Source organism: Salmo salar, chromosome ssa01 (assembly GCF_905237065.1).
Source record: "Salmo salar chromosome ssa01, Ssal_v3.1, whole genome shotgun sequence".
NCBI lineage: Eukaryota > Metazoa > Chordata > Actinopteri > Salmoniformes > Salmonidae > Salmo > Salmo salar.
The window spans coordinates 34264251-34408429 of NC_059442.1; the positions used below are offsets into that span (position 1 = coordinate 34264251).

At 42.1% G+C, this 144179-nt stretch overlaps 1 protein-coding gene and 1 long non-coding RNA gene across 2 annotated transcripts; both read right to left on the reverse strand.

Annotated features, from left to right (window-relative positions):
• Positions 1 to 9050: 9050 nt before the first annotated feature.
• LOC106601673 (uncharacterized protein C14orf132-like) lies at positions 9051 to 82254 on the reverse strand. Its single transcript, XM_045694616.1, has 2 exons — positions 81964 to 82254; positions 9051 to 10108 (listed from the first exon to the last, which is right to left on the reverse strand). Exons 1-2 carry the CDS (start codon positions 81988 to 81990, stop codon positions 9875 to 9877), a joined length of 261 nt encoding a protein of 86 aa, XP_045550572.1. The 5' UTR covers positions 81991 to 82254; the 3' UTR covers positions 9051 to 9874.
• Positions 82255 to 109226: 26972 nt separating this feature from the next.
• Positions 109227 to 119079, reverse strand: LOC106601387 (uncharacterized). The gene is made up of 2 exons (XR_001328003.2): positions 118219 to 119079; positions 109227 to 111587 (listed from the first exon to the last, which is right to left on the reverse strand). It is a non-coding gene; the product is annotated as an uncharacterized lncRNA (long non-coding RNA).
• Positions 119080 to 144179: the final 25100 nt, after the last annotated feature.

A 144179-nucleotide genomic window follows, 5' to 3' on the forward strand; every position in this document is an offset into this window, starting at 1 on the left:
CTATACTCCTTATATCTGCTAAAGAAGTAGCACATACTGTACCTGTACAGTATACTGTACCCTTTGTGCTGTTGTCTGTGCCCAATAATGTTTGTACCATGTTTTGTGCTGCTACCATGTTGTGCTCCTGCCATGTTGTGTTGTTGTCTTAGGTCTCTCTTTATGTAGTGTTGTGTTGTCTCTCTGCCGTGATGTGTGTTTTGTCCTATATTTATTATATATATTTTTTTTTATCCCAGTCCCCGACCCCGCCGGAGGCATTTTTCCTTTTGGTAGGCCATCATTGTAAATATGAATTTGTTCTTAACTGACTTTCCTAGTTAAATAAATATAAAGTTAGCAAGTTTGGTAGGCTACTAATGACCATAAGCAGCAGCAGAGCTTGGAGAAGCCTAATTACAGTGACTAAACCGTCGCCTTCATGACTCGTGACCGCCGGTGTGGAGGTAATACGGTCACCATAACAGCCCCATTCATACCCCTTGACTTATTCCAATTTTTTTCTGTTACAGCCTGAATTGTCTACACATAATACCCCATAATGACAAAAACATATTTTTAGAAATGTTTGCACATTTATTGAGAATGGAATACAGAAAAACATTTACAGAAGTATTCACACCCCTGAGTCAATACTTTGTAGAAGCACCTTTGGCAGCAATTACAGCTGTGAGTCTGTAAGAGTTTTCCACACCTGGATTGTGCAACATTTGCCCATTATTCTTTTCAAAGTTGTCATAGGTTTTCAAATAGATTTAAGTCAAAACTGTAACTCAGCCGCTCAGGAACATTCACTGTCTTCTTGGTAGTAACTCCAGTGTAGATGTGGCCTTGTGTTTAAGGTTATTGTCCTGTTGAAAGGTGAATTAATCTCCCAGTGTCTGGTGGAAAGCAGACTGAACCAGATTTTCCTCTGAGATTTTGCCTGTGTTTATCTCCATTACATACATTTTTTTATCAAACAAAACTCCCCAGTCCTTAACGATTACAAGCATACCCATGACATGATGCAGCCTCCACTATGCTTGGAAATATGGAGAGTGTCACTCAGTAATGTGTTATATTGGATTTGCCCCAAACATAACATTTTGTATTCAGGACAAAAAGTTAATTGCTTTGCCACATTTTATGGGATAATTATTTTAGTCTCATGTTTCAAACAGGATGCATGTTTTAGAATATGTTTATTCTATACAGACTTTCTTATTTTCCCTAAGTCAATTAGGTTAGTATTGTGGAGTAACAATGTTGTTGATCCATGCTCCGTTTTCTCCTGTCACAGCCATTAAACTCTGTATCTGTTTAAAAGTCACCATTGGCCTCATGGTGAAATACCTGAGCAGTTTCCTTCCTCTCCGGCAATTGAGTTAGGAAGGACGCCTGTAGTATAGCCCATAGAAACGCATTGAATAACAAATTAATGAATGGAGATACAGACAATCAAAACATAAATCGTAAGGAAAAAGTTTTTGAAGTGTCTTTCCTATAAAAAGGAGATACTGTATAAGAAAGCTGAGGAAATATAAACGTTTTTTGGACACATATTTAAGCCTTGTTTTTGGGCACAAAACTCTCTTAATTTTAATAAACCAGTACCGGTTACCTTCAGACGAGTCCCGTGACACTTGTGGGGATCATAGGGCAAAACTGAGAATCTCCCCTTTCCATAGAGTGGTATTTGTTTGTAGTCCAAACCGTTTGGACATTACAGATGTTTTCGTGAGATTAGCGATTTTAAGGATACTCTCACAAACACTGGTGTAGCTCGGCCACCTTCCACTGCAAATGCAGAAAACCGACATAGGCGGATGTGCTGGATTGAGATGCAGCCCATGCAAAAACTGATATCTCTAGCTCAGTGGTCGCCAACCGGTCGATCGCGATCTTCAAGGCATTCCTAGTCGATCACTAAATATTTATGTAGAAAAGCCAACGAACGATAAAGGCTTGCACTCCTTTTTTAAAATCGTGTTGAGCTGTTGCCAGTAGGTGCACTTGATTAAAAAGTCCTGTGCACCGCGTAAGCAAAGTGTTCCCATGAGACAAACTCCGCCTACCCGGTGGACCGGCAAATCTGTGATTAAATCGAGTGCACCTACTGCGCTGCCCAATCGGATAGCTCAAACCACCGTGACTACAGAGCTTCCATGACCCTGGCCACAGCCAAATTTAATAGGCTACTAGCCTATGTAAGATTTAATAACTTTTAAAACCATGTCCATAGAGAGACTGTCAACGAATACAACAAAGAACTGCTGTTTTTATGAGTGAGTTCATGTTTACGTTTATATTCAGCACTGTCACTGTTTTTATTCCACACTATTACAAAGCGTGTTTCTCCATACTTCCACTCGGGCTGCAGCTGCAATGAATGAATAGCCAAGTCTTGATAGCCCTACATTTTATTATTATTAGCATCTCATCGTGTTGATTTTAATATTAAGGAATATTTAACTTTCTCTGGTCATAGGAACAACATGAATATGTGCATGAGGCAGATGCGGTGCGACTCGAGTTTCGCCATCAGGTGGAAGACGGTGTCCCCTCTCTCTGGTCAGTCTCACCGGAGAAAAGGAAGGAGAGAGCAGGGACCGTGAGAGGAGGTTGGGAAAAATTGTTTTGAACAGTCATCCACTCAGAATTCCAAGTCGGAAACTCTGGCATCTTTCTAGAGATCCGACTTTTCGACCTGAAGGTCACTGACGTCGTGATTTGACCTTGTTGACCATCAGATGCAGGTACCGTCAGTCCAGTAAAATAAAAAAGCAAATTATTGAAATTCATGCTCCACAGTGCCTCACAAGTGCTAAACCAACTGATCTATTTTGTTATCAAAGCTCGAGTTTTGAAATATAATATGGTCTGATTAACAATATTTGGCAGGCCAATCATATAGCCAATATGCTGTGATAATGTATTAGGCCTGCTGCCCAAACGTCATTCCTACAAAACTGTTTGTGTGAGGTTAATGTCAACAACAGAAAATCTGAGCAGTAGATCTCAGCTTGCTTTTTGACTGTGAATGTGATCGTGACTCAGAAAAGGTTGGTGACCACTGCTCTAGCTTAATCTGACGGATTTTGATGGGGATTTTTTATTATGTTACTTAGATCGACGCATGGGTGCGTCAATAGACTCCTAAGGATTTTAAACACTATTATTGCTTACAGAGTGAGTCCATGCAACTTATTATGTGACTTGTTGCACATTTTTTCTCCTGAACTTATTTAGGCTTGCCATAACAAAGGGGTTGAATACTTATTGACTCAAGACATTTTAGCTTTTCATTTTTTATTCATTAGTAAAAATTTTGAAAAACATAATTCCAATTTGACATTATGGGGTATTGTGTGTAGGCCCATGACAAATAAACGAAATGTAATACATTTTAAATTCAGCCTGTAACACAACAAAATGTGGAAAAAGTCAAGGGTTGTTAATAATTTCTGAAGGCACTGTAGCTGCTACATTTACCTTGTACCCCTGGACTTCGACTCGGTACTGGCACACCCTGTATATTACCATGTTCTTTTTAATAATTATTGCTTTTTGTTATTCCCTGTGTATTTATTCCTTTATTTATTCCTTTTTCCTTTATTCCTCACAATTTGCGTTTTTTTTAAAGTATCTTTGTCTTTAACTGCATTGATGGAAAAAGACCTGTAAGTAAACATTTAACTGTTAGTCTACCTACACCTGTTGTTTACAATGCATGTGACAAATAAAACGTTATCTGAATCAATGACCCTCCAACTCAACTCCGTCCTTTCTTCAGTCGGGAGTTGCACGTGTGTCAGGGCAACAGCAACACTGGTCGTAGACTCTACAGGAGTAGGATGTTAATTTGATACAGTTTGCTGCAACAGGAAAATAACCCTGCAGCAATCGATCATGTCAAATATTATGTGGATTATAATTAATGGACATTTTTTGTAGGGGTTAATACATTTTCCGGAAGGGAAAGTCAAGTCTGACATTTCAAAGTGGAAATTTCAAACTTCAGAAGCCTTTTTAAATCTCAAAAGTAAAATGAGGAAACTTCTCCTGGTTTCAGTGAAGGAATGATATCGGCTCACATCCAGACAGAGATATGTACAACCTGTGCCTGTGTCAGAGTGAGTGATGGTACAATGCTTGTCTTGTATCAATCTCACCTGGGAGCACAGCATCCACTAGTAATCAATGCCAGTCCATAAACAGTACCAGTCAAACGTTTGGACACACCTACTCATTCAAGGGTTTTTCTTTATTTTTACTATTTTCTACATTGTAGAATAATAGTGAAGACATCAAAACTATGAAATAACACACATGGAATCATGTAACCAAAAAAGTCTTAAACAAATCAAAATTTGATTTTTCAAAGTAGCCACCCTTTGCCTTGATGACAACTTTGCACACTATTGGCATTCCCTGAACCAGCTTCACCTAGAATGGTTTTGCAACAGTCTTGAAGGAGTTCCCACATATGCTGAGCACTTGTTGGTTGCTTTTCCTTCATTCTGCCATCCAACTCATCCCAAACCTCAATTGGGTTGAGGTCGGGTGATTGTGGAGGCCAGGTCATCTGATGCAGCACTCCATCATTATCCTTCTTGGTCAAATAGCCCTTACACAGCCTGGAGGTGTGTTGGGTCATTGTCCTGTTGAAAAACAAATGATAGTCCCACTAAGAGCAAACCAGATGGGATGGCGTATCACTGCAGGTTAAGTGTGCCTTAAATTCTAAATGAATCACTGACAGTGTCACCAGCAAAGCACCATCACACCTCCTCCTTCATGCTTCACGGTGAGAACCACACATACGGAGATCATCCGTTCACCTACTCTGCGTCTCACAAAGACAAGGCGGTTGGAACCAAAAATCTCAAATTTGGACTCATCAGACCAAAGGACAGATTTCCACCAGTCTAATGTCCATTGCTTGTGTTTCTTGGCCCAAACAAGTCTCTTCTTATCATTGGTGTCCTCTAGTAGTGGTTTCTTTGTAGAAAATCGACCATGAAGGCCTGATTCACGCAGTCTCATCTGAACAGTTGATGTTGATTCGTGACTGTTACTTGAACTCTGTGAAGCATTTTTTTGGGCTGCAATCTGAGGTGCAGTTAAGTCTAATTAAGTGATCCTCTGCAGCAGAGGTAACTCTGGGTCTTCCTTTCCTGTGATGGTCTTCATGAGAGCCAGTTTCATCATAGAGCTTGATGGTTTTTGCGACTGCACTTGAAGAAACTTTCAAAGTTCTTGAAATATTCCGCATTGACTGACCTTCATGTCTTAAAGTAATGATGGACTGTCGTTTCTCTTTGCTTATTTGAGAAGTTCTTGCCATAATATGGATTTGGTCTTTTACCAAATAGGGCTATCCCTACCTTGTCACAACACAACTGATTGGCTCAAGATGGAAATACATTCCACAGATTAACTTTTAACGAGGCACACCTGTTAATTGAAATGCATTCCAGGTGACTACCTCATGAAGCTGGTTGAGAGAATGCCAATAGTGTGTAAAGCTGTCATTAAAGGGTGGCTACTTTGAAGAATTTCAAATCTCAAATATATTTTGATTTGTTTAACACTTTTTTGGTTGCTACATGATTCCTTATGTGTTAATTCATAGTTTTGATGCCTTCACTGTTATTCTACAATGTAGAAAACAGTAAAAATAAAGAAAAACCCTTGAATGACTAGGTGTGTCCAAACTTTTGACTGGTACTGTACCTTCAGTAGGAAGCAGTGCGAGGAGCTTGTCTCACAAACTGAATAGGTCAATTTCTACTCATGTGATATATTGTGTTGTGCGTAGGTTAAGTCTTGTGGTGAGATTTCAGACTTTTCCCCAAGTGCACATTTAGCTCAGAAAGTGTTACGTTTAACACTTTCACAATGTACACGTGTCCCACTGTACAGTTTTAAAGTAAAACTTCTGTTGATGCATTTCCCTGTTGGAATGAATGGGACATTTTTCACGCAATAAGTATTTATGGAGACATATACAGCAATCCTGAAACTTTCATGTAATACATTTTCTTACAAAAAAGAATATTGTGAATTTTAATTACAACATTGCTAAACACTTACACATTTTACTTCTTATTGGGGATTTAAATAATACAATTTGCTGGAAATTCTATCGTAATTGGTTAATGTAACTAAGTACTTACTGTATGTTATATAAATACCAATATGTACAGTGTATACATATACCAAGACATGAGAAACCCTCTACAACCTTCTAGATAGTCTTACTACAAAGTCTTCTTTTATCAAGGTCACATAAGAACGTCATTGAATACAAACAAGCCCCTACTCTCTTTCTAGCTTATCGCTATATGATGCCCTGTAACTTAAAATCATATATCACAAAAATATGTCAAAAAGGTTGATGGAATCAATGTTGACCCTCTGCATCAACTCAAGAGCGGGGGATGTATACACAAGAAAATTGCTATTGACTTCAGCAATGCATGTGCAAAGCTATTCATAAATCATTATATAATGTGTCTGATATAACAACTCACTGGCAGCAGGTAGCCTTGCTGTTAGGAGTGTTGGGCCAGTAACTGAAAGGTCACTGGTTCAATTACCGAGCTGACTTGGTTAAAAATCTGTTGATGTGCCCTTGAGCAAGGCACTTAACCCTAATTGCTCCAGGGTTGCTGTCAATAATGTCTGATTTCTGACTCTGCCCCACTCTGAGGGGGAGTGGGATAATGCAAAAAACACATTTCCACTTTGCACTTGTACGTGTGGTGTAGGACAAATATAAGCACCCACCTAATTATTATAATGGGGAACTTGGACCAAATTAATTTATCACTCTCTCAGATACAATTGCAGCTGTTAGGGCAAGCCAGCCAACATTCAAGAACAACGGTCTCCTGGAGAGAAGACAAAATCAAATCAAAAAGGGAGTGGCTCTTTTCAGCTGAACAGAATGCTTTGGGGCTGAGTTTAAACATGTTTTTATCAATCCATCACATTTACCAACCTTGTCGGTTCTTTTCAGTTCCTTTCTAGACAGAAAGCAGTCAATAATTAAGCTCTGTCACTGTGACAACCTTAAGAAATGATCACCCCTGACATCCATGTACATACATTTACATTTTACATTTACATTTAAGTCATTTAGTACATGTACAATAGAACCTGTGTGTTGGTACAATGTTTGGAGAGAGTTGGGTACTTGAGAACACCCACTGTGGTGACACCAGGGGCCTCGCTAGTGTCTTGAAAAGAGCCTGTTAATATTCTCAACTGGCCCTGGACCCCATGGCAGCAAAAAGCTAATTCACTGAACAGTTCTACATTTGAAGAGACCAGCTTGATAGAAACAGATAGAACACAGCTTATTTAGCTTATACAGCACATGAAGACTCCAAAGAGGGTAGCTAAATAACAATTAGGCTATGACAACCTAAAGCTGTACATTATTTCTGCTCAAGTAGAATGTGCTTATATCTTTCAGGTCTACCTTGGTCATACAGTGAGGGAAAAAAGTATTTGATCACCTGCTGATTTTGTACATTTGCCCACTGACAAAGAAATGATCAGTCTATCATTTTAATGGTAGGTTTATTTGAACAGTGAGAGACAGAATAACAACAAAAAAGTCCAGAAAAACACATGTCAAAAATGTTATAAATTGATTTGCATTTTAATGACGGAAATAAGTATTTGACCCCTCTGCAAAACATGACTTAGTACTTGGTGGCAAAACCCTTGTTGGCAATCACAGAGGTCAGACGTTTCTTGTAGTTGGCCACCAGGTTTGCACACATCTCAGGAGGGATTTTGTCCCATTCCTCTTTGCAGATCTTCTCCAAGTCATTAAGGTTTCAAGGCTGACGTTTGGCAACTCGAACCTTCAGCTCCCTCCACAGATTTTCTATGGGATTAAGGTCTGGAGACTGGCTAGGCCACTCCAGGACCTTAATGTGTTTCTTCTTGAGCCACTGCTTTGTTGCCTTGGCCGTGTGTTTTGGGTCATTGTCATGCTGGAATACCCATCCACGACCCATTTTCAATGCCCAGGCTGAGGGAAGGAGGTTCTCACCCAAGATTTGGTTGTACATGGCCCCATCCATCGTCGGTTTGATGCGGTGAAGTTGTCCAGTCCCCTTGGCAGAAAAACACCCCCAAAGCATAATGTTTCCACCTCCATGTTTGACGGTGGGGATGGTGTTCTTGGGGTCATAGGCAGCATTCCTCCTCCTCCAAACACGGTGAGTTGAGTTGATGCCAAAGAGCTCCATTTTGGTCTCAACTGACCACAACACTTTCACCCAGTTGTCCTCTGAATCATTCTGATGTTCATTGGCAAACTTCAGACGGGCATGTATATGTGCTTTCTTGAGCAGGGGGACCATGCGGGCGCTGCAGGATTTCAGTCCTTCACGGTGTAGTGTGTTACCAATTGTTTTCTTGGTGACTATGGTCCCAGCTGCCTTGAGATCATTGACAAGGTCCTCCCGTGTAGTTCTGGGCTGATTCCTCACCATTCTCATGATCATTGCAACTCCACGAGGTGAGATCTTGCATGGAGCCCCAGGCCGAGGGAGATTGACAGTTCTTTTGTGTTTCTTCCATTTGCGAATAATCGCATCAACTGATGTCACCTTCTCACCAAGCTGCTTGGCGATGGTCTTGTAGCCCATTCCTGCCTTGTGTAGGTCTACAATCCTGTCCCTGACATCCTTGGAAAGCTCTTTGGTCTTGGCCATGGTGGAGAGTTTGGAATCTGATTGATTGATTGCTACTGTGGACAGGTGTCTTTTATACAGGTAACAAGCAGAGATTAGGAGCACTCCCTTTAAGAGTGTGCTCCTAATCTCAGCTCATTACCTGTATAAAAGACACCTGGGAGCCAGAAATCTTTCTGATTGAGAGGGGGTCAAATACTTATTTCCCTCATTAAAATGCAAATCAATTTATAACATTTTTGACATGCGGTTTTCTGGATTTTTTTGTTTTTATTCTGTCTCTCACTGTTCAAATAAACCTACCATTAAAATTATAGACTGATAATTTCTTTGTCAGTGGGCAAACGTACAAAATCAGCAGGGGATCAAATACTTTTTTCCCTCACTGTATACTTCAATGTCTTTGTGAGAGGTTTGTTATAAAAAAGTGAAATGTCATTGATAGATGTACTGTGGTGTAATAAATAATGTTTCAGATGCAGATTTAGCAGAGTAAATTATATGGTGGAGTGATTTTCTTATTGGACCATAAACTGGTGTGGCATTGCTACAGAAACTGAGAAGCAAAAACAGTTGTAGGGTGTTTCAGGAATGTTTCATTAAAGCCAGTGTCCGTTGGTCCATTTTCTGTCGATTTACAAAGGAAAGATAATAATTTGAGCGTTCTTTTGACAGAACAGATAATGAACTGTAAGAAGCTGAGCCCATGGCTAATGCAGAAGTATTCCCAGCGTCACTTAAATGTTTTAAGATTCACGTCTCTGTTCATCCAAATAATTAAGCAGCACTCCTCTTAATTGCCTCTCATCTATCTGGGGGACATTTAAGATGGTCCGGTTCACCCTGTCCGTATCTTATCCCCTTCAGCACCACAATGCAACACAACAACATTCAGGAGCGTGATGTCTACTGAAAGTTAGGCGACTAAAGTTGAAAATACCATTCAGACTTCAGTTGAACTTGTATACTGTTCCTATCCCGAAACGTTGAGTTTTTTTAATTGAAAGTGAATGTTGCTGAAGCTTCAACTAAAGAAACCCCACACCACAGTCAGCGTTTGCATCCCGGAGCCCTTTGGTCATACATTATGTGATATTTATCCTTTGTCTTTTATCACGTTCCCCTATGGGGAGGCTCACAAATTTTTGTCTTGGTGGACAGGAAGGCAAGATGGATCAGAAGGTGAATGCGTAGACCACTCCCACCACCACAATGTTGCCGATAGTAGCAATGATGGCAATCCAGAGCCAGATAGCGTCACTGGACGAGGACTGGTCGTCCTGCTGGGCCTGGGCTGAGGTGGCCGCAGAGGCGGCGTGGACACTGGCCGAGGAATTGAAGAGCGAGTGGTCGGCACTGTAGTTGTCATTGGGTGAGGAGTCCATGAAGGCCCCCGTCATGACTGGGATCTGCAGGACAGGGAAGGATGGAGGATGGGAGGGAGGGAGAGGGAGAGAAAGAGAGAGAGAGAGAAGATTAGATAAGAAATTAATTGACAAAACCAAAAGGTGTTATTTTATTTGATATGCAGTGTAGAGCTCTTTGCCAGTAGGTACAGAAGATTTGATCTAACATTACAGTTTCTTTCCTGTGAGTGGGAGATGTTCTTGGGTCCTGCATTAGCAAGTTAAAAGTTGAAATGAAATAGTGAATGTATCACGGCATCTTGTGGGAACAAGGTTTCTCACTTCTGGTGTGGATCCCCCCACGCACACACAGGTGCGTTTCCACCCTGGGAACTAGGGCTTAATTAACACAAAATAAATATTTAACGAGTGGGAAGTGAGAGTGATTTATTGCTTGGGACAATTAGAAGCCTGCTGAGAAGGCTGCTGGACAGCAGAGCAGAAGAAGAGAGAGAGAGTGCATCCTCTCATATGTACTGTATGTACCGTAGGAAGATAAGGAGTGCCTGAAAACGAGAGAACACTTGCTTGCTGCGAACGCTAGCTCTCAAATTAGAAAACAGATTCCTCTCCTCCAAGGGCTGTCAAAAGAACTATGCTAAAAATACTTGAGGGATGTAGAGCACTCACACTATATACACCAAAACACTCTTACTCTTTCTGCTCGCTCTCTTTCACACACACACTAATACAGTGAGAGAAAAAACACACACAGAGCACACAGTCTCATTTGAGGTCATTCCTCTCACTGAGAGAAATTAATTTTTTTATAGCATTCCGCTGCTCTACAGCCATTGGCCCCTGGTGGTGAGTAATGACATGACATATCCAATTGGGCATGATGGGAGCAGATATCTATGTATGGGGACAGTAACCTGAGGTTCTCCCCACCTAGTGATCACTCAGCCAGAAGTAAAGACTAGGGTTGACTGATGGAGAAGAACTGCCATGAGCCTTCCATCCATGGAGTCTGTCAGTTTCTTGATCTGTTCACGATAAATTTTCGCTGAAGCAGCAACCACAGCCTCCCAAATGCTGTTCAAAGAGGTGTATTGTCTTCCCTCACTGTAAATCTCACGTTTGAGAAGGGCCCACAAGTTCTCAACAGGATTTAAGTCAGGTGAGGAAGGGGGCCAGGTCGTTATTCAGGCATCTTTGAGGCCCTTGCTGGCTAGCCAAGCAGTGGAGTACTTGGATGCATGTGATGGAGCATTGTCCTGCATAAAGATCATGGCCTTCTAGAGTGCTGAGGACTTCTTCCTGTACCACTGTTTGACGAAAGAATCTTCCAGAAACTGGCAGTAGGTTTGGGAGTTGAGTTTCAGTCCATCTTCAACCCGAAAAGGTCCAACTACCTCATCCTCAATGATAGCAGCCCATACCAGTACCCCTCCTTCACCTTGCTGGCACATGACTCAAAGTGGTGCCCTGTGTCCATTACTGATCCAGCCACGGGCCCATCCATTTGGTCCATCAAGAGTCACTTTAATTTCCTCTGTCCATAAAACCTTTGAAAAATCTGTCTTCAGGTATTTCTTTGCCCAATCTTGATGCTTCAACTTGTGAATCTTATTCAGTTGTGGTCTTGTTTCAGTCTTCTTGACCTTGGCCATGTCTCTGAGCACTTAACACCTTGTACTTTTGAACACTCCAGGTAGGTTATAGTTCTGGAATACGGTGGCACTGGAGGATAATGGGTTCCTGGTAGTTTGACGTTTAATTATTCTCATGTCTTTTGCAGTTAATTTGCGCCTTTGCGCCCCAGTTGACTATTCGCAACAAAACGTTTGATTGTCCGATGGTCACGCCTCAATAGTTGAGCTATTTAAAGAGTGTCGCATCCGTCTGAAAGGCATTTTACATTTTTGGCTTTTCAGTGTCAGTTAAATCTCTTTTTTGGCCCATTTTACCTGAGGTAATGAGGCTACCTAATAATTATGCACACCTTGATTTACATTTACATTACATTTAAGTCATTTAGCAGACGCTGTTATCCAGAGCGACTTACAAAATGGTGCATTCACCTTATGATATCCAGTGGAACAACCACTTTACAATAGTGCATCTAAATCTTTTAAGGGGGGGGTTAGAAGGATTACTTTATCCTATCCTAGGTATTCCTTAAAGAGGTGGGGTTTCAGGTGTCTCCGGAAGGTGGTGATTGACTCCGCTGTCCTGGCGTCGTGAGGGAGCTTGTTCCACCATTGGGGTGCCAGAGCAGCGAACAGTTTTGACTGGGCTGAGCGGGAACTGTGCTTCCTCAGAGGTAGGGTGGCCAGCAGGCCAGTGGTGGATGAACGCAGTGCCCTTGTTTGGGTGTAGGGCCTGATCAGAGCCTGAAGGTATGGAGGTGCCGTTCCCTTCACAGCTCCGTAGGCAATCACCATGGTCTTGTAGCGGATGCGAGCTTCAACTGGAAGCCAGTGGAGAGAGCGGAGGAGCGGGGTGACGTGAGAGAACTTGGGAAGGTTGAACACCAGACGGGCTGCGGCGTTCTGGATGAGTTGTAGGGGTTTAATGGCACAGGCAGGGAGCCCAGCCAACAGCGAGTTGCAGTAATCCAGACGGGAGATGACAAGTGCCTGGATTAGGACCTGCGCCGCTTCCTGTGTGAGGCAGGGTCGTACTCTGCGAATGTTGTAGAGCATGAACCTACAGGATCGGGTCACCGCCTTGATGTTAGTGGAGAACGACAGGGTGTTGTCCAGGATCACGCCAAGGTTCTTAGCACTCTGGGAGGAGGACACAAGGGAGTTGTCAACCGTGATGGCGAGATCATGGAACGGGCAGTCCTTCCCCGGGAGGAAGAGCAGCTCCGTCTTGCCGAGGTTCAGCTTGAGCTGGTGATCCGTCATCCACACTGATATGTCTGACAGACATGCAGAGATGCGATTCGCCGCCTGGTTATCAGAAGGGGGAAAGGAGAAGATTAATTGTGTGTCGTCTGCATAGCAATGATAGGAGAGACCATGTGAGGATATGACAGAGCCAAGTGACTTGGTGTATAGCGAGAATAGGAGAGGGCCTAGAACAGAGCCCTGGGGGACACCAGTGGTGAGAGCGCATGGTGCGGAGACAGATTCTCGCCACGCCACCTGGTAGGAGCGACCTGTCAGGTAGGGACGCAATCCAAGCGTGGGCCGCGCCGGAGATGCCCAACTCGGAGAGGGTGGAGAGGAGGATCTGATGGTTCACAGTATCAAAGGCAGCAGATAGGTCTAGAAGGATGAGAGCAGAGGAGAGAGAGTTAGCTTTAGCAGTGCGGAGAGCCTCCGTGACACAGAGAAGAGCAGTCTCAGTTGAATGCCCAGTCTTGAAACCTGACTGATTAGGATCAAGAAGGTCATTCTGAGAGAGATAGCAGGAGAGCTGGCCAAGGACGGCACGTTCAAGAGTTTTGGAGAGAAAAGAAAGAAGGGATACTGGTCTGTAGTTGTTGACATCGGAGGGATCGAGTGTAGGTTTTTTCAGAAGGGGTGCAACTCTCGCTCTCTTGAAGACGGAAGGGACGTAGCCAGCGGTCAAGGATGAGTTGATGAGCGAGGTGAGGAAGGGGAGAAGGTCTCCGGAAATGGTCTGGAGAAGAGAGGAGGGGATAGGGTCAAGTGGGCAGGTTGTTGGGCGGCCGGCCGTCACAAGACGCGAGATTTCATCTGGAGAGAGAGGGGAGAAAGAGGTCAAAGCACAGGGTAGGGCAGTGTGAGCAGGACCAGCGGTGTCGTTTGACTTAGCAAACGAGGATCGGATATCGTCAACCTTCTTTTCAAAATGGTTGACGAAGTCATCCGCAGAGAGGGAGGAGGGGGGGAGGGGGAGGAGGATTCAGGAGGGAGGAGAAGGTAGCAAAGGCTTCCTAGGGTTAGAGGCAGATGCTTGGAATTTAGAGTGGTAGAAAGTGGCTTTAGCAGCAGAGACAGAAGAGGAGAATGTAGAGAGGAGTGAGTGAAAGGATGCCAGGTCCGCAGGGGAGGCGAGTTTTCCTCCATTTTCGCTCGGCTGCCCGGAGCCTTGTTCTGTGAGCTCGTAGTGAGTCGTCGAGCCACGGAGCAGGAGGGGAGGACCGAGCCGGCCTGGAGGATAGGGGACAGAGAAAATCAAAGGATGCAGAAAGGGAGGAGAGGAGGGTTGAGGAGGCAGAATCAGGAGATAGGTTGGAGAAGGTTTGAGCAGAGGGAAGAGATGATAGGATGGAAGAGGAGAGAGTAGCGGGAGAGAGAGAGCGAAGGTTGGGACGGCGCAATACCATCCGAGTAGGGGCAGAGTGAGAAGTGTTGGATGAGAGCAAGAGGGAAAAGGATACAAGGTAGTGGTCGGAGATTTGGAGGGGAGTTGCAATGAGATTAGTGGAAGAACAGCTTCTAGTAAAGATGAGGTCAAGCGTATTGCCTGCCTTGTGAGTAGGGGGGGAAGGTGAGAGGGTGAGGTCAAAAGAGGAGAGGAGTGGAAAGAAGGAGATATAATTGATATAAGGTGTTATTCACTTTCGCCACACCCTCCCTCATTACACAAATATATATCACCTGAAAATGATTAAATCCAATAAGCATTCAAGTTTATATGGTTTGGAGTTCCAAAATGTGAATAGAAATAATGATAAGATCAGAATACTCACTTGCCTAATAATTGTGCATGCAGTGTACTGTAGCTAAATGTTTTTTAGTGATAGTAGGTTTAGCTGAATAGAGCCTAATGACAAAAATCTACATTTAGACACATCTAACATAAACACCACTATATGGCTCATTTCACCATAAAAACATCCACATCATAGCTTTGCATAACATGCAAGAATTGTTAAGGTAGTAACTTTGGAAAAACATTAGTAATCTGGTAGCACTTGTTCGCCCGGGCCTTGTCTGAACCCATTATTTCCCAGTGCACCGGCACGAGGTCAGCACAGCTAGCTGTAAGCATTAAAATTCCACCTCATGGGTGGAATGTTATTAATATTTAATAATTAATAAACATTATTTCGAAAAACCCACAGAATATCTGGTGTTTCTATGTCAAAAGGTTTTGTTATATTTCAGTCTTCTGTGATGTTTATAAAGTCTAATATTGGGATGCAAACTCCAAATTGAATAGATTTCAACTTTATATCTGACATGGAACAGGTGTCTTGTTTTTTTAAGCCCATAACAATGTGTGTGAGGTCTATACTTTGGTTTCAAAGTAGATTTGTTTAAGACTACCAAGAAACATCCTGTGTGACCCTGATTTAGCCCACTGCAGAAAAAGGTTAATGGAATGGAAAGAGAGAAACCCTGGTATGGGGCATCCCCAGGCCGCTGTGCACTTAAGCGGGCAATGAGGGCCATCTCCCATGCATCAATGTCAGGAAACCGATGCCAGTAAACTTGCATGGGTGAGTGGCTGCGTAATAGAGCTAGTCATCTGGTCACTGACCAGGGTAGGCTTAGATCTTGCGGATCTGCTGGCTAAACGGCTATAGGCGGATCTATTTTAACATTGCGAGCAGTTTATTGGTGCTATATTGGATTAGATGGAACATGCAAAGTTTGCACACTCTAAAAAATGCTGGGTTGTTTGGATGACCCAACTGCTGGGTTGCAAGCATTGGGTTACTTTGTTGGGTTGTTTTCTTTAAAAAGAGCAAGGTTGGGTTGTTGATGCTGGGTTATTGATGCTGGGTTATTGAGATATGAGCCAGCGGGTTAGATCAGAAGACTGGAGGCGTGGCTCAGTAGGGGCGTGGCTTTCAGATAGTAATTTTTGGCCACCTGTAACAGATTGGCAGTCGTGGTGAAGGAATGTGGCACAGGAAGCAGCGAGCACAGGGTAGTGGCGTATTTAATGTACACTCACTCATTAAACAAAATACTCCCACACACAGGGGAGAAAATGCACACGGCGTAAAATAGCGCCGACACGAACATGAACCGTCACAATAGAAATAATCCCGCACAACACGGAAGCGGACCAGCTAACATAAATAGCCCCGCTAATTAACCAAACTAAACACAGGTGCACAAAACCAAAAGGAAGGGAAAAACAAAAAATGGAATCAGTGGCAGCTAATAGGCCGGTGACGACGACCGCCGAGCGCCACCCGAGCAGGAGGGGGCGCCACCGTCGGTGGGAATCGTGACACCACCCATGAAAGTGGGTGGCCGGTTCATCTGTTCTGTTTTATTGTTATCACATGTTAAGGTTTATCAACACTGACACTGTAGGTCCCGTGTTGCTCAGTTGCTAGAGCATGGCGCTTGCAATGTTAGGGTTGTGTGTTTGATTCCCATGGGGGACCAGTAGGAAAAAAAAGTAGGATAATGTTGGCACTCACTACTGTAAGTCTCTCTGGATAAGAGCATCTGCTAAATTATTAAAATGTGAAATGCTTACACAAGTGTATGATTTCCTCAAGAACCTATGCGTAAACCAATGTTGGGATAGTTACAATATGTAAATAACACTGGGTGAAAAGGGTCTATATCAGGGGATGTCTTCACATGACACATTTTTGATATTCTAGAGAATACAGACCATTTCCAATCCATTTTTTTGAGATTTGTGGATATGCACCATATCCTGATAAATTCTGAATCTAGATGTGTCCTTTAGACATATATGATATTGGGATTACTCCAAATATCACACGAAGACATATCCTATGGCCGAATATGGACTCATTCAATATCCTGAGATATGTGACAACGTATTTTCACTCTTCATGTTGACAAATACTGACTGTATACATCACATATAATGCTTCTCAATATGCTGAAAATTAGGATTTCTTATGCATTTCTGAGTTCTCAGCACATGCTCAATAATTTTACAAATATGAAATCCATATTTTTCTTTCATGCACAAATCATTTTTGGATTCCCTCTGGATATCATACATGGTATGGCCAGATATTGACTCATTAGATATCCTGAGATCTATTTTTTCTCTATATGATGACAAATACTGACAGTAGGCCTATATAGTATATTTTCTCAGCACATACAATGCATATGGTCTTGACTGAGGTCCATATAAGGATCTAGAAATGCATTTGATATGCTGATGCATATTTGAGTTTTGAGGACATGCTCAATAATTTGACACAATATTTATATACAGTGCCTTCAGAAAGTATTCAGACCCTTTGATTTTTTCCACATATTGTTAGGTTACAGCCTTATTCTAAAATTGATTAAATAGTATGTTTTCCTTGTCAATCTACACACAATACCCAATAATGACAAAGCAAAACCAGATTTTTTAAATGTTTGCAAATGTATTAAAAATAAAAAACTGAAAAATACATTTACATACTGTAAGTATTCAGACCCTTTACTCAGTACTTTGTTGAAGCACCTTTGGCAACAATTACAGCCTTGAGTCTTCCTTGGTATGACGCTAGACCCTTGGCATAACTGTATTTGGGAAGGTTCTCCCATTCTTCTCTGCAGATCCTCTCAAGCTCTGTCAGGTTGGATGGGGAGTGTTGCTGCACAGCTATTTCCAGGTCTCTCCATAGATGTTCGATCGGGTACAAGTCTGGACTCTGGTTGGGCCACTCAAGGACATTCAGATACTTGTCTTGAAGCCACTCCTGTGTTGTCTTGGCTGTGTGCTTAGGGTCATTGTCCTGTTGGAAGATGAACCTTTGCCCCAGTCTGAGGTCCTGAGTGCTCTGGAGCAGGTTTTCATCAAGGATCTCTCTGTACTTTGCTCAATTCATCTTTCCCTTGATCCTGACTAGTCTCCCAGTCCCTGCCTCTGAAAATCATCCACACAGCATGATGCTGCCACCACCTTGCTTCACTGTAGGGATGGTGCCAGGTTTCCTCCTGACGTGATGCTTTGCATTCAGGCCAAAGAGTTCATTCTTGGTTTCATCAGACCAGACAATCTTGTTTCTCATGGTCTGAGAGTCTTTATATGCCTTTTAGCAAACTCCAAGCTGGCTGTCATGTGCCTTTTACTGAGGAGTGGCTTCGTCTGGCCACTCTACCATAAAGGCCAGATTGGTGGAGTGCTGCACAGGTGGTTGTCCTTCTGGAAGGTTCTCCCATCTCCACAGACAAAATCTAGAGCTCCGTCAGAGTGATCAACGGGTTCTTGGTCACCTCCCTGACCAAGGGCCTTCCCCCCGATTGCTCAGTTTGGCAGGGCGGCCGGCTGCAGGAAGATTCTTGGTGGTTCCAAACTTCTTCCATTTAAGAATAATGGAGGCCACTGTGTTCTTGGGGATCTTCAATGCTGCTGAAATGTTTTAGTACGCATCCCCAGATCTCTGCCTCGACACAATCCAGTCTTGGAGCTCTACGGACAATTCCTTCGACCTCATGGCTTGGTTTCTGCTCTGACATGCACTGTCAACAGTGGGACCTTATAGAGACAGGCGTGTGCCTTTCCAGATCATGTCCAATCAATTGAATTTAACACAGGTGGACTCCAATCAAGTTGTAGAAACATTTCAAGGATGATCAACGGAAACAGTATGCACCTGAGCTCAATTTCGAGTCTCATAGCAAAGGGTGTGAATACTTATGTAAATACGTACTATCGAACAATTCACAACAATACACACACATTTAAAAGTAAAAGAATGGAATTAATAAATAAATAATGTAGGGGGATTGATTAAATACAGTTGAATACAGTTTATATACATATGAAATCAGTAAAACAGTATGTAAAAAAAAGCTGACTAGTGACGGCTATTTAACAGTCTGATGGCCTTGAGACAGAAGCTGTTTTTCAGTCTCTCGGATGGACCTATATTGACATCGACTTCTGGATGTTAGCAGGGTGAACAGGCCGTGACTCGTGTGGTTGATGTCCTTGATGACCTTTTTGGCCTTCCTGTGACATCGGGTGCTGTAGGTGTCCTGGAGGGAAGGTAGTGTGCCCCTGGTGATGTGTTAGGAAGACCACATCACCCACTGGAGTGCCCTGCGGTTGCGGGCGGTACAGCTGCTGTACCAGGCGTTGATACAACCCGACAGGATGCTCTCAATTGTGCATCTATAAAAGTTTGCGCCTTCTTCACCACACTGTCTGTGTGGGTGGACCATTTCAGAAAAGTACCAGTGTTCTGGCTTTGACCCCAAGTGAGAATAGGTCCGCTGGTGAGACACTTGTGCTGGCCTGCGTAGATGGAAACAGAAAAGTCTGAGTCTTTTGGGTAAAACACTGGGGTAAATCTTGTATGGAAATGGGCCAAAGGTGTTTTTGTCTGTTCTTTGTATTTCAAATAAGCTCAAAGCACAGCTGCCCCCTCAAAAACAAAGTCTTACTTGAGTGGAGATTCAATTACCCCCCCCCCCCGCTAGCACAATATAAAAATGACGCAAGCACAATATAAAATATAAAGCACAATATACAATATAAAATAATGACACAAGCACAAAATATATATAAATACTAGCTTGGCTGGTTTTGCGCATCGTTTTCCCCCCACACATCTTTTTGGTGTTCAAATTCAATTTTTCTGCCTGAACTGCCTTTTCCCCACGATTATTCAAAGCCTTGTAAGTAGACCTTAGGTCCTGTTAAAATAGCATGTCCTAACAGAGATAGATGGGGTATGTGACTGACAGTTAAATAGACGTGTGGAAGGGACATGGCAATATGCTCTAATGCCCTGCATGGCCCAATCAGAGAGAAGCAAACGCTCCGCATCAGAGATAAAGCTGCACCTCTGTCAGCTGCCTGTGGTTGTCAGGAAAACACATTATTTGTTGCGAAGCGCATCCCGCCGGCAGAAGATGGATACAGAGCTCCCTGGCATTCAGTTTGCTGATATGGACACATAGTTTGCATGCATTCTGGAGTGGAAGTGCAGGATCTGAGCAGGTCTTTGCTACACACTAACGGCCTGGTATATTATACATTTTCACTGGTGTGAAGTTCATTTTGCAGCAGTGGTTTTCAAACAGGAGTACAACCAAGGGTCAAGAGAAGGAACAAGATTCTGGTCATTTTAACATGTGCAAACGCTTAGTAAATAAATGCCCTCAGTATGCACCTAAGTGTGTTTATTATGTACACAAGTAGAGTATGTTGGATCTGGAAATGACCAAATACTCTCTCTCACCAAATGGCTAGGTGTATAGGAAATTCTCAGTAGTGTTCACATAATTTTTCCCACAGTTTATCAGGGCCAGTGAGAACTGATTCCATTGAGTGTATCTTAATTGAAAATACTCATATGAAAAATGCATGACTAACATCCACATATAGAAGCATGGGAATACTGTGCTACATTGCAAGAAATGCCAAGTATGTGTGGGAGAAAAGCACATGTGGTTTGGGGTGTAAACAATACTTTAAAAAACATGCTACACATTTAATCTGGCTCATACATAATCAAAATATATGCTTATATAAATCATTAATTGATTGCAGTCTAAAGCTATCTTATGATTAAGAACAAAACATGTCATCAGTTCTCAAACTGTGCATAGCTGCAATTTTAATTACTGTAACGAGACTGAGGAAGCGCATTGAAAGACTGAGAAAAAACACATCTTAATATTTTTTCTTCAGCACTCAGAATTTGTGAAACAAAAGACTTTGACACTGTGAAGAGTTATAGGTTTCTTGTCGAAAGCCTAAAAAGTACATCAACATCGTAAAAACACCAGCATTACGTAATGTGACGCTATACTTGCACTTGGCAGTATGACTTAGGCATGTACTGTATGTGGCCATTGTTATGGATTACTTATTCTACGGTATCCAGTGGCTTTATGAGAATATTATCGTGAACTCAACAACAATGTGTTACAGCACAGGAAAATAGTCAATCACAGCACTCAAACCAAAGGAACAAAGTGAGAAGAGAAGAAAGTTGTCTCTGATATCAACCAGCTCTACTGTTCTGTATCAAAATACAGCGCTATCACTGTCCATAACTTGCCAGCACATTTTTATACCCTGTCCAAACACCAACACAGCTCCAGTGAGAGGCTGAGTCAGGGCTATTCCCATTGGAACAGTTTGGAGACAGAGGGACATTTTTTTTAAATGTATGAAGCTCACTTAAAGAGGGTAAAATACCACAAGAGATTTTATGAAGGACCTCCAGTCACAGATATTTCAGAATGCCCTGCTTATTTCCCAATATAACCCAAAGTCAAACAGTCAGCTAGGCAGACCTCTTCCTACAAAGATGCATTACTAATCATAATAATGTTCAAGTATACTTCTGATGAAAATAGATCTTTGTTAAGGTTTTTTATACATTCATAACAATTAAGATTACTTCAGACGACTGAGAAAAGAAACCATTTAAAAAAGCAAATATACACTTTCTCATCCACTGCCGTTCTCTCGAAATCCTCATTTTGAAGAGATGGAAGCATTTTGGGGGGATTAACGATGAAATTCTGACTCACAAACACCGTTTTAGCTGTAAAACCTTGAATTCTCCTCGGGTGTCAGAAGTTTAGGTTTTCATTTGGTTTGCCTGTTGACTGAGTGTGTCGTGCAGCAGAGGGAGTCATGGACCAGAGCACTTCAGACACAGAGTAACATGCGTCAGGAGTTAGACACTAGAATAAGAAGAGCTGGTCAGGTGGCCAGATGTCTCACACACACACACACACACACACACACACACACACACACACACACACACACACACACACACACACACACACACACACACACACACACACACACACACACACACAGAACACACATACCACGCACACACACACTGCACTCACAGTGAACTCTTAATCAAAGATGATCTTCTTAATGTGCTAAGTCAGGCATTGGCATTCCTCTCAGCTGACTAGAATGGAAAATCATGTGTACATTATGCACATTACAGAGCCTAGCCAAAGCTTATGGAACAAGAGAAAGATACAGTATAATACAGTATTAACATAGTAAAGTTTTAGAAAACCAGGTGCATGAAGCTGCATAAACATTATATATTAAGATACAAGATTGACTGTGAATATGATGCAGGTGGCTGGGCTGAAACACTGCTACACACGTTCTATTGAGGTAAAAGATCTACTATGAAACGCTGCTGCGCCGCTGAGAGAAAGAAAATCGATAAGACTGGAGTTGTAAATCTGGACAGCAGAACAGAACCGTGGTGGACTGAGGTGAAATTCCATCTGGTCTGAGTCTAGTTTAACTAGTTCAAGTTTTATTGTCACAAGTACAGTGAAATGCTTAAATTGCATGCTCTACCCAGCAGTGCAGTAATAAAAATTAAAATAGTATAACTGATAATAAATGTTTTTATATATATATATATATATATATATATGTATACATACACATATATATACAGTGCATTCGGAAAGTATTCAGATCGTTTGACTTTTTCTACATTTTCTTACATTACAGCCTTACTCTAAAATGGATTCAATTGTTTTTTTTCTCTCATCGATCTACATATAATACTCCATAATGACAAAACAAAAACATGTTTTTAGACATTTTTGCAAATGTATTTAAAATAAAAAACTGAAATATCACATTTACATAAGTATTCAGACCCTTTACTCAGTACTTTGTTGAAGCACCTTTGGCAGCGATTACAGCCTTGAGTCTTGTTCTGTATGACACTACAAGCTTGGCACACCTGTATTTGGAGAGTTCCAGATCCTCTGAAGCTCTGTCAGCTCTGAAGCTCTGTTTGGATAGGGAGCAAAGCTGAGCAGCTATTTTCAGGTCTCTCCAGAAATGATAGATCGGGTTCAAGTCCAGCTCTGGCTGGGCCACTCAAGGACATTCAGAAACTTGTCCTGAAGCCACTCCTGTGTTGTCTTGGCTATGTGCTTAGAGTCGTTGTCCTATTGGAAGGTGAACCTTTGCCCCAGTCTAAGGTCCTGAGCTCTCTGGAGCAGGTTTTCATCAATGATATCTCTGTACTTTGCTCCTTTCATCTTTCCCTTGATCCTGACTAGTCTCCCAGACCCTGCCGCTGAAAAATATCCCCACAGCATGATGCTGCCACCACCATTCTTCACCGTAGGGATGGTGCCAGGTTTCCTCCAGACGTGACGCTTGGCATTCAGGCCAAAGAGTTTAATCTTGGTTTCATCAGACCAGAGAATCTTGTTTCTCATGGTCTGAAAGTCCTTTCGGTGCTTTTTGGCAAACTCCAAGCTGGCCGACGAGTGGCTTCCGTCTGGCCACTACCATAAAACCCTGATTGGTGGAGTGCTGCAGAAATGGTTGTCCTTCTGGAAGGTTCTCCCATTTCCACAGAGGAACTCTGGAGCTCTGTCAGAGTGACCATCGGGTTCTTGGTCACCTCCCTGACTAAGGCCCTTCTCCCATGATTACTCAGTTTGGCTGGGCGGCCACGTCTAGAAAGAGTCTTGGTGGTTCCAAACGTCTTCCATTTAAGAACGATGGAGGCCATTGCATTCTTGGGGACCTTCAATGCTGCAGAAAGTTTTTGGTACCCTTCCCCAGATTTGTGCCCAGACACAATCCTGTCTCGGAGCTCTACGGACAATTCCTTCAACCTCATGACTTGGTTTCTGCTCTGACATGCACTGTCAACCGTGAGACTTTATATAGACAAGTGTGTGTCTTGCCAAATCATGTCCAATCAATTGAATTTACCACAGGTGGACTCCAATCAAGTTGTAGAAACATCTCAAGGATGATCAATGGAAAAAGGATGCACCTGAGCTCAATTTCGAGTCTCATAGCAAAGAGTCTGAATAATTATGTAAATAAGGTATTGCTGTTTCGCTTTGCCATTATGGGGTATTGTGTGCAGATTGATGAGGGGAAAAAATTATTTAATACATTTTAGAATAAGGCTGTAACGTAACAAAATGTGGAAAAATTTAAAGGGGTCTGAATACTATCCGAATGAACTGTATCAACTCATTTCCTGTAGTATTCACGCTTCAAAAACTCTCGACCATTGTTACTCTCCCTTCCAGGATTTCTACAAGGCCCTCCCTCGCCCTCCCTTTGGCAAATCAGATCACGACTGCATTTCTGCTCCTCCCTCCCTATAGGTCGATTCAATGCTGGTCTGACCAATCCGAATCCATGCTTCAAGATTGTTTTGATCACGTGGACTCGGATATATTCTGGGCTGCGTCTCCAGTACCTCATCGACTGGGAGGGGTACGGCCCATTCTGGACGCTTCGCTGACCAGGGATTTTCACCATCGGCACCCAAACCGAACCGCGCCCCTGTGGTCGTCCCTGAGGCCGGTGTCGTCCTGCTGCTAGTGCAGCGCGTCGGGGGGGTACTGTCACGGATCCCCTCGGTAATGATGCTCATTCTGTTTACCAGTTCTGGAGGTCTACATCACCGGCTTTCTAGGTTTCACTGAACGGGATTCATTATCATCAAAACCGGAAAGTCTTGTCTGATTACAAACACCTGGTTCCCATTTCCCCTGATTAGTATGTTATACAGTTGAAGTCAGAAGTTTACATACACTTAGCTTGGAGTCATTAAAACCTGTTTTTCAACTACTCCACAAATGTCTTGTTAACGAACTATAGTTTTGGCAAGTCGGTTAGGACATCTACTTTGTGCATGACACAAGTAATTTTTCCAACAATTGCTTACAGACAGATTATTTCATTTATAATTCACTGTATCACAATTCCAGTGGGTCAGAAGTTTACATACACTAAGTTGACTGTGCCTTTAACCAGCTTGGAAAATTCCAGAAATGATGTCATGGCTTTAGAAGCTTCTGATAGGCTAATTGACATAATTTGAGTCAATTGGAGGTGTACCTATGGATGTATTTCAAGGCCTACCTTCAAACTCAGTGCCTCTTTGCTTGACATCATGGGAAAATCAAAAGAAATCTGACAAAAAATTGTAGATCTCTACAAGTCTGGTTCATCCTTGGGATCAATTTCCAAACGCCTGAAGATACCCCGTTCATCTGTACAAACAATAGAACGCAAATATAAACACCATGGGACCACGCAGCCGTCATACTGCTCAGGAAGGAGACGCGTTCTGTATCCTAGAGATGAACGTACTTTGGTGCGAAAAGTGCAGATCAATCCCAGAACAACAGCAAAGGACCGTGTGAAGATGCTGGAGGAAACAGGTACAAAAGTATCTACTGTATATCCACAGTAAAACGAGTCCTATATCGACATAACCTGAAAGGCCGCTCAGCAAGGAAGAAGCCACTTCTCCAAAACCGCCATAAAAAAAGCCAGACTACGGTTTGCAACTGCACATGGGGACAAAGAACGTACTCTTTGGAGAAATGTCCTCTGGTCTGCTGAAACAAAAATAGAACTGTTTGGCCATAATGACCATTGTTATGTTTGAAAGAAAAAGGGGGAGGCTTGCAAGCCAAAGACCACCATCCCAACCGTGAAACACGGGGGTGACAGCATCATGTTGTGTGGGTGCTTTGCTGCAGGGGGTACTGGTGCACTTCACAAAATAGATGTCATCATGAGGAAGGACAATTATGTGGATATATTGAAGCAACATCTCAAGACATCAGTCAAGAAGTTAAAGCTTGGTCGCAAATGGGTCTTCCAAATTAACAATGACCCCAAGCATACATTCAAAGTCTGGCAGCTTCATTAAATATTGCCTGCAAAACACCAGTCTGAATGTGAACAGTGAAGAGGCGAATCCGGGATGCTGGCCTTCTAGGCAGAGTTCCTCCTAGTGTCTTTGTTCTTTTGCCCATCTTAATCTTTTCTTTTTATTGGCCAGTCTGAAATATGGCTTTTTCTTTCCAACTCTGCCTAGAAGGCCAGCATCCCGGAGTCGACCTCTTCACTGTTGACGTTGAGACTTGTGTTTTTCATGCACTATTTAACGAATCTGCCAGTTGAGGACTTGTGAGGCGTCTGTTTCTCAAACTAGACACTCTAACATATTTGTCCTCTTGCTCAGTTGTGCACCGAGGCCTCCCACTCCTCTTTCTATTTTAGTTAGAGCCAGTTTGCGCTGTTCTGTGAAGGGAGTAGTATTTTATTTATAATGAGGGATACCTGGAAAAAATTTGACCTCTCTGAAATGAAAATGGATGGCCCTCCCTTCAGTAAAATATAGTTTTACCAGAACCTCCCTGAACACTTGAAAAAAAAGTGCCTACCGTTTACCTGCAATCCTAGGACAAACCAATGCCTGGTTTCCCAAAAGCATTTTAAGGCCATAGAGATGCAGTTTTAGAAACTGTTCTTTGTTTTGTAAGCATTACCTGGCAAAGTAACCATTAGGTTGTGGATTCGCAGATCACAAGGGTACGGGTGAAAAGATCTTGATTATCATAAAAGCACTGCATGAATCTATAATCTAAATTGTGGTCCGAGAAAAAAATGGCCTTTAATAAATGCATTTCATGCAATCCCTCAAAGTTTTACATGACTGGAGACAAGCGTAATCTTTTTTAATACCACAACAGAGCATGACAACTAATGAGTGCATGCTGCAGCACCGGAGAGGTTTTGATTTCTATACAGGCTATTGTTAAAAAAGAGGATAGTCTGTTTGGAACAGTGATAAAGTTATCTATCAACTGTCAAAATTGAGAGCAACAGAACCAGTTACAACTGAATTATCTGATCATCAATGAATTCGAGAAAAAGCCATACGTTTTTTACACAGCAGCGACATATCATCAGATAGGCCTACAGTATATATGCACTTGTATCTTTTTTCATTTGGGAAACCTTAATTTTTTTATTTATTCTATTTTATTCCATGATATTGTTGTTACAAAAGAGATTTGTGTTGACTGTGATTAGGGCATGTGAATATAAGAGCATCTGTGAGGCTAAATGAACAAACTAGGCATGCATATCTCACTGCATGATCCTCAAACTAAAGACTGGTCAAAATGTGTGTTTCTAAAAGTGACTTCAAAGGCACTGTGTGATCTGCATAGCCTGGTCTTTCTGCACCTTTGTCGCTGGGGGAGCCTGTGTCTGCGGCTGCAGTGCCTACTCCTACGATTTCGAAGTCAACGTAGGCAACCTTCCGTCCCTGCTCTGGATCGAGTGGGGCTTCTCCATCTATCGGAGGCCTGCACCAGGCATAGGGAGCAACAGGTTATCCTGCCTCTCGCACGTCCATAAAGGGTCTCCGAATCCTGTGAAGTGGGAATGGGCGGATTTCCTCGACCTTCTAGCCAGCCGTGATTTTCGGCAGCTCCATGGTAAGATATATGACCATTCCTGCTGCAAAAACAATGTCCTATCCCAGAGCTCTAGTAAATTACATTACTAAGCTGCTCCCGAATGTACTACGCAGGACATTGAAATCGATGCTATCGTAGTCCAGCTGGGTTTTAATGAAATTATGAAGGGCAGCTCTTAAAACCTCTTACATCTAGGCATTCCGCAGAACCCCTAGCCAACAGCCAATGGGATCGCATGGCGCGAAATACAAAAACCTCAAAAATCCAATAATTTAATTTTTCAAACATACGACTATTTTACACCATTTGAAAGATAAACCTCTCCTGAATCCAACCACGTTGTCCGATTTCAAAAAGGCTTTACAGCGAAAGCAAAACATTAGATTATGTTAGGAGAGTACATAGACCAAAATAACCACACAGCCATTTTCCAAGCAAGCATATATGTCAATAAAACCCAAAACAAAGCTAAATGAAGCACTAACCTTTTATGATCTTCATCAGATGACACTCCTAGGACATTATGTTATACAATACATGTATGTTTTGTTCAATCAAGTTCATATTTATCCTGTTTGGGATAGGGGGCAGTATTTTCACGGCCGGATAAAAAAAACGTACCCGAATTAAACTGGTTACTACTCTTGCCCAGAAACGAGAATATGCATATTATTAGTTGATTTGGATAGAAAACACTCTGAAGTTTATAAAACTGTTTGAATGGTGTCTGTGAGTATAACAGAACTCATATGGCAGGCAAAAACCTGAGAAGATTCCAAGCAGGAAGTGGCCTGTCTGTGAAATTGTAGTCCTTCTTTTGCTTCTCTATCGAAACTACAGTATCTGAGCTGTTACGTGGCACTTTCTAAGGCTTCCATTGGCTCTCTAAAGCCTTCAGAATGCGGATTGAGGTGTATCCTATCTCTGGGCAGAGTATATTAGCACAGTTTGTCAGTGGTCTGCCCGGTGACTAACAGATTGGAGATGCGCGGTCCCGCGAGAATGCTGTTTTTTCTTTTCCTATTTGAATGAATACACTATTGTCCGGTTGGAATATTATCGCTATTTTACGAGAAAAATACAATAACAATTGATTTTAAACAGCGTTTGACATGCTTCTAAGTACGGTAAAGGAACATTTTGTCTCGATATGCGCTCACGCGTTACCCTTTGGATAGTGACCTGAACGCACGAACAAAACGCAGGTATTTGGACATAACTATGGATTATTTGGAACAAAAACAACATTTCTTCTGGAAGTAGCAGTCCTGGGAGTGCATTCTGACGAATATCAGCAAAGGTAATACAATTTTCTAATAGTAATTCTGAGTTTAGTTTGCCCCAAACTTGGCGAGCTATGTACTCAGAATATAGAAAAATGTGCTTTCGCCGAAAAGCTATTTTAAAATCTGACACAGCGATTGCATAAAGGAGTTCTGTATCTATAATTCTTAAAATAATTGTTATGTATTTTGTCAACGTTAATGATGAGTATTTTTGTAAATTCACCGGAAGTTTTTGGTGGGAATACATTTTCTGAACATCACGCGCCAATGTAAAAAGCTGTTTTTGGATTTAAGAGTTGGAACTTGATTTTAAAGAGATGATTGACTATCTGCTAGGCACTAACAAAAAATCCATCATATCTGGCCCTGTGGCCTCTCTGAATCGTAGCATTGAATGCTTTAGCAGGATTCTTTCTGATAACAACTGGCTACGTGATTATTGCAGCTCAATGGGTGTAACTTTTGTTGACAATTTAGATACCCTTAGGAAACAAAACACATTTTATAAGGAGGATGGGATCCACCCAAATCATTTGGGTTCCTGGATCCTTTCACAGCATTATAAGGCAGCGTTGAGACAAAGACTTATCAATGACCCAAGCCCAGCTCAGCTAATCCATACCATTGTGACAAAGAGTTGTCATAATGCTTTAGCAAATGTAAATTATACAAGGGGCTTTGGTAGACACAATGTAAGTAACTTAATGTACAGTATGTCCCTCTAACTTCCCTGAATGCCTCTGCTGATCCTACGGCTATTGTATGCAGTAATCATGTGTCTATGAACCAGATGTATACTGTTAGCACTGAGTTGGTGTGCCCTAGGAGAAGGTCCACTGTGTGCAGCTCACCCTCCACTCACATAAATAATGTGAGCATATCTGCTTCTGCTAAGCTTCTGAAGAAATGAAAACAAATAAGCATCCCAGAAGAAAAGTGCTTAAAATAGCCCATGTTAACATACAAGTCAAAAGTTTGGACACACTACTATTTTTTACATTGCAGAGTAATAGTGAAGATATCAAAACTATGAAATAACACACATGGAATCATGTAGTAACCAACATCAACACATCTCAACATCAATCAGAGGAGACTGCGTGAATCAGGCCTTCATGGTCGATTTGCTGCAAAGAAACCACTACTAAAGGACACCAATAAGAAGAAGAGACTTGCTTGGGCCAAGACACATGAGCAATGGACATTAGACCGGTGGAAATCTGTCCTTTGGTCGCATGTGTCCAAATTTGCGATTTTTGGTTCCAACCGATGTGTCTTTGTGAGACGCAGAGTAGGTGAACAGATGATCTCCGCACGTGTGATTCCCACCGTGAAGCATGGAGGAGGTGTGATGGTGCTTTGCTGGTGACACTTTCAGTGATTTATTTCGAATTCAAGGCACACTTAACCAGCATGGTGTCATGACGTTGGCCTGTGGGTAAGGTTTATGACCCCCCCCATAAATACCTTTCCCCCTTCCCCTCTCTTACTGACCCTACTGAAGGACTGCTGTCCTGTTAAATATAGAGAGTCTGGGAACATCAAACAAATGTGGAAAGGTACCACATATTTTGTTAATAAAACCAGTTGGAAATATGCTTGGGAACGTAATGAGTATGTATGTCAGTTCGGTTGTCATCTGAGACATTATGACTGATGACAGGACGACATAAATTGTATCTGAGAAAGTATACACCCTCTAGTTATCAGAGTCACATGGAATTGTTATGCAATTGAAATGTTTGATATTGAAAATGTTTGTTAGGAGATGAAATGTAATTTTAGCTTCCGAATGAGAGATTTGGGTTTTCATAAGGAAAGTGCCCTGCTCGATCAGTGGCCAACCCTGTGAAGAGACAGGGGTTATAAACGATGAAACACCTCCCTCCCCCTCTCCACTATATAATCCTTTGACGAAAAGATAACCAGGTAGTTCCAGTACGAGAGGCCTGCAGCCTCTACGTTAGAAGGACACACATGTCAACTAAGCCAACCTCGGCGTGAGCTATGGTATGAACTGGTATGAACTTTGAGCTTATTCACTACAGAAGTGCTACTTCCTAGCCGTTGAGTTAGCAGCGGCCGCTGTAACGTGGGCTAGGAAAGGACGGACGACGGATCCAGTCTAACAGACGGACGAAGATACCACCACGTATCCAATTGACCACCAGAGACATTCTTCCGAGTAACAGGAAGATCTGTTGGCCAACCCGGCCAGCATCTACGACCAATCTACCGAAGCGCAGCTCAGAGTAAATATTTATTGCATTTTCCTTTTCCAAATGGGCGGTAATTTAGAATGCATAAGATAATGTATTTACGATAGCATAGCTGCTGTTTCTCTGTTCCTAAATCTTCCCGCTCTTTCATTCAAGCCCAACCCCCTTTCCTTTGTGTAACCAGCCGTCATATCTGTTCCGTCTACCGGGACGTTTTCTGTATGACGACATTGTATTCTGTGTATTTGTAATTCTGTGTGATTAGTTAGGTATTTAGTAAATAAATAATTAAACCCAATTTTGTATTGCTGATTCAACTTGTTAGCCAGGGTTCGTGAAGATAGCCAAGAACTTACAACTTTCATTATGAGACTGAAAATAAGACAAGGGTTAATATTGACTGCTATCGAGGTAAAATATTACTAAGTATTTTAAGAGTTTATTCGGAAGATAACAGCTCTATAAACGTTCTTCCGTGGTGCCCCGACTTTCTAGTTAATTACATTTACATGATTAGCTTAATCAGGTAATATTAATTACAGAGAAATCATTTTATAAGTTAGCATGTCATATCACTTAATCCGGCATAGCCAAAGACACGACAATGGCTACCACAACATTCTGCAGCGATACGCCATCCCATCTGGTTTGCGCTTAGTGGGACTATCATTTGTTTTTCAACAGGACAATGACCCAACACACCTCCAGACTGTGTAAGGGCTATTTGACCAAGAAGGACTGTGATGGAGTGCTGCATCAGATGACCTGGCTACCACAATCACCCGACCTCAACCCAATTGAGATGGTTTGGGATGAGTTGGACCGCATAGTGAAGGAAAAGCAGCCAACAAGTGCTCAGCATTCTAGGTGACAATTGGTTGAGAGAATGCCAAGAATGTGCAAAGATGTCATCAAGGTAAAGGGTGGCTACTTTGAAGAATCTAAAATATTAAATATATTTTGATTTGTTTTATACTTTTTTGGATACTATGTGTTATTTCCTAGTTTTGATGTCTTCACTATTATTCTACAATGTAGAAAATAGTAAAAATAAAGAAAGACCCTTGAATGAGTAGGTGTGTGTCACGTGTGCTCCCTCTCCGGCCTCTAGGTCACCAGGCTGCTCATTTATGGCGCACACCTGTCACCAGCGTTACACGAATTTGAGCACAATGACACTCACCTGGACTCCATCACCTCCTTGACTACCTGCCCTTTATCCTCTCTGGGCTAGGCGGGACGAATTCGTCCCACCTACTCAACAGCCAGTTGAATCCTGTGGCGCGTTATTCAAATACCTTAGAAATGCTATTACTTCACTTTCTCAAACATATGACTATTTTACAGCATTTTAAAGACAAGACTCTCGTTAATCTAACCACACTGTCCGATTTCAAAAAGGCTTTACAACGAAAGCAAAACATTAGATTATGTCAGCAGAGTACCCAGCCAGAAATAATCAGAAATAATTGTTCAATCAAGTTCATATTTATATCAAAAACCAGCTTTTTACATTAGCATGTGACGTTCAGAACTAGCATACCTCCGGTGAATTTACTAAATTACTCACAAAAAACATAACAATTATTTTAAGAATTATAGATACAGAACTCCTTTGTGCAATCGAGGTGTCCGATTTTAAAATAGCTTTTCGGTGAAAGCACATTTTGCAATATTCTCAGTAGATAGCCCAGCCATCACTGCTAGCTATTTAGACACCCACCAAGTTTAGCCCTGACCAAAGTCAGATTTACTATTACAAAAGTTTGATTACCTTTGATGTTCTTCGTCAGAATGCACTCCCAGGACTGCTACTTCAATAACAAATGTTGGTTTGGTCCAAAATAATCCATCGTTATATCCAAATAGCGGCGTTTTGTTCGTGCGTTCTAGACACTATCCGAAGTGTAAATAAGGGTCACGAGCATGGCGCAATTCGTGACAAAACATTTCTAAATATTCCATTACCGTACTTCGAAGCATGTCAACCGCTGTTTAAAATCCATTTTTATGCCATTTTTCTCGTAAAAAAGCGATAATATTCCGACCGGGAATCTGCGTTTAGGTAAACAGAGGAAAGAAAACAAAGCATTCGGTCGACGCGGGCACGCGCCTGAGTCTCACAGTACTGTAACCAGCCACTACCCAAACGCGCTACTTTTTTTTCAGCCAGAGCCTGCAAAGCCACGATTCAGCTTTTTGCCGCCTTCTGAGAGCCTATGGGAGCCGTAAGAAGTGTCACGTTATAGCAGAGATCCTCAGTCTTCAATAAACAGAGGCAAGAAGAACGACACCTTGTCAGACAGGCCACTTCCTGCATGAAATCTTCTCAGGTTTTTGCCTGCCATATGAGTTCTGTTATACTCACAGACACCATTCAAACAGTTTTAGAAACTTTAGGGTGTTTTCTATCCAAAGCCAATAATTATATGCATATTCTAGTTACTGGGCAGGAGTAGTAACCAGATTAAATCGGGTACGTTTTTTATCCAGCCGTGTCAATACTGCCCCCTAGCCCTAACAGGTTATTTGTCACTCCCTTTGGTTTCTTCCCCAGTCGTCATTGTTTCTGTTTCTTATTGGTGCGCTGTTTGTGTTTCTTGTTTTGTTCATGTATTAATTAAATGTATTCTCTCCCTGAACTTACTTCCCGACTCTCAGCGTACATCGTTACAGTGTGTCCAAGCTTTTGACTGATACTGTATGTAGCTTAAGAAACAAGGTTCATGAAATCAATAATTTGCTAGTAACAGATGACATTTATATTCTGACTATCTCTGGAACTCACTAAGATAATACCTTTGATGACACAGTGGTAGCAATACAAGGTTATAACATTTACAGAAAAGACAACAATGCCAATGGTGGTGGTGTTGCTGTTTATATTCAGAACCACATTCCTGTAACGCTTAGAGAGGATCTCATGTTAAATACTGTTGAAGTAATATGGCTACAGATTGATATTCCTCACCTAAAACCCATTATTGTGGGAAGCTGCTATAGACTAAGTGCTAACAGTCAAATTCTGCATAACGTGTGTGAAATGCTTGATAATATATGTGATATCAACAGTGTCGTGACTTGACTTTAACATTAAGCTGAAGACTTATCTAATTAACTATGCTTAATTGTTACTAGATTAAATGAATAATGTAACAATTAACTCATTAGGATCTGGGGCACCACGAGAGTGGTTCTTTAAAGAGTTACCATCTCCCGAATTAAACTCTAAAAGGTCTTTACCTAGCACATCTATAAACAGTCAACTTATTAATCATAACCTCGTATCATATCATCACCCTGAACAGTGGAACTAACCTGTATCTGCAAAAACATGAGCCTTACTTATGTTTCAGTAATACACAAATTGGTTTAATTATTTATTTACTAGCTAATTAAATGGGAACACAGGAAAAACATACACATTTTGCATCGGCTATTGACTGGGGACTTAATACGCTGAAAACAGGTCCCTAGCCGGAATGACAACAACATGGCTGCTTGTTAAAGAAGCGATGGAGAGGGAGAGAGAAGGACAGAGACACCTAACATTGGTACATTCAGAAACTACTCTCACTTACAGTAACCATATAAACTCAGAAAAAAAAGAAACGTCCCTTTTTCAGGACGCTGTCTTTCAAAGATAATTCGTAAAAATCCAAATAACTTCACAGATCTTCATTTTAAAGGGTTCAAACACTGTTTCCCATGCTTGTTCAATGAACCATAAACAATTAATTAACATGTACCTGTGGAACGGTCGTTAAGACACTACCAGCTTACAGACGGTAGGCAATTAAGGTCACAGTTATGAAAACTTAGGACACTAAAGAAGCATTTCTACTGACTCTGAAAAACACCAAAAGAAAGATGCCCAGGGTCCCTGCTCATCTGCGTGAATGTGCCTTAGGCATGCTGCAAGGAGGCATGAGGACTGCAGATGTGGCCAGGGCAATAAATTGCAATGTCCGTACTGTGAGACGCCTAAGACAGTGATACAGGGAGACAGGAAGGACAGCTGATCATCCTCGCAGTGGCAGACCACGTGTAACAACACCTTGCCAGGATCGGTACATCCGAATATTACACCTGTGGGACAGGTACAGGATGGCAACAACAACTGCCTGAGTTACACCAGGAATGCACAATCTCTCCATCAGTGCTCAGACTGTCCGCAATAGGCTGAGAGAGGCAGGACTGAGGGCTTGTAGGCCTGTTGTAAAGCAGGTCCTCACCAGACATCACCGGCAACAACATCGCCTATGGGCACCAACCCACCGTCACTGGACCAGACAGGACTGGCAAAAAGTTCTCTTCACTGACGAGTTGCGGTTTTGTCTCACCAGGGGTGATGGTCGGGTTCGCGTTTATCGTCGAAGGAATGAGCGTTACACTGAGGCCTGTACTCTGGAGTGGGATCAATTTGGAGATGGAGGGTATATCATGGTCTGGAACGGTGTGTCACAGCATCATCAGACTGAGCTTGTTGTCATTGCAGGCAATATCAACACCGTGCGTTACAGGGGAGACATCCTCCTCCCTCATGTGGTACTCTTCCTGCAGGCTCATCCTGACATGACCCTCCAGCATGACAATGCCACCAGCCATACTGCTCGTTCTGTGCGTGATTTGCTGCAAGACAGGAATGTCAGTCTTCTGCCATGGCCAGCGAAGAGCCCAGATCTCTATCCCATTGAGCACGTCTGGGACATGTTGGATCGGAGGGTGAGGGCTAGAGCCATTCCCCCCAGAAATGTCCGGGAACTTGCAGGTGCCTTGGTGGAAGAGTGGGGTAACATCTCACAGCAAGAACTGGTAAATCTGGTGCAGTCCATGAGGAGGAGATGCACTGCAATACTTAATGCAGCTGGTAGCCAAATCAGAAACTGACTGTTACTTTTGATTTTGACCCCCCCCTCCTCTTTGTTCAAGGACACATTATTCAATTTCTGTTAGTCACATGTCTGTGGAACTTGTTCAGTTTCTGTCTCAGTTGTTGAATCTTGTTATGTTCATACAAATATTTACACATGCTAAGTTTGCTGAAAATAACCTCTTGACGCACGTTAAGGCCAGGGGGCAATATTGCGAACTCAGAAGCTAGGATATGCATATAATTAGTAGATTTGGATAGAAAACACTCTAAAGTTTCTAAAACTGTTTGAATGGTGTCTGTGAGTATAACAGAACTCATATGGCAGTCAAAACCCTGACACAAATCCTAACAGGAAGTGGAAATCTGATTTGTGGAATCACTTTCAAACCTTTGGCTATGAAACACACCGTGAGTTAGGATTCATTTAGCACTTCCTATGGCTTCCACTAGATGTCAACAGTCTTTACAAAGTGGTTTGAGTCTTCTCCGGTAAAAACTGATCGAACGAGAGGCCTGGAAAGTTTGTCATAGAAGGAGGGCCATTACTACTATGATGCGCATGCCCGTGGGTACTCTCTCGTTCCGAAACGTTTAGTAAGACAATGCAATCGTCCGCCTTGAGTATTACTGAAGTTCTGATTGAAAAAGGCCCTAAAGATTTATGTTATACAACGTTTGACATGTTTGAACGAACGTAAATCCATTTTTTTTTTCACATTCGTGACGACAAGTCCCGCGCGCTTCGTACATTATGAGTAGCCTTCAGAACGCGCTAACAAGAATGAGCTATTGGGACATTTGTTCAAAAACTACATTTGTTGTGGACCTGGGATTCCTGGAAGTGCCTTCTGATGAAGATAATCAAAGGTAAGGGAATATTTACAATAGTATATTTGATTTTAGATGGTTCCAAGATGGCGCTAACCTGTATCGCCTAGCATATTTTTCTGAGCATAGCACCTCGTTTATTGCAAAGTGTGATTTCCCAGTAAAGTTATTTTTAAATCTGGCAATGTGGTTGCATTCACGAGATGTTAATCTATAATTCTTTGAATGACTATTATATTTTACCAATGTTTTCGAATAGTAATTTTGTAAATTGTAGTGCTGATTCACCGGAAGCATTTGAGGGAAAATATTTTCTGAACATCACGCACCGATGTAAAATGCTGTTTTTATATATAAATATGAACTTTATCGAACAAAGGAATGTATGTATTGTGTACCATGATGTCCTAGGAGTGTCATCTGATGAAGATTGTCAAAGGTTAGTGCTTCATTTAGCTGTGTTTTGGTTATTTGTGATGCATGTGGTTGGTCGGAAAATGGCGGTGTGGCTATTGTGTCGATGTACTCTCCTAACATAATGTAATGTTTTGCTTTCGCTGTAAAGCCTTTTTGAAATCGGACAACGTGGTTCGATTCAGGAGAAGTGTATCTATAAAACGGTGTAAAATAGTCCTATGTTTGAGAAATTAAATTATTGGATTTTTGAGGTTTTAATTGATTAGATTTGGTTATGAATATGGCGCTCTAATTTTTCGCTGGATGTTGATCCCGGTTACCGGATCAGCGCGTCAAGAGGATAAACAGAGTTGACAGTGAGAGGATGTTTCTTTTTTTGCTGAGTTTACTTTGCACATGAACCGCCCTCCGCTTTGAGTAAGAAATCCTGAATATATTTATTTGAAATGCCTGGGTTCGCCGGGGATCTCTCGGTGGACAGGGCAGCCTTGGAAAGGGGGTTGGGCCTTTTCGCAGCATGCTTGTAAGGCTCTGATTGTCCAAAACGGTTCGAACAAGTCTTCTACGGTTGTCCTCCTTTGTAGTTGTCCGTTATCCTGTGACTTGTTGTGTAGTCCTGAACAGAACTAGAGAGTTGATTTTCCTTAGGCTAGCCAGCTGTTTCGATGGTTCCCCAGTGGAGTGATGAGAGTAGCGTAATACGCTGGTATGAGCAGAGTAACAGAATGGTCCTACTTAAATTCGCTTTTGAAGATACTTTATTTAGGACAGCTAATCAGCTGTACCAGTGATTGTCCGGGAAGTGAGTTTATCATCTCTACCTAGTGTTGAGATTCAAAGTTCAAACCACTTTAAATGTGCAGCTGCAGCTTCATGTCTTTCTGGTCTGGTATATTAATTTCTTAACACATCATTTATACAGTTTGTTTGAAAGGGGCGGTTCCGTCAGGCTGACACTCTGACCTCTCTCAGGGGCGTGACTTGTCACTCTGCACGGTTATGTAAAACAACTATCTCATAGCTTCTCAAATAACATCCCTCTCTTAACAAAAACACTTTAACTTCTTTGGGGTAGGGGGCAGTATTTTCACGGCCGGATGAAAAGTGTGCCCGTAGTAAACTGCCTGCTACTCAGGCCCAGAAGGTAGGATATGCATATTATTAGTAGATTTGGATAGAAAACACTCTGAAGTTTCTAAAACTGTTTGAATGATGTCTGTGAGTATAACAGAACTCATATGGCAGGCAAGAATCTGAGAAAGAATCCAACCAGGAAGTGTGGAAATCTGAGGTTTGTAGTTTTTCAAGTAATTGCCTATCCAGTATACAGTGTCTGTGGGGTCATTTTGCACTTCCTAAGGCTTCCACTAGATGTCAACAGTCTTTAGAACGTTGTTTCATGCTTCTACTGTGAATGGGGAGAGAATAAGAGCCATTGGAATCAGATGACTGAGAAAATGACATGAGCTCAATCGCGCGCACTCACGTGAGAGTTAGCTGTGTTCCTTTTCATTTCTGAAGACAAAGGAATCGTCCGGTTGGAATATTATGGAAGATGTATGATTAAAAACATCCTAAAGATTGATTCTATACATCGTTTGACATGTTTCTACGAACTGTAATATAACTTTTTTGACTTTTCGTCTGAACTCACTGCGCGAGCACAGTGGATTTGGATTCCTCGACTGAACGCGCAAACAAAATGGAGGTATTTGGACATAAAGATGAACTTTATCGAACAAAACAAACATTTATTTTGGAACTGAGATTCCTGGGAATGCATTCCGATGAAGATCATCAAAGGTAAGTGAATATTTATAATGTTATTTGTGACTTCTTTTGACTCCAAAATGGCGGGTATCTGTTTTGATGTCTGAGCACTGTACTCAGATTATTGCAAAGTTTGCTTTCGCCGTAAAGCTTTTTTGAAATCTGACACAGCGGTTGCATTAAGGAGAAGTTTATCGATAATTCTGTGCATAACACTTGTATCTTTTATCAAAGTTTATGATGAGTATTTCTGTAAATTGATGTGCTCATTCACCGGAGGTTTTGGAGGCAAAACATTTCTGAACATTACACGCCAATGTAAGATGGCGTGTAATGTTTTGGATATAAATATGAACTTTATTGAGCAAAACATACATGTATTGTGTAACATGAAGTCCTATGAGTGCCATCTGATGAAGATCATCAAAGGTTAGTGATTCATTTTAGCTGTATTTCTGGTTTTTGTGACGTCTCTCCTTGCTTGGAAAATGGCTGTGTGGTTTTTCTTGTCTAGGTGCTGTACTAACATAATCTAATGCTATGCTTTCGCCGTAAAGCCTTTTTGAAATCGGACAGTGTGGTTGGATTAACGAGAAGATTATCTTTAAAATGGGATATAATAGTTGTATGTTTGAGAAATTTGAATCATGAGATTTTTGTTGTTTTGAATTTGGTGCCCTCTATTTTACTGGCTGTTGGCAAGTGTGTCCCGCAGGTGGGACGCTAGCGTCCCACATACCCCAGAGAGATTAATCATTTTTCATATTACATGCACAACGCATAGTATGGAAACTTCCTACATGTTGTGGGTATACTTTCCAAGTTACAGTATTTCCTTAATAACATTTTTCATGACATCACAAAATAACTAACAAAATGACATTAGTGTTATATAGATCGCCTCTGACCATTCCCCACGTTCTAGGTTAGCAATATTGTTCCAGTATTCGCTTTTGAACATGTTAGAATTTCGTCTGGAAAAGTCTATTGCAGCAAAGCACATTCCTTTGGTGAATCTTGGAGAGGGAGACCTGAATCTTCTCCCCTTGATGTACAACAGGACATTGTTAATCCCCACTAGTTCTCACCCTCTGTGTGTGAGAGGGATGTCTGATTTAAGTTATTCGTTGCAAACCTGATCTGACCTATTTGGATTCTCGTGGACAGTCATGACAACAGAGAGTTATATTTTCTGGGTGATTTAAATATACTGGCTTTCATCAAGCTGACCACTCAAGAAAAAGCTTCAAACTGTAATCAGTGCCTGGAACCTGGTTCAGGTTATCAGTCAACCTACCAGGGTAGCTACAAACAGCACAGGAATTAAATCATCAATATGTATTGATCACATCTTTACTAATGCTGCCGAAATTAGCTTGAAAGCAGTATCTAGATCCATGTGTAGTGATCACAATAATATAGTGTATAAGAGGAAAACGTTTTGAAGTGATTCCTATGTTGTTGATGTAATGAATATGTGTTGGTCCATGGTGTGTAATGAGGAGCAAACAGATGCTGCACTTCACACATTTATGAAATTGCATATTCCAGTTACTAATAAGCATGCACCCATTAAGAAAATCACTGTACAAATCCCTGTGGATTGATGAGTAATTGAACAATTGTATGGTTGAGAGGAATGAGGCAAAAGGAATGGCAAATAAGTCTGGCTGCAAAACCGATTGGCAAAGGTATTGCAAATAATTTTGCAAACATATTGCAAAAGTATTCAGTTTATTCATGTGACTAAACTTAATAAAAAGAAGAAGAAACTACACTATTAAACAAAGATAAATGACATAAAGAATGATAGTAAAAAGCTTTGGAGCACCTTAAATTACATTTTGGGAAAAAAGGCAAACTCAGCTCCATCATTCAATGAATCAGATGGCTCATTCATCACAAAACCAACTGATATTGCCTACTTCAATGATTTTTTAATTGGCAAGATTAGCAAACTTAAGCATGACATGCCAGCAACAAATGCTGACACTACACATCCAAGTATATCTGACCAAATTATGAAAGACAAGCATAGTAATTTTGAATTCTGTAAAGTGAGTGTGGATTGCAAGACACTAGTCTTTTCCATCCAAGTCTGACAACTTGGATGGAAAATTTCTGAGGATAATAGCGGACAATTTTTCCACTCATATTTGCCATATTTTAAATTTAAGCCTACTAGAAAGTGTATGCCCCCAGGCTTGGAGGGAAGCAAAAGTCATTCCGCTACCTAAGAATAGTAAAGCCCCTTTTACTGGCTCAAATTGCCTTTGTAAACTTTGTAAACTTTTGGAGAAAATGGTGTTTGACCAGATACAATGCTATTTTACAGTAAACAAATTGACAACAGACTTTCAGTCTGCTTATAGGGAAGGACATTCAACTAGCACAGCACTTACACAAATGACTGATGATTGGCTGAGAGAAATTGGTGATAAAAATATTTTGGGGACTGTTTTGTTAGACTTCAGTGCGGCCTTTGACATTATCAATCATAGTCTGCCACTGGAAAAATGTGTTATGGCTTTACACTCCCTGCTGTATTGTGGATAAAGAGTTACCTGTCTAACAGAACCCAGAGGGTGTTCTTTAATGGAAGCCTCTCCAACATAATACAGGTAGAATCAGGAATTCCCCAGGGCAGCTGTCGAGACCCCTTATTTTTGAGTACTTTGAGTAAAGCCAGTGTGTCTATGTATATGGATGACTCAACACTATACATGTCAGCTACTACGGAGACTGAAATGACTGCAACACTTAACAAAGAGCTGCAGTTAGTTTCAGAGTGGGTGGCAAGAAATAAGTTAGTCCTAAATATTTCTAAAACTAAAAGCATTGTATTTGGGAAAAACCATTCACTAAACACTAAATCTCAATAAAATCTTGTAATAAACAATGTGGAAATTGAGCAAGTTGAGGTGACTAAACTGCTTGGAGTAACCCTGGATTGTAAACTGTCATGGTCAAAACATATTGATACAACAATAGCTAAGAAGGGGAGAAGTCTGTCCATAATAAAGCGCAGCTCTACCTTCTTAACAGCACTATCAACAAGGGACTTGGGAAAATTGCAATTGTCTCAGAACAGGGCAGCACGGCTGGCCCTTGGATGTACACAGAGAGCTAATATTAATAGTATGCATGTCAATCTCTCCTGGCTCAAAGTGGAGGAGAGATTGACTTTCTCACTACTTGTATTTATGAGAGGTATTGACATGTCGAATGCACGAGCTATCTGTTGAACTACTGGCACACAGCTTGGACACCTATGCATACCCCACAAGCCATGCAACTAGAGGTCTCTTCACAGTCCCCAAGTCCAGAACAGACTATGGGAGGTGCACAGTACTACATAGAGCCATGACTACATGGAACTCTATTCAACATCAAGCAGTAAAATTAGATTAAAAAACAGATACAATAAATACACCTTATGGAACAGCGGGGACTGTGAAGCAACACAAACATAGGCACATGCATACACACACAATAAAAGATGCACTATACACACATGGATTTTGTACTTTAGATAGGTGGTAGTGGTGGAGTAGGGGCCTGAGGGCACACTGTGTGTTGTGAAATCTGTGAATGTATTGTAATGTTTTCAAAATTGTATAGACTGCCTTAATTTTGCTGGATCCCAGGAAGAGTAGTTTCTGCCAATGGGATCCATAATAAATACAAATACCCCCTCAATTCGAGCCCTGGTTTTCACTTAAGACACCAAGCCCATCTCTGATACTGAGATAAGGAGTGCATGGTGACTGAAGGAATTGGCTGACAAAATATATGGATAGTAGACTATAATTTAGCTTGTCAAACAGGTAGGCCTAGTCAAAGACTCCAGCCACCCTAGTCATAGACTGTTCTCTCTGCTACCGCAAGGCAAATGGTACCGGAGCGCCAAGTCTAGGTCCAAGAGGCTTCAAAACAGCATCTACCCCCAAGCCATAAGACTCCTGAACATCTAATCAAATGTCTACCCAAACTATTTTCATTGCCTTCCCCCCCTCTTTTACGCTGCTGCTACTCCCTGTTTATTATCTATGCACAGTCACTTCATCCCTACCTACATGTACATAATACCTCAATTACCTCGACTAACAAGGTGCTCCCGCACATTGACTCTGTACTGGTACCCCCTGTATATAGCCTTGGTATTGACATTTTACTGCTGCTCTTTAAATATTTGTTACTTTTATTTCTTCTTTTTTTAGGTATTTTTCTTAAAACAGCATTGTTGGTTAAGGGCTTGTAAGTAAGCATTTCACTGTAAGGTCTACACCTGTATTCGGCGCATGTGAGAAATAAAATGTGATTTGATTTGATCTCTAATTTCTTGAATAGTTAAAAATAGCCTCCAACACAATGCCCTCTTGTTGGTAGTAGCCTAAAGTCTTTCTCCGCGGCTGCCACTTCATAGTAATGTAAGTTACGCAGGTGGCAATACATTTACAACCGAAAGCTTACCTTGACTTGGAAGAGCTGCAATGTTGTACAGCCTTAGCCAATTAGCTAGCATAAGTAGCATTAATCTCAGTTTGTGTCAGGTTGTTGAGTAAAATAAATTAGCTAAGTAAGTGAAAGATAAACTAAGGAAAAAAAATACAACAAATGACAGCTGTGTGGTCCCATGGTGTTTATACTTGCGTACTATTGTTTGTACAGATGAACACGGTACCTTCAGACATTTGGAAATTGCTCCCAAGGATGAACCAGACTTGTGGAAGTCTACAATCTTTTTTCTGAGGTCTTGGCTGATTTTCTTTTGATTTTCCCATGATGTCAAGCAAAGAGGCACTGAGTTTGAAGGTAGGCCTTGAAATACATCCACAGGTACACCTCCAATTGACTCAAATGACAACCTAAGTGTATGTAAACTTCCGACTTCAACTGTATTTATATCATTCAATCTCACTGCTGATACTTTAAAGTTTGAAGAAATGAATTTGTTAAAAATTGTTAAACTATTGTCTTTTTCTCTCTGAGTCAACTACTAACCACATGTTATGCACTGCAGCGCTAGCTAGCTGTAACTTATGCTTTCAGTACTAAATTAATACTCTGATCCTTCGATTGGGTGGACAAGATATTAGTTCATACTGCAAGAGCTCTGATAAGTCTTCTGGAAGTCGTCAAAATTACTGTGTAAGTCTATGGAAAGGGTGAGAACCATGAGCCTCCTTGGTCAATGTACCCAGAGGAGGTCGAAATATATCTGTCCTCCGGGCTACACCATTGTGCTACCCAAGAAAGTGCTGTTGAGGCGACTGTAGACCTGGTGATGTGAAAATATTTGATATAGTTTTATCCAAACTTCTTTTCATGTTTCACTATTTAAATTTGTATTCAATTCACTGAGTAGGATGGTCCTCCCCTTCCTCCTCTGAGGCGCCTTCACTGTGCCAGAGAGAACTCCAGCCAAGGATGAAAACAACATTTTCACTAGACCTAGTCCCACAAACGCCTAAAGGCGCGATGAAAAACGTATAAGGTAATGCATTGTTGGCAGAGCTACTTCTATAAATAGCTGGAGGGCAGAACAGTGAAACAGATGGAAGCAATACAATATATGAGAAAGATATGAATTGTAATGAAATCCAACCTAGAGAGATAAGATGAGCAAGTTGTGCCAGCTGAGGCTCATAGGCCCAGACTGGCTCAGCTAGGGAGACAAGAAAGTAAAAGTTTTGGTACAATATTGGGTATTTAGTGGAGGAATATGTCTACAAAGATAAGCTTTGGCTAATAACTGTGTCCCTAATAAATCCATATAAGTATTTCTAAGTCTTTGGGTGGAAATAAAATAGCCTACTGTCATTTATTGTGATATTTCAGCTGAAGTGAAAAACATCAGCTCACACTGTATTCACAGTATGTGGCATTCAAAATGATTTCCATAATAAATTGTTCTAACTGACAGTATTTACATCGTTGCTGCATCATAGAATGAGTTGTGTTGAAGGCACAACATTTTTTGTGTCAGTTAGCATTAGAATAAAAATTACTAAACGAAGTAAACAAAGGTGGGTCTTATTTATTTGATCAACACAGCGGTGCTACGTGAGAAGTAGAGCTACAGACTACGCTTGCAGAAAAAAATGGTTCATAAAGGGTTCATTTAGGGCTGTCTCTTTGGTTTCTTCGGTTCTACCTAGGGATCTCCTTCAGGGAAATCCAAAGAAGCCTTTATAGTTCTAGGAGTGTAGGAAGGACAAAATGTTCGCTCAGTTTGCCTCAGCCACAGGAAGTGACTTATTTACTCAATGACAGATTTAATAAAATAAGGAGATAAGCCACACCACAAGTCTAGACTGTGGCCTAGCTATGGTCAAAATGAGTGGAAATAAAACAGGCTTTCAAATACCACATACTGAGTCCAAATCGCTTTTTAAAAACATGACTTAAAAACCAAAATCCTATGCAACACTAACCTATTAAAAACAGTTCTGTAGCAATGAGGTTTGTGCAGTAGGCTATGTGCCCAATACATTATCGCTGCATACTGGCTATGCTTGAATTGCCCTGAAATTAAGAAATTATACATATTTTTAAATTGTATATGATCACGCTGGTAATAGATAATTTGTTGTGTTACTAGTGAGGCACCGCTGAGTGAGCATAATAATTTGTTATTTTTTACTTTACTGGACTGATGGGGAGGGAGGAAGAAGCGATGAGGCTGCCTCTCTTCCAACTGATGGCGAAACTGAAGTCACACTGCATTATTTCTGCCTCATGCACCAATTCATTGTTGTTACTTCTATGACCAGAAAAAGTGAAATGTTCCTTAATATTACAAAAGACACAATCAGCAAGCTTATCGAAACACTTTTCTATACTTATTCATTGCAGCTGCAGTGCTGGTTGTAGTGTGTGTGGAAGTAGGGAGCACACATTTTATTGCTTACAAAAGTGTTAAACAAAGTGTTGACAGTGCTGAATAACAACTTAAACATGAACTTACTTTTAAAAACAGCACCTATTTGCTGTATTCATTGAGTCTCTCTCTAGTCACGGTTTTAAAAGTTTTGAAATCTCACAGTATCAACTTTATTGTGCTCTTGAGGCTTCATTTTACAGCCTATGGCTCGAAGAAACTGTGCAGACACAGTGATCTGAGCTATCTGATTGGCCAGCGTTCGGTCTATAGGTGCTCTTGATTTGCTTTCTGGGCCTGCTGGATATGCAGAGTTCCACCTTCAGACACATGAAATGGTTCAAAATGGGAACACTTTGCCTTCCCAGCACTAGAGCTGCTAAATGAAGTGCACCTACCGCCAACAGCGCTAGACCAAAAAACTATTTGGAACAGAAATGTTTGGTGATTGACTACGAATGCCTTGGAAATCGACCAGTCGATCGCGATCGCCGATTGGTGACCACTACTCTAGAAGAAACCCTCTGTTTCAATCATAGGCCTGCACCAAAGGGTTTGCTTTCAGAACTTCAGTAAAAACAACAATACCAGAACAAACCATTGGCTTCCCACTTCACACTGCAATCATCACTAGTACATTGGGCTGTGAGTAAACTCTGAAGAATGAGAGGCTATGCTGTGCAAACAGTAACCAAACTTCTGTTCCCACCTCATTTGTTCAGATAGAACAGCGTTAGTTAGGAATACCAAACTAACTTTTCTCTCTACAGCTTTAGGCTAAGTGTCTCTGAATAGTTCCAAGGTTGCGTTCAAGGATCTGCTTCACTCTGTAAATCTATGGTGGCGGGAGAAAAGGGCTTTGCTCACAAATTCTGAAATGCTGGTTTTATTGAATAGTCAAGGTTATTGTTGAAATTGAGGATATTTCACGATAAAGAATATAGTTAGCTCAGTTTCCAGGATAAGAGCATTATGTTTTTCTCATACAATACCCACTTCACTTTAGCTATTCAGTGTTTATTGATCAGTATCAAAGTACAGTATACCATATACAGTATTTATTGTGCACCGACGTTACAGGGAAAAGCAGGTACAGCTGGAGGTCAGTGAAGGCAGAGCTGAAGGAAGCAAAAACATCCTTGAAAGAAGTGGAGAAAACCTCACAACACTAAGTCTGCTGTGGATGACCTATGTTCCATTATACAGTAAAATGTTACTCTAAAACGTATCAATGAAGAGTTGAAGGTGCAGCAAAAAATAAATAAAAACAATAGGTGTGAAGTAGAATATTAATATGAATGCATTATTCATCCATGGGAATGAGCATCCAAATATATAGGAGGGTCGATTGACACCATGCAAGGACAATACAGATTTCGCAGTTTGTCAGGAAATGGGTTAAACCTCAGGCTGCTCGATACTCCCACGTTTTACGACCTGCAGTGGTTGCTCATGGCTACAGCCCATTGACTCGCAAAGACAGATACAATCACCCAGGATCCATTGCGACAGGGACTCAGTCAGCACCCAGCACCCACTTTGATGTGTTCTATGTTATGTTCTGTGTTCTCGCCTCTAAGGGCGGAAACATCAAGCACCAGTAAACACTGAGGAAGCAATGCTTTAAAGAGGCCGGCCTCTTCTCAACCCCTGCAGTGAACATCATCTATTTATGGAGACCTGTCAAATAGGGTTACCTCAATTCCACTCTGGAACTTTGATATGCCAGTAGAGTATTTGATTTGATTTATAAGGATCCCCATTAGTCAACGTCAAGGGCGACAGCAAGTCTTACTGTGTCCGACGTATAACAAAAACTACATTACAGACAAAAGACTTTACAATTGACATCCATTTAAAAACATTAACATGTAGTGTGTGTGTGCATCTATTAGTTACACATACATGTCAATACATACACACAACAAGTAGGTCACATGGTGAGAAGAGTTGTGACGTGAGGTGTTGCTTTATTATTATTTTTTAAACCAGGTTTGCTGTTTACCTGCGCTATATAAAAGATGGAAGGGAGTTCCATGCACTCATGGCTCTGTATAATACTGTATGTTTCCTTGAATTTGTTCTGGACCAGGGGACTGTGAAAAGACCCCTGGTGGCATGTCTGGTTGGGTAAGACCCCTATGTCAGTGCTGTGTGTAAGTTGACTATGCAAGGAGTCTTTCCTCAACTCTTAGCCAAAAGATACTGGCATGCATAGTATTAATATTAGCCCTCTGATTACAATGAAGAGCAAGATGTGCCGCTCTGTTCTGGACCAGCTGCAGCTTAACTAGGTCTTTCTTTGCTGCACTTGACCATATGACTGGAAAACAATAGATAAGATAAAACTAGAGCCTGGAGGACTTGCTTTATGGAGTGTGGTGTCAAAAAATCTGAGCATTTCTTCATTACTGACAGACTTCTCCCCAATTTTACAACCTCTGAATCTATATGTTTTGACAATGACAGTTTACAATCTAAGGAAACACCAAGTAATGTAGTCTCCTCAACGTGTTCAACAGCCACACCATTCATTACCAGATTCAGATGAGGTCTAGAACTTAGTGAATCATGTGTACCAAATACAATGCTCTTAGTTTTAGAGATGTTCAGGACCAGTTTATTGCTGGCCAACCATTCCAAAACAGACTGCAACTCTTTGTTAATGGTTTCAGTGACTTCATTAACTGTGATTGCTGATTTTCTATATGGTTGAATCATCAGCATACATGGACACACATGCTTTGTTTAATGCTAGTGGCAGGTCATTTGTAAAAATAGAAAAGAGTAGAGAGCATGGAGAGCTGCCCTGCGGTACACCACACTTTACATGTTTGACATTAGAGAAGCTTCCATTAAAGAAAACCCTATGAGTTCTATTAGATAGATACAGTGGGCTCCAAAATTACTGGCACCCCTGACTGGCAATGCACAAACAATGCTTAAACAAATATAAACAATATAATTATAGAGATAAACTCAAAATACAAACATGTAAGAAATACTGTACTTTATTAATGTTTCAATGGAACCAACCAAAATTATGTATTGATTTAATTAAAAATCCATTTCCTCCAAATCAAGGTTTCACAATTAATGGCACCCTTAAAGATTATTGCAAATAACATCTACTAAAATTAAACAACAAATTTAATTCCAGTTATTTAAGTTTATCAAGTCTTAAGGAACTATATTGAGCCATTACATCACTTCCTGTTTCACTAGGGTATAAAAATGAGGTAACATACATGCAATATCCCGCTGTCATCCAACACCATGAAGAAAACAAAAGAACTGGCAGTTCAAAAGAGACAGACAGTCGTAGACCTTCATAAATCTGATAGTGGCTACAAGAAAATCCACAAACGATTGAATATACCACTGAGCACTGTCAAGGCAATTATTCGAAAATTAAAAAGATATGGAACAGTTGAAAACCTCACGGGTAGAGGACGCAAATTAATTTTGCCCCCCAGGATAGGGAGGAGGATGGTGAGAGAAGCAACAAAATCCCCAAGAATCACTGTGAAAGAATTGCAGGCCTTTGTGGCGTCTTGGGGTCACCAGGTTTCAAAAAGCACCATCAGATGCCACCTCCCCAACCACAGACTCTTTGGAAGGGTTGCCAGAAAAAAGCCCTCTCTGACCCCAAGACACAGATGCAAGCGCTTGGAGTTTTCCAAATGTATTTTAAATTATGACTGGAAGAAGGTGCTCTGGTCAGATGAGACCAACATTGAACGTTTTGGTCAGATACAGCATCGGCATGTTTGGCGTCAAAACAGAGATGCATACAAGGAGAGGCACCTCATACCCACGGTGAAATATGGAGGGGGATCAGTGATGTTTTGGGGCTGTTTTAATTCCAGAGGTCCAGGGGCACTGGTTAAGATTGATGGCAAAATGAATTCCACCAAGTATCAGGTAATTTTGGCTGACAATCTGGTTGCCTCTGCCAGAAGGCTGGGACTTGGCCGTAGGTGGACTTTCCAACAAGACAATGACCCGAAACATACCTCAAGATCCACACAGAAATGGTTCTGTGACAACAAAATCAATGTTCTGCCATAGCCATCTCAGTCACCGGAACGCAATCCAATCGAAAACCTGTGGGCTGAGTGGAAGAGGGCAGTTGATAAGCGCAAACCCAAGAATGTGAAGGATCTTGAAAGGATCTGCATAGAGGAATGGTCCAAAATCCCTCCAAATGTGTTCCTTAATTAAAACTTCTTAGGGATAGGGGGCAGTATTTGGAAGTTTGGATGACTGAGGTGCCCAAAGTTAACTGCCTGTTACTCAGGCCCAGAAGCTAGGATATGCATATAATTGGTAGTATTGGATAGAGAACACTCTAAAGTTTCTAAAACTGTGAAAATAATGTCTGTGGGTATAACACAACTGATATGGCAGGCGAAAACCCGAGGAGAATCCATCCGGAATTTCTTTTTTTGACGTCACAATTCATTGAAATGGCTGTCTATGGGAAAATCAAAGAAATACCTCCCAGATTGCAGTTCCTAGGGCTTCCACTAGATGTCAACAGTCTTTAGAAAAAGTTTCAGGCTTGTTTTTGGAAAAATGAGCTAGAATTTGTAGTTTTTCTAGGTGGCTCCCATTTCGACTGTAGTATTGTGGCGCGCGTGGATGAGGGCTCGCACTTCGTTATTTATCTCCAGTAATGAACATACTATTCTCCGTCTTAAATTTTATCATTCATTTACATATTAGGGAACCTGAGGATTGATTAGAAATGTTGTTTGACTTTTTTGGACGAAGTTTATTGGTAACTTTTTGGATTCGTTTGTATGCATTTTGAACGAGGGAAACCGGTGGATTACTGAATTAAGCGTGCCAACTAAACAGACTTTTTTGGGATATAAAAAGGACTTTATCGAACAAAACAACCATTTGTTATGTAGCTGGGACCCTTGGGATTGCAAACAGATGAAAATCTTCTAAGGTAAGTGATTTATTTTATCGCTATTTCTGACTTTCGTGATGCCTCTGCTTGTTTGGAAAATGTTTGTAATGCTTTTGTACGCTGGGCGCTGTCCTCAGATAATCGCATGGTATGCTTTTGCCGTAAAGCCTTTTTGAAATCTGACAAAGCGGCTGGATTAACAAGAAGTTAAGCTTTTAAACGATGTAAGACACTTGTATTTTCATTCATGTTTAACCTGTTAGGGCTAGGGGGCAGTATTTACACGGCCGGATAAAAAACGTACCCGATTTAATCTGGTTATTACTACTGCCCAGAAACTAGAATATGCATATAATTATTGGCTTTGGATAGAAAACACCCTAAAGTTTCTAAAACTGTTTGAATGGTGTCTGTGAGTATAACAGAACTCATATGGCAGGCAAAAACCTGAGAAGATTCTGTACAGGAAGTGCCCTCTCTGACCATTCCTTGGGCTTCTTGACTCTTTTTATTGAAAACTTAGGATCTTTGCTGTAACGTGACACTTCCTACAGCTCCCATAGGCTCTCAGAACCCGGGAAAAAGCTGAATGATGTCGAGGCAGCCCCTGGCTGAAAAACATTAGCGCCTTTGGTAAGTGGTCTATCAGAGGACAATGAGACTGAGGCGCGTGCACGAGGCGACCCCATGTTTTTATTTTCTCTCTCTTTGTACTAAAACACAGATTCCCGGTCGGAATATTATCACTTTTTTACGAGAAAAATGGCATAAAAATTGATTTTAAACAGCGGTTGACATGCTTCGAATTACGGTAATGGAATATTTAGAAATGTTTTGTCACGAAACGCGTCGGGCGCGTCACCCTTCTTTACACTTCGGATAGTGTCTTGAACGCACGAACAAAACAGAGGATATTTGAACATAACTATGGATTATTTTGAACCAAACCAACATTTGTTATTGAAGTAGAAGTCCTGGGAGTGCATTCTGACGAAGAACAGCAAAGGTAATAACATTTTTCTTATAGTAAATCTGACTTTGGTGAGGGCTAAACTTGGTGGGTGTCTAAATAGCTAGCCCTGTGATGCCGGGCTATCTACTTAGAATATTGCAAAATGTGCTTTCACCGAAAAGCTATTTTAAAATCGGACATAGCGAGTGCATAGAGGAGTTCTGTATCTATAATTCTTAAAATAATTGTTATGTTTTTTTGCGAACGTTTATCGTGAGTAATTTAGTAAATTCACCGGAAGTTTGCGGGGGGTATGCTAGTTCTGAACGTCACATGCTAATGTAAAAAGCAGTTTTTTGATATAAATATGAACTTGATTGAACAAAACATGCATGTATTGTATAACATAATGTCCTAGGCGTGTCATCTGATGAAGATCATCAAAGGTTAGTGCTGCATTTAGCTGTGGTTTGGGTTTATGTGACATTATATGCTAGCTTGAAAAATGGGTGTCTGATTATTTCTGGCTGGGTACTCTGCTGACATAATCTAATGTTTTGCTTTCATTGTAAAGCCTTTTTGAAATCGGACAGTGTGGTTAGATTAACGAGAGTCTTGTCTTTAAAATGGTGTAAAATAGTCATATGTTTGAGAAATTGAAGTAATAGCATTTCTAAGGTATTTGAATAACGCGCCACAGGATTCCACTGGCTGTTACGTAGGTGGGACAATTTCGTCTCGCCGACCCTAGAGAGGTTAATATTACGAATGTTTTATTTTGTGCTCTGCAATTTCACCGGATGTTGGCGAGGTGGGACGCTAGCCCAAAGAGGTTTTAACCTTGTCAAAAATTACAGGAAAAGACTCCATGCTGTTATCTTTGCCAGAGGTGGTTGCACTAAGTACTAAATGAGAAGCGCCAATAATTATGAAACCTTGATTTTGGTTACATTTATTTTGTATTAAATAATTGTATGATTTTGGTTGGTTCCATTGAAACATTGATAAAGTACAGTATTTCTCACATGTTGGTATTTTGAGTTTCTCTCCATAATTATATTGTTTATATTTTTTTAAGTATTGTTTGTGCATTGCCGGTCAGGGGTGCCAGTAATTTTGGAGCCCACTGTAGCTCTGAATACACGATATGGCAGAGGTTGAAAAGCCATAACACAAAAGTTCTCAACAACAGGTTATGGTCGGTCAATAATATCAAAGGCTGCACTGAAATCTAACACTACAGCTCCCACAATCTTCTCATTATCAATTTCTTTCAACCAATCATCAGTCATTTGTGTCATTGCAGTACATGTGGAGTGCACTTCTCTATAAGCATGCTGAAATTCTGTTGGTCATTTGTTTACGGAGAAGTAGCATTATATTTGGTCAAACACAATTTTCCCAACAGTTTGCGAAGAACTGACAGCAAGCTGATAGGTCTGATGTTAAAACCTCTCTGGGCTAGGCGGGACGAATTCGTCCCACCTACGTAACAGCCACTTGCAGCCTGTGGCGCGATTTTCAAAACCTTAACCTGTTGGGTCTAGGGGGCAGCATTTGCACGTCTGGATAAAAAAAAATGTACCCGATTTAATCTGGTTACTAATCCTACCCAGTAACTAGAATATGCATATACTTATTATATATGGATAGAAAACACTCTAAAGTTTCCAAAACTGTTTGAATGGTGTCTGTGAGTATAACAGAACTCATTTGGCAGGCAAAACCCTGAGACATTTTCTGACAGGAAGTGGATACCTGATGTGTTGTATTACCTTTAAACCTATCCCATTGAAAAACACAGGGGCTGAGGAATATTTTGGCACTTCCTATTGCTTCCACTAGATGTCACCAGCCTTTACAAAGTGTTTTGAGTCTTCTGGAGGGAGATCTGACCGAACAAGAGCCATGGAACGATGATGTCCCATTAGACACCTGGCGCGCGAGTTCATGTTGGGTACCCTCGTTCCAATACGTTATAAAAGAGTATGCATTCGTCCACCTTGAATATTATTCATGTTCTGGTTAAAAAGGCCCTAATGATTTATGCTATACAACGTTTGACATGTTTGAACGAACGTAAATATATTTTTTCCCCTCGTTCATGACGAGAAGTCCGGCTGGCTTAGATCATGTGCTAACAAGACGGAGATTTTTGGACATAAATGATGAGCTTTTTTGAACAAAACTACATTCGTTATGGACCTGTGATACCTGGAAGTGACATCTGATGAAGAGAATCAAAGGTAATGGATTATTTACATAGTATTTTCGATTTTAGATCTCCCCAACATGACGTCTAGTCTGTATCGCAACGCGTATTTTTCTGGGCGCAGTGCTCAGATTATTGCAAAGTGTGATTTCCCAGTAAGGTTATTTTTAAATCTGGCAAGTTGATTGCGTTCAAGAGATGTAAATCTATAATTCTTTAAATGACAATATAATATTTTACCAATGTTTTCTAATTTTAATTATTTAATTTGTGACGCTGACTTGACTGCCGATTATTGGAGGGAAACGATTTCCTCAACATCAATGCCATAGTAAAACGCTGTTTTTGGATATAAATATGAACTTGATAGAACTAAAAATGCATGCATTGTCTAACATAATGTCCTAGGAGTGTCATCTGATGGAGATTGTAAAAGGTTAGTGCATCATTTTAGCTGGTTTTATGGTTTTGGTGACCCTGTCTTTGACTTGACAAAACATTACACACAACTCTTGTAAATGTACTGTCCTAACATACTCTAAATTTATGCTTTCGCCGTAAAACCTTTTTGAAATCGTAAAACGTGGTTAGATTAAGGAGATGTTTATCTTTCAAAGGGTGTAAAATAGTTGTATGTTTGAAAAATTTGAATTTTGACATTTATTTGGATTCAAATTTGCCGCTCTTGAAATGCACCTGCTGTTGATGGAGTGCACCACGGGTGGCACGCTAGCGTCCCACCTAGCCCATAGAGGTTTTAATCTAACCACACTGTCCGATTTCAAAAAGGCTTTACAACGAAAGCAAAACATTAGATTATGTCAGCAGAGTACCAAGCCAGAAATAATCAGACACCCATTTTTCAAGCCAGCATATAATGTCACCAAAACCCAGAAGACAGCTAAATGCAGCACTCACCTTTGATGATCTTCATCAGATGACAACCCTAGGACATTGTTATACAATACATGCATGTTTTGTTCAATCAAGTTCACATTTATATCAAAAACCAGCTTTTTACATTAGCATGTGACGTTCAGAACTAGCATACCCCCGCAAACTTCCGGGGAATTCGCTAACATTTTACTAAATTACTCACGATAAACGTTCACAAAAAGCATAACAATTATTTTAAGAATTATAGATACAGACCTCCTCTATGCACTCGATATGTCCGATTTTAAAATAGCTTTTGGTGAAAGCACATTTTGCAATATTCTAAGTACATAGCCCAGGCATCACGGGCTCGCTATTTAGACACCCGGCAAGTTTAGCGCTCACCATAATCATATTTACTATTATAAAAGTTTGATTACCTTTTGTTGTCTTCGTCAGAATGCACACCCAGGACTGCTACTTCAATAACAAATGTTGGTTTGGTCCAAAATAATCCATCGTTATATCCGAATAGCGGCGTTTTGTTCATGCGTTCCAGACACTATCCGAAATAGTAAAGAAGTGTCGCGCGCATGGCGCAATTCGTGACAATAAAATTCTAAATATTCCATTACCGTACTTCGAAGCATGTCAACCGCTGTTTAAAATCAATTTTTACGCCATTTTTCTCGTAGAAAAGCGATAATATTCCGACAGGGAATCTCCTTTTCGGCAAACAGAGGAAAAAAATCCCAAAGGCGGGGCGGTCGGGTCACGCGCATAAGCCCAGTGTCCCTTGATCGGCCACTTGAGAAAGGCGATAAGGTGTTTCAGCCTGGGGCTGGAATGACGACATTCTGTTTTTTCCCGGGCTCTGAGCGCCTATGGACGACGTGGGAAGTGTCACGTTAGAGCAGAGATCCTTAGTAAATGATAGAGATGGAAAAGAAGTTCAAGAAATGGTCAGACAGGCCACTTCCTGTAAAGGAATCTCTCAGGTTTTGACCTGCCATTTGAGTTCTGTTATACTCACAGACACCATTCAAACAGTTTTAGAAAATTTAGGGTGTTTTCTATCCATATGTAATAAGTATATGCATATTCTAGTTACTGGGTAGGAGTGGTAACCAGATTAAATCGGGTATGTTTTTTTATCCAGCCGTGTCAATACTGCCCCCTAGCCCTAACAGGCTAAAGGCCTCTTTACCACTCATGGGTAGAGGAATGACTTTGGTTTCCCTCCAGGACTGAGGACAAAGCCTTTCCTCCAGGGTCAGATTAAAGATATGACAGATAGGAGTGGCTATAGTCAGCTACCATCCTCAGTAGCTTTCCATCTAAGTTGTCAATGCCAGGAGGTTTGTCATTATTAATCGATAACAAAAATTGTTCCACCTCTCCCACACTAACTTCACAAAATTCAAACTTGCAAAGATTTTCTTTCATTAATTGTTTTGTATATATGAGTACGATGGCTCACTGTTCGTTGTTGGCATTTCTTGCCTAAATTTGCCCACTTTGACAATGAAGTAATCATTAAAATAACTGGCAACATCAAATGGTTTTGTGATGAATAAGCCATCAGATTCGATGAAAGATGGAGTTGAATCTGTCTTTCTGCCCATAATTCCATTTAAAGTACTCCAAAGTTTTTTTATATCATTGATGTTGGCTTCATAATACAGTTTCTTCTTCTTTTTATTGAGTTCAGTCACATCGTTTCTCAAGTTGCAGTAAATTAGCCAATCAGATGTACAGCCAGACCTATTAGCCACTCCTTTTGCCCCATCTCAATCCATGGAGCCTTAACAGTACAACAGTTTCAACAGATTCTTAACAGGTGCATGTTTATCAATAATTGGAAGAAGCAATTGAATACATTCATCAAGTGCAGCATCTGGATGCTCCTTATTAATCACATCCGACCAACAAATATTGTTTAGATGTACATGATCTCGTTCTTGTAGTGTTTGTAAACACCCTAGTAGGTTGATTAATAACCTGAACCAGTTTACAGGAACTGGTTACAGTGAGAAGCTTCCCCTTGAGTGGACAGTTTGATGAAGACCAGTCAATATTCAGGACCCCAAGAAAGTAGACCTTTCTGTTTACATCACATACTCTATCAAGCATTTCACACATATTATATAGATACTGACTGTTAGCACTTGGTGGCATATAGCAACACCCCAAAAGAAAAGGCTTTAGATGTGCCAGGTGAACCTGCAACCACAACACTTCTATAACACTTCAAATCAAATCAAATCAAATCAAATGTATTTATATAGCCCTTCGTACATCAGCTGATATCTCAAAGTGCTGTACAGAAACCCAGCCTAAAACCCCAAACAGCAAGCAATGCATGTGAAAGAAGCACGGTGGCTAGGAAAAACTCCCTAGAAAGGCCAAAAACCTAGGAAGAAACCTAGAGAGGAACCAGGCTATGAGGGGTGGCCAGTCCTCTTGACACAAGATCTTCTCTGAGCATTACAGGGATATGGCTAAGAATATATATAGCAACACCTCCCCCATAAGCATTCCTGTCTCTTCTATAGATGTTATATCCTTGTATTGCTACTGCTGTATCATCAAATGAACTATCTAAGTGAGTGTCAGAAATTGCTAATATATGACTGTTATCTAATGTTAGCAAGTTATTTATTTCATTACCCTTATTTCTAAGGCCACATATAATAATATGGGCTATTTTCAACCCTTTCCTGGGTAGCTTATCAGAGATAGACATAATATGGAAAACAGCAAACAAAGCAAAATAAAAATATATATAGGGTGCCTCCGGAAAGTATTCAGACCCCTTGACTTTTTCCACATTTTGTTACGTTACAGCCTTATTATAAAATGTATTCACTTGTTTTTTTCACTCAATCATCTACATTTTTGCTAATTTATTACAAATATAAAACTGAAATATCACATTTAAATAAGTACTCAAACCCTTTACTCAGTACTTTGTTGAAGCACTTTTCGCAGTGATTACAGCCTTGATGCTGCCACCACCATGCTTCACCTTAGGGATGGTGCCAGGTTTCCTCCGGACGTAACGCTTAGCCTTCAGGCCAAAGTTCAATCTTGGTTTCATCAGACCAGATAATCTTGTTTCTCATGGTCTGAGAGTCTTGATGTGCCTTTTGGCAAATTCCAAGCGGGCTGTAATGTGCCTTTTACTGAAGAGTGGCTTCCGTCTGGCCACTGTACCATAAAGGCATGTCATGTCTAGACTATCATTAATGTGAGTGACTGTTATTTGATAAAATAATTACATAACACGTTAATTTACTCAGCAGTCCATTAATCAGTTGGTTTGTGTAAGTGTGTGTGTGTGTTGCGGGGTTGAAACGAAACCCATAGGCTTGGCTCTCTCTCATCCCTTCCAGGCTTTTTGGAGGGAGGGTGGACAATGAGCCTGTCATAGTGGATTTAAGCAATGTCCCCACGCGCACGGGCAGCTTTCATGGCTGGGATAAGTTCTTTCCTCTTCTGGCGCACAGCTTCAGGATAGTCCTTGTTGAGGAAGATATACGTTCCTCTCAAGTTCTTGGCTCTTTCCAGAACAGCTACCTTGTCCTTGAACCCAGGGGCGCAATTTTGGTTTTAGAAGTGGGGTGGACATAATTATTATAATTTATTTTTTAATCCAGTCAGATAAACACTCCAAAACAGCCTACCCGACTGCTCGGAGGTGTCCGCATGGTCCTAAAGAACACCTTTGCCTCGTTTTGTATTACATTCCAATGATCAAACTGGGGGGGGGACAAAAATGCAATTTCAGATTGTGGGGGGGTACATGTCCCCCCGTCCCCAGTGAAAGTTACGCCCTTGCTTGAACCTCAGGAACTTGACCACTATCGGCTTGGGCCTGTCACCTGGGCCGGTGGTGGGTTTTCCAGTCCTGTAGGCGTGCTCCACCACAATATTCCTGTGGTCCATCTTCAGTTTCTCCAAGATCATTTTCCGTCCACAAAGATGTTGTTCCGCCTTGATTGTCCCTCGAGATAATCTGATTTCTCCATCATTGTTATCATGAATTCACATACAGAACTGATGTCCTCTCTCAAATGACTTACATATTGCTATTGTCTTGCCGTTCTCCTGTTTAAACTCATCGAGCTAACCCTGGGAGAACTGCAAACTGTTCTTCAGGTCCTGGACTTCTCTGGTCAGGTCGTCCATTCTTTTATTAGCTGACTCCACCAGTATTTGGACAAAATACTTGAAGCTATTTACTTGTTGTTGTAACAACTGCTTGTAGAACTCTTTTTGTTTGTTTAAAAGATCCTTCACGTGTGATAGAGAGACACCACTGTCCTCAACGGTACTCACGCCGGCTTTGGTATTTGTCATGGTAAGAACAGTAGGTTACGCTGTTACTCCTCACAGTTCCAGACAGGGCAGGTCACAGGCAAGATTGAAAACAACAACAACAAACAGTAGGGGTCTAGACAGCCACAAGCCCGGGACAATCCGCAGTCCCAGCCATAACGGCTAACTGCGTTGCAGGCTGCGTTAAAGCCCTCAAGAAAACCCTGCTAGCTTGATAGGCAGCTAGCTAGCAGCTAGGCTAGCTCCTACGCAAAACAGCTCCTCAGACCCAGCCTTGGTCAGCAGGATCACTGGACAGATAGTAGCGGTCCCAGCAAGTAATACCAAACGCATCACAGGATCCAAACTCACATGGTAGCTAGCTTGTAAGTGACGACAGGAAGTGACGAGTGAGGGGAATGATATTATAGTATATTGTTGAAAAATGTATTGACAAATTTGCCAAATTAAAACATTTATATTTCCAATATTCATGCTACTATTTTTCAATTTTCATATATTAATGTAAGACAATGTGTTACATCTGCTCCTGCCACGCCCTCTACTTCTCATCCTGAGTCTCCCTAACCTGCCGCCACTCTCCCAGTGCTCTCTCCCTCTTCCTCTCTGTGTGTGTGCGTGATTGTGTGGGCGGAGCCAGCTGTGCTGGAGGCAGAGCAGATCCCCACGAGCTGCAACCTGTTCCATAATCAAGACCTCTACAAATACTTAGCCCTGGCACTTCCACACTGCCAGATCGTAACCTCTGCTCAGTCATTCTGTGGTTTTTAGCCATTTGTTCCTGCTTAGATCCTGTTTTTGTGATATGCCTGTTTTCCCTTGCCTGACGCTGTTTTCCTCTCCGCTAGTTCTGCCTGACTTTGGCCCATGTCTCCAGTCCCACGTCTCGTCAGTCCTGCTACTCTGTCCTGGACCCCTACTCCTTTGCGTCCTAGGATTCCTCTCTGGACCTGCTTACCCAGTCCCAACTCCCCTCGCTCCAGCCTCAGCCTCCTTCCGGGCTTCCTGCAACCCGCCCGAGCTTCCCCTGGCCTGCTCCCCATCTTCCCCCTGTGTTTCAATAAATACCTTGGTTACCTCATCCCAGTCTCCTCGTCTGCTCTTGGGTTCACCTGTTCGCGTGACAAAATTGTTATTGGAAACAAAATACTACTCATACTGCTGAGCAAGCAGTAAAGCTTAATATTTCTGCTGTGATAGAGAAACTATCACACGTGAAGGATCTTTTAAACAAACAAAAATAGTTCTACAAGCGGTTGTTACAGATGAAACATTATAGTCTTAAAGGAGGCCTGGGTAAGGCCAAAATGTCATAAATATACCAACTTTGATTCATATTTCTCAATTATGCTTTTAGATACCAATGTCACATACTGTACATGTCCACAATCCTTTCCTCCAAACTTGGAACATTCTATGGATTACGTTTACTTAAAATACAAAAAATCATGTTTTTTACTGTATGTCCTGGTTTTGTGAGGAAGCACTCTAGAGCTCTCGCTGTCTTCTTTTTCATTAAAAATACCCCGGCATCAGCTGCCACCTCCTCCACTCTCATAAAAGGGTGAGCTGCTATAGCCTATGAGGAGAGCTTCATGAAATAGTGAAATGAGAACACTGGGTGGCATGAGTTTTACTACCAGTCCGACCTGCAGTTTGCCTTCCAAAACAGAGACAGTGCAGAAGAATATGGGTTGAATCCTTCACCTTGCTCAACAGATTGATCGCCTTTGGCTAGGTTATCAGATTTGTTGTGCAAACCAAGAGGGGAAAGAGTTTAAGTGTTTGATATCCCCCTTTTAAGTATCTCTATATTTTGTGATAAGTCAGACTTTGATATCCACTATGATGCTTGCAAAAGGACTGCAACGATGTTCAAATTGAGTCAATTGAGCCATGCCAAAAGTCTTACACTGAAAGATAAGTTGCTATGCTGAGGTTTGCTGAACATGTTCTTTCAAAGGATCACAGACTTCAAAGAAAGGTGCCTGTCTGCACAGAGTCAGGGAAAAGGACTGGAGGGAAAGTTATTTGATAGTGAAAAAGTACAGAGTACCCATTATTACTCCTTCAAATCTGCCATTAAGCATAGACAGAAAAATGGCTCGGAAGCTTGAAATACAGACGTTCTGCATGTGAAGACATCACGTTGCATTGACACGATTACGCAAAGGGATTGCATATTATATATGCAATAGAAAGACAGCATTAGCCTCCCAAGTGGTACAGCGGTTTAAGGCACTGCATCGCAGCGCTGAGGCTCCACTACAGCCTCAGGTTTAATCCCAGGCTGTTTCACAGCTGGCTGTGACCAGGCGACCCATGGGGCGGTGCACAGTTGGCCCAGCATCGTCCGGGTTAGGGGAGGGTTTGGCCAGCCGGGATTTCCTTGTCTCATTGTGCTCTAGAGACTCCTTGTGGCGGGCCGGGCACCTGCAAGCTGACTCCGGTCGTCAGTTAGACGGTGTTCCTCCGACATATTGGTGCGTCTGGCTTCCGGGTTAAGTGAGCAGTGTGTCAAGAAGCAGTGCGGCTTGGCAGGGTCGTGTTTCGGAGGATGCATGGCTCTCGACCTTCGCCTCTCCCGAGTCCATAGGGGAGTTGCAGCAATGAGACAAGCTCGTAACTACCAATTGGATATCACAAAATTCGGGGGAAAAAGGGGGGAAAAGTACAAAAATAAAGACAGAATTATATCATATCAAGAAGAGATAGACACCTGGTGTCTCTCTCTGTCTCTCTCCGGGTAATAGGAAAAGTATCTGGTTCATGAACCGTTGAACTTCCATTTTCCTTATCACATATCACTGAGCGATTCAGTCCTCTTTCTCTGGTTTATCTTCTTCTGATGCTGTTTCCATTAGAGGGGTCCTTCACAGGTCACATATCTGTTGGATCATTTTACCAGTTCCCTGCTAGATGGTACAGAGAGGGGAGCTAGGTATCAACAACTCCCAAATGTGGTGTTTATATCTCTGAAAATTATGCATTGTCCTATATTCATACAAGGCTAATAATGATAGTGACAGTGGGAGAGAGGTGGTCATATAATTTCGCTGAGGGTATATATTGAGGTGATAGTCAGCCCTTCCTCTCTCCATTCTGCAAGCTGATGCAGATATGAATCAGATATGAATTTGCTGAAACTCAGTAATGGGAGCAGAGACTCCATAAGGTACTATGTGATGGACTTGAACAGGCACAGTCTCGATGCAGGCAGTACTTTAATGATAAATTCCCATAGCCAGCATGAACAGGGCAGGCAGCCTGGGAGATGAGATGTCGGTGGCAGAATATAGCAAAGCCTGGCTTTGGATGATGAGGAAAATCTTATATAGAATCTTATATCATGGTTATATGTACTGCAGTAGGCCAGAGACAATGGATGACAAATCTCAGCCCAATGTATTTGTCAAGGCATGACATCTCAGCCATGATTGGCTACCATATCCAATGAGTCTGTGAAGAGCATTGTTAAAAAGACCTGCTCTTATTTAGCAGTTACCGTGCTTTCAGAATCTATACACACCCCTTGACTTTCCACATTTTTTGTGTTACAAAGTGGGATTAAAATATACTGCTCAAAAAAATAAAGGGAACACTTAAACAACACATCCTAGATCTGAATGAAAGAAATAATCTTATTCAATACTTTTTTCTTTACATAGTTGAATGTGCTGACAACAAAATCACACAAAAATAATCAATGGAAATCCAATTTATCAACCCATGGAGGTCTGGATTTGGAGTCACACTCAAAATTAAAGTGGAAAACCACACTACAGGCTGATCCAACTTTGATGTAATGTCCTTAAAACAAGTCAAAATGAGGCTCAGTAGTGTGTGTGGCCTCCACATGCCTGTATGACCTCCCTACAACGCCTGGGCATGCTCCTGATGAGGTGGCGGATGGTCTCCTGAGGGATCTCCTCCCAGACCTGGACTAAAGCATCCGCCAACTCCTGGACAGTCTGTGGTGCAACGTGGCGTTGGTGGATGGAGCGAGACATGATGTCCCAGATGTGCTCAATTGGATTCAGGTCTGGGGAACGGGCGGGCCAGTCCATAGCATCAATGCCTTCCTCTTGCAGGAACTGCTGACACACTCCAGCCACATGAGGTCTAGCATTGTCTTGCATTAGGAGGAACCCAGGGCCAACCGCACCAGCATATGGTCTCACAAGGGGTCTGAGGATCTCATCTCGGTACCTAATGGCAGTCAGGCTACCTCTGGCGAGCACATGGAGGGCTGTGTGGCCCCCCAAAGAAATGCCACCCCACACCATGACTGACCCACCGCCAAACCGGTCATGCTGGAGGATGTTGCAGGCAGCAGAACGTTCTCCACGGCGTCTCCAGACTCTGTCACGTCTGTCACGTGCTCAGTGTGAACCTGCTTTCATCTGTGAAGAGCACAGGGCGCCAGTGGTGAATTTGCCAATCTTGATGTTCTCTGGCAAATGCCAAACGTACTGCACGGTGTTGGGCTGTAAGCACAACCCCCACCTGTGGACGTCGGGCCCTCATACCACCCTCATGGAGTCTGTTTCTGATCGTTTGAGCAGACACATGCAAATTTGTGGCCTGCTGAAGGTCATTTTGCATGGCTCTGGCAGTGCTTCTCCTGCACCTCCTTGCACAAAGGCGGAGGTAGCGGTCCTGTTGCTGGGTTGTTGCCCTCCTACGGCCTCCTCCACGTCTCCTGATGTACTGGCCTGTCTCCTGGTAGCGCCTCCATGCTCTGGACACTACGCTGACAGACACAGCAAACCTTCTTGCCACAGCTCGCATTGATGTGCCATCCTGGATGAGCTGCACTACCTGAGCCACTTGTGTGGGTTGTAGACTCCGTCTCATGCTACCAATAGAGTGAAAGCACCGCCAGCATTCAAAAGTGACCAAAACATCAGCCAGGAAGCATAGGAACTGAGAAGTGGTCTGTGGTCCCCACCTGCAGAACCACTCCTTTATTGGGGGTGTCTTGCTAATTGCCTATAATTTCCACCTGTTGTCTATTCCATTTGCACAACAGCATGTGAAATGTATTGTCAATCAGTGTTGCTTCCTAAGTGGACAGTTTGATTTCACAGAAGTGTGATTGACTTGGAGTTACATTGTGTTTAAGTGTTCCCTTTATTTTTTTGAGCAGTGTATATTTAATTGTCTTTTTTAAATGTCTATTTATCATCTACACAAAATACTCTTTAATGTCAAAGTGGAAGACCAATTCTGACTATAAAATTACAATAAAACACTTAATTAGATAAGTATTCAGCCCACTGAGTCAATACATGTTAGAATCACCTTTGGCAGCGATTAAAGCTGTGTCTTTCTGCGTAAGTCTCTAAGAGCTTTCCACACCTGGATTGTGCAACATTTGCCCACTATAGTATTCAAAATTATTCAAGCACTGTCAAATTGGTTGTTGATCATGACTAAACAACCCTTTTCAGGTATTGCCATAGATCTTCAAGCAGATTAAATCAAAACTGTTACTCGGCCACTCAGGAACATTCACTGTCTTCTTGGTAAGCAACTCCATGGTAGATTTGGCCTTGTGTTCTAGGTTACTGTCCTGCTGAAAGGTGAATTCATCTCCCAGTGTCTGGTGCAAAGCAGACTGAACCAGGTTTCCTCTAGGATGTTTACTCTTTAATATTGTGGAGTAACTACAATGTTGTTGATCCATCCTCAGGTTTTATCCTATCACAGCCATTAATCACAGCCATTGGCCTCATGGTGAAATCCCTGAGCGGCTTTCTTCCTCTCCGGCAACTAAGTTAGGAAGGAGGCCTGCATCTTTGTAGTGACTGGGTGTACTTATACACCATGCAAAGTCAAATTAATAACTTTACCATGCTCAAAGGGATATTGAATTCTGCTTTTTTATTTGATTAATCTACCAATAGGTGCCCTTCTTTGTGAGCCATTGGTAAACCTCCCTGGTCTTTGTGGTTGGTCTTTGTGAAATTCACTGCTTAGCTGAGGGACCTTACAATTATCTGTATGTGTGGTGTACAGAGATGATGTAGTCATTCAAAAATCATGTTAAACACTATTATTGTACACAGAGTGAGTCCATGCAACTTATTATGTGACTTGTTAAACACATTTTTACTCCTGAACTTATTTAGGCTTGCCATAACAAAGGGTTGACTACTTATTGAGTGAAGATATTTCAGCTTTTCATTTTTTATTAATTTGTAAAACTTTTGAAAAACATAACTCCACTTTTACATTATGGGGTATTTTGTGCATGCAAGTGACAGAAAAAAACTATATTTAATCCATTTTAAATTCAGGCTGTAAGACAACAACATTTGGAAAAAGCCAAGGGGTGTGAAAACTTTCTGAAGACACTGTACATCACCCATATTCTAATAGTTCTTCTTAAACACTCACTTCCGTGAGCTGTCAATGCAAAGGACTCCGTGTGATGTGTTTCAACCCTTATCTGAATAAACCTTTCTGAAGATATCTTGGACTTCTTGCTGAATAGACCTGTGGTGGCTGAACCCTATCCACTGGCACCTATTAGCCGTTTTTCATGGTCCTTCCGGATCAGCCCTTAGCATTTTTCATGGTTCTTCGGTCGTCGGATACCATCAGCTACCACAGCCCAAGATGTCTCAGAGTCCAGGTATTGGTCACCACCCACATCAAAGTTCTCTCCCTGAACAAAGACGAGCAGACAAGCCTCAAGACACAGCATGCCACTTCCGCCCCACTGGTCGCGGTGACAAGTGGGCAGAAAATTGGTTGCATGCTATCAGGGAGAGGTCCTAGTTCCTCAGCCACAGCATAGCTCTCATCTCTGACCTGAGGCCAAGCAGGAGCTCAGCCATCTGAACCTCCAGTGACACAGGCTCATACCAGCACGCCACGCAGGACCAGTGAGAAGATGCAGGAAAGGGAAGGCTCAGTATCTACGACGAGGAGTAAATGAACCCCATCTATCAGCAAAATCGAATAAACAACCTATCCTTCAACGTAATCAAGACAAAGGAGATGATTGTGGACTACAGGAAAAGGAGGACCAAGCCCGCCCCCATTTTCATCGAAGGGGCTGTAATGTAGTGGAGCAGGTTGAAAGCTTCAAGTTCCTTGGTGTCCACATCAGCAACAAATTAGAATGGTCCAAACACACCAACACAGTCGTGAAGAAGGCACGACAAAGCCCATTCCCCTCAGGAAACTAAAAAGATTTGGCATGGGTCCTCAGACCCTCAAAAGGTTCTACAGCAGCAACATCGAGAGCATCCTGACTGGTTGCATCACTGCATGGCACGGCAACTGCTCAGCCTCTGACTGCAAGGCACTGCAGAGGGTAGTTCATATGGCCCAGTACATCACTGGGGCTAAGCTGCCTGCCATCCAGGACCTCTACACCAGGCGGTGTCAGAGGAAGGCCCTAAAAATTGTCAAAGACTCCAGCCACCCCAGTCATATACCGCATGGCAAGCAGTACCGGAGCGCCAAGTCTAGGACCAAAAGGCTTCTCAACAGTTTTTACCCCCAAGCCATAAGACTCCTGAACAGCTAATCAAATGGCTACCCGGACTATGCATTGTGTCCCGCCACCCCGCCAACCCCTCTTTTACGCTGCTGATACTCTCTGTTTATCATCTATGCATAGTCACTTTAACTAATCCAACATGTACATATTACCTAAAATAGCCTGACTTACCGGTGCACCCGCACATTGACTCTGTACCGGAACCACCTGTATATAGCCTAGCTACTGTTATTTTTTACTTTTTAAAATGTATTTCTTTACTTGTCTATTGTTTATCTAATACCTATTTTTTACTTAAAAACTGCACTGTTGGTTAAGCGCTTGTAAGTAAGCATTTCACTGTAAAGTCTACACCTGTTGTATTCGGCGCACATGACAAACTTTGATTTGAATCAAATCAAATCAAATTTTATTTGTCACAATGCACCGAATACAACAGGTGTAGACTTTACAGTGAAATGCTTACTTGCAAGCGAATTACAAGCCCTTAACCATCAATGTAATTCAAGAAATAGCGTTAAGAAAATATTTACTAAATAAACTAAAGTAAAAAAATTCTATAAAATCAAAAAGCAACATAACAAAATTACGTAACAATAACGAGACTATATACAGTCGGAATCGGTACCGAGTCGATGTGCGGGGGTACAGGTTAGTTGAGGTAATTTGTAAAGTGACTATGCATAGATAATAAACAGTAAACAGTCAGAGGTCACCAAGCGCAACATAGCTTCAGCGTGTAAATCAGCTAGAAAGATGTGTCGGCATCGATTAATTGTCTCTGGCCCCCTCCCAGTTAGGGGGAGTGATGAGCTCTACAGCAGAGTCTCACAACTCAATCGCTGGTTGAAAACTGTGTTCTGCCCCTCCCAAAAGATAGAATTTGTAGATAATTGGCCCTCTTTCTGGGACTCACTCACAAACAGGACCAAGCCTGGCCTGTTGAGGAGTGACGGACTCCATCCTAGCTGGAGGGGTGCTCTCATCTTATCTACGAACATAGACAGGGCTCTAACACCTCTAGCTCCACAATGAAATAGGGTGCAGGCCAGGCAGCAGGCTGTTAGCCAGCCTGCTAGTTTAGTGGAGTCTGCCACTAGCACAGTCAGTGTAGTCAGCTCAGCTTTCCCCATTGAGACCGTGTCTGTGCCTCGATCTAGGTTGGGCAAAATTAAAGATGGCGGTGTTCGCTTTAGCAATCTCACTAGTATAAAGACCTCCTCCATTCCTGCCATTATTGAAAGAGATTGTGATACCTCACATCTCAAAATTGGGTTACTTAATGTTAGATCCCTCACTTCCAAGGCAGTTATAGTCAATGAACTAATCACTGATCATGATCTTGATGTGATTGGCCTGACTGAAACATGGCTTAAGCCTGATGAATTTACTGTGTTAAATGAGGCCTCACCCCTGGTTACACTAGTGACCATACCCCCGTGCATCCGGCAAAGGCGGAGGTGTTGCTAACATTTACGATAGCAAATTTCAATTTACAAAAAAAAAACAATGACGTTTTCGTCTTTTGAGCTTCTAGTCATGAAATCTATGCAGCCTACTCAATCACTTTTTATAGCTACTGTTTACAGGCCTCCTGGGCCATATGCAGTGTTCCTCACTGAGTTCCCTGAATTCCTATCGGATCTTGTAGTCATAGCAGATAATATTCTAATTTTTGGTGACTTTAACATTCACATGGAAAAGTCCACAGACCCACTCCAAAAGGCTTTCGGAGCCATCATCGACTCAGTGGGTGTTGTCCAACATGTCTCTGGACCTACTCACTGCCACAGTCATACTCTGGACCTAGTTTTGTCCCATGGAATAAATGTTGTGGATCTTAATGTTTTTCCTCATAATCCTGGATTATCGGACCACCATTTTATTGCGTTTGCAATTGCAACAAATAATCTGCTCAGACCCCAACCAAGGAGCATTAAAAGTCGTGCTATAAATTCTCAGACAACCCAAAGATTCCTTGATGCCCTTCCAGACTACCTGTGCCTACCCAAGGACGTCAGAGGACAAAAATCAGTTAACCACCTAACCGAGGAACTCAATTTAACCTTGTGCAATACCCTAGATGCAGTTGCACCCCTAAAAACATCTGTCATAAGAAACTAGCTCCCTGGTATACAGAAAATACACGAGATCTGAAGCAAGCTTCCAGAAAATTGGAACGGAAATGGCGCCACACCAAACTGGAAGTCTTCCGACTAGCTTGGAAAGACAGTACCGTGCAGTATCGAAGAGCCCTCACTGCTGCTCGATCCTCCTATAAGTAAGAACAATAAGTAAGAACAATAACAACAAATAAGAACAATCCGAAGAAAAAAAATTGATACTGTCGCAAAGCTAACTAAAAAGCAGCATTCGCAAATGGAGGATGGCTTTCACTTCAGCAGTAATACATTTATGAACTTCTTTGAGGAAAAGATCATGATCAATAGAAAGCAAATTACAGACTCCTCTTTAAATCTGCGTATTCCTCCAAAGCTCCATTGTCCTGAGTCTGCACAACTCTGCCAGGACCTAGGATCAAGGGAGATACTAAAGTGTTTTAGTACTATATCTCTTGACACAATGATGAAAATAATCATGCCCTCTAAACCTTCAAGCTGCATACTGGACCCTATTCCAACTAAACTACTGAAAGAGCTGCTTCCTGTGCTTGGACCTCCTATGTTGAACATAATAAACAGCTCTCTATCCACCGGATGTGTACCAAGCTCACTAAAAGTGGCAGTAACAAAGCCTCTCTTGAAAAAGCCGAATCTTGACCCAGAAATTATAAAAAACTATCGGCCTATATCGAATCTTCCATTCCTCTCAAAAATTTTAGAAAAAGCTGTTGTGCAGCAACTCACTGTCTTCCTGAAGACAAACAATATATATGAAACGCTTCAGTCTGGTTTTAGACCCCATCATAGCACTGAGACTGCACTTGTGAAGGTGGTAAATGACCTTTTAATGACGTCAGACCGAGGCTCTGCATCTGTCCTCGTGCTCCTAGATCTTAGTGCTGCTTTTGATACCATCGATCACCACATTCTTTTGGAGAGATTGGAAACCCAAATTGGTCTACATGGACAAGTTCTGGCCTGGTTTAGATCTTATCTGTCGGAAAGCTTTCAATTTGTCTCTGTGAATGGTTTGTCCTCTGACAAATCAATTGTACATTTCGGTGTTCCTCAAGGTTCCGTTTTAGGACCACTATTGTTTTCACTATATATTTTACCTCTTGGGGATGTCATTCGAAAACATAATGTTAAATTTCACTGCTATGCGGACGACACACAGCTGTACATTTCAATGAAACATGGTGAAGCCCCAAAATTGCCCTCGCTAGAAGCATGTGTTTCAGATTTAAAGAAGTGGATGGCTGCAAACGTTCTACTTTTAAACTCGGACAAAACAGAGATGCTTGTTCTAGGTCCCAAGAAACAAAGAGATCTTCTGTTGAATCTGAAAATTAATCTGGATGGTTGTACAGTCGTCTCAAATAAAACTGTGAAGGACCTCGGCGTTACTCTGGACCCTGATCACTCTTTTGAAGAACATATCAAGACTGTTTCAAGGACAGCTTTTTTCCATCTACGTAACATTGCAAAAATCAGAAACTTTCTGTCCAAAAATGATGCAGAAAAATTAATCCATGCTTTTGTTACTTCTAGGCTGGACTACTGCAATGCTCTACTTTCCGGCTACCCGGATAAAGCACTAAACAAACTTCAGTTAGTGCTAAATACGGCTGCTAGAATCCTGACTAGAACCAAAAAATGTGATCATATTACTCCAGTGCTAGCCTCCCTACACTAGCTTCCTGTTAAGGCAAGGGCTGATTTCAAGGTTTTACTGCTAACCTACAAAGCATTACATGGGCTTGCTCCTACCTATCTTTCCTATTTGGTCCTGCCGTACATACCTACACGTACGCTACGGTCACAAGACGCAGGCCTCCTAATTGTCCCTAGAATTTCTAAGCAAACGGCTGGAGGTAGGGCTTTCTCCTATAGAGCTCCATTTTTATGGAATGGTCTGCCTACCCATGTGAGAGACGCAGACTCAGTCTCAACCTTTAAGTCTTTACTGAAGACTTATCTTTTCAGTAGGTCCTTTGATTAAGTATAGTCTGGCCCAGGAGTGTGAAGGTGAACGGAAAGGCTGGAGCAACGAACCGCCCTTGCTGTCTCTGCCTTGCCGGTTCCCCTCTCTCCACTGGGATTCTCTGCCTCTAACCCTATTACAGGGGCTGAGTCACTGGCTTACTGGTGTTCTTCCATGCCGTCCATGGGAGGGGTGCGTCACTTGAGTGGGTTGAGTGGCGCCCCCCGGTGAGGTGAGGAATCAGCCCAGAACTACACGGGAGGATCTTGCCAATGATCTCAAGGCAGCTGGGACCATAGTCACCAAGAAAACAATTGGTAACACACTCCGCCGTGAAGGACTGAAATCCTGCAGCGCCCGCAAGGTCCCCCTGCTCAAGAAAGCACATATACATGCCCGTCTGAAGTTTGCCAATGAACATCTGAATGATTCAGAGGACAACTGGGTGTAAGTGTTGTGGTCAGATGAGACCAAAATGGAGCTCTTTGGCATCAACTCAACTTGCCGTGTTTGGAGGAGGAGGAATGCTGCCTTTGACCACAAGAACATCATCCCCACCGTCAAACATGGAGGTGGAAACATTATGCTTTGGGGGTGTTTTTCTGCTAAGGGGACAGGACAACTTCACCGCATCAAAGGGACGATGGACGGGGCCATGTACCGTCAAATCCTGGGTGAGAACCTCCTTCCCTCAGCCAGGGCATTGAACATGGGTCGTGGATGGGTTTTCCAGCATGACAATGACCCAAAACACACGGCCAAGGCAACAAAGGAGTGGCTCAAGAAGAAGCACATTAAGGTCCTGGAGTGGCCTAGCCAGTCTCCAGGCCTTAATCCCATAGAAAATCTGTGGAGGGAGCTGAAGGTTCGAGTTGCCAAACGTCAGCCTCGAAACCTTAATGACTTGGAGAAGATCTGCAAAGAGGAGTGGGACAAAATCCCTCTTGAGATGTGTGCAAACCTGGTGGCCAACTACAAGAAACGTCTGACCTCTGTGATTGCCAACAAGGATTTTGCCACCAAGTACTAAGTCATGTTTTGCAGAGGGGTCAAATACTTATTTCCCTCATTAAAATGCAAATCATTTTCTAACATTTTTGACATGCATTTTTCTGGATTTTTTTGTTGTTATTCTGTCTCTCACTGTTCAAATAAACCTACCATTAAAATGATAGACTGATCATTTCTTTGTCAGTGGGCAAATGTAAAAAATCAGCAGGGGATCAAATACTTTTTTCCCTCGCTGTATTAGCGTCCGGATTAGTGTCCCGCTCCTTGAAAGCGGCAGCTCTAGCCTTTAGCTTGGTGCTGATGTTGTCTGTAGTCCAAGGCCTCCGGATTGGGATATGTACGTACGGTTACTGTGGGGACGATGTTGTCGATGCACTTATTTATGAAGCCGGGGACTGAGGTGGTATACTCCTCAATGACATTGGATGAATCCCAGAACATATTCCAGTCTGTGCTAGGAAAACAGCCCTGTAGCTTAGCATTCGCGTCATCTGACCACTTCTGTATTGAGCAAGTCACTGGTGCTTCCTGCTTTGGGTTTTGCTTGTAAGCAGGAATCAGGAGGATAGAATTATGGTCAGATTTGTCAAATGGAGGGTGAGGGAGAGCTTTGTATGCATCTCTGTGTGGAGTAAAGGTGGTCTACAGTTTTTTTCCTCTGGTTGCACATGTGACATGCTGGTAGAAATGAGGTGAAACGGATTTAAGTTTGCCTGCATTAAAGTCCCCGGCCACTAGAAGCACTGCTTCTGGATGAGCATTTCTTTTTTGCTTATGGCCTTATACAGCTCATTGAGTGCGGTCTTAGAGCCACCATCAGTTTGTGATGGTAAATAGACGGCTACAAATAATAGAGATGAGAACTCTCTTGGTAGATAGTGTGGTCTACAGCTTATCATGAGGTATTCTAGCTCAGGAGAGCAATACCTCAAGATGTTTTAATATTAGACATCGCGCACCAGCAGTTATTGACAAATAGACACACAACCCCACCCTTCGTCTTACCAGACGTAGCTGCTCTGTCCTGCTGATGCACAGAGAAACAAGCCAGTTCTATATTATCTGTTTCGTCGTTCAGCCACGTCTCAGTGAATCATAAGATATTACAGTTTTTATTGTCTCATTGGTAGGATAGTCTTAATCGTAGATCGTCCAGTTTGTTTTCCAATGATTGCATGTTGGCCAATAATACAGAGGGTAGTGGTGATTTACCTACTCATCTGTGAATTCTTACAACGCACCCCGCCCTCCTCCCCCTTTATCTCAGTCTTTTCTTCCCGCTGATGACGGGGATTTGGGCCTTGTCTCTACAAAGCAGTATATCTTTCGTGTCAGACTAATTAAAGAAAAATTATTTGTCCAGTTTGAGGTGAGTAATCACTGTTCTGATATCCAGAACCTCTTTTCGGTCATAAGAGATGGTAGCAGCAACATTATATACAAAATGAGTTACAAACAATGCGAAAAAACAAACAAAATAGCACAGTTGGTTAGGAGCCCGTAAAACGGCAACCATCCCCTCCGGCGCCATGTCTAAGGATCAGACGCCCATCCAGTGGAGGCTGACCAGTCCTCACGTCCCCTTTCTCAGGCACCTTCTCGTTCACTGCCAGCTGCTGTGGCTCATAGTCAAGGTGTTGCTGCAGATTTATGCTCTGCTGCTCCACACTACTCTCATCAGCCTAAAGCTGCTCATCGGGGCCTCCGTCAGCATGACCCCTCAAGGATGCCATCAGCATCGGAGTTGCCATCAGCCCGGTCCCTGCTGTGGAGTCGCTCACAGTGGTGCTACAACCGTCTCCAGGGCCAGAGAAGCTACCAGAGCTCACCCTTGGTGAGCACCCAATTACTGTGCTACAGCCGGCCCCAGCCATGCAGATCCAGCCTTCTCTGACCATGGAGCTCAAGATAGTATTGGGATCTACTACACCCGCTCCCGCCATGGAGCCTCAGCCTTCTTCAGGACCAGAGGGGCTATCAAAGCTCACCCTGAAGGAGTACCCCAACACTGTGCTCCAACCTTCTTCACCCGTGGAGTCACAACTGGTTGCCACTGTGGTTCCAGAGCCTTGCCCGGGGCCAAAGGAGCTATCAGAGCTCACCCTGGGGCAGCACCTTACCACTGTTCTCCAGATGACACCCACTGTGGAGTCCTTCATAGTGACCACAGAGCATTCTCCAGGGCCAGAGGAGCTGCCTGAGCTCAATCTAGGGGAGCACCCTAGCATTGCGTCCCAGCTGACCCAGAGCTTTCTGTCCCAATAGGCCTAACATCCCGATAGGCCCCAAGTCACTAGCTCTGTCAGGCCCCAAGTTACTAGCTCTGGGAACTCAGTCAGTTTCCAGGGATACAGCTCTCTCCTGCTGTCTTTGTGTCTTTTTCTCCCTCTTTTTCAGGTGTGCAGCTGTCTTCCGTCCTGAGATCAGGCCCAGTCTCGGAGACCTCGCGCCTATCGTTGCTGCGGGGTGGACCAGCTGAGGCCTGCGGCCTACCTTCCTGATCAAGAGCTTCTTCTGGTCACTCTGCTGCAGCCTGGTCTACTGAACCGAGACCCTCACCTGGTCCCTGCTTCATGGGTCCAGCCACCAAAGTATCCAGTCCTGAGACTGCCCTGATGTCTCCAGTCTCAGTGTCCTCAGATGACACCGTGCCGGGGGTAAAGATGACTCCTGCTCCACCTCTGGGGACCTTACCTGCCCTCAATGCTGAGGTCCTCCAGTTGCCTGTTTGTGGGCAGAGGGGGTGGACACCACCAAATCCACCACTGCATCCAGTTGGCTCCTCTCTTCCAGAACTGCTGCACAACCTGCAATGGTCTCCGATCGTCACTCACCCTGGTTTGGTGACACACACCTTCCTAACGGGGTGGTGTGCTGCACCAAAGAACAAATCCTGTTTGGCCAGACATCTATGCCCTACGTATCTGACGGGGTGTCCACACTCACAAGGACTGGACTTTTCCTTTTCTGGCTCCTTCACAGCTCTGCCTCCCTGTCCTGGCGGATGAAATAGACTAGAGGCCTTATGTCATCCTCTTATGCCAGCCTTTTGTTTAGGGTTCACATTTACCCAGTATATGTAGGGGTGACTCCCTCATAAAGCTGGTTGAGAGAATGCCAAGAGTGTGCAAAGCTGTCATCAAGACAAAGGGTGGCTACTTGAAGAATCTGAAATATATTTTGATTTGTTTAACACTTTTTTGATTCCATGTGTGTTATTTCATAGTTTTGATGTCTTCACTATTATTCCACAATGTAGAATAAAGTTAAAATAAAGAAAAACTTTAATGAGTAGGTGTTCTAAAACTTTTGACCAATAGTGTAGGCTGTAACACAACAAAATGTGGAATAAGTCAAGGAGTATGAATACTTTCTGAAGGCACTGTAGATCAAAATACTTGGGTGAACTGTTGGAATCATAGAAATATAATGATTTATATTAAAAAGCAAAGTGAAAAGCAGCATTCTTTTTTTGGAACAATCTGTTGATTGCATTTGACCTAACAGAACAACATGCAAAAATAGTGAATCTAACAGCGAGGAGGAGAAACTGAAAATGGAGAGGGGTGGGGGGTTGGTCTGTGTGAGAAGCAGCCGAGGTGAAGAAAATAAAATGGAGTAAATGTAGCCAGATGGTAGAAGCACATGGCTGTATTAATTTATTTCCACTAGATGGCACTGTCCCTTTAAGAGAACAGTAAAGAATGTGTGCAAAGTGTTATGGGATTGACCAGCACCATGTGTAAGAGTTAGTTTGAGAGCAAGCAATTACATTGGAGAGCTGTTGTAATCCATTGTGGGTCCAACATTACTTTAGATGTGTAAATAATAGGGTTCTGCGGTATCCAGATTTCCATACCCTCATACCGTGCCTGTGCCATCCCAGGATATACACTATTACTGGTAGTGTACACAAGGGACGCAATTATTTTTTTCAAACATCAAAAAATACCCCAAAAAGCCAGAATACTAACAAAATGATAACAAATACTAAGGAATCCCCATAGCGGATTCTAGGTAAATGCTAACGAGCTCATGCGGACATTTACTACTAAAACAGACAACCTAGCTCATAAAGTTAAGCAAGTGAAAACGCAGTTCGCAGCACGAACAAAACAAATATTAGACAGCAGGGATCTTAATCCAGGAGGGATTTGTCTCTGCTGCTGTTATGAAGAAGCCACGATCTTGCAAGATAAAGTTAGCCACTTAGCTAACATTAGCAAGTTAGCAAAACCCAGCTGGAGAGAATTTATTTGGCACATCTTAGATAGTTATCTTAACAGTTATAAGATACATAGCTGGGAAATATTAGTAGTGAAGTATAACTTAATCACCTCACTTAAATTGCGCTGCAGGAGTGACTCATCTCACGAAGCCCCCATTTTGCTCGATGTGCTTCTTTGTAAACAAACACACGTGACGGGCTCAAAGAGCTGTTTTAGAAAACTAGTACCGGTAAACTTCATAATGAAAAATAATCTGACAGGCAAAATGATGAACGCGATCTACTTTATCTATTACCTGCACAAGTTGAGTGCTGGTATTTATTTAAAAGTACTAATATTAAAATGTATATATTTTTTTACAAACAGTAGTGACGGTATTAGAAAATCATACTGATTGTATTTCGAAATTCCCCGGGATACGGTATAAATAGAACACCGCCCAACCCTAGTAAATAATACTTTTTTCTCTTACACTCGTACCGAAATATATCATATTTTGCATCATCTACAAAGTATAAGAGTTTGTTATATAATATTTATGCCAGATGCTCATGTTAGACATTATATTTTCAGATTGTCACATAAAGTGTTAGCTTCTTGCCAGCTGAATGCTAGTGCTCTCAGAACCACATTGTGGAGTTGGTAAGATTATTTCAAGCGTGAGTAATTTTCAGAATGGCATTCTGTTTCATGTAAAGCTTCAGGGTTTTGTATTTTGTTTCATTTTTTAATTGTAATTTATATTGTGATATGTTGTTTACCCCAGTGCTCTATGGGTTAGATGAGGATCTATTGTTCCATGTGGGGTTAGGGTATCACGTGGACAGTGTGTTTGTAAGTATTCATATTGTTCTATGACAAAATGTATTTGTATTTTTCATGCAAGATATCATTTTGATAATGGACATCTTGTACTCAGACATTTGAACTGTTAGAAAGTCTATTCTAACTGTGAACATTGTGGTCTGTAATTTCTTCTGTTTTTTTTTAGAGAAAGCAGAGCCACTACCGTTTATGCATTTTACTTTGTACTTATTGTACTCAAGATTGTTTTTATGCACTTTACTAAACAGAGTTACTTCACTTGATTATGATTTAGACTGAACTTTACATTATGGTGACTTCACCTTGTGGTGATTTCCCTCATACATTTTCCTATTTTAAATTTCAACTTCGACAGAATAAATAACCCCAAATAAATGTTTGTCCTGTGCTGGGTTTACGTTCGTAAGGCTACATAAACTATAAAAAACGACGTTACACGCGCGGCTGAGTGGTGTTATAAAATATTGCATGCGATATGAACCTCTTGCGATATGGATATTGCAAATGTAAATATTGTGATTTCGATTAATTGTGCAGCCCTAGTTGACCCAAAGCTGGGGGATAAGGACAATGTCTCTACCCAGTTTGTCAGCACAGACGAGCATGAGGGGACGCCCAAAGGGCTGAATAGTGCTCCCTGGATTGATGAGAGTCTGTAGAGCTCTGGATAGATGGAGTCATAGGGTTCTGGATTGATGAGAGTCTGTAGAGCTCTGAATAGATGGAGTCATAGGGTTCTGGATTGATGAGAGTCTAGAGCTCTGAATAGATGGAGTCATAGGGTTCTGGATTGATGAGAGTCTGTAGAGCTCTGGATAGATGGAGTCATAGGGTTCTGGATTGATGGAGTCTGTATCGCTCTGCGTGTTACATCTGTCACTGGGACCTTGGCTTCGGCTGACTTTACAGGACCGGCATAGTCTAGAGCACTTACATCCCGACATGGAACCACACATAATACATTAGCCCTGCATCACTGAGTGATCGAAGGGAGGTCACAACTCAGTTTACACTAAATCAACGATGAGTAAATACTGTCCCTTTGGCTTAAGTTCTGTAGGTTATGGTAATTATAATTTCATTATTTTGTCTATTCTACACAGAATACATTATTATTGCTCTCAACTTAGCATTCAAGAGCCGTGGGGTTATGATTGTCACCTATTAATCCATGTTCTGTAATACTTGGGGGCGACTCTACTTTTGACCTAATGAAGTATGCCTTTTTCATTTGTAATTCAAATAGTTTATCAAAAAACAAAAAGGATGCATTGTTTAAGCACTTCTATCGAAGGCTATTTTACAATGAAAGTGGCAACTTTCAGTTACCTAACCTCACTGAACTTGAGCACTGACAAATACAGTACAGAAGAAAAAAAACGTTGATTTACTGTATGCCTGAGACCTTTAGGCTGAGGAAGTCTTGTTGGGTAAGCAATGATGTTACATTCAAGCCCAGGTAGGGGCGAAGAGAGGGACAGAAGCAATGATGTTACATTCGAGCCCAGGTAGGGGCGAGGTGAGGGACAAATGTAACATCATTGAATGTAACATCATTGCTTCTGTCCCTCTCCTCGCCCCTACCTGGGCTCGAACCAGGGACCCTCTGCAAACATCAACAACAGCCACCCTCGAATCATCGTTACCCATCGCTCCACAAAAGCCGCGGCCCTCGCAGAGCAAGGGGAACAACTACTTCAAGGTCTCAGAGCGAGTGATGTCACCAATTAAAACGCTATTAGCGCGCACCCCGCTAACTAGCTAGCCATTTCACATTGGTTACATATATATTTATTTTGTATTTTATTTATTTTTTTGTATTTTTTGGGGGGGGGGTTCATTACAGAGAAAATTGGTTGACACATTTTGCTGAGGCATCACTTCCCATTGACATACATACATTATAAAAATGTGTCTAAAGCACAGGAGGTTGGTGGCACCTTAATTTGGGATGATGGCCTTGTGCTAATGGCTGGAGCGGAATCAGTGGAATAGTGTCAAATACATCAAACATGTAGTTTGATGCCATTCCATTAGCGCCGTTCCAGCCATTATTATGAGCTGTCCTCCCCTCAGCAACCTCCAGTGGTCTAAAGCATGTTAGAAAACGCTCCAAAATACTCCAAACCAGCTCATATTTAATCAGAATGATGTCTCTGCAAACATTTTTTTTATTCCACTGTCACCATAAATTCACAACTGCATTTTGCTGTTGTTGTCGTAAACACCATCATTCTCAAGAATTGTGAAAATTTGAATAATCTTTCAGAATCAGAGTACTACTGTATGCAGCTTTAACTAACTCACATCTTATGCATACAGTATTACAATGCCTGTGCTGTTCCATTGAACAGTGTCAATACCAGTTTAATTAAGTAAATCCGATCCATCAACTGAATGGCCCTTAACCTGTTAAACTCTGAGTGGTTGCTTTAGAAATCGAACTAAAATCTTACTGCTGGCAATGTCATAAGAATCTCCCTGATTGCTAAAGTCATTTTAAGATGTCAGGCTTGAAAATCCATTCAGCCATTTTGGCACAGTGACTCACTACCCAAACTAGAGGCAACTGGTTTCAAGTGGCCACGAGACATCATGTGATCTCCTACTGCTATCTAGTAGACAAATAAAATGCACAAACTCTGCACTTTTAAAAATGGCTGTGTTCTTATGGGAATTTGTGCATGGTTAGGAGCGCCACCATTAGGGAAAAGATCTGACTTTTTTTATCCTTTAGACATTCAAATCTCTTATTTAATTGGGGAATTAAAATGAAATACACCTAGCTATGTCTAATTGACTAATGAGTCATAATGATACTTTGAGACGATGACAATTATACAATTATAGCTTATATTACTTAACAGATGTTTGGGCCTATCAGAGTAATTTTGTTCCATTCACCGGTGTCCTTGGATTTTCTTTACCACTATTGTACCTAAGTTCTATCCCACTTGGAGGATTTGTTTTTATATCTAAGACAAATGTCGCTCCACCTGAGCAGATGAATGAAAACCGGCCTAATTAAATCTGAAAACGAACAAGTGTGACGGAGACCAATCTGAGCCTGTCCCACACCATTTTAGTAGTTTAGTACACTTCGAATTAAGCACTTTGAATGGGTTCATATAAGATCATTAGGCTACAAAAACATTTCTATTGCCTGACCCCGCAACAAAATGTTGGTGCAACCAAATCATAGGCTTGTGCCACCAGCTGAAAACATTAGGAAAAAGTTAGTATGGAGCCTGTGTATACTGTCTCACATAGAATATGTACATTACAGCGTCTGTATGCTTTACAGTCACGAAATAGTCATGTTACTAAATTAAATATGCCAAGGTGTTAGAAGTGAAAGAAATCCAAAAGTAATTGAAATTACTACTTCATTTTTCATGTAACTAAAGCAGCAATGGACTACATTTTTCAGGTAATACACCCAACCCTCCCCACATGTCAGTAGCAACATACAGGTAACTGCCAAAATAAAGGAAACACTGACATAAAGTTTCTTAAATAGGGTGTTAGGCCAACACGAGCCAGAACAGAATAAATACACCATAGATTATACAAGTGTCTGGAACTCTATTGGAGGGATCTGACACCATTCTTCCATGAGAAATTATATAATTTGGTGTTTTGTTGATGGTGGTGAAAAACATGGTCTCAGGCACCGCTCAATAATCTCCCGTAAATGTTAAATTAGGTTGAGATCTAGTGACTGAGAAAGCTATGGCATATGGTTTACATCGTTTTCATGATCATCAAACCATTCAGTGACCACTCATGCCCTGTGGATGGGGGCATTGTCATCCTATGGGGCAAAGCCATCCCACCTAGTACATTTGGTTCCTTGGAAGTTGTGGGAAAATTTGTTTTTGGTTTCACTTTTTATGTGGGAAGAAAGCTATACATTTCCTGACTGGTAAAACTGAATGTTTTTTTAAACATTCTGAGAACAGAAGTGAACATTTTGCCTGTTCTGGGAACATTTATTTTTAGTTTTCAGGGAGGTTCTGAGAACATTTGAGTGTTTCCTTTGAAGTTTCCTGGGAGGTGTTATTAACACTGAGGATGAAAATGATAGGTTATTTAGAGTTTTTTTTAAACTTCCTTAAAATGTTCACTGAATGTTTCAATAACACTTTTCATAACACTGCTAACTTATTTTGGGTTGACTTTTTATAAAACTCCAAGCACAGATAGGACACATGGAAATTAATTTCCTTAGGCATTAATCATGCAAATATATATATATATAGATATATATTGTGACATGGTATCAGTGATATTCAAACCTATAATCTTCTGTTCTTTATCCATGGAATTAGTCCACTGTGCCAACAGGATGGAGCTAGCATGCCATGTTTTTTTTTTTACACATACAAAGCTGTTAGTGGGCACATCCAACACACCTGAACACACTTAACAAGATAGAGGATAAAGTTTTGTTGACGCTGAACGTATATTTTCAAATTACATTCTTAGAACGTTCTCTGAACGTTACTAAAGTGTTTGTGGTTTTTAATGGAGTTTTCTTAACATTCTCTGAACAATTTGAGAACATGACTTTAAATAGAACCATGAAGGAAATGTTAAGCTGAAGTACTGACATTCCCACAGAAGAACATTGTTTCTTAACATTCTTTGAACTATTCCCAATGTCAAACCAGTAGAAGAAGATTTCTAGAACATTACCAAAATTGAAATGTAACCATGTTTGATATTTTTGAAAACGTTCTGTTAATGTAATGAAATGCCAAGAAAATGATGTTTTGTCAAGTTCTTTAAATGTGCTGAGAATGTTCCAAAGCCAAACAACTATCCTACAACATTCCCAAAAAGTTTGGGGAAGGTTGTATGCAAAATTACCATAGGACAATCACGCTCTGACCAAGCTCTAGGAAACACATGGTTCTCAGAACGTTATGTGCTAGCTGGGATGGTAGCCAAAATAATGGCACGCCCAGCATTTTATACATGACCCTAAACATGATGGAATGTTAGTTGCTTAATTAACTCAGGAACAACACCTGTGTGGATGCATTTGCTTTCAATATACTTTGTATCCCTCATTGACTAAAGTTTTTCCATCATTTTGTCATTTACCTGTAGTTGACAAAATGCAAATACAGGTAGGCAGACTACCCTTGTAATGGTCAATTTAACATGCGGTTAACTGAAACCGACACAAACAAGGATTTTCTTAGGGGAATATCTGTCAGAAGAACTAGCGTAATGTCCAAAAACCTTTGTATTTTAGAGATACTGTATAGCTTGCTCAAAAAGAGTGACATATCTATCTTACCCTAACAGCTCTACAGATAAATAAAATAATAATTTGCAGAAAATCAATGCGTTAATGTCTACAGTGTCCAACACTAAAAACAACAATGCCACGCCCTCACATTTTAGAAAAGAAAGTTAAGCCAGGGTTCGCTTTGTAACCACTTGTTTGCAAAATAAACCACTTACTAACATAAACACAGCGCGTATTCTTACCTGTGCAGCCATAAATGAGAGATCCATACTGTTGCTCTAGTCAAGACAACCAACCTACGCACCCCAAAAGAAAAAATGTAGTTTATTTTATTCCCCAAAATAGCATTCGTCTACTTGTGACGAGCAGTCTTCAGGTTCAGTCTAATTTAATGTGAAATACATGTCGAGCAATTACATACAAACGGCAATTTTGTAACGAGAGGTTGAGTAGTCTTCAGGTCCACATCTGCACGAGCAAAGAGCGGGAGAATGCGATGTGAGCGTGGGAGACGAGAGAAGAAGCGGGCACGGTGAATGATGCTCTGTGTACTGTGTTCTCGAAGTCACATTATGGATGGAGGCGGGTGAACAACAACCTCTCTATCCCTCTCTCTTTCTCTATTAGACTCCTACTTTTACGCAGCTAGAATCGAGTAGCCTACTTCTTGCTTGAAAAATAATGTTAAACTTTCAATCGTGTCGGAATAGCCTAATTGTCAAATGTATGTGCCCCATGTGGGTCCTGGCTGATGTTTTACAGTGAAAGACTAGGCTACCAAAGATAAGGACAGGTAATCAAGGAGTATGACTTGAATTTTCTTTTTCAATATTCCCATGCTGTTCATTTTACATTGATACAGAGAAGACCTAGCCTATACTCTCTGCCTACATGCTTGAGTCAAATGTAGACCATACAAACTTGGACAGTAGTTACTGTCACATTGATATTCATAACAGCCTCCCCTGTGTCTCCAAACAGTGGAGGCTCCAGAGAGGAGGAAGGGGAGGACCATCCTCCTCAGTTAATTTAATAAAAAGTGAAACATTAAAAAAGTTATAATTTTTAGATTAAACAATACTAAATATATTCACGACACCAAATCATTTATTAAAACAGTTTTGCAATTGCAATTGCAAACCCTAACCCGAACGACGCTGGGCCATTGTGCGCCACCCTATGGCTACAATGACTTCAATACAAAACCTAGGAGGCTCATGATTTTCACCCCCTTCCATAGACTTACACAGTAATTATGACAACTTCCTGAGAACGTCCTCCAACCTATCAGAGTGCTTGCAGCATGAATTGACATGTTGTTCACCCAATCAAAGAATCAGAGAACTAATCTAGTACTGAAAGCAAAAGCTAGCTAGCTAGAACTGCAGTGCATAAAATGCGGTGAGTAGTTGACTCAAAATGAGAGAAAGACAATAGTTGAACAGCTGGCTATAGTTATCCAACACTGGAACTCTTCCAAGTCAAGGTACGATTTTGGTTTTATAAATGTATTGCCACTGGGGCCCGCTGGTGTAGCTGCTAAACTGCTTTATGATTGTACACTGTACTGCATGATTGTAGTTGGTTACTAACACGTTAGTTATAGTATGTTGACTATGACGTGACAACGATGTAGGCTGTGTGTAGTGGTTAGCGGTCATGATATGAAGGTTTGGCTCTGAAAGGTTTTTGCACCTGGTCACAGAAAGCTGATGTGTTTTGCACTGAAATCCACAAGGGAAGGGAAAAGCCGAGAGGACGAAACCAGCATAAACATACCTGAATTTGTCCAATAGAAACTCTCATTTGCAACTGTTGGACTAATGATTACACCTAGATCAGCTAGATGCAGGCAAGAGTGTGCAAACCGGTATTGAATGTGTCACTGTCTGTTACCTTGATTACTCAAAATTCTTTCATTCATAGGCTAGGTTGTAGCAATCTCATGATTTGAGTATGATGTAAATGCCTAAACCTATCAATGTTACATTGAGCTGGGTGAATGGAATATGAATGACAGTCATCCAATATTCTGTAATAGAAATAAGGCCTTGATCCTTAAAAAAAAAATCATCCTCCCTCAACGGCACCGAGCGCCACTGTCTCCAAATACTCATTGATTAGGCTCCTTAGTTTTGGAGAATAACTCTCAATGGAATTCAAGTATAATCCATCAGAACACTAGAATGCTACCTGGTAACCTGGGAGTAAAATAAACAATGGAACTACTGTACCTTGGATTGGGACTGGGAGGCATACTCAGTCTAAGTGTACACATGATTTCCTCTTTCACACATTACATAGCTGATCTCCACTTGCTTTGATACGGCACGTTTCACAGTACTTCTTTGTGTTCACTAAATTACAGGTTTGAGCTGGTACGACAATAATCAGAAAAGAAGAGTAATACCTTCTGTAACCATGACCCCAAAGGGGTACTACTCATGTAGTTCACCCTTTGACCCAAGTTCCATTGTTGAATATGTAGGGAAAGATAAATAAAAAACCCAGATATAGCTAGTTAGAGCTGTAAGTTTCATAAAAATGTCCTTATACAAATGGCTGACGAAATACAGAATATTTTGAAACCTCAAGCATTCTTTGGCCTATTACTTTCAATGGAGAGGAGGGAGGGATACCTTTTGAAGGCAGTAAATTAAAGGTAGGAAGATAAATGATGTTAAAGGAGGGAGATGAAAGCGAGGGAATGGACCTGCTGGCGACCTTTATGGCCTTGATTCTATCTTACAATGTGTTTTTGATCATTTTAGTTGAGTTTTGCCATGGAGGAGATGAGGCAGACATACCGGATCAGCAGTTAGGTTCCTTCTCAGTCTCTTTTGTTTCTCTTTTTGCTGAGCTCACATCCAATCCCTCAGTGAGTGAGTGGGATTTAGTTTCCGTTCAGCTCTCACAGAAGAACTCAGACCCAGCTGTTGATTAGACTTTTTACTCATACGTTCTGGTCCCAGTTGTTGTTTTGGATGTACAGTTTGGTTTGAAGATTCAGACAGGTCACCCGTTATACAACTCTGTATTTGACGTCCATCCATGTCTGAGGACACCGGGAGATTACATGGAAACCTGCCAGTAGGGGCAGCAGTGAGCTCTGTTACCTTCAAGAAGGTAAGCATCTGCCTTTGATTCCAAAGGTTGCAAGTTCGAATCCAGCGATAGAAAGCTTTTTTTTCATATTTTTGTTTTAAGCTTATCCCAAACCTTACAAATGCTGAGTTAATGCCTAAACTTAACCTTAAACACTTTGAAATTTGACGTTTGGAACAACTTTGAAATGTGATGTTTGAGAAACATGGATGAACTCTGACGTGAGACTGTGAGAGCTGGTTGCAAAAATGACCACACCAGGAGTTTCAGGTGTAACATGAACCACAGACATCCTGTTGTAGGGAGGATAAACACTTTTAGTAACCCACTCTTGTGCAGGCGGTACTGCACTCAAGATGTTCATATCTGACTTACAGAAGAGAGGTCAAAGCTGGGGTTATTATAGATAAGCTGGAAGTTATTACTGTCAGCATCTCATAGAATACTGAAAACAATGGGTGGTAATCTGCCCTAACTCAAAAAAGAAAGAAATATATAACACCAAAACAATGTAAGAGAGACTAGACTACTTAACAAACTGCATCAACCCATGTTGTTTCAGCCTGAGCATTTTAATGAGCTGGGATGCCACTTGATAAACATTTATGAATGCCTGCTGCCTGTGGCTGACTGATTCTGTTATTGCTGTCACAGAGCAGCGATAAGAGGTCCAGTGCACAGCCATTGTTTTTATATACGTGTGTGTCTCTCTCTCTCTCAGTGTGAGGTCACACTCTCTGAGCACTACTAAACATCCCGGATCTTGGGGGACTTTTGTTGTGCCTTAATTTGACTGATGTAGCTCTGTGGGTTGGAACCCTATGAATAGCATTAGTATCGAAATTGAAGACTAATTAATCAAAATGTAATATGAAGCAGCCAGACAGGAATGTTTAGACCAAAACCTTGAGGGAGATGAGGTTTTATGGGAACACACAGCCACCTTGGCTTAGTATTTGTCAAAGCAGATGGAGGGATTGGAAAATGTATGGTCCTCTTGCCACATGCATACAAACTTAGATACATGTACCTAGACACAGACATAGACACACGTACTGGTGCACAAAAACATACATCACTGCTTTGGCCCTTGTGTATCTGCCTGCTCTCTCTTTGCTTGCTTCATGTCAATTGATGCATACCCAAAGAGGTAAATAATTAATTATTAATGCTCAGCTGAATATATTGAAATTCATCATGTATGTGTTTGTCCATGAGAAACCTAGCAGGATTTAGTTCTACACAACATTCATAAGATTTTGTATTCAAGAGACCTTTTTCAAGTGCACATATAGTAACTTTTTACACAGAAACACAGTTTGGCTTCAATTCTTGAAGCTGTAGATAATGTCTACTGTATGAAATTACTGTATATTGAAGCTTAATATCTAAAGACGCATGTTATAAATTCCTGTAAGCTATATAGGGCTTGTTAAAAGCTTTGATGTTGTCTTTGGCACAAGGCTTAGCGGTTCTGAAAGCACATCATACTGTACATCAACTTCGTTGGAATGCAAAGTAGATCTGCTGAAAAAGTTTTTGCTGTAATTGATGTGCATTTTAATAAAACACTACAAGCATTTTCAGCAACTCCTCAACTCCCTTTGGGACTTCATTTGAATTATTTACCACAACACCTACTATACAGTCCAAGGACAGCTTAAGAAGTTAAACAGTGAGCACAATAGCATACTCTGTAAGAAAATATATTGAGACACTTACATTAAGAAGACACACACCTTAAAATATAAATAATGAGTGTGTTTATTTGTTTTGTATAGTGGATGTGTGTACATCTGTGTGAGTATGTCTAATGTTTTCTCAGTACTGTATATAGAACATGTCATTGGCTATGGAATAAACAACCTGGCTACCAAGCTGAAATACACACGTTTTCATCTGTGTTTACCCTTCCCTGTGTGTATATATATGCTAACATAGTGAATACATCTTAAAATTATATATTATCTGAAGAGTGTCTTTGAATTCTTTCAAAGATCAAAATGGTTAAACAAGCTCTTGTTAAAGATTTAATGTTCAGAAGTTTTTTGGTCACGTCTTTGAACTTACCATGTGAACCATCAAGCCATTGCATATGTAACAACATTCCTTGGAATTGCATGTCTAACCTTTTCCAACCCTATACCCTTCGTGACAACATATGAATGTATTTCCTCTTAGGGAGGAAACATCTTTGCAAATTATATTCCATTTGAGTTGTGTGAATGAGAATAGCACTGCAGTGTGTTTGGCCCGGTAAGAGGAACAATCTAATCCTTTACTATTTCCTATCGAAAACAAAATATGAATATTTAAAAGTTATCATAGAAATTATCTACCATCACTAGTAGTTTTGAATCTGCCATGGTGTATTCGCTCATGTTTTGACAAGGGACAGTAATAGCGTGACACATTATTTGCCCTTTAGGTTTCGCCATTAAGTGCCACACATTATCTTAAGTTATACTACTGCTGTTGCCTCAGGTCAGGGCTAACCTATCTGTTTCTTATTTTCTCTCAAATGACCTGAAGGGATTAGCTGCACTCTCTTAATCAGTTTGACAATACACTTACTAAAGTAAGCTCCCAAGCCATGAGTATGTGAAAGAAAAATAAGCATTTTCCATGTAAAAAAAAATGATCCAACCTGTCTTTGCACAAAGAACAAGTAAAGTATAGTATGACACTTACATTATGAAGTCAGTTCATCCCAACCCTCTCACCTGACTAATTTATGGGTTAATTGGTTTGCCTTACTGGATTAATATTTCATGGAAGCCTGTTTATATAAAATTTCCTCCTCGATGTAAAATAATAATGTATATCAAATAGAATAGTTTTTAAATGTACAGCTTGTTGAATATATATTTATTGGAAGGTTTATTGAATAGCTTTAGGATAATTTTCTATAATGAAATCGTCTGAATGAGCATTTGTAATACTGTCAGTCCTCCATAATATAGGGACCAAACCTTTCAGACAAAGCAGGCAGGCCACTGTTGGGGACTAGGAGTGAACAGCTAATCTTGTTCAGGATTGATATTGCATCAAGTGTCATCAATGTTTCAGCCTCAGACAACCTGTTGCACTTAATATATCTGAGTACTGCTACTTAAAATGAATTTGTGGTCATTACTCAAACCGATGGAGTCACTGTGACCCTGTAGGTGGTCCAGCTTTGAGTTGTATCAGCTTTCAAGTTTTGAGTAATGCCCCCACTAAGCCACACCTCCAATATAATTTCCCAGTGTGCCTTGCCTTTGAGTGAATTGTAGCGTTACCACCCATGACTGTATTTGTTGGTGATGGAGATATTCACCAAGTGAGTTCCTAGTTGATTATTATCATTATAATATAATTTTAAACTCTTTATGACAATACATTACATATCTCATGAGGCTGGTAAATTCTGGTAACCCCCCCAAAAAAAAAATCCTGGTTCAAGGATTTCCAGGAATCTTCCAACTGGGATTTCTGGGAAATTTACCAGAATTTTGCAACCCTTCCTGAAAGTCATTATGCTGGCTTGCAAAGTGATATTTAATTCCTATTGGAATCCAGACAGAGTTAGGAGATCCAACAGTTGGAATTGTTTATTCACCTGCAACCTGTATTCATAATGACTGCCAGCGTTAGGAACAGTGTGAGGTGACTACCTAAGCCATTTAAACTGAAACAACCATTTCAGTAACAGGTGCATAAAATCTAACAAAATTATTGGATTTGTTTACAGAAATGTAGGTTATTTATCTTTGTGTAGCGTAATATTAAATAATCAGTCACTCATTTTACATGCAAAAACAGAGATATTAAAAACAACTTGAAAACAATATACCTGCAGTAGAGCATGCTGGGTAAAAAGTTAATTTGTTATCATAACTTAAATTGTTTTAGTTGATGTGACTTCTAATTTAGTTTTGAGTTGGTACCACAAACATGTGAAGTAATAGGGACATTTCATTGACTTTGAGTTCCAATTACCATAATATTTTGAGTCAGAAATGCCTAGGCTAGTCAAGGTAACTTGCATTTCTTTAATTGTGTTTGTTTAGCGTGCAACAGTCATTTTGAAACTTCCCTTAAAGTCCCCATAAACACTGGGCAAGCTGATAAAAGTCATAATACCTCACTCTATCATACCTCACTCTATCCACAGCAATGGTCACTAGAGAGATACAGTGAGCTGATCCCCAGAGTAGCAGCTTGTCCCCTGTGTTTAAATGAAAAGTCTGTTAATCTGTCCAAAAGACAAATCAACAGGAATTCAGCAAAAAATTCTATCAATTTAGGAAATCTGTTCCCAATTATTCCCACAAATAAAAAAAGGGTGATCGTGTCTCAAGGTACAGTATGAAATTATTGTTATTTTCAAATACAATTTTTGACCTTTTTTAGTTGTGTTGAATTTGCAGTGTACAAATTATTATAATTTTTTCCAGCCCTGCAAACATTCGCTCCAACAAAAATTGGCCCATGGCTGAATCTAGTTGCTTATCCCTGCTATAGATGTTCTGTACACCACATGATGAGAGACCACTTTGGGTGGAGTAGCCACCCATAAAGCATAAGCAGTCCTGTCTGTAACATGTACCTGTAACATGCATCGACATCCCATCATCAAGATGGGACGTGGCGGCAGGTAGCCTAGTGGTTATAGTGTTGGACTTGTAACTGAAAGGTTGCAAGATCGAATCCCCGAGCTGACAAGGTAAAAATCTGTTGTGCTGCCCTTGAACAAGGCAGTTGTTCCTAGGCTGTCATTGATAATAAGAATTTGTTCTTAACTGACTTGCCTGGTTAAAAAAAGAGGTCATAACTGCTTAATGCCACAAATGCATGCTCTGTGTGCATTTTACACCATGACATTAAGTTATGACTGCATGGAGAGATAGATGCAAGGCACAATGTCACAGGACATCTATCAAGCATCCTGGAGGTGGATATGACCGGTGAAGCGCCCTTGTCAAGGAAATGGCCTTTTCCTGGTGTTCTTGTAGCTCTGCTTTTGACGTTTCAGTGGTTTGTCGATACCACTGAATCAGAAAAATCATAGAGGTTCATAAAAGGATGCAATCCTCTAATAACCTTTATCTAACGCTTGTGTGATCACAACTTTTTGCAGTTAGTGTCAAATGTAACTGCTTGCAGTAACTGATGTCAAACTGCTGTGATGATATCAGTGAGAGTAGGTTATCAGCTTTTGGCCTCTGTTAACCTCACATAGACAGTAGAAAATCAAGGTTTCAATCACGTAGCCTCTGGCTCAAACAGCAGAGATTACATGGGTTTGTATGGGAGGGAGGAGATACTCAGGCACCTGATGGCAAGGGAATGAGGGGGCTGAGCCTCACTCTACTTTCCTCACTAGATTTCCCCACGGACCCGCCCACCTGTTTTTTTTTTTTATACTCAGGCATCAGGCCATTTTTTTCTTCTTCTTCTTCTTCTTCTTCTTCTTCTTCTTCTTCTTCTTCACACTGCTTTTGTTTCCACACCAGCGAAAGGACAGTTGGAAAATGGAAGCACCACATTAGTAAACCTGAACATTTGATCATTTTAGCCTGCAGCACACACTTGGACTTAATTTACATTTTGCTGCATTAGGAATGACTTTGCAGCAGGGCTAATTAATTGTATTAGCGAGAAATACTTTTTAGATTGTGTGCCACAGACAAAACACGACCTCCAACGAACACATGCAGACAATCTAGGCACTTAAAAATTAGGCAACCACCTTAGCCAGTGACGGATTTAAAGTATTTTTTTTTATTGTGGAACCACTAACTTTTGATGACGATGTCTTAATGTACATGTTCACCAAGCAGCACCAACCCCTAAAAGAGAGACTTAAAATAAATTACAGTACGACAGGGTCATATTTCATATACCTTTTGAAAGCTGCTAAACTGCAAAGTTTTATTTATTCATTTATGGGCATTAATGGCTCCCCAAAGGCGAGTCCTCCACGCCAGGATATCTGGATACTGGATAGTGTTTGCTACAGTATAATGTGTACATTTTACTAATATTTCTTAGTAGTAAGGCAGGGCAGAGGACAGCATTTAGCCTGTAAATAAGACTGCTTTAGAGTCCAGGGGACACATTAACCATTTATCAACAGGCACAGAGGTCACAATGACAACTAAACCATAACCTTTGATGTGTTTGGATTGCATCCAATTACACCTCATCGCCACTGTCTTGTCATCCAGCCCCATCTGAGTGCTAATGTGATTCATCATGGCAGACCGCCAGTGAGTGTTTTTCTTAGCGTCAGCGCCAACCCTTGAATGAATTATGGGAAAACCCTGTTGATGATGTTCAGATGAACGGGAGGAGAGAGAGACCAATAATGGGCTTGTGTCAGGATCTTCATCTCATCTGCATGCAAATGTATTCTAGTTGAGCTTCTAATTTATTCATCCAAATGCAACTTCATCTATTTATCCCTCATCTTTTCCTATCAATATAATTCTCAGACGAGATTGGAGTAACACACAGGAATGTCCACTTTATCAAGATGATAAGTTTGTGCTGAGGTTCTTCCCCAGAAGAGGAAAACAATGAAACAACAAGGGGATCTCTTTTTTTTTTAGCAATGTGAGGATAAGTAGCAGCGTGGTTGAGTATAGGGCTGTGTAATTGCTTCATATTTAATATGATGAACATGAGGCAGGGTGGGTGAGAGCCTCCCACAGATGAGGGGTGCGGATGCATTCCACGTGCTGCTTACTACTCCTGCTTTTATCTTCATTGGGCTGTTTCCGGTATGCACTTCTCGTGTTTGCTGCACTGGTGCATAAAACGGGTTACCAAATGAGTGTGGCCAAGCACTCTCTGCAAACTTACATGAACTAGGCCTAATACAGCACCTCGGAAACAATCCCTGTCTCATTTGTGGTCGCAGGGGGGAAAACCGATGCATGTAAGATTGATCCTACATATTGTCAACTGGGCCAAAAGTACTCTCAATGTCATTTGAAGTAGCGAAAGTGTTATAACCATAAAATAAGAATAAATGTTTAGCTATTTTTGTCACAATTTTATGTTCCTGTCTCATACAGTATTTTGTGTATTCGGTATGTTGTTGGCAGGATTTATGCGTCAAAGTGAAATATTGATTTTGTGTTGTTCTTATCATGGGGATGCTGGATGGAGCCAGTGATTCGATCAGTGTGTGTGGTGCAGTTTTTTGGGGAGCCTAATTTGGTTGGCCAGATAAATGGTAAGTGGTCTCTAAAAGGCTGTCAGTGTTAATTAAAAGATGCGCACTGAAAAGGTCACCAACCCCCCCCCCCCCCTTGCCCCTCCCCACCGCCTCCAGCAACACATGGGGACAGAGGCTGCCTTCCAAATGGCGCCATATTCACTATATAGTGTACGACTTTTGACCAGGGCCAATAGGGCTTTGGTCAAAAGAAGTGCACTGAATAGGAAATATGGTGCCATTTGATATGTATACAGAGACATAGTGAGAGAGAAAACATGGGGGCCAATGCCACCCACTGCAGTAAACCTACTCCGCTATCATGCCATGCACTGACATTTCAAATAATGTCGTGTCTGTAGATGAGATGGACACCCTGCCCTACCAGCACTCATGAGAAGAGAAACTTTGTTCAAGTGCTGGTTATTCTTACTGCACAGCACAATGTAGGGTATACAGTATCTATTGCATTCTATCAGATTTTATGAAGTGTAACTTAAAAGATCTGTTTATCCAGTTTATCCAGTGTGTGTTTATCCAGTGTGTGTTAGCTGCCATAAATTAATCTAGCAATGTGGTGATTTCTCTATAACGTGTCAACAAGAATCTTTTTTGAGGTCACATTCTAATCAGTGAGTCATTCAACTTTTGTTGAATCCTAGCTGATCGTGCAGTAAACCAAAGCCACAGCCAGAGTCAGAAAATCGGGGCGGTAAGAGACCTGGTATTAAAGTCATGCAATGGTTGCAATTAAAGACAATACATTATCCATGCGCACAAGGAGAGACAATACATTAGGGTTTTATCCTGGGAAGGTGACAAATTCTAGGATCCAGCTAATGGAATAAATTATCTGCTCGAATTTTATGAGGAGAGTCAACAGGCTCATTAAAGTGAGTAACTCAGAGGCCTTATTTCATGGTGCTAAAGTCTTGCACCAGCAGGCAGAGTCATGAAGAGGAGCCATTACACAGTCATGCACAGTCACAAACTCTGTACTGAATTGGTCAGGTGGACACAATCAATATTGATGACATAGTTATTGTCTGAACAATATTAGACCTTGAATCATTCGATCCATAACACTTCTCATAGTTCATTACTTTTCAGAATTTTATTTCACTTAGTCCTGCCTGTTGGAGCTCAGAGCCTAAGATTTTCACTGTACCCCGCAATAACATCTGCAACCCTGTACATTTGACTCTTAAACACTCTGAATCTCTGATTATATTGGTTTTTATTTTATCTTCTTTTGTTTTTACCCTGTAGCTTCAAGGCAGAACTTTGTATTACCATAGCAAAGTATCCGTTGAGCAAGGCACTCCTGTAATTCGCTCTGGATAAGAGCATCTGGTAAATGACTAAAATGTAAATGGTAGCCTTTGATACTGGAGTGGCTAATTACCATGATGACACGGCTCTATCTAAATTGCCTGACATTTACATTGAGTGTACAAAACATTAAGAACACCTTCCTAATATTGTGTTTCACCACCCCCTTTTTGCACTCAGAACAGCCTCAAGTCTTTGGGGCATGGACTCAACAAGGTATCAAGCATTCCACAAGGATGCTGGCCCATGTTGACTCCAATGCTTCCTACAGTTGTATCAAGGTGGCTGGATGTCCTTTGGGTGGTGGACCATTCTTGATACACACGGGAAACTGTTGAGGGTGGAAAAACTCAGCAGCGTTACAGTTCTTGACACAAACCGGTGCGCCTGGCACCTACAACCATACCACGTTCAAAGGCACTTAATTATTTTGTCTTGCCCATTCACCCTCTGAATGCCGTGTCGTCATGCTAATTAGCCAGTCCAGTCTCTTAAGATGGCGCCGGAGAAGAAGGCTGACGTTTTACGTATTCCTATCCAATTGTGTTTTTTTGTTTGTTTCTTTGCGTTGTTTGTAACTTGTTTTTTAACGTATTTTGTACATAATATTGGTGCTACCGTCTCTTATGACCGGAAATAACTTCTGGACATCAGAATTGCGATGACTGTAGAATCCTTTTTTTCCAACGAGCCCGACGTGAATGACGTACTGCTTTCCCGGGAACAGGCCCAGATCCCCATCATTTGCGTGAAGAGAAGAAGGAGAAAAAGGGGCCGGAGGGTGGGCTGCCTTCTGAGAATTCGTAGGGGATCGAATAAACTCCCACTGCCTTCCATTCTGCTAGCAAACGTGCAATCTTTGGGAAATAAAATCGATGACCTATACGGAAGATTAAACTACCAACGGGACATGCAAAACTGTAATATCTTATGCTTCACGGAGACGTGGCTGAACGATGACATGATCAACATACAGCTGGCTGGATATAAGCTGTATCGGCAGGACAGAACAGCGGTGTCTGGTAAGACGAGTGGCGGCGGACTATGTATTTTTGTAAAAAACAGCTGGTGCACGATATCTAAGGAAGTCTCGAGGTTTTGCTCGCCTGAGGTAAAGTATCTCATGATAAGCTGTAGACCACACTATCTACCTAGAGAGCTTTCATCTGTATTTTTCATAGCTGTCTACATACCTCCACAGACTGATGCTGGCACTAAGACCGCACTCAATGAGCTCTATTCCACCATAAGCAAACAGGAAAACGCTCATCCAGCTCCTAGTGGCCGGGGACTTTAATGCAGGGAAACTTAAATTGGTCTTACCAAATTTCTATCAGCATGTTAAATGTGCAACCAGAGGGAAACAACTCTGGACCACCTTTACTCCACACACAGAGACGCATACAAAGCTCTCCATCGCATCAATGAGCAGGACTCTAACCCGGAAGCTTATAAGAAATGCCGCTATGCCCTCTGACAAACCATTAAACAGGAAATTCGTCAATACAGGACTAAGATCGAATCAAACTACACCGGCTCTGATGCTCGTCGGACATGGCAGGGCTTGCAAACCATTACCGACTACAAAGGGAAGCACAGCCAAGAGCTGCCCAGTGACACAAGCCTACCAGATGAGCTAAACTACTTCTATGCTCGCTTCAAGGCAAATAACACTGAAACATGCACGAGAGCACCAGCTGTTGCGGAAGACTGTGTGATCGCGCTCTCCGCAGCAGATGTGAGTAAGTCTTTTAAACAGGTCAAAATTCACAAGGCCGCAGGGCCAGACGGATTACCAAGATGTATACTGCGAGCATGCGCTGACCAGCTGGCAAGTGTCTTCACTGACATTTTCAACCTCTCCCTGTCCGAGTCTGTAATACCAACATGTTTTAAGCAAACCGCCATAGTCCCTGTGCCCAAGAACACCAAGGTAACCTGCCTAAATTACTACCGACCCGTAGCACTCATGAAGTGCTTTGAAAAACTGGTCATGGCTCACATCAACACCATTATCCCAGAAACCCTAGACCCACTCCAATTTGCATTCCGACCTAACAGATGATGCAATCTCTATTGCACTCCACACTGCCCTTTCTCACCTGGACAAAAGGAACACCTATGTGAGAATGCTATTCATTGACTACAGCTCAGCGTTCAACACTATAGTTCCCTCAAAGCTCATCAATAAGCTAAGAACCCTGGGACTAAACACCTCCCTCTGCAACTGGATCCTGGACATCCTGACGGGCCGCCCCCAGGTGGTAAGTGTAGGTAACAACACATCAGCCACGCTGACCCTGAACACAGGGGAACACCTATGTGAGAATGCTATTCTCACATAGGTGTTCCTATGTGTTCCCTCAGGGTTGCCTGCTCAGTCCCCTCCTGTACTCCCTGTTCACTCTTGACTGCAAGACCAGGCATGACTCCAACACCATCATTAAGTTTGCCGATGACACAACAGTTGTTGTCCTGATCACCAACAACGACAAGGCAGCCTATAGGGAGGAGGTCAGAGACCTGGCCGTGTGGTGCCAGGACAACAACCTCTCCCTCAACTTGATCAAGACAAAGGAGATGATTGTGGACTACAGGAAAAAGAGGACCGAGCATGCCCCCATTCTCATCGATGGGGCTGTAGTGGAGCAGGTTGAGAGCTTCAAGTTCCTTGGTGTCCACATCACCAACAAACTAACATGGTCCAAGCACACCAAGACAGTCGTGAAGAGGGCACGACAAACCTATTCCCCCTCAGGAGACTGGAAATATTTGCCATGGGTCCTCAGGTTCTCAAAAGGTTCTACAGCTGCACCATCGAGAGCATCCTGACTGGTTGCATCACTGCCTGGTATGGCAACTGCTCAGCCTCCGACCGCAAGGCACTACAGAGGGTAGTGTGTACGGCCCAGTACATCACTGGGGCAAAGCTTCCTGCCATCCAGGACTTCCATACCAGGCGGTGTCAGAGGAAGGCCTTAAAAATTGTCAAAGACTCTAGCCACCCTAGTCATAGACTGTTCTCTCTGCTACCACATGGCAAGCGGTACCGGAGCGCCAAGTCTAGGTCCAAGAGGCTTCTTAACAGCTTCTACCCCCAAGCCATAAGACTCCTGAACATCTAATGAAATGACTACCCAGACTATTTGCATTGCCTCCCCCTCTCTTTTATTCCACTGCTACTCTCTGTTGTTATCATCTATGCATAGTCACTTTAATAACTCTACCTACACGTACATATTACCTCAATTACCTTGACTAACCGGTGCCCCCGCACATTGACTCTGTACCTGTACCTCCCTGTATATAGTTTTGTTATTTTACTGCTACTCTTTAATTACTTGTTACTTTTATTTACTTTTGAAATGTTATTTTTATTTAAACTGCATTGTTGGTTAGGGGCTCATAAGTAAGCATTTCACTGTAAGGTGTTGTATTCGGCGCATGTGACTAATGCAATTTGATTTGATTTGAATGGCACACATACATAATCCATATCTCAATTCTCTCGAGGCTTAAAAATCCTTCTTTAACCTGTCTCCTCCCCTTCATCTCTACACTGATTGAAGTGGATTTAACAAGTGACATCAATAAGGGATCATAGCTTTCACCTGGATTCACATGGTCAGGCTGTCATGGAAATTGTTCTTAATGTTTTGAACACTGTTTATTCCCTGATTTTCTGTGGGCTGTGACTTCTGGGTAAGTCTCTGGTTCTAAGAATAGTGCCCGTGTTGACCCACTTTCTCCCAAGACACAGACTGTACAATCAAACCACTCCAGACAGACAGGCTTGTTAGTTTGGGAATGCACTTCCTTGCAGGGAGAGTCTCAGAGATGGAAGTACCTTAGCACGCAATGGGAGATGTGGAAAACATGCGTTCCCTTTCAGTTGGTCACTCTGTATAACTGTATAATACTATGGGGAGTCAAGGACCAATCATATTCACTTGAAGAAAACCGAAATTCACGCAACGGGCCAATGGATGCCGAGCCCACCCTCTGAAGCCCCGCTTCCAAGCTATAATACCATGGCTCACATTAATTTCCTAAATTCTTTGCTCTTCAGCTTGCCTGAAGGAAGAACGTGTCACACAATTTCAAACTTAAGTGTTTGTTAGTGGGGAGAGAGTACTCGTCCCCCGAGATGTTATGAGTTTTGGGTCTTGGTATCAGTTTTTGTGTTTGCTAAAAGGTTTTGCTCTGCTTGTGTAGCTAATGCATACTTGGCCAGTGGTAAGAGTAAGTTCAAAAAGGCTAACCAGCCGAGTTTGAACCTAAGTCCGTGCCCTATGGCATGTGGTTTCACAATGAAAATTGAACATACTCACAAGTGCTGCCCTGTTTGCCTTAGAGTGGAATCACGTTCAGGAGGCTTCGGCTCGGACTAGGTCGTGTGACCAATGTCTCCAGCTGGGTTCAACTTCCATTGGGCATCGGGTTGACTTTGAGAGAAAGACTGGGTCCGCTGGAGAAGGGTCTTCCGGTGAAGCAACCTCAGGAATGGGGTTGTCTGAGGCAGTGAGAGAGCAGCAGCGGTGGTCGGAATTGATAGGGGTGTCATGGCAGCCGAGTGAGGCTCATTCCGTTTTCTCAGGAAGTGTCCTTATTCTTGGGATGATATACTATTTCTGGTTGGCTCTGGAAGGGTTTCAAAGTGTCAATCGGCGTTGTATTCAGGAGGGGGAGAATGAACCATTGGTGGTCAGTGCACCTTTGATGGAGCTGTGTCTTAGGGAGGCAGATCACCTGGGAGTGGCTTGGCCATCCTCTGGTGGTGCGGTTCCTGAAAGGCGTGCATTGGTTCAGATCAGTGTCTAAGCCTATGGCGTCAAACTGGTACTTGACTTTGGTCCTGGACGCTCTGTGTGAGCCTCCATTTGATTCATTGGAGTCTGTGAACCTGAAGGTCCTTTCCTACAAGACTACCCTGCTCATGGCCTTGGCGTCGGCCATAGCCCATTGGGGATCTCCACGCGCTATCAGTACACACTTCCAAAGTGATGTTAAAATCTAATGCAGCTTTTGCTCCCAAGGTTATGCCTATCTCTTACAGGTCCCTGGCTTTTGAGCTGTTCCCTTTCTCACCTCCTCAATTTGCTTCCAGTGAACAATGGAGGTTGCATGACCTGTGTCCGGTGCGTGCTTTACGCACGTATATGGATAGGACCAAGGATATCTGTGTTTGTGACCAGCTTTTTGCCTGTTTCGCTAATCCAGCTCGGGGTAGGACGCTTTCTAAGCAGCGTCTTTGTCATTGGATTGTGGAGCCATATCTCCCTGACATATGGGGGTGTGGTGGCTACTTGGGCATTATTCAGGGGCCTGGCATCTGATATCTGTGCTGCAGCGAGTTGGAATTCCCCACATACGTTTGTAAGATTTTATCGCTTGGATGTAACTGCTCCCAGTGTGGCTCATAGTGTTCTTATGCCTGGGTCCGGGAGTGGGTGTTAGGCAGCGCGCAGGGTGCACATTTATCCAGGTTACCACAGTTCCCTGTGGGTTGTAGCCTTGGGCTGCGGCAGCATGTAAAGTGCACACTATCAGGGTAGCCACAATTTCCTTTGGGTTTGAGCCTTGGGCTGCCATGGCAGCACCTGAGTACCCAGTTTCCAGGTTACTGCAGGTTTCATGTGGGTTTGAGCCTCGGACTGCCATGGATCATCAACTCTGGTCGATGTTATTCAGCGCGGTTCCTTGTACGAATTCTGATATTTCAGGCTCGAAAGGTAAGTATAGTTCTTGGAACCGTGAGGTCTTTGTACTTGGGCTGCATTGTTAGCGTGGCAGCATGGCAGTGCGCATAGCCAAGTTGCATCAGGTTCTGGTTCCCTATATGGGTCTCTGACAGTTCAGGCCTCATGAGGTTCTGATAGTTCGGGCTTATACCGAGTGACAAACTGAAAGGGAACGTACTGTTTTGAATATAACTACTGTTCCCTGGAGGAGGGAACGAGGTACAACATATTTTGGTCCCACACCGTCAGGGGGTTTGGGCTCGCTGAAGAGCGGTACTGAACTGAGGAAATCAATGCAAGCCCTGGTATTATAACCAGGATGGCAGGGCTTCAGAGGGCGGGCTCGGCATCCATTGGCCTTGTTGGGCGTGATTTCAGTTTTCTCCAGGTGAATATGATTTGTCGTTGACTCCCCATAGTATGTTATACCTCATTCCCTCCTCCAGGGAACAGTAATTATATTCATAACTGTACGTTTTCCCCACATTGATCTATAGTACCACAGAACGAGTCTCAATACTGAAGTTTAAAATGTGAAATACTATTGGTAGTGAACATATAGTTTGCAGCATTGTACAATTGTCTGAAAGGAATATAAGTCTCTTAATGTTGAAATAACGTTTGACTTTATTTTATCTGGATAGTGTGAACTGACCTTATTTATAGGCTGACATGTTTTTTGATTATTATTATTAGTTATTATCGTTGTTTACATTTTTTATTGACTGACATGTATTACCCTACCGTTTGGCATGAGCATACAGACCTTCACAGATAAGAGTTGAGGAGTATAATCCTCCTTCACTTTTACTGGTCCTCATAACCACCTATACATTTCATTTTGTTAGAAAGATCTGCTATTACCTTCAAATCAAATGTTATTGGTCACATACACGTATTTAGCAGATGTTATTGCGGGTGTAGCGAAATGCTTGTGTCTCACCTTGTGTCAGCAACTGACAAATGTTTTGGAGCTTGCGTGGCAGGTTTTTGACAAGTTTCCAGTGAGAGGGAATAGGGATGGGTGAATACAGTAACAATGATTTATTAATTACACCCTAATTTGATATGGCTTGGTTTGATATGCTTGATTTCACAAATGTGATGTGAAATGTTTGCAAACTTCAAAACTTGAAACGAAAGCTGCTCCAAAACGGACAAAATGGAATGTTCAATGATTCAGAATTGTTTTGTATGCTGTTGAAAACACTGCTAGATAGATTAATGACTCATCCTTGTGTGTGTGTGTGTGTGTGTGTGTGTGTGTGTGTGTGTGTGTGTGTGTGTGTGTGTGTGTGTGTGTGTGTGTGTGTGTGTGTGTGTGTGTGTGTGTGTGTGTGTGTGTGTGTGTGTGTGTGTGTGTGTGTGTGTGTACTGCTCTAGTCATGAGGAGACTTATAAGCTGTACATTACAAGTGGGAATCGTAAAAATGTCAGTTGTGAACACAGTCATTAGACTACACTGATTACATTCTGAATGTTATTCTAAATCTCACACAAATTAGGAAGAATTAAAAGGTACAGTATGTGGATAAATTAAGTCATTCAAAACAATCCCATCTAAACCCAAAAGCAAAGAGCCAACAGCAGAGGGCAGTGTGCCACACAACACAGCATGCTAACCAACCTCTTTTAGCTCATCCTTCTCTAAAGTATCATCCGTCCGTGGGTTTAATTGGACCGTTTTGCTCATCCTACCTTTGAAAACAGACTGGTCTGTGGGGCTGTGAAATCATTCTGGCGGCTCAAAGAGAGACATACCGACTGTTCTTTGGCACTCCTCCTCCTCTCGCAATGTCTGTTCTGTCAGCATCCCCAACTCCATCCCACATAGCACCCTAAATGATTTGCTACAGTAAAAACAGATTTCCCCCCAACCCTCCACCCCCACCACGACAGGGGCTGACAGCTGTATAGCCCTACTGTGACAGAATCCCCCCACCCCCCACCACAACAGGGGCTGACAGCTGTATAGCCCTACTGAGACAGAATCCCCCACCCCCCACCACAACAGGGGCTGACAGCTGTATAGCCCTACTGAGACAGAATCCCCCCACCCCCACCACAACAGGGGCTGACAGCTGTATAGCCCTACTGAGACAGAATCCCCCCACCCCCCACCACAACAGGGGCTGACAGCTGTATAGCCCTACTGTGACAAAATCCCCCCACCCCCCACCACAACAGGGGCTGACAGCTGTATAGCCCTACTATGACAGAATCCAACTGTGTTGACCGTGACCCCATTATGACATGGCCCTCAGCCAAACGCCCGGCCTGAGTCGCTGTGGCGACGTCTTAACAAGGTTCATTAAGACTTGTGGTCCACTCTGAGTGGTGATGACCGATGTTACGGGTCATGATGCTCACTGACCGAGAGTAACTTCTGCTCTCTCCAGTGAACTGTTGACCAGCTGAGGGGAATGACCTTTACTCTCTCACACAATCCCCCCAGGGGGGTGTGCCTGAGTGACCCAAAATGACTACACATACTAATTTCATGGTTTTGTGCAGTTCTTGAATGATTTCCCTATTATTCCTATGTTCTTCAAAGTGGATACTTCAAATTAGAGTATTTTCTTCTCACCTACTGTATACATATGTACACAGAGAAGACTGCTTGTAAGCAAGACACTGGACAGGCTGAAGTAGACCTTGTTAATGGCTAGATTTATTTTAACATTCACTACAATTATGCTTGACAGCAGTTGTGTCTGTGTCCATAACATGCTTCACTGAGGGAAATAAAAGCTTCTACTGTATGTCTGTACTGTACATTCAGCAGCTCAAAGGCTAACATGCTACCTCAGCACTCAGTAACACATATTGCAGGCTGATTTATTAAGTGAATTGGAGTGTTTCAGCCTTTGAGGACCACAGTGTCTGCAGCTTTTTCACTGTACCTCAGGTCTACTACTCCTAATTATTTGGCCAGAAAGTCACCTCATCCCCTCTTCCCAGTGTAAATCAGCCACTGTACTAATCGACTATTAATTGAGAGGTAAGCTTTAAACCTGCAGACCTCATGCATGCAGTTAACCACCATTGATTTACCTGGGAATAAACTCAAACTTACTCTTGCTGAATGTAAAATGTCTTAACAATTACAGCATGCCCTTATTTTCCCTGACCAGAATGCAGAGGCTCTCTATACATTCAGTATTATAAACTCAATACTGTACTAACCAACCAACATCCTGCCACATTTTCCTGGGTCAGAAATGCAGTCACCTCATTTATTGATGAGTTTGTCCCAGTTTTGTTAGTGTTTGTTTTGTGCGCTGAACTTCAGGGAGAGGCAACAGTGACAGATAGATTCAAAGCAGTATCAAGGTACAGTCTGAGACAGCATAGCACAGATGTCCCTCATTAAAAAACAACTTGCTGAGATCTGTCCTTTTAATCGCTGTCGTCAGTGTCCTCCAAAACAGTACAAAAAGGCAGTTTGCTTTCTGAATATACAGTTGAAGTCGGAAGTTTACATACACTTAGGTTGGAGTCATTAAAACTCGTTTATCAACCACTCCACAAATTTCTTGTTATCAAACTATAATTTTGGCAAGTCGGTTAGGACATCTACTTTGTGCATGACACAAGTAATTTTTCCAACAATTATTTACAGCCAGATTATTTCACTTATAATTCACTGTTTCACAATTCCAGTGGGACAGAAGTTTACATACCGTGCCTTTAAACAGCTTGGAAAATTCCAGAAAATGATGTCATGGCTTTAGAAGCTTCTGATAGGCTAATTGACATAATTTGCGTCAATTGGAGGTATACCTGTGGATGTATTTCAATGCCTACCTTCAAACTCAGTGGCTCTTTGCTTGACATCATGGAAAAATCCAAAATAAATCAGCCAAGACCTCAGAAAAAAAATGATAGCCCTCTCCAAGTCTGGTTCATCCTTGGGAGCAATTTCCAAATGTCTGAAGGTACCACGTTCATCTGTACAAACAATAGTACACAAGTATAAACACCATGGGACCACGCAGCCATCATACCGCTCAGGAAGGAGACGCGTTCTGTCTCCTAGAGATGTACTTTGGTGCAATAAGTACAAATCAATCCCAGAACAGCAGCAAAGGACCCTGTGAAGATGCTGGAGGAAACAGGTAAAAAAGTATCAATATCCACAGTAAAACGAGTCCTATATCGACGTAACCTGAAAGGCCACTCAGTAAGGAAGAAGCCACTGCTCCAAAACTGCCATAAAAAGCCAGACTACGGTTTGCAACTGCACATGGGGACAAAGATCATACTTTTTGGAGAAATGTCCACTGGTCTGATGAAACAAAAATAGAACTGTTTGGCCATAATGACCATCGTTATGCTTGGAGGAAAAAGGGGGAGGCTTGCAAGCCGAAGAACACTATCCCAACCGTGACACACGGGGGTGACAGAATCATGTTGTGGGGGGAGGGACTGGTGCACTTCACAAAATAGATAAAATCATGAGGAAGGACAATTATGTGGATATATTGAAGCAACATCTCAAGACATCAGTCAAGAAGTTAAAGCTTGGTCGCAAATGGGTCTTGCAAATGGACAATGACCCCAAGCATACTTCCAAAGTTGTGGCAAAAATGGCGTAAGGACAACAAAGTCACGGTATTGGAGTGGCCATCACAAAGCCCTGACCTCAATCCTATAGAAAATGTGTGGGCAGAACTGAAAAAGTTTGTGCGAGCAAGGAGGCCTACAAACCTGACTCAGTTACACCAGCTCTGTCAGGAGGAATGGGCCAAAATTCACCCAACTCATTGTGGGAAGCTTGTGGAAGGCTAACCGAAACGTTTGACCCAAGATAAACAATTTAAAGGCAATGCTACAAAATACTAATTGAGTGTATGTAAACTTCTGACCCACTGGGAATGCGATGAAAGAAATAAAAGCTGAAATAATTCATTCTCTCTACTATTATTCTGACATTTCACATTCTTAAAATAAAGTCCTAACTGGCCTAAGACAGGGAATCTTTACTAGGATTAAATGTCAGGAATTGTGAAAAATCTAGTTTAAATGTATTTGGCTAAGGTGTATGTAAACCTCTGACTTCAACTGTAAATATAAAGTAAAAAATACCTATGACAGGTAAATGGCAGATAAATCAATTGAGGAATACACCATAGAGACATAACTGTGGAGATGTGCTGAGATAAAACAATGAAGACATGATGCAAGCAGGCATGGTTGTACTGCAAGCACATGTAGGTGGAGGGTAATGCAGGATCACTCCAAACAAGCAATAGCTGAGGGATTGCTATTTATTCCATGCCGACAAGTAGCCCAAGTGAAAATCTTTCAACTTAAAAAGTTCCACTTGGCAAACACAGCATTTGGGAAGATCTGCTGGGATTAAAGGCAAAACTAGGCTGAAGGATGACAAGAAGGCTATTTAATCATGCTGTTCTGTACCACCAGGCTCTAAGTAAATATTAGTACAATGAATCATAGTCAGGACATCACTCATGTTAAAAGAGCCTTCCTGAAACTATACAAACAGTTTTCATACAGTGCTTTCAAAATCCTCTTTCAGCCTTATTGCAGGTCCAGGATGTAATTTCATCAAGGTAATGTCTCCTCGTTTTAGCATGTCCTTCCTGCAATGGACAAGAAGTCACCACTTTGATGTGTCTTGCCAGTTTAGCTGTTCTTAGTTGAATGTCATAACCTGCATTTCTAAAGCATTTTCTTTTTACAACTCTATTTTCCTCATAATCTCCCAGATGTCTTCTTTCCAAATATACCAAATTTTTGCATGTTAGAATCATGTAATTACATATGAATAGCATTTACTTTTGCGTATGTCTATTTAGGCGGAAATCTACATTTTGCCATTACATCTAAAGATGACCACAAAGCATGTTTGTTCCCTTAAGTCAATGGTGTCAAACATACGGCCTGTGGGCCAGATCTGGCCAGCGAGGGGATCCAATCCGGCTCATGGGTGGTTTGAGTAAAAAAAATTATTAAAAAAAAAGATTAGAATTTATAAAAAATAAAATAAAATGTATGGGGGGACTAACAATATACTTTAAAATGACAAAAACCAAATCTGAACAGTGTTTTTTGTTAAACAGATTTTGCCATTTTTGACGGCGAGGAAATAACACACTTTCAGTGCAGCCCTCCAGACCTTGTTGACCGAATGGGGCCCCCAGGGGATTAATGAGATTGACACCCCTGCATTAAGTTAAAATCTTTCGCTTGTACCCTAAACGTGGGACAAGCACTTTGAAGCATCTTTTACTTTTAATGACTTTCTCTCCCTCTTGTCCCGTCTCATGTTAATAAAGGATGGTGGATATCTCGGGACCAATTTTTAATACCGACATAGTTCAGTCTTCACTCAGCAGGATGCCTGTGATGAAAAGTCCTCATTACTTTCTCTCTGGTCAACATTTTATGTGTTGAAACTGAAATACCATCACTATTACTGCAGTTCCAGAATGGATTGTAGGCATTGCCATGATAGAGGTCTGCAGTAAAAAGCTATATTCTTTGCTAAATGCTATTAAAATGGCAAATGTTATGATAGTTGCTTGTTTGGAAATCATACTTTATCATGTTTACCTGCCTGTACAGGATTATATCTGAGGTTTTTTACAAATATGTATGTATAGTATTTCCTCCTCTTGATCAATTTATTTGAATCACTGGGTTTTCACTTTACAAAGACAATCTGTAATCTGACACCCTTTTCACTAAACCTGACACATGGACTTTTGCTTCTTGAGTTTTACATTTATATCAGGATTTGTCATGGCTTTCAGCCACGCTCCTGTTCTGAAGAAGGAATTTATTTCAATACATGAATAAACGTTAGAGAAGCAGAAGACGGGCTGGTGGCTGGATAGGCTATGTGCACCCTGTGTGACAGCAGATCTAGAGACACATCTATTGGGGAAATCCCCTCACATCAATCATTAATTGTGGGATACAGCAAAGCGAGGCTCTAGGGAAGCTCTGTGTGGGGACTCCTAGGTGAACTCTGACCATGTTGTTACACAATGGGGCCATGATTGTTGATGGCATACAGTATGTATGAGATGGCTCCATCCTCAATGTCAGCAAGACAAAGCAGCTGATCGTGGACTACAGGAAACGGAGGGCCGAGCACGCTCCCATTCACATCAAAGGGGTGTAGTAGAGAGAGCTTCAAGTTCCTCCTTTCCACATCAGTAAGGATCTATCATGATCCACACACCAACACAGTTGTGAAAAGAACACGACAACACCTCTTCACCCTCAGGAACCTGAAAAGATTTGGCATGGGCCCCTCAGATCCTCAAAAAGTTATACAGCTGCACCATCGAGAATATCTTGACTGGCTGCATCACCGCTTGGTAAGGGGAAATGCCCTAAAAATTGTCAAAGACTCCAGCCACCCAAGTCATAGACTGTTCTCTCTGCTACCGCACAGCAAGTGGTACCGATGCACCAAGTTTGGAACCAACAGGAGCCTGAACAGCTTCTTCCCCGAAGCTATAAAACTGCTAAATAGTTAATTAAATAGTTGATTAAATAGCTACCCAGACTATCTGCCTTGACCATTTTTGCACTAACTGTTTTTGACTCGTCACACGCTGCTGCTTCTGTTTATTATCTGTTTATTATTATTGTCTGTTTATTACCCTTTTTTGTTCCAGGTAGAACCCTTTCAGGTCCATGTAGAACTCTTTCAGGTCCATGTAGAACCCTTTCAGGTCCATGTAGAACCCTTTCAGGTCCATGTAGAACCCTTTCAGGTCCATGTAGAACCCTTTCAGGTCCAGTTAGAACTCTTTCAGGTCCATGTAGAACTCTTTCAGGTCCAGTTAGAACTCTTTCAGGTCCATGTAGAACTCTTTCAGGTCCATGTAGAACTCTTTCAGGTCCATGTAGAACCCTTTCAGGTCCATGTAGAACCCTTTCAGGTCCATGTAGAACCCTTTCAGGTCCATGTAGAACTCTTTCAGGTCCAGTTAGAACTCTTTCAGGTCCATGTAGAACTCTTTCAGGTCCAGTTAGAACCCTTTCAGGTCCATGTAGAACCCTTTCAGGTCCATGTAGAACCCTTTCCACAGAGGTTTCTACATGGAAACTGAAAGAGTTCTAACTGGAACCAAAAAGGGTTATCCTTTGGGGATGGCCAAATAACCCTTTTGGATCCCTTTTTTCTAAGAGTGTACAGTCCCTGTGTGTTTGCATACTCAGAATGAGAGAGGCTTGAATACCTGCGACAGCCTGCTTCAGGGAACAAGCCTTCAGAATGAGAGCAGAAGGTGAACTCTGAAGCTGAATCAAGCAAAATGATCTGGGCTGGATTACCACCCCTTCTTACCTCTGTGGGATTAGGCAACTCAACTCGTTATAGCCTGTCATAATATTGCACTGAATGCAAATGACTTTGAATATGCTCACCATTTGACTTGGAAACATCTGATCTTGATTTGACAAGGGTATGTGCTTCATAAAAACACGGCAGTATTACTGAATCCTCTTTTCTGTCACCTAAAGAGGTGGAATAACGTGATAAATGTGGATCCCAAACTGTGTTTAATCCTGTTGTTGTCTTTGCATTGTTTTTATTGAGGTTCATTGGGGCCGTGCCTTGGGCAGATGACACTTTTGACCCTATTTCTTGTTGAGAATAATAATTTGAGAGACAGAGTATATGCTGAAGCTGTCTCAGTGTGATAAGTCTTGTTGAAGTATGGATACTGAATTTTTATATGCCTGCATTGTTATGTAGTGTTTACAATTTGGCAAAGAATAACTCAAAATAGTTAACATTTTGACCCCAGCTCACTGTTATTGGAATAATTAATTTTGTAAAGCAGCTCTAAAGTTTGGGTTGAACCTCTAGTGAATAAGAGATGGTAATAGAATGCATTAATAAATATACTGTAGCTGCTGTACATCGTAATATTAGTTTTGCGCTAATTGACTGTACCTGCACCAAAACATTTTCCTTCATAGCTTGTTCTCCATCTTCTTTTTAAATAGGGAACCAATTTGTTTTCAGCACTTTTATTTCCATGACTGATCAAAACTCATTTTCTCATGTCTCTCTCTTGTCCCTCTACAGCAGACATACGGTGAGCAACATGTTTGGAACATCGAATCACAAAATCACAGTATCGAATCGCAATACATATACTGTACATCGTGAGAATGGCAATGTATGCAGTATCTTATTTGCACTAAGTATAGTGATAATATCGTACAGTGAGGTCCCTGGCAATTCCCAGCCCTACTGTGCATACAGTATCTTGTTGTTGGTATGTTTGTTTGTTGAATATATTATCCAACCTAACATTTGAACATCCAGATTATAACATCAAAAAAAAAGTTCAGTGCATCCTTTATGTAGAGCCTGTATGCTTTCATGGACAATGACCTTGATTGAATCATTTCTCTCTGGTACATTGCAGTCTTCCACCCATTCTTCAGTAAGCATCTCTTGGCTTCAAAGGGAAATGATCTGAAGCTGTGTTGGCTGCTGTATCCAGGTGAAACAATAGCTTAAAGCAGGCTCCTGGGCTTGGTTGAATTTAAGCAGCTGTGCATCTTCAAACAACACTGTTTACTTGGTTCGTTGCCTAATCCAATATATATAAGAAATGTGGATTCAAGCTGTCATTTTTTCAGTCTGTTTGGAATTCCAGTGGATTCCTAATGGAGGGAGAAATTATTTCAACACATATATGACCTAAATGGTTCATACAACGAGGAGACGGAATAAAAATAAACTCGTTTAGGATGATTTTGTTTTGGTCCCTTTGTCCGCCGTGCTTTGTGGTGTTTTCTTTTTTTCTGTCTTTCAATTTGATTTGGAATTTGACGGAGAAGAAACGCTGTTAACTCTAAATGAAATGTTTCTCCCTCACTTGAAAGCAGTGTATTTATCTCTGTCTGACTGTCAGTGTAAAATAAGTTATTTCATCAAAGCTCTCTGTTGAGAATGATTTTGAGTGCCTTTTCATATTCAGGTGTAAATTATTTCCCAAATTTCCCATCACTAAATCTCTCAACTTCGAACAATGTCGGAAACTCATACCACTTATGAGAGTTACTAAATATAAGTCTGACTTAAGACATTAAAGGCAACACTGTGTGTAATTTCACAATATATTTTTTATGGGTTTTATTGAATTCTTTTTAACAAAACAGCAAGCTTAAAAACTATCTTAGACATGGGAAAAAGAATAGGAAGATAAGATTTAAGTATTTTTCTTTTTACTTCCAGTATTACCCATCAAACTATGTATAGTAGGCTTTGTGGGCCAGTTTCCCAGACCCAGACTAAGACTCATCCTGGACTAAGAAGCACTACATTTTTCATTGAGCATGCTTTTTAGTCCAGGAGTCTGGAAACCTGGCTCTGAGAATTCAAAGATAAGCATACAACTACATAAAAATAGAATTATCTGATAAAAGCTTAAATCTGGGATTTTAGAATATCAAGTCAAAGGTTAATAAAATTATTCTCATGGTTACTGAGACCCATGCAATGCTATGAAACGGCATTTAATAACATATGGTTTCACTAGGCATTTCAATTACACAAGAATATAAATAGAAACAGAAAGGCAAGGACTTACAATTCAATTACAAATCTGAAATACATTCTCAACACTGTCCATGTACTTACTACACTACTGTACCTCCTCCAAATATCTGCTATGTCTGGAGGAATAGGAACAGGAACCAGTCACCTTTGGGAGTAATTCCGAACCTTTTCAAATGGCTCCTTACAGGGAAATCAAGAGTAGACAAAATTGGAGGATATCATAATACAACGAGCTAGGATCATCTGTAATGAGTTACCAGTGTTCTGGAGATGTTTTAGATAGCCATTAGATCCAGGTTAATTAGCCAAGCACTTTTGCAGATTTTGTTCTGTGTGGTTTGTCTTGCCACTGGATCCCCATGTATATTATCTTCTTCTGCTTTGAGATCTTGACGATGGGATTGAGATACTGAACTTGAACTCAGGCACTTTTTTTGAAATCACAAGAGGTTGTAGGCTTCAGCGTATACACTTTACACACAGTTGCCCATACATTCGTACTTACTGTGAATAGTAATTTCCAAATTGTGCTTTTAAATTCACTATGCATCTCATCTCAAGGCATTGCAGTTAATATGCAGAAGTTTATGTTAGATTACTTACTTGGCACAGTCCTGAAGGAGAGGGCAACATAAAAAGGGCTCTATTCAGTCAAAGCTCTAAAGCTCAGTAAATGCTATATACATTTAGATAAAATTTAGAACAATAATATTTTCTCCCATATTACCATTTTAAATGCTCTTTTTAATACTATATCGTGACGCATGCAGATCACACGTTTGTGATCATATTTGATGCTACCCCCTACTTCACCAAATACTCACCTCCAGAAAACAAAACGAAACATAATTTCATTTACTTGGATTCTTGATACTCCTGAAAAGATTTCTCTCAGCAACACTAACAAGAAGTCTTAGATTTCCCATTTTGCTAGTGCCAAAAAGCAGATAGACAAAAACCGGTTGCCTCCTTTTCTATCACTGTACGTACAATAAAATAATGATGCAAAGTAACAGGGTCCAAAATAGATTTACCTGAAAATAGAAGTCAGAACACAACAATAAATATTATAGAACCATCATAAACTCTGGTTGACTTGCACATTGCTACCACCTACCCACTAAACACACTCAGTTCAAAGTATTTTTCTGTAAACATAATTTTTAACAATATGATAGTACTCGTGTAAATAGAGTTATCAACTATCAACTATCAATTTCATCATAATGTACATGACTCTTCTCCAGTCTACAGTTTCAATGTAATCTGTCCATTCTGAGGGTATGATTATCATGCTTTTCCCTTTTTAATATCAAAATGTTTATCAGGCCTTTTTTTAAACTTTCTCCTTGTCTTGGCACCTGTGTAAGAAAGCTAGATCTCGAGAGCTGACTTACCAAGGGGCTCGCGATAGCCTCATGCATATTTACAGGTTAAAAGGTCAAAGTAGTATCAGAGACTCGGGATGATACTGACGGCTCGGACAAAGGCCCCATAGGAATGGTCCAGTCTCCCATAGACATAGTCTCAACACCGCTCGATGACGATGCCGTAGGTTACATGCGTCGCGGTAATCACACAGTCTTAGATGCCTTTGAACGTTGGGAATGTCGATCGACAACACGGCACCGCCTCGGCACAGACCCAATTCCCAGCCAAATAACATGGCTGCAGCCAGTAGGTCTGCTGTGCTGTTCAATGCAAACGATAGGAATGTTTTTTTTTTTATCACAGTCACAGAGTGGTGTAGATGTAGACAAAGATGATGACTACCAGGTTGAGAATGGTGCCGATGATCCCGAGCATGGCCAGAATGGACTCCTCTGTACCTTCCTTGTCTTGCATTCCAGTTTCTTCATCACAGATGGCAGTGTTTACCATTTTCCCAGGAAAGGTCTGCAGTTTCCCTCTCAGACCAGTCTGGAAAATAATAGAAACACAAAATCAATAAATACATCAACAATAATGTCAAATAGGGGATTCTTATATTTGTCCTATTTCAAAGATGTTTAAGTGTGTAACCTGTACAAGTGTGTGGTGTGAAATGGAAATGTATCTTTTGAATATCCCACTCCCCCTGAGATACCCTCAGAGAGTGGGGTCACAGCCAGGGATTCGTCTGTTATACGCTGGCAGCTAAGACATAGTAGTAGCGAGCTATAAGGAACATGCACACACAGATCAACTGACTTTTGGAAATTATTTGGAGCAGAGAAACTAATATGTTATTAGAAATTTTTAATAGGCAACGCTTGAAAATAAACATATTGCTTTATGGGCTATCTCAGCAGATTGCCCAAGATGATTGAACTGACACAATAGCTGCCCTATGCCATAGTGGAAAACATTGTCAAGGAGCAGCTGAGAGACCATCTTGACTGACACACTGGTCATCGTGCGAATGGCTCACGGGATGAAATTACTCGCCACACTTGCATTTATGTCTCTATATGGCTTATGGGTTATGAAGCGTACATTAAGGGAAAGGGGGATACCTAGTCAGTTGTACAACTGAATGCATTCAACTGAAATGTGTCTTCCGCATTTGCCAGGTCTGTGGTGCCTGTTGTCAGCCCACAGTAGGAGCAGCCTGGGCAGGTTGGCTTCCGGACACGACCCAGAGGACCAAAGCTTGCTCCTCTAACGGTTCCGTGGTTTTAATGTGTTCACTTGTAACTGTAAAAGCATGAAAACTCATGTACAGTAGAAATAGAAAGACCACCTGCTATAAGCCGTGGTTGGTGTGGCGATTATTATTATCTTTTTGATAACTTCAAAAGTATGATTCAAATGAAATATTTTCAGCATTTATGCCCCTGCTTTATGCCCCTGCTTAAAATGTTGAGCCTAGTTTTCAGTTAATCTGTATTATGGTATACTATATATACAAAAGTATGTGGACACCCCTTCAAATTAGTGGATTCTGCTATTTCAGCCACACCCGTTGCTGACGGGTGTATAAAATTGAGCACAAAGCCATGCAATCTCCATAATGAAACATTGGCAGTAGAATGCCACGAATCTGGGTTTGGCGGATGCCAGGAGAACACTACCTGCCCCAATGCATAGTGCCAACTGTAAAGTTTAATGAAGGAGGTCTGGGGCTGTTTTTCATAGGTTGGGCTAGGCCCCTTAGTTCCAGTGAAGGGAAATTGTAATGCTACAGCATACAATGAAATTCTATACTATTCTGTGCTTCCAACTTTGTGGCAACAGTTCGGGGAAGGCCCTTTGCTGTTTCAGCATGACAATGCCCCTGTGCCCCATAAGAGGTCTATACAGAAAAAACATTTTTAGATCGGCTTGCGCAGAGCCTGACCTCAACCCCATCGAACACTTTTGAGATTAATTGGAATGCCGACTGCGAGCCAGGCCTAATCGCCCAACATCAGTGACCGACCTCAATAATGCTCTTGTGGCTGAATGGAAGCAAGTCCCCGCAGCAATGTTCCAACATCTACTGGAAAGCCTTCCCAGAAGAGTGGAGGTTGTTATAGCAGCGAGGGGGGGGGGGGGGCAACTCCATATTAATGCCCATGATTTTGGAATGAGATGTTTGACGAGCAGGGGCCCACATACTTTTAGTCATGTAGGGGATGTCCCATGGAGAGGAGCTAGCATAACACACTGTCAGTTGGAATCCATTTGTTGGCCATATCATTACTTCTCTGGCTCAGCTCATCAATAATTAAAACAAAATCAAATGGATTGAAGGATAGGTTATTGACAGGACAAACACATTCTCCTTTCAGTTCCCTGGGAGACAATTTCCCAGTGGGGCTTTGAGCAAACGCACCACAGTCTGAGTTGAATCCATATGAGGGCAAACCCCCGTAAGTAAGAGTTTAACATTCAGCGGGTGTCTGCTCCCCATCCATCACAATGTCTACAACACAGAAAACAGTTCATCTGCTGTGGCTGATGATGAATCCAATTTCACCCGATTGTTTGCTATAATTAACATCTGCGACATCCAGATTATTAAGGCTCATTTGCAAATCCTCCATTGGTGTAATTGAAATTTGTGTAACCTTTGGAACAGGTCTGCATGAGGAGAGATTTTGTTATGTCCTCGCTCGGCTCTCAGGCCCCTCTATATTTTTCCCTTTACGTTATCTTGCTTCAGTTCTTCCTCAAACAGTTTGGCAGGGAAAATGTTCTGTCAGAATCATGACATGTATTACTCTATTATACAGTCTAGTGAGAGTCTGTGAAGTGAGCAGGGTGAGAGGTGTGTGAGAGATTTGACCAGGTATTATAAGGGCACCAACCTGAGGAAAAGGGAGCTCCTGAGCCTCTGGTTAATGGACAGTTCAACTTGAAGTGGAACAAGTTATACTGTATGTCAAGTATGGTAATATATTGTGGCATCTGTGATCGATTGGGAAAAGCAAGAGGTACTGTAATGATGATTCACCATTTTCGATTCAAACAATGTAGAACTATTAACCAATCATTACTTCATCAATTACTCATTTCGGAAGCATGTTTTATCCAGCAAATGTCACTTGGGTAAGCATAGGCAAATTAAATTAAGTGATGGACAACAGAAGAAATCCAACTTGAAAGTGTCCAGAGATGAACATAATTTGTTATCTTAATGTTTTGTATTCATGCATATTCCTGGAAAGAGCAAGCCAACCGATTCATTCTAGTGGTCTGAGTGCTTTCTTTACCTGAGATCTCTAACAATGGGCTGTGATTGCTCGCCTTGGGGAGTGCTACAAACAGGGTTTCCCTCAAACTGAATGGCACTCATTGTGTAGTATGCTGCTGGATGGGCCCTCATGCATGAAGACGCCTGCTCGCTGCTGATATAAACTGCACTTGGGAGAGAGAGATATGGAGTCCCTGCCAAAACTGGGAGCAGAGAAACAGCTTTACCACAGGGAGCAGCTGTTCGTCTCTCAAACAAATGCTCTAGAGTCCTTCCATACAAACCTCCACTGTGCTAGCTGGCCGGTCCAAACCTCACGCTTTACAACAGGAAAGGTGTGTGGTAAGCTGTGACATTTGGCCTATACAATGCACCCTACTCAATGGCCACATGGGTACTGTATGTCATCTTTACTTTGTTTTACACCTGAGCTCATCACTATGGTACTTCTCCCTAGGTTTTGTCTTCGTCCTGGGTATATCCTGATTGTTTGAGGACCAAGTACATAATGGCCCTTACGTTTGGAATTGGAAGATAAGACACCAGCTCAAAGTGATTTTCAAACAAACAATTAAGGTTCGATTTTTTTTGGTGGTGTACTTTGTGTACTTCAGTAGTCACATTTTTAGGCTTATAGTAAGAAAACGACACCAAATTACAGATTTCTGGTTGCACTAAGCACAGTTCATTTCTGAAGACTTCCAAAGTAAAATACTTGTGACTAAAAACATGTGCATATCATCAAATGCAGTCCATTATAGTTAATTATCATTATGCAAAAAATTATCCAGTTACAGTCCAAATACTGTATGATATTTCCCAGGAAATATGTGATTTCTAAAGTAGAGACTTTTGTTCAAGCAAGCGTTTGCATTTAAGGTCATATACTTGTTTAAATAGTAATGATTGACACCTGGTTCCTGGATTTTAGAGCAAAAGCCGGAAGCGTGGCCGAGATAAATGGAGCATCACCATGGGAAGAAGGAAACGTTCATACTGTACCTGGAACAGCACATCCAGGCTCTCCAGCTACACCTAATCGGGTTTAGCGTCTGCAGATCAGTGAAGAGTAAAACCTTTTGCCTCTTGAATAATTCTGAGCATATCAAACATTCCCAGATGCTAACTGGGTCTGACAGGCAGAGTTGCTTTTGGCATTGTTTTAAATGTGGAATTAAAACAAACAACAACCCCCCACTCATTCACACACATACACACACACAGCGGCATCATGCCCATAGGGGACACAGGGACACATGCAACCTCAGATTTGTCCTAAACAATATAGACATTTTTCTTAACATTTTCTTGTTGTTATTTGTCTTTAATTCTACTAGCCACCTAGCAATTTTATGAAGTTGGCTTTAGCTAGCCCAGGTAGGTTCCCATTCTCCCAACCTCATAACTATACTGAACAAAAATATAAATGCAACATGTAAAGTGTTGGTCCCATGTTTCATGAGCTGAAATAAAATATCCCAAAATGTTCCATACACACAAAAAGCTAATTTCTCTCAAATGTTGTGCACAAATTTGTTTACATCCCTGTTGGTGAGCATTTCTCTTTTGCCAAGATAATCCATCCACTTGACAGGTGTGGCATATCAAGAAGCTGATTAAACAGCATGATCATTACACAGGTATGCCTTGTTCTGGGGACAATAAAAGGCCACTCTAAAATGTGCAGTTTTTTCACACGACACAATGCCACAGATGTCTCAAGTTTTGAGCGAGTGTACAATTGACATGCTGACTGCAGAAATGTCCCCCAGAGCTGTTGCCAGATAATTGAATGTTAATTTCTCTGCCATAACCCACCTCCAACATAATTTTTGAGAATTTGGCAGTACATCCAACCGACCTCACAACTGCGTCCCTGCCCAGTCATGTGAAATCCATAGATTAGGGCCTAATGAATGTATTTGAATTGACTGATTTCCTTATATGAACTGTAACTCAGTAAAATCTTTGAAATTATTGCATGTTGCGTTTATATTTTTTTCAGTAGCTACCAAGAAGCCATTTCACGCTATCAATCAAGTTAGAGTAGCTAGCTGGTCTATAACTATCTTAGCTGGCATGCCTGCTGGCATGGTTGGTAGACTTTTGAAAAGCAAGCAATAACAAAATGTACTGAATAAGACTGACATTCCTTAAGTTATTTTAACCAGATTATAGCACAGATGCAGAGAAGCATATTTAGTTTCTTTAATAAAAAGAACCACCAGTCAGGAGGACACATACAGCATATCTAAGAGGTATTAGATATGCAGAAAAATATACATATTTTTTACATAGAATTATTAAGCATAATGATTATGGCTATAGATTGCAGTAAACTGTTTTTTCAGGTGTTTGAAAAATGCAAAATTCTCCTACCTCCGGATCACCCCCCAGCCACCCTGACGTACTTTGTGCCCCCTCAGATTTTTGGACCCACACATACATACAGTACATAAAACTACACATGTACACGCATTCACGGTCTGCCAAACGCAAACTACCCCGCCCTCCAGGACATCAACAGGACCCGATGTCAAAGGAAGGCCAAAAAGATCATCAAAGACATTAACCACCCGAGCCACGGCCTGTTCACCCCGCTATAATCCAGAAGGCGAGGTCAGTACAGGTGCATCAAAGCTGGGACCGAGAGACTGAAAAACACCTTCTATCTAAAGGCTATCAGACTGTTAAACAGCCATCACTAACACATTAGAGGCTGCTGCCTATAGGCTTAGACTAGAAATCACTGGCCACTTTAAGGAATGGAACACTAATGTTTACATATCTGGCATTACTCATCTCATATGTATATACTGTTTTCTATACTATTCTACGGTATCTCATTCACTTAATAATGTTACATATCTTGCATTAATCATCTCATATGTATATACTGTATTCTATACTATTCTACTGTAACCTAAGTCCGTTCGGCTCTGACATCACACTGTCAATATAGATATAGTCTTAATTCATTCCTACATAGATTTATGTGTATGGGGTATATGTTGTGTAATTTCTTAGATATGACTGCACTGTCGGAGCTAGAAACACAAGCATTTCGCTACACCCGCAATAACATCTGCTAATCACGTGTATGTGACCAATGAAATTAGATTTGATTTGACAACTCCGCACACACTCGATCACTATATGAAGCACATTGGATCTTTTTTTATCAGATTTTCTTGATTTACTCTTTACCCTTTACGATTGACCACCCAGTTATTAGACTGCTATTACCTTTATATTTTACAAAGCAACACCACAGATATCGATCTTGACCAAATTATATATTATCTGTGCTAATGTAAAACTAGCAACAAAGAAAAAGAAATAGTTTGTAATACATTATCTTCTAATCTATCATGTACAGTAGAGTACATCTAGCACTTCATTTCAATAATTAGAAAATTCCGCATGGTGAAAGAACAATATCCCAATATCCTCAAGAGGAAAAGTTTAAGAATGTCATACTCTAAAGAAGAGGTGCAATTATCATAAAACACTATTTAACGGGGGGATTCATACTTTTTATGAAACTCAAATCTCAGCTTTGTTCTTTACCTCCAGACATGAATAAGTTAACACCTTGCCTGAAAAGATTCAAACCCTATTATTTCCATGACTATACTTTTCAACATTTTCCTCTAGTCAAAAAAATTATAACTAATCAATTGCCTAGTTAAAATGCAAAATGACAAAACAACCCATGATGATAAATCTAGGCTACTGATACGTTTCTATAACACTGTTGTATAAAATATGAAAATCTGTTGCTGTCAACAAGCAGATATATACACTTGTCCCCACAGCAGACTGTCACCTGGACCTATAGTAACCCCAGGTGACTGCATACGAATAAGGGTGAGAATCTTGCAGATAACTTACCTTGCAGAGCATCAGGAGGAACATATCATTGGACATGCTGGAGGGGTTGTTTGCCTTTCCGTAGTGCACAGATATCCCTGGCAACTAAGGGAAAAGTCGGCACCTCTCATCCTTTGGCAGTGGAGAGGCACGGGATCCGAGGGAGAGGGCTGTCTCGTCTTCCAGGCTGTCCAATTCAAAGGCTTCTTTCGTCTGATGTCGTACCCCGCGGCAGTTGAGCGTTTCCTCCCCAAGTTGCATCTCAGTAGTGACCAAGTTCGCTCTGTGGTCAGTTTCTCCTCCTCAGCCTTGATGAGCTGGAGCTGGAGCAGTTGTGCTCTCCTCTTCTCCTCTCCACTCCTTTTCTGATGGGGAGATGATGTCAGGTTGAAGTGGGGAGTCAGATGATGAGCAGGTGAGGAGGGAAGCGGTTTCATGTATATAATTCCATCTCACTTCTTTTTGCTTTGCAAACCCCAGTTGATTCCACCAAAGACTTTAGTCCTCTTTCAGAGTACTGTACACATCAACCTGCAACTTGACTCTGTTTTTAAAAGACTAATTCACACTGTCAAACTTTGGCTCATGCAGCTTAGCAATTTAAAACACTTTCAGCTGATGTCCTATCCTGGATTTTCAATTTTAAGGTAAAGAAATAATGAAATCAAGCAACAACTTCTGATTTCAGAAAGTGGATTCCACCCTGGAAATGATTAGCATCTTAACCAGGCTTTCCCCATTCCTCTGCTCCAGTGGCTGAGTGTTTCCCTTGCTGTCTACTGAACAGTATGTGTTTGAGCTGTACGGCTATAAGAGCGGGCGCTGTGAGCGAGGGACTCAGTCTCATACTCACGCCGATGCCGTCGGAGCGGTTGCCATGCTCTAGAGGCAAGAGGCTTCCCCTGCTCCTTCTTCCGCTCATACAGTATTAATGCAGCCGGGGTTGCCTGGCAACCAGCTCAGGGGAACCACAGAACGCCTGGTGACAAAAAGCGTTTGTGACAGACGGGCTGAGATGAGAGGTGAAGGTCTCCTCCACACAGTCTTCCCTATTGAGTGAGTGTGTACGTACATGCATGTGTGTGTTTGTGTGCATAATTTACATACTCCTGGATCAGCTGTAAGTCTGACCAAGGCAGGAGCGTGTGTGTGTGTGTGTGTGTGTGTGTGTGTGTGTGTGTGTGTGTGTGTGTGTGTGTGTGTGTGTGTGTGTGTGTGTGTGTGTGTGTGTGTGTGTGTGTGTGTGTGTGTGTATGTCACAACTATGGCTGCATGGACAGACAGGAGCATGGTCCCCTCACAGCCTCAGAGACATCACAGTAGAGTACTGAGCCCTCCTGTCCATTCCCCACAACAAGCTCCTCTGTAAAAGACCACAGCCAGTAATAGATATGCTGATTAAACATGAAATCCATCAGGATGTAACGTTCCAAAACCAACACCAGGACAATCCCAACAACCCCTCCTAAAGTCCACCATCCCCTCCCCTACACTCCCATTGCTCCAGTTGTCCCACTTCATCTCTAGTTGGAGACAGATACACGTGAGCTCATAATGGGAGCACAAGACCAAGGGGTCTTCTGTCTCCATATCTTATACATAGTGACACTAAATGTGAATCAGCTAGACAGCATCCCCCTTTCCCATAAAATCAGAGGCAGATTCACGCTGTCAATGTATCTGCTCGTTAATTCATTTATATTACAGTCCCTTCAGTGATGAATATTCAGTGTATCTGTGTTTACAGTTTATGGGAAAAGTAAAGCCTTTGGTTTTGGACATTCAAGGTCAATCTCTCGTGTTTTTGATCACCAGTAAAACATGTAAAATGTATTAACAAATGACATTTATGTTATTTCAACTCTTATTGTACATGTATGAGCAATAAGGAGTGTATGGAGGGTGAGTACCAGAGGGAATTGAAAGTCCCAGCCATCATTCATCACTATACTGTGAAAAGCCTGTGCTACACATTCCCACACCTCAACACACAAACAGTACAGGTGGACACTAGAAAATAGGATCAAACCCCCAATCTGCTCAGATCAAAACCCAAAAAGGATGAAGCTGATATATAGCCTACATAAATCTGTTCTCAGGTGAACTTCTTGCAAGCTTTTTTTTCAACCTTGGTAGAGCTTTTCCTGTTGACTGGTATTTTTTTACGGTAGTGAAATGCTAATACCGTATTTCAAGGTAAATTGACATTTTTGATTAATGTTGTCTCTACATCACTGATCAAACTCTTCTTTCTGCTCCATAAAGTTGATACAAATTAGATAACTTCATAGTCCATGTTTAGTGATCCCTGGCATGATTAGATTTATATTGCACAAACTGTACATCCACATTTTTTACATGGACAATATTTCATTATGTGGGGGGTGATGGTAATGGAAATGTTTGGAAGGGAAACAAATTGGTTTAAGCTTGATGTTGATTTGTGCATGAAATGGCCTGGAATGGACAGCAATAAAAATGGAAATGTAAAAGAAACATTCCCTTCGACTGAAATCGTTGGTGTGCATAATTTTATTGCTTACTTTCAATCCCTTCCTGTCTTCAATTAACTTACTTAGAGTATCCCTATCGGAAGGGACATTTATAATGATTAATCAGACAGTACATGTACTTTAATTCTCTCATCTGATCACAGAATACAGTCTGATAAGACAATCATACCCCCATACTAGATTTCTTTGCTCATTCCTCAATGGCATCAAACACATACTGTGCTACATATGGTATCAAATCAAATCAAAGTTTATTTGTCACGTGTGCCGAATACAACAGGTGTAGACCTTACAGTGAAATGCTTACTTACAGGCCCTAACCAACACTGCAATTTTTAAGTAAAAAAGAGGTATTAGGTGAACAATAGATAAGTAAAAGACAGTGAAAATAACAGTAGGGAGGCAATATACAGTAGCGAGGCTATAACAGTAGGGAGGCTATATACAGGCACCAGTTAGTCGGGCTAATTGAGGCAATATGTACATGTAGGTATAGTTAAAGTTACTATGCATATATGATAAACAGAGAGTAGCAGCAGCGTAAAAGAAGGTTTGGGGGGGGGGATGACGACACACAATGCAAATAGTCCAGGTAGAAGCTGTTGAGAAGCCTTTTGGTCCTAGACTTGGCGCTCCGGTACCGCTTGCCATGCGATAGCAGAGAGAACAGTCTATGACTGGGGTGGCTAGGGTCTGATGATTTTTAGGGACTTCCTCTGACACCGCCTGGTGTAGAGGTCCTGGATGACAGACAGCTTAGCCGAAGTGATGTACTGGGCCGTACGCACTACCCTCTAGTGCCTTGTGGTCAGAGACCGAGCAGTTGCCGTACCAGGCAGTGATGCAACCAGTCAGGATGCTCTCGATGTTGCAGCTGTAGAACCTTTTGAGGGTCTGAGGACCCATGCTGAATCTTTTTAGTTTCCTGAGGGGGAATAGGCTTTGCCCTCTTCATGACTGTCTTGGTGTGTTTGGACCATTCTAGTTTGTTGGTGATGTGGACACCAAAGAAGTTGAAGCTCTCAACCTGCTCCACTACAGCCCCGTCGATAAGAATTAAGGCATGCTCGGTCCTCCTTTTCCTGTAGTCCACAATCATCTCCTTTGTTTGGTTTACACTGAGGGAGAGGTTGTTATTCTGGCACCACCCGGCCAGGTCTCTGACCTCCTCCCTATAGGCTGTCTCGTCATTGTCGGTGACATTGTCGGTGACTACCACTGTTGTGTCGTCTGCATACTTAATGATGGCGTTGGTGTTGTGCCTGGCCACGCAGTCATGGGTGAACAGGGAGTACAGGAGGGGACTGAGCATGCACCCCTGAGGGGCTCCAGTGTTGAGGATCAGCGTGGCAGATGTGTTTATCAGGGTACAAGGCGAGACCCAGATGCAGACACAGGAGGCAGATGGTTGGAGTCTTAGATGTTTATTGATCCAAAAAGGGGTAGGCAAGAGAATGGTCGTGGACAGGCAAAAGGTCAAAACCATTTCAGAGTCCAGGAGGTACAGAGTGGCAGGCAGGCTTGAAGTCAAGGCAGGCAGGCAGAATGGTCTGACAGGCGGGTACAGAGTCCAGAAACAGGCAAGGGTCAAAACTGGGAGGACTAGCAAAAAGAGAATAGAGAAGGCAGGAGCACGGGAAAAACACGCTGGTTGACTTGGACACACAAGACGAACTGGCACAGAGAGACAGGAAACACAGGGATAAATACACTAGCATCACCACCCTGGACGGTTCCGACCTAGAATATGTGGACCACTACAAATACCTAGGTGTCTGGTTAGACTGCAAACTCTCCTTCCAGACTCATATTAAACATCTCCAATCCAAAATCAAATCTAGAATCGGCTTTATATTTCGCAACAAAACCTCCTTCACTCAGGCCGCCAAACTTACCCTTGTAAAACTGACTATCCTACCGATCCTCGACTTCGGCGATGTCATCTACAAAATAGCTTCCAATACTTTACTCAACAAACTGGATGCAGTCTATGACAGTGCCATCCGTTTTGTTACCAAATCACCTTATACCACCCACCACTGTGACCTGTATGCTCTAGTTGGCTGGCCCTCGCTACATATTCATCTCCAGACCCACTGGCTCCAGGTCATCTATAAGTCTATGCTTGGTAAAGCTCCACCTTATCTCAGTTCACTGGTCACGATAACAACACTCACCCGTAGCACACATTCCAGCAGGTATATCTCACTGATCATCCCCAAAGCCAACACCTCATTTGGCCGCCTTTCTTTCCAGTTCTCTGCTGCCAGTGACTGGAACGAATTGCAAAAATCGCTGAAGTTGGAGACTTTTATTTCCCTCACCAACTTTAAACATCAGCTATCTGAGCAGCTAATCGATCGCTGCAGCTGTACATAGTCCATCTGTACATTGCCCACCCTATCTACCTACCTCATCCCCTTACTGTTTTTATTTTATTTACTTTTCTGCTCTTTTGCACACCTGTATCTCTACATGCACATCATCATATGCTCATTTATCACTCCAGTGTTAATCTGCTAAATTGTAGTTATTTGCTCCTATAGCCTATTTATTGCCTACCTCCTCATGCATTTTGCACACACTGTATATAGACTTTCTTTTTTCTACTGTATCATTGACTTGTTTATTGTGTTATTGGCTTGTTTATTGTTTACTCCATGTGTAACTCTGTGTTGTTGTCTGTGTCACACTGCTTTGCTTTATCTTGGCCAGGTCGCAGTTGTAAATGAGAACTTGTTCTCAACTTGCCTACCTGGTTAAATAAAGGTGAAAAAAAAAAATAACAAAAATACCCTCTGCCCAATGCGGTAGCGGGGAGCTGGGGTCCGACGATGGTCCGCATGTCGACAATACCTGGAGTTCGTCTTGAGAACATCAGGGCTGAGGGTACGCTGACCTCCTGCTCTTGTTCCGGGAAGAGTGGAGGTTGATACCCCAAAGAGCACTCAAAAAGGAGAGAGTCCTGTGGCCAAACAGGGAAGGGTGTTCCGGGAATACTCCAACCAGACCAGTTGTCGGCTCCAGGTAGTGTTGTTGGTTGACACCAGGCATCTCAGGATGGTCTCTAGGGTCCTGGTTGGCTCGCTCCGACTGGCCGTTGGGGATGAAATCCAAAGGACAGGCTGGCAGACGACCTAATAATGGTGCAGAACGCCTTCCAGAACTGAGTCGAGAACTGAGGACCCCGGTCGGAGACCATGTCCACCGGGAGTCCATGGATCCGGAAGACGTACTGCACCATAAACTGGGCCGTCTCCTTGGCAGAGGGTAGTTTGGGGAGAGGGATGAAATGGGCAGCCTTGGAGAATTGGTCCACTACTGTCAGAATGACGGTGTTGCCATCAGACGGAGGGAGCCCAGTGACAAAGTCCAGAGAGATATGGGACCAGGGACGATGAGGGACAGGTAGTGGCTGAAGGAGGCCAGAAGGAGCTTGCCATGGAGTCTTGTTCTGAGCACACACTGTGCACGCGGTGACAAAGGCAGAGACGTCAGGAACCATTGTGGGCCACCAGAAATGTTCTCGGATGAAGGCTAGGCTACGACGGGAATCTGGATGACAGGTCAGCTTTGAGGAATGAGCCCATTCCATGACCCGGGACCGGACTGAGTTAGGAACAAATCACCGGTTAGCCGGGCCCCCTTCAGGATCAGGCTGGGAACGTTGGGCCTTGCGAACCAAGGTTTCAATACCCCAATCCACTGAAGCAGCAAGGCATGAGGTATGGAGAATGGTTTCGGAGACTGAGGGTGTGGCAGAGGAACTGTATATGTGGGAGAGGTCGTCCGGCTTCACATTTTTGGACACTGGACGGTAGGAAATGGTGAAGTTGAATCTGGTGAACAATAAAGCCCACCAGGCCTGCCTGGAGTTAAGGCTCTTGGCTCTATGGGGATATTCAATTTTTTTATGGTCGGTCCAGACCACAAAGGGATGTTCTGCTCCTTCCAGCCAATTCCTCCACTCCTCCAGCGCCAACTTGACAACCAGGAGTTCTCTGTTGCCAACGTCATAGTTCCTCTCTGCCGGACTGAGACAATTAGACAGGAAGGCACAAGGATGGAGCTTCTGGTCCTGTGCAGATTGCTGGGACAGGGTGGCCCCCACTCCAACATCAGAAGCATCAATCTCTACCACAAATTGATGGGATGGATCCGGATGGACGAGGATGGATGCTGTGGTGAACTGATGTTTCAGGTCCACGAAGGCTTTGTCAACCGCTGGAGACCATGTGAAAAGTACTTTGGGAGAGGTGAGTGCTGATAGGGGGGCCGCCAGAGTGCTGTAGCCCCGAATGGAACGGAGGTAGAAATTAGCGAACCCCAGGAAACGTTGCAACTGCACCCTGGACGTAGGCTGATGCCACTCCACCACCACTTTCACTTTTTCCTGATTCATTTGGACATTTCCATCAGCAATGAAATATACCAGAAAGGAGATTGTTGAGTGGTGAAACTCACATTTCTCGGCCTTCACAAACAATTGGTTCTTCAGGAGACGCTGAGGGACTGGTCTGACATGAAGAATTTGTTATTGGGCAGACCAGGAAAAAAACAAGATGTCGTCCAGGTAAACGAACACGGAACGGTTTAGCATGTGCCGGAGCACATCGTTTACCAGAGCCTGAAAAACAGCGGGGGCATTGGTGAGTCCAAACGGCATGACCTGGTACTCATAATGTCTACTGGCTGTATTAAAGGCTGTCTTCCACTCATCTCCTTTGCGTATCCGAACCAGGTGGTAGGCATTCCGAAGGTCCAGTTTGGGAAAAATGGTGGCTCCCTGGAGAGGTTCGAAGGCCGAGGAGAGGAGTGGTAGGGGATAACGATTCTTGATCATTATACCCCGGTAGTCAATGCACAGATGCAGGGTCCTTCTTTTCCATGAAGAAACACCCCACGCCGGCAGGAGATGCAGACGGACGGATGACTCCAGTAGCCAGAGATTCCTCAATATACTCTTCCATGGCCTTGGTCTCCGGGCAGGATAGAGAATATAGACGACCACAAGGTGGTGTGGTGCCTGGGAGGAGATCAATGGCACAATCATAAGGACGGTGCGGAGGAAGAGAAGTAGCCCGTGCCTTACTGAAAATCTCCAGGAGGTCATGGTACTCAGTGGGGACGGCAGAGACATCCGTGGCTTTGCTCACGTCCTCACGTATCTGTAGTTTACTATTTATATTTCTGACAACTTTTAATTCACTACTGTACATTCATAAAGAAATAATGTACTTTTTACTCCATACATTTTCCCTGACACCCAAAAGTATTTGTCCCATTTTTAATGCTTAGCAGGATAGGAAAATGGTCCAATTCACTCACTTATCAAGACAACATCCCTGGTCATCCCTCCTGCCCCTGATCTGGCGGACTCGCTAAACACATATGCTTTGTAAATGATTCCCGGGTGTTTAAGTGTGCCCCTGGCTATCGGTAAATTTAAAAACAAGAAAATGGTGCTATATGGTTTGCTTAATATAAGACATTTGACATTTATTTAAATTTTAATTTTATTTCACCTTTATTTAACCAGGTAGGCCAGTTGAGAACAAGATCTCATTTACAACTGCGACCTGGCCAAAATGAAGCATGTAATGATTTACTCTTGTATTTTTAATATGTATATTTTAGAAATTACATTTACTTTCGATCCTTATGTATATTTAAAACCAAAAACTTTTAGACTTTTACTCAAGTAATGTTTTCTGGGTGACTCACTTTTACTTGAGTCATTTTCTGTTAAGGTATCTTTACTTTTACTCAAGTATGAGAATTTAGTACTTTTTCCACCACTGTGCTTTCCCACTGAGACTCACTCACCTGTCTGTCCTTTGTGTGAACTGTGGAACACAAAGCAGTTGCATGTGTCTGCAGAACAATGGAACCTTGCAATAGCCTGAAAAGCTGTGAGTACGAATCTCCCTTCATTGAGCGTTTTAGCGGAAGTAGAAAAGGGCATTGCAGTCAGCTTTGAATGGGGAGAGGCTACAGTGTTACAATGACTGCACAAGTTTCATTGTGCTGAGTGTAATACATTATGGCCTTGTCGTTAAGATATGTAACAGCTATATTCAATATCCTAGGTGTTCACCATGAGATGATAGAAAACAAATGACATTTTCAGAAACAGTTAAACATATTCATTAAGGGTAAAATACTTATAAATACATTGGTAGAAGGACTAATGAGTCGTCTTTTCATTTGGTTTCTTTCAGTACTTGTGTTAAGACACAACTTTGGCCTTCTGATGCATCATTCAGAGAACATAGACGTAGTGTAGACGATCATCTCAGCAACGCAAACTCATCTATATTGAAATGACAGGACCTTACTCACTAGAAACTCTAACACACCAGCTGCTTTACTGACGTCAAACACAAACCCTTTGTTCAATTCCTGCGGAATCACAAAACTGAAAAATACACCAGAGATAAGACATCTTTGTGGTTGTCTTAGTAAGAAAGTCAAAATAGGGGAATATGACATACAGTACCTGAAAGTGAACAGCAAAAGCATGGGTCTAAAAGGGGGCCTCAGAACTTTCACATTGAGATTAAGAAACTTTGGCATCTAGTTCAGGAGTTCAAAGTTAAGTGGGCTTTTAAGTGTGGTTGTCTCTAGCTCTCTGGAAGAAGAGACTGTCATGGCTGCCATTAATCCTCATTAGGGAGGAACATGACAGGACCATATGTGCGTCCCTAAGCTGGAGAGGAGCCTTCCTTCCAGAGACCCAGCCCAGCCGGCTGCTCTCAGTCGCATGCTCCTGTCGCTAATTAAGATGCCAAGGCAAAGAAAAGGAAGATTTGAATTTCCAAGGATTTTCCCCTTGAAAGATGGATGGGTTATGATCACAGCAGTGGTGAACCGTGACTATAGGACCTAAGCCTTCAGAGAGAGCAAAAATCATTGTATCAAACTCAGAAATCAAGAAAATAACAGCATCAATCTGCCCAAAATTATATATTCTGTAGTCGGACCATTCTAGTTCTAGTGAAGGAGGAGCAATGCTTTTTGATGACATTATGACTGAATCAAACAGGCATTAGCTGCGCTTTGGGCTGCCGAGAACCACAGAAACAGAACAGGCATGGACAAAACATGTGACACATAGCATAAAATAATGCGACCAGCAAAACATAAAAACACACTGTATAACCTATAGTAACCACCCTTTGCCTTGATGACAACTGTGCACACTCTTGGCATTCTATGAACCGCCTTCATCAAGGAATGCTTTTCCAACAGTCTTGAAGGAGTACCCACATATGCTGAGCACTTGTTGGCTGCTTTTCCTTCACTCTGCTGTCCAACTCATCCAAAACCATCTCAATTGGGTTGAGGTCAGGTGATTGTGGAGGCCAGGTCATCTGATGCAGCACTCCATCACTCTCCTTCTTGGTAAAATAGCCCTGACACAGCCTGGAAGTGTGTTGGGTCATTGTCCTGTTGAAAAATAAATGATAGTCTCACTAAGCGCAAACCAGATGGGATGGCGTATTGCTGCAGAATACTGTGGTAGCCATGCTGGTTAAGTGTGCCTTGAATTCGAAATAAATCACTGACAGTGTGACCAGCAAAGCACTCCTACACCATCACACCTCCTCCTCCATGCTTCAGACAAAAGGACAGATTTCCACTGGTCTAATTGCTTGTAATTTTTGGCCCAAGCAAGTCTCTTCTTCTTATTGGTGTCCTTTAGTAGTGGTTTCTTTGCAGCAATTCGACCTTGAAGGCCTGATTCACGCAGTCTCCTCTGAACAGAGGATGTTGAGATGTGTCTGTTACTTGAACTCAGAGAAGCATTTATTTGGGCTGCAATTTCTGAGGCTGGTAACTAACGAACTTATCCTCTGCATCAGAGGTAACTCTGGGTCTTCCTTTCCTGTGGCAGTCCTCATGAAAGCCAGTTTCATCATAGCGCTTGATGGTTTTTGTGACTGCATTTGAAGAAACATTCAATGTTCTTGAAATGTTCCACAATGACTGACCTTCTTGCCTAATGAGCAAGCTAGGACGGACGTAGTCAGTATAACTACTTGTTTAGCCCTTTTGAAATGTACAGCGACAGAATTCAGAACATGGGCGGTTCTTACAGTGTTCTCCCTGTACACCAAGTCAGAACAGTAGGATAAATAAACGGGGCATATAAACAGACAACGAAAGCTCTTACAATATTCAATGATTACATTTCTCTAAAACAGGTTATAGGCTACATGCGCACCACCAAGTCAGAACAGTACAGTAGGGGAAATTAAGAGGGGAAAATAGACAAATTACTAGGGTGACGCACATGGGCTACTAACAGCTTACTACACAACAATACACTTCGTATTACTTTCTTAGCTACAGTATACATATCTCCCTGGCATATTACATAATTTATGCAGCAGCATACAATACATTTTTGCACTCACCTTGTTGTGCTGTGTTCATTTGAACAGGAAGGTGGCGTGGCGGTCCTTCGTGGGCAAATATTATCATCAAACTTTGTCATCAAAGTCTGGCATTCTCTGGATTTATGGTGCTTTCATGACAACTGGGAACTCTGAAAAAAACAAGGTTGAATCATGATGTTGTCAGTGATCTTCCGGATAGAGTTCCCGACATACAATTCTGAGTTGGATGACCGTTCAAAATGTATTTTCCCAGTCAGAGCTCATTTTTACCACAGTTTCCAGTTGTCTTGAACTTACTGAAGTCTGATTTCCCAGTTCTGAGTTAACAGTTGTTTTGAGCGCAGCACAAATTATGCTGGATTGACAGTATGGCCAATGTTGAATGTTTATCATTATAATGTTGGAAAAGAGACCCTTAAATCCAGAATTGGGACCACACACCCACTCCACTGAATAGCAGGCTAGTGATTACTTTGCAATGTTTGCAGTTAGCCACTGATTCCTTCCAAACCACTTACTGTTGAATTTGGGATTTCCAACATTGTGCAATGTTTATGTCCAATGGCCGGTGAGCACCAATACGTTTTATCTATAATTTCATCTTCATATGACAAGGATTAAAAAAGATTTGCCAGTATACTATCGACTTCACTCATGATGATGACTACTAGCTAAGATTTTGAAAGTATGATGTTGACATGATCAGTCCAATCAAAGCTACTGTAGATATATTGTGATTTGACATAATTTTATCTGTGGCCAATGACCTTGAGCCTTTTTGGATGAGCACTTCTGATGTAACTCTATGGCAGCGCCCAAGGGGCTTGAACTTTCGAGTTCTACCCTTAGATTTGGCAGTGATGTAGTGTCGCCATCAATGTCAGAGTACTGAGCCAATCACGGCACAACTAGAGAACATTACCAACCCCATCGCTCCGTATTTTCCGCTGGCTGCCCCACCACCACAGAAAGCACTGAGCTAGGCTGAAACACCTGCATTTTTGAGCTGCCTCACTCAAGAAAGCAAAAAAGAGACCCTGTTTGTATGGAGGCTTTATTAACTCAATGATTTACAATTTTTTTACACTGTTTACAAACTGATATGTGACACGTATTAATGCCAAAATTAACATGCAAAACAGGCAACCCCCCCGAAAGAAGTTGCTACGAACAGGCTTGTAGCCTATAACAAAGACGGAGACAACGCAGAGATAAAGAAATAACAAACATATTTATTAAATAATGTAAACCATATACAAGTAAGAATGGTGTGTGTTGTTAGTAGTCAGTAGTGTGAGTGGATGCGTGCATAGATGGTGATAATGAAGGGTGTTGAGAGGTGCCAAAACAAATTAACACAAAGTAGCCCCAAATTGCCACAACCAAAACAACAGTGTGTCTGCGTGGAGAGAGTCTCCTCAATGTATGGGGGAAAGATGTATTTATCCCTGGGACACACCCGAGCCCTGGTGTGTCTCATTTCGCTGACGACCCTCCCGGCTCCGCCCACCGACATCCAACCCACTGCCCCATCCAACCTCGTACTCCCCCACCTCTGCAACCTTCAGGAGTTAAGAAGAAAACGAAGACAGCAGAGAATAGAAGACAGAGCGACAGGACAACACAAAACACAAAATAAACAGTGGCCGATCACGTGGACGACACACATACCCTCGTGGACAACGGTATGAGAACAGGAGTCCACCGATCAATAGGACCAGACAATTCCGTTTCTCTCCAGAAACTCTAAAGAATCACTGACGGATGCGGTCTACATCCCCAATGTCGATATCGTGGTCTATTAAGTTTGTACGTGTAGGCGTATTAGGAAACAAAACTGGAAAACTCTGAATCAGACCGACCAACTCGTCCTGCCTATCAGCTGGTAGATGAGCGAGAAGGCTATCCAAAACATCCAGTGACTCTGAATTTTTCCCGGCAGTACCCGGCAGTACGCAATCGTTGGGACCAGGAACATCCTCCTCACCATGCACGGACCTAGCATGGCAAAAAGAAGAACCCAGCGATGTAACAGTACCGGCCAAAAGAGCAGGTTTACCGTCCTCTGTGGACTCCTAGTTTGGCCCCAGAGGAAAGTGCATAATAGGGTTTTAGCAGATTTACATGGCAGAGTTGGTGCTTTGTCCTCCATTCCGGAGTGGCGACTAGATAGTTTTGCTCAGTGCACTGGTGCACAACCGTTTATGGACCTTGAAACATGGCTTAGCCTTCCCTGTAGCTCAGTTGGTAGAGCATGGTGTTTGCAACGCCAGGGTTGTGGGTTCGATTCCCACGGGGGGCCAGCACAGCATTTTTTTAAATTAAATTGTATGAAATGTATGCATTCACTACTGTAAGTCGCTCTGGATAAGAGCGTCTGCTAAATTACTAAAATGTAAAAATGTAAAAATGCTTGAAAAGGAGAACCAACAATTGGCAGCAGAGCAAGAACCTGGTCACCTGGACTAAAGTGACGAGCTCGCCGATCAAATATTCCTTTCATCCTCCCCTGTGAAGATGACAGCTTCTCTTTAGCCACCAGCGGCGTACTGGCGTCGCCGGAAAATCACACACATAAGATAACAAGGACTGAGGTGGCTTAGGAGACTTCCAGTCATCTTGGAGCACTGCTAGAAGCCCACGCACACTATGTCCGAACACTAGGTCATTTGGACTGAAACTTGTGCCCTCCTGTGAAACCTACCTGGAGGCAACCCCTCCTCCCAATCCTTAGCTCTGCCCCACCTGCCCTGAATGACGGGTCGACACTTATTCTAAAATTGATTAAAATAAATGTTTTCCTCATCAATCTACACCCAATACCCCATAATGACAAAGCGAAAACAGGTTTTTAGACATTTAAAAATAAATAAAAAAAGACTCAATTTTAGAATAAGGCTGTAATGTAACAAAATGTCAAAAAAGTCAAGGAGTCTGAATACTTTCCGAATGCACTGTATATGTTTGTGGCAGAGTGCAGGCTTAATTCAATCAATTACTCAATCAGCCCAATACTCTACAGATCTAATGTCAGGGGTTCTATACTGTATCTGACTTCTAAAGTACTTGCACAGTGCTGAGATTTAAATTAATCTGGAGAGATATTCTGTCTTTGGTTGTGGGATCTGCTCACTGGTAATTTATGAGTAAACTGTGTGTTCGAAAGTTATGGACAATACCTAAAGTCTGTACAATTATGTCAGAATTATTTATTCTGTTACTAATTATACTTCAATCCTGCAATCCTTATCAGAATGTTCTAGGTATGTACTGTTAGCCACTTTGTGGGTGCTATAGAATTTGAAAATCTTTCGACTGGAAACATTGATGAAGATGTGTAGTGACACTTTAATGTGGTCTTTGCATGGATGCACATAAAGAGAAGTAGAGACATGTTTAGTTTGACCCACTAGAGTGTCCTTGTCCCTAGAGTGAATCTTTTGAGGTGTCTAAGCTCTAGCTCTCCTCCTACCTTTTGGCAAAACATCAAAACATCAAACCCAACTCGAAGCAGAAATAGAACTACTCCCCCCATATTAAAGAAAGTAAAACACTAAAGGGGAAATCTATTTAGGATACTAATGATGCCCAGAAGCCACTCTGAGTGAACAGTGTTTTACATCAGCATATACTGTATCTACGCAACATCTAATATGATAATAGATGCTGGAGTGAAGCTTTTTTCCATTTTATTTGTTAACTCAGGTATACAGTAGATCTAAAACAGGATAATGTCTCTGAAGAGGTCTTAAAGTTGGAGGATTCCTATCATCATCAGCTATTGTCTCTCTCTAAAACCTGACCTGATACCCTCCCAGCCTAATCTCAGGCTACCACTTACTTCAAAAGCCTGTCAGGCTGAGCACATGAAAGAGTGTTTGCCGAGACCCCCTCGCCGGCAGACTGGAACATTCAGAACAGCATTCATTTTTATCCTCTAAACATTTAAGGGAAAAATAGGGCAGTGCCCATCTGAAAGTCCTCGGGTCAGCACATACACTTAAAACGTTTTAATCTCATGGAAATGAATTCAAATGTATTCCCCTCACTGCAGGTTGCTACTGTATGCAGCATATGCTGTATAATGATGGGCTGCTGTGGTGTAAACAATACTTCATCTCCAACATCATCAATCAGATGAGACTTGGGATAAAAGGAATTGGGCAATGGAACTTTGATGGTGTCACGATCGTGTGGAGAGACAGACCAAGGCGCAGCGTGTGTAGAGTTCCACATCTTTATTTAACGTGAAACTTCTTCAACCAAAACAATGACCAAGCAACACAACATGACTATGTCATGACGTTGGCCTCTTTGAGTACAGGGAGGACAGTTGACCCCCTCCCCCCTTGCACCATCCCGCAACCTACCTTCCCCCACCCAGTCCCTGTGTGAAGGAGTGGTAAAATTCCAGGAGATTCTCTTGCCACATGGCCCATAGAGAGACACAGGAAATTCTTCCAACTCACAGAAATGGGGAGCCAAGCGACATTTAGGTTCTGGAGAAGGTATGGAAGATTGGTGAAGAATCCAGCTACGAACTGGTCTGCTTGGTACAATTTTGTGATACTCAGAAGAGACAATATAGCCATATTACCATAAAACGGTTTATATAATTGCCTCAGCCTTGAGACTTGCATCCACATGGTTGTATAGAATGTATTAATAAGGATAAAGCTTTTTGTAATACATTGAGATGCTATGTACTGATGTTAATGTGATAGAATTATATTTCTGTACCAAGCTTAACTCAGTCATCGGCACACCCCCAGGGACACAGACAGGACCAGGCGTCAATTGACAAGCCTGTTCTATGGTCACTATAAAACATACCCTGATTTACATTTCTTCAGACCCGGCCTCCACTCCATTGCGAGTTGGCCAATAGGTTTGACCATCCAAGTACTCTACTGAAAGTGAACTATACCGCGTGGTTAACTTTTAGACTATTGATACCGACAGAATAAGAACAAGTCTTTGATATTAATTATTAGTCTGCAGCTAAGTAAATTATATCATTGAACGCGAAGACCAACGAAACATCCATTCTATGACGACATTAATGAATGTCGCTTTGAAAGATCCATTCTAACCGAGAGAGAGAGAGAGAGAGAGAGAGAACTCTCCAACCGGGCGACGCTCCAACAAGGATCCCGACGACACACTGAGCGTAAATATATATTGATTGCAATTGTTCCCGAATGAGTGAGCGTTCAATTGTCAATTGTTAATATTAATGAACTCTGTGTACCTCCTCAGCTGACCGTTTATGACCCATTGTCTAACAGACCAGCCATGCCTGTTTTAGCCCACTAGGACACATTACCCTACCAATTCTTTGTGATGATAATTACTGTTTGTATACTTTATGTGAATTACTTAGTTTAGTAAATAAATGATTTTAAGACAATTGATGTATGGATGACTCTTAATAAAGACTGGGTTCGTGCAGACACAACAATTTACGACGTTTGGAATGAGACTGGACGCGAGGTAAAATACACCATTTAAACCAGAAGATAATCGGCCTATAGTATAATAGAATATAATATATAATGTTATAATATAGGAAAGTTATATTAGGAAAATTATAGCTTTATAATCTGAATATTTTCCTTGGTGCCCCGATCTCCTAGTTAATTACAATTAAACAATTAATCAGTTTAATCGCGTGATAATAGTTACAGGGAGTTAATTGATAAACATGTCTTCAGTTTAATGGTACCCCAAAGACACGACAACTACATGTTGCAACAAGCACCAACTCAAACAAACAATATCCCACAAACACAGGTGGGAAAAACGGCTACCTAAATATGATCCCCAATTAGAGGCAACGATTACCAGATGCCTCTAATTGGGAACCATACAAAACACCAACATAGAAATATCAACTAGAACACCCTCTAGTCACGCCCTGACCTACTACACCATAGAGAACCAAGGGCTCTGGTGACACGCACTCAGTAGACGGCTCCTGCCATGGAGCGGGACTGGACACCGTGCCTGGTCTGGGCACCGACGCAGAGGAAGGCTCCTGCCATGGAGCGGGACTGGACACCGTGCCTGGACTCTCCGGACCATTGACCGTCACTGGAAGCTCCAGACCGTTGACCGTCATTGAAAGCTCCGGGCCGATGACCGTCACAGAAGGCTCCGGACTGATGACCATCACAGAAGGCTCTGGACTGTTGACCGTCGCTGGAGGTTCCCAGACTGTTGACCGTCGCTGGAGGTTCCGGACTGTTGACCGTCGCTGGAGGTTCCGGACTGTTGACCGTCGCTGGAGGTTCCGGACTGTTGACCGTCGTTGGAGGTTCCGGACTGTGGACCGTCTCCGGAGGTTCCGGACTGTGGACCGTCGCCGGAAGCTCTGGACTGTGAACCGTCGCCGGAAGCTCTGGACTGTGAACCGTCGCCAGAAGCTCTGGACTGTGGACCGTTGCCGGAAGCTCTGGACTGTGAACCGTCGCCGGAAGCTCTGGACTGTGAACCGTCGCCGGAAGCTCTGGACTGTGAATGCGCACTGGAGGCCTAGTGCGTGGAGCCGGTACAGGTGGCACCGGACTGGTGACACGCATTGAGGGCGAGTGCGGGGAGCTGGCACAGGACGTACCGGACTGGGGAGGCGCACTGGAGGCCTGGTGCGTGGAGCCGGCACAGGTGGCACCGGACTGGTGACACACACTTCAGGGCGAGTGCGGGGAGCTGGCACAGGATGTACCGGACTGGGGAGGCACACTGGAGGCCTGATGTGTGGAGCTGACACAGGTGGCACCGGACTGGTGACACACACTTCAGGGCGAGTGCGGGGGAGCTGGCACAGGATGTACCGGACTGGGGACACGCACTTCAGTGCGAGTGCGAGTAGGAGGCACAGGACGTACCGGACTGGGGAGGCACACTGGAGGCCTGATGCGTGGAGCCGGCACAGGTGGCACCGGACTGGTGACACGCACCTCAGGGCGAGTGCAGGGAGCTGGCACAGGACGTACCAGACTGGGGAGGCGCACTGGAGGCCTGGTGCATGGAGCCGGCACCGGTGGTACTGGACTGGTGAAATACACTTCAGGGAGAGTGCGGGGAGCTGGCACAGGACGTACCGGACTGGGGAGGTGCACTGGAGGCCTGATGCGTGGAGCCGGCACAGGTGGCACCGGACTGGTGACACGCACTTCAGGGCAAGTGCGGGGAGCTGGCACAGAACGTACCGACTGGGGAGGCGCACTGGTGGCCTGATGCGTGGAGCCGGCACAGGTGGCACCGGACTGGTGACACGCACTTCAGAGCGAGTGCGGGGAGCTGGCACAGGACATACCGGACAGGGGAGGCGCACTGGAGACCTGGTGCGTGGAGCTGGCACAGGTTGTACCAGACTGGTAACATGCTCTTCAGGGCGAGTGCAGAGAGCAGGCATAGGACGTACCGGACTGGGGAGGCGCACTGGAGACCTGGTGCGTGGAGCCGGTACAGGTTGTACCAGACTGGTAACACGCTCTTCAGGGCCAATGCGGTGCCGAACACACCAAACCAACATCTCTCTCCTCTCTCTCTCTCCCAACTTCTCCATTGCCTCCCTGACGGTCTCTGGCTCTTCAGGGCGAGTGCAGGGAGCAGGCACAGGACGTACCGGGCTGGGGAGGTGCACTGGTGTCCTGGTGCACAGATGGTACCGGGCTGAGAAGGCGCTCTTCAGTGCACCTGCACGGCAGCATACTCCTCGCCAAAACCTCTCTCCGGTATCACTCGTTGAACTCCTCCAGAGTTTGCCATTCAGGCTCTGACACTCCCTGCTGCTCTGCCGACCACTCCATGTGCCCCCCCAAAAGAAATCTTGGGGTTTCTGTGGCCGCGGTCCCCAGCGTCGTCGCTGTCCCCCTATGCTCCTTGGCGACTCCCGCCAAGGAAGGGTCTCGTGTCCTCTCATGTCCTCCCAAGTCCAAAACTCCTTTACCTCATTTACACTCTGCTTGGTCCTTTCTTGGTGGGATATTCTGTCACGATCGTGTGGAGAGACGGACCAAGGCGCAGCGTGTGTAGAGTTCCACATCTTTATTTAACGTGAAACTTCTTCAACCAAAACAATGACCAATCAACACAACGTGACCACATGGTGCAACATGCACCAACTCAAACAAACAATATCCCACAAACACGGGTAGGAAAAACGGCTACATAAATATGATCCCCAATTAGAGGCAATGATTACCAGCTGCCTCTAATTGGGAACTATCCAAAACACCAACATAGAAATATCAACTAGAACACCCTCTAGTCACGCCCTGACCTACTACACCATAGAGAACCAAGGGCTCTCTATCGTCAGGGCGTGACAGATGGTCATGCACTTCAAGCGGTAGCAAACTTTCAAAGAGTGTTGAGGAAGTTTCCTACATTGCCTGTGGTATAGATACAAGCCCAAGCATATATAATTGAAATTGTTCCCCTACTGTACACATCAACCACAACAACAACAACAACAACAACAACAACAACATCCCCACCTTCAATGGATGGCGAGGGAAGTAATGCCTCATTACAGTCTTGAGTCTCAGTACCATCTAAAAATGTACAGTATACATTCATAAACATCAATAGAAAAAACTGATGTCAATATGATGAAAAGGGTTCTGGTCCTTTTGTTTGTTTGGATGCATGGACGGCAGCATCAACGAGTCGTATTGCCTGAGAGTAGGAAGGACAAATGTATACGTAGTACAGTATTGCATAACTTAGAAAATATTTACAGTGTTATATGTCGGCATGACAGCATCCAATGAAATGAAGTGGATTTTTGCAGTCCCTTTCAATAGTGCTGCTAGATAACCGGATGGCATTGTTTTGTGTAATTTTCCTCAATACTTGACTCCACCTTCCCCTTGAAATTAGGTTTGTTCCATGATTGTGTTGTTGTTGATGATGCTTCGTTATACAGTAGTCAACAACAGCAAAGTGTTGCCTTGACTCTTGAATTTAAATTCAACAGATTATCGTGATGTATTTCAAACAGTTTATGAACCACGGAAATATATGTGCTAGCACTAACCATCAAGGGCAGTACAGTATTATGAGGATTATTAAGATACAAACTATACCATCAAAGAGCTTTTCGTACTTAATATGGAGATCAAGCACTGGGTAAATTGAGAAAAACACTCAGTGCATACAGTGAGGGAAAAAAGTATTTGATCCCCTGTTGATTTTTTACATTTGCCCACTGACAAAGAAATGATCAGTCTATAATTTTAATGGTAGGTTTATTTGAACAGTGAGAGACAGAATAACAACAAAAAAATCCAGAAAAACGCATGTCAAAAATGTTATAAATTGATTTGCATTTTAATGAGGGAAATAAGTATTTGACCCCCTCTCAATCAGAAAGATGTCTGGCTCCCAGGTGTCTTTTATACAGGTAACAAGCTGAGATTAGGAGCACTCCCTTTAAGAGTGTGCTCCTAATCTCAGTTTGTTACCTGTATAAAAGACACCTGTCCACAGAAGCAATCAATCAATCAGATTCCAAACTCTCCACCATGGCCAAGACCAAAGAGCTCTCCAAGGATGTCAGGGACAAGATTGTAGACCTACACAAGGCTGGAATGGGCTACAAGACCATCGCCAAGCAGCTTGGTGAGAAGGTGACAACAGTTGGTGCGATTATTCGCAAATGGAAGAAACACAAAAGAACTGTCAATATCCCTCGGCCTGGGGCTCCATGCAAGATCTCACCTCGTGGAGTTGCAATGATCATGAGAACGTTGAGGAATCAGCCCAGAACTACATGGGAGGATCTTGTCAATGATCTCAAGGCAGCTGGGACCATAGTCACCAAGAAAACAATTGGTAACACACTACGCCATGAAGGACTGAAATCCTGCAGCGCCCGCAAGGTCCTCCTGCTCAAGAAAGCACATATACATGCCCGTCTGAAGTTTGCCAATGAACATCTGAATGATTCAGAGGACAACTGGGGGAAAGTGTTGTGGTCAGATGAGAACAAAATGGAGCTCTTTGGCATCAACTCAACTTGCCGTGTTTGGAGGAGGAGGAATGCTGCCTATGACCCCAAGAACACCATCCCCACCGTCAAACATGGAGGTGGAAACATTATGGTTTGGGGGTGTTTATCTGCTAAGGGGACAGGAAAACTTCACCACATCAAAGGGACGATGGACGGGGCCATGTACCGTCAAATCTTGGGTGAGAACCTCCTTCCCTCAGCCAGGGCATTGAAAATGGGTCGTGGATGGGTATTCCAGCATGACAATGACCCAAAACACATAGCCAAGGCAACAAAGGAGTGGCTCAAGAAGAAGCACATTAAGGTCCTGGAGTGGCCTAGCCAGTCTCCAGACCTTAATCCCATAGAAAATCTGTGGAGGGAGCTGAAGGTTCGAGTTGCCAAACGTCAGCCTCGAAACCTTAATGACTTGGAGAAGATCTGCAAAGAGGAGTGGGACAAAATCACTCCTGAGATGTGTGCAAACCTGGTGGCCAACTACAAGAAACGTCTGACCTCTGTGATTGCCAACAAGGGTTTTGCCACCAAGTACTAAGTCATGTTTTGCAGAGGGGTCAAATACTTATTTCCCTCATTAAAATGCAAATCATTTTATAACATTTTTGACATGCGTTTTTCTGGATTTTTTGATGTTGTTATTCTGTCTCTCATTGTTCAAATACACCTACCATTAAAATTATAGACTGATCATTTCTTTGTCAGTGGGCAAATGTACAAAATCAGCAGGGGATCAAATACTTTTTTCCCTCACTGTAAATAAACCTAATAAAGAAAGAAAAAGTTGGTGTTTGATTTTGGTCAGACACTGGTTATAGAGTCGTTTTTTGAAGGGGGCTTGAAAGATAATTGTAGAATTGATTCAACTAGAGATTAGGTCTAACACATGCCTTTTTCCATATTTGGTCTATTGAGTAATAACAGTGCACATTTCACCATCTGCCTCTACACACTCTACTTAGTTACAGGCTGCTAACCCTCAGGTCTGTTGATCTCTTTCCCCTGTATGTTCATTGGATTTACCTATTAACTTTTTATCATTGAACAAAGGCAGGTATTGTTTCCATAGGAGAAGCATGGTGAATCAACCATTGAAATGCACACAGAGAAGGGGAACAAACATGTTGGTACATCTGTCTTGGATGCAAACTGATGCAAACCCCATCTGCCAAGTCCCTGACAAATGATCCATGTGGTGGAAGATATTAACATATTGAGCATAGGAAACATCTAGCAGTGGGATTACATCAACACAATCCTAGATTGTTCAGGAGATCCGGGAGTATTAAAAATAAAATAAGACATTTCAGAGTCTGTTAGTGGACTGCTCCGGTCCACTCATGGCAGATGATTTAGGTGGTTTAACAATGGTACTGTACTTCACATTCTCTATTCTTCTCTTTTCTTTCTCTCTTTTTCTATTTCTCACCCAGGGATTCGAGGCCATGGGTTTGGCAAGATCTCAAGCCTATCCTCCAGATATCCATCCCATCAATACCTCAGTAGGTTCTGTATCGACTCTAGCACCAGAGACTGGCTGTCTGTGTTTAGCCGGGGGATATTTGGAAAGTTTGGGGCTGCATGGGAGATGGAGTCATGGCAAACAGACCTCCAAACATGGTGAAGAAAAGCATTGAGACACCGTTGAGCAAAGACTCCGCCTTTCCAGTTCACAGCCACTGAAATACAACAAGTTTTTTAAAAATTTCAACAGTGGACATTAATTAAAACCTCACTGATTTCAACCATTTGAGAACTCATACATTATAATTTTATTTTAACAGACACTAACTTCAGAATAATTTTTTGAGATCTGAGAATATTAGTATTGGTATGAAATACAGCATAACATCTCCCTGATGGCTGATAAATGTGTTTTTTCAACACTAGGTGCTCTATGAAAGCAAAAAAGGAATCACCATTTATTGGGTGCTCAATAAAAAAGCCTGATATGTCAGTTTTGAAATGATAAACTTTTTTAATCCCCTGTACTTGACACAGTGCTGAGAATATATGCATGAGTGAATATGCATGATTAAAATAGCCCATTGGAGCTGCTCTAACGCAATAAGCAGAGGGGTTCTCCATGTTAATCTGCCAGGCATCCCCTAGTGCTGACTGTGCGTGTAGCAAAAGTTAAAGGGCTACATTCAAGTCTTATTACATAATCATGTGCAGCGTTTGCATATTTCATAGCTGGAAATGTACGGGGCTCCTGGTTCTCTCCTTACTGTGTTACTGTACCTGTTCTTGCCTTCCACAATCTGTCCCCACTAATGTCTCCTTCTATGGCTTCCATATCTAGGTATCTTACACTGTAAAAGTGTGTAGGCTATTATCCTCAATTGAAAATGATGAATGCAGCAATAAAATATCACCATCAATGTCATATGTTCCTAATAGGTTATCTTTGTAATATAGGGTAGGTAGATTGATAGATATAACAGATAATACAATGCTCATGTTGATGATAACATTAATAACATGTTAATGACATGTTAATAAACTGTTATAAAATGCATTGTTGACTATATTTAGCAAGTTGTCAAAGTTGTGATAGCTTATAGCAGTTATATAGTGGTATTTAACTACTTTTTCATTGTAATTCTTACCAGTACCTACCCAAACAGTGTTGAGTTTGACAGCACAATTTCACAGCATTAAAATTCTAAACTTTTTTTCTGGACAGTTAGTATTGCCCCAGGACAATGTCAACGCAGAGCCCAATTGATGAGCAAATATCTTTATTCACCATCATTATATAATGAATCTCTAATATGTCCTGAAAGTTTTAAAACATCTCCTGCGGTGTTAGAAATGGGGGAGTTTAAATTCTCTCCACGTCTTCTGTCTCTCCCTCTCAGACAGAGCTTTTGAGAGTCTTGAAGCTCACTGCTCTATCTACTAAAAGTGTTTTCATCAGCAGATTTAAAGAATTCATTAAGGTCCTTGGGTCACGTTGACTGTCATATCCTGCTCTTATAATTTTATGGAACACCATTAGGAGTGTTTATCTATTTTCAACCACTTTCTCCTTGGTTAATGAGACTTACTGCTCTCAATGGAATAATCTAAAATGTGTACTCAGTTTCTCGTCTAGTTTGTCAATATCTCCTGCATGAGTTACATGTCAGTACAGTATGTCAAAATGTCAAATGAGTTTAACATTGGCTGTCATAGGTGGACCAACAATAGGCTACTGTTTCCCCAAATTAAGGTACAACTGTTTGTACTGTAAACCAGTGCTCCTATAGGTCTATCAGAGTAGCTAAAGCAGATCAAAATCCACTGCTTCTCTTTACATCCACATTAAAGACTCAACATGGGCACAGTAAGTTATGACCAAAAAGAAGATTAACATCACAATATGGATGCATCACAAACATGACACCATCCTCTCTCTCTCTCTCTCTCTCTCTCTCTCTCTCTCTCTCTCTCCCCCCCTCTCTCTCTATCTATATATTTCCCCCTCCCTCCTTCACTCTCTCTCTCTCTCTCCCCCCCCTTTCTCTCTCTCTCCCTCCTGCCCCTCCCTCTAATCTTATTTCTCTCCCTCTTCTCTCTCCCACCTCCACCTCTCTCTCCACTTTCCCACCTCCACAGATAAGATGTTGATGCATAAATATGCATTAAGGGTATTGGCGCACAAGTCAATACATCGCATTCGAGGCAAAAAAGTTGGTGATAGAGCTGCAATAGGTAAATTAGTGAAAGACTCGGACAGACAAACAGACAGACATATCCACTCACAGACAGAGAGACAGACAGGCAGGCAGGCAGACAACCTTTAAACTCAACCCCTAAACTTAACCCTAGCTTCATGTCCACAGCCCTGCTCAACCCTAGCCCTCCACATCTTGGCTAGACATAACCCTAACCTTAATACAATTAACAATTAATTCATCTGCCCCTGCCCCCACTACATAATTGGCACATGCCCCCACTACATGGCAGAAATGTAGGCCTCACTGGAAGACTGACCTAGACTTAATATGCTTTTGAGTGACATCGGCAGAGCAGTTCAACCAGGAGGTGGAGATGAAGTGAGGGTTAAAGTTAGGGGAAGTAGATGAAGGGCCTCCTTGCCAAAATCCAGAATTATCCCTTTAATGTGCTTTTGAGTGACATCGACAGGATGGTTGAGGCTAGAAACAAAATTCATGCATGGGATTGTTGCTCCTGATGAACGCAAGCCTACTGTACATCTGACCATGTGAAATTCACTCTTCACCCTGAAAACCTGGTCCCATAGAGAACAAGGTCTTTCTTTCATTACCTACAGCCCTCACATGACCATGACGCCCTCGTTGACTGTGTTCAATCTAGGTAACCCTCCTTGCACACAACCAATCATGACTTTATAGGGATGCCCGGTGTTGAGGTTCCTGTGGCAACTGGAAATCTTAATTCATCCTAACACGGTCCTTCATTCTCTCCCTGCAGTAACACAAAAACACTGTCTTCCATCATCTGTAGAATGGTCAATTCTTAACGTAAAGACTTGAAACTCAGAGCATCGTTAAAGGGCACCCCAGGAGGCCGTACATTACTTTTCGAAGGGTTAAAAAGATTTTATCTTACCAAATTTGACCTATTCGTTAGCGGGGAACCCAGTATATAAAATTTGAAGTCAATCGACCCAAAAGCATTTTTGACCTCCATTTGACACAATGGTCTTGCAGTTATATAAACTAAGAGACTTGTTATGAATTCTTGAATGAATTCTGAAGAGGATATTGGTCTTTTTTTATTGACTTGAGGGTGGAAGGGGTGCAAGAATGGTGAGGGAGAGGTAAGAGAATGAGGGGTGAAGGACACTAATGACACTAATCTTTTCCCATTGACTGCAATGTAGAGAAAAACATCAACCCTGTGACACTCATCCCTTCCCATTGACTGCAATGTATTGAGAAAACTTTTCTTATGATATCATGTTGGGAGTAAACGTTACAAGACAGGTCTAGGAGCCAAAGGGAAGCAGCAGTCAATATAATGTCACTGGTGTGTTAGCTTTAAGCTTTCCAGATTGTTTTCATGATAGACAAACTA

Coding starts and splice junctions, on each gene's coding strand:
- LOC106601673 (XM_045694616.1), bottom strand. CDS start 81,990: ATGGATCTCTCATTTATGGCTGCACAG. Junction 10,109..81,963: donor TCTCATTTATGGCTGCACAG/GTAAGAATACGC, acceptor CCTGTCCTGCAG/ATCCCAGTCATGACGGGGGC.